At 42.0% G+C, this 144,179-nt stretch overlaps 2 protein-coding genes and 1 long non-coding RNA gene across 3 annotated transcripts in view; 2 read left to right on the top strand and 1 right to left on the bottom strand.

Annotated features, from left to right (window-relative positions):
- Positions 1-3,276, bottom strand: part of LOC117773493 — a 5,391-nt gene extending 2,115 nt beyond the window's left edge. The window contains exon 1 of the long non-coding RNA XR_004615923.1: positions 3,266-3,276. This is a non-coding gene — a long non-coding RNA (uncharacterized LOC117773493). The remainder of the gene's footprint in view (positions 1-3,265) is intronic.
- A 21,228-nt stretch (positions 3,277-24,504) lies between these two features.
- On the top strand, positions 24,505-98,257 carry clmpb (CXADR like membrane protein b). The gene is made up of 7 exons (XM_034605514.1): positions 24,505-24,931; positions 77,122-77,273; positions 84,284-84,488; positions 87,588-87,755; positions 89,665-89,787; positions 90,278-90,419; positions 93,029-98,257. The coding sequence occupies exons 1-7, from the start codon at positions 24,877-24,879 to the stop codon at positions 93,363-93,365; spliced, it is 1,182 nt and encodes a 393-aa protein (XP_034461405.1). The 5' UTR covers positions 24,505-24,876; the 3' UTR covers positions 93,366-98,257.
- Positions 98,258-129,457: 31,200 nt separating this feature from the next.
- gramd1bb (GRAM domain containing 1Bb) overlaps positions 129,458-144,179 on the top strand; it is a 119,725-nt gene continuing 105,003 nt past the window's right edge. The window contains exon 1 of the mRNA XM_034605465.1: positions 129,458-129,798. The gene's annotated coding sequence lies outside the window, so the exon portion shown is untranslated. The remainder of the gene's footprint in view (positions 129,799-144,179) is intronic.

Here is a 144,179-nt window from a genome sequence, read left to right as displayed (position 1 = left end):
CCTCACTGAACTAGTGAACAGAAAACATCATGGTCATCAAGTAAACACACCTAGACGTCACATGGCGCTACGGTTTCATTAAACGTGCACAAACACTTTGCAGCAAACTATCCTAAACTAACAAACAAACCACTTTGTATAATGCCTTTACTATAAAAGATACCTACTCATACTTCAACAAGCTAACGTAAACTTTGCTATTAATTCGAGACGGCTGAATTTTCTTTACACGTTAAACAAATAACAAACAACAAAGAGTCAGATTCAGTACTCACACTTTTAGTGTCGTCCATCATGTAGGTCTGTTGTCATCCAATTCTCAAGGAGGCGCTGTCGTGAAAAAGAGAGGGTCCTAGAACTGCGGTCCTGAAACTGCTAATGCTTTTGACTGTATCACCCTGCAGCACGTCCTCCCTCCCCACTCCCCCGCTGAGCTGCGCTCACATTACATCTTGACAATAAACACCATCACTAATCTGTAGTTATTAGGAAACGTAGGTACAGTACTTGAAGTTAATTTTGTGTTTGTTTGATTTGCTCTAAAGTTTATGAGACACGTATTCAAACACATACAAAAAAAAGTCAAACATTTTGTGTGCACGTAATTCAGACACAACATGAAACGTAACGTGGCAGGCACAGCCAGGACGTCAAGGTTAAAGTGACTGGAATGATCCGGATATATAGCATATATATATATATATATATATTACTATTGTAATTTCCACGTGAAATAGAATTAAATTGGACATAATGATGGTCATTACTCTGTAGTATAAAATGTCCTGAGAAGACAAAGTGCTGTTGGGCTTCTTTTTTGGTCTCATGTCAGCAACGTGTCAACCTGGGTACAGTTCATCAAATATTCCTCCTAAAGTCATAGTTCCACTGAGTAAGCGTTATGACCTTTTCATATTTTAGCTGACTAATCCAGCCGTGCCGCTTTGTTGTTCAGTACATTTTCCATCAAGTGGGCACAGCTGAAACAAGACAAGGCTGTGCAGGAAGAAACCATCTGGCCTTTGACTTAGTGCAATGATAAATTATTGAAAACATCCCAAACACAGCATTGTCTTAGTCCTAAGTTCCTGCCTCGTGTCCCATTAAACTGACACACAGCTGCAAAGCAGTCAGATTCTTTCAAACTTTTCTTCTTCATCCATGTTCGTCCAATAACGATCAGCTAAGGGCTTAATTTGTAGAGGGAATCGTGACATTTCTGTCAGTCTAAATGTCTTCTGTTGCCCAAAGTGCTTTGGATCCCGAGATCAAAGAATATGCATTCATGTCCATGTGCATTACTTTATAAATTCTGAGCAAAAAAATATCCCTGTTTGCTCCCTATTCTGTTTTTAGCTTTTAAGCTCTCAAGTGTGGATAGATCTCTGCTCCTTTGTTGTCACTTCCATTCCACTCTGAGCTGTAATTGTGCCTGTTAGACAGAGAAAGTCTTAAGAAGTTCAACAAAGTTGCTGTCATGGGGTAAAAATGAGTGACTCATTTACAGTACATGTGCTGTGGATTAAAGAGGGGAACATGGCCCGCAGAGTTTTCACTCAGAGCAATAATCATACGTATCTTATGAACTACATTCGACAAGAGCTAACAAAGAAAATTACTTGAAACATGTTGTCCTAGTTTTTTTACATTGTCCTGAAGGGTTAAGTAAATCATCTCTGGATCACAGACTTTGTCACTCGAACATATGGGATAAGAACTACCTAAAATGACAGAAACCATTTTGGGGGTCAGTGATGTCGGCCATCTGAATTAACAGTCTATGGCCTATACGTGCTTTTTGGTTTAATATGAAGTGCTTATAAATCAACTTCACTCTTAACACTGTAATGGTTTACAGACACTTAAAGACAGTTACAGTAACAGTTCATGTGTTAAATTGAACAGAAAATATAAAATTGCCACATAACAAAGTGGCACATGATCTAACATGCATTACATTCACAGCAGCAGATCGGAAATGCTCATGGGGCAGATTAAGAGACGTTTATAAATTCAGTTGTAAGTGAGTAGCCTACTGCTAACAGAGGCACACTCCCAATGGTGATAATCCTGATGTATGAGGGCAGCCTCATAAGATAAGACATTTTCAAATTCCAAAGTTTACGGAGAACCCCTGTGTTATAGATTTTTTTAGATTACAGCATCAGTGCAAGAATTACTGGTGATGTGCAGAGCTCACAGAGCATCATGTTGGTGGGTCTTCAGATGATCGGGGGGGGGGTTGTTTCAGCTGCAGCTTGCTCTCTGGAGGAATCATGCTTGGACTCATTGATGTACTGTTTAGGACTGGGTGCAGCCATCTTAGCGACGCATCGTTGTCATGATCAATGACATCACTTATGTCCAAGAGTCCCAGCCCCCACTGCCACAGGGAGCTGTCCACTTGCAGCATCCGCTGCACTTCCTTACACCCCCGGAAACACACCTGTCAAGTCTGACAGGGGAAGAACAGTTTTTGAGATATGCGAATTACCTACCTACATTCAGAGAGACAGAGAATCCTTACATTGAAGTAAGATGTGCCATACTATATATATAATAGTCTTACAGTTAAGGACTTTATTTGTCTTCACGAGAGCCTTAAGTGATAATTAAACTCATGATTGTACTATAATTAGATTAATGCAGTGCTTCAAAGATGTATGTAGGTCCACACTCGAACAATAATCAGACAACCAGGTTTGCCTCTGACTCTTGAAAGTGGAATGTGTTTGTCAGGAAGTGAAGTTTTAAGCCCCGCAGAGGACCAGACTGGAGCCTCTTGGCAGCTCTGCAAAAGGGAGCTTTATTTTTAGCAGTTGAACAACAGGAAGGAGAAAAGGAGGCCAATTCTACCTGGCAAGATATGTAGGAATGATGACATCGGCTCAGTGGAGTGTAAACGGAGCAGGGTGAGGTTGGTACAGTTTGATAGGTTGAACACCGTAAGGGGAGAGAGGGGGTGAAAAGTGAGGCAAAGGGAGAAAATAGACAGTGGAGCAGTGACGGGGGTTCCACAGCATTGGAGGCAGGGTCAAAAAGTTTCTCTGATGATCAGCCACAGAAAGGACTCGTAGGATTCTCAGGATTAATAAAGAAAGGAGCGATCAAGAAGTGCAGTTATAGTTCATGCAAACACTGGTTTAGTCACAGCCATATTAAGCTATTTATAGATATTTAAATAGCAAACACAATTGTCTCTGTAAACACTTGGGATATAAGCTATAACAAATATTACCGAGGACCGAAAAGTAAACAGCAAGACGTTTCAGTGCTGGATAATAATATGAGCATATTTTTAGTTTCTTATCATCCTTGATTTTATCATCATAATATGACCTTTTACTGCCTTTACTTGGCATTCACAGAATATTTCACAGAGTACAATTACATCTGGATGTTCATTTACAAGAAGAAATATAGTCAGTAGGCGACTTCTAGGGGGATGCTATCCCCTCATAACCAAAAACCATTCACTTTAATGACGTGCCAATTCTGCCATCATCCTAGAGTGATGCATGTGCACATACAGAATTTGTGTTTGCTTGAAAATCGTATATGATGGCGGAGTGGCATTAGAAAGAACAAGAGGACAGTGGTCTTTGCCTCGTTCTCTCTCCCAAGCACACTGAGCGTCTGCTACAGTCAGATTGACCATCAGCCGCACCTCTGCAGGCAGGATTCAGCCTAAACCTGGTAGATACCACTTTTGACAACCCCAATTATGTAACAAGAACACAGTTCTCTACTGCAGCGGTGTTGTCCCACGCACACCCCCACCTCCCATTCCAAAAGTTAATCAGCTGGAGAAACCCTTCCAAATAATACTCATACATTCATAATTGGTGCTCATCCCCCTCTTTAATGCAGTAGTGTACAGTTTGGTATAATCTAATCCTTCAACATCACAAATCAGAAAAAGCCTTACACCTTATCATCATGTAGGGCACATTTTGTGTGTCACAAATGGATGGTTTCAACAAACTGAAAACCCAGTTCTGTTTGCATTATGGTGCAACTGAACCATGACAATAGAAGCAATATAGGAACTTGCTGATCTTTAACATTTCAGATACTCAAGGCACCTGGATGTTTCATCAGCAATTATCGCTAATATTTGAGTAAATTATTACCAACTTAAATATTTTTATTGTTAGTGTCAAACAGCCATTATATTTTCTCATTATGCAACATCAACGTCTGTCTTTTGGTGTCCAGCAGCTGTTTTCCTTAGACCTCTCTTCCTCACAAGATCTCTGTACACACATGAGTGTGCTGTGCTGACAGCTCTCAGTGTAGGCACATGACCCGTAACCTGAAATCTCAAACTTGGCACAGTATGCGTCTGTTGATACTGCATGTTAGAGATACTGCACTTCTCAGGGTCTGCCGCTTTTCAGTGATTCGTTCCGGTAACAGAAACCAGTGAATTCACTGCTCATCTCATGACATGCTGCAGATGCATGTGCCTGCTGGGTTTTGTCGAGACGGGCTTTGTTATGGTTTTGTTGTTTTGACCATCGGTGTATTAGTGCATGAGTAGACTTGAACTGCCAGCCACTGCGTCATATTCAGCTGCATGGAAAATACAGTGAGCGCTACCAGGAAACTGTTTACACATTGCTTTTCATCTGCCAGCCAAGCTATCACAACATTGTGGTTGGGACAGAGGACATCCAGGCTTTCAATCGTTTTCAGGTTTGTCAGAGGGAGAGTGGAAACATTTGGTTTGACATTCAGCAGCCCTCAATGAGTAGTTAAAAACACAGTTCACTGTGCATGCCCTTCGATCCTAAATGATCCCAGAAGACAAGCATCGTCTTAGCCTACATGTCAGCTTGTTGTGCTCCATGTATACCACTTGTCCCCTCAGCCAGAACCACCACCACCCGCCCACCTCCTGGAAGTACTGCCAGCACTTTAAATGCAAATAACATATCAGGACAAACTATACAGCTGCCTGTTTAGGAGGCGCTTTTTTGTAGATGGAGATTAGTGAATAATTTAATGGCAAATCCAATCTGCTAGTCACAGGGGTGGCATGCGTGTGTGTTAACTTGGCCTACAAGGCAGTGCTGCAGGGGTAGGCCTTCGCTTCTTTTCATTACAGAAGGCAGATTGGGAAATGGATCAGGCTCTGCATTCATTAGTGTGCACACAGAGGCGTGATTACGGCACACAGACCTCCGATTCCTCACCTGTCAGGATTTTCTCACAAGAAAGTATTTATCAAGGGGAAAATGAACGTTCCCCTCATAAACACCTTTTGATTTCAGCTCTCTCTGCATATGACAACCAGTAGCAGGTAAGTGGTATGAGGTGCAATTAAAAGAAATGATGGGGAGGTAATCACTTGGTGCTATCACCTCTATACTCGTGTCTAAAATATGCATAGGGAGAAGAAGACGTTGGCACAGGACCAGGTTCAGCCTCTAATTAAGGACGAACGCCCCCAGTAATTCCCATGTCACGGAAACAGCTTGATGGTAAAACCTCAGGGGACGAAAGGTCAAGCCAACAAATCAAGATACTGTACTGACACGTCGGCTGAGACTATTGCAAAAGACCCTGTAGCAGACTTTTCAGACTTTCCAATTACAATTCCTTGTGCTCCTTTAAAAGTTTTAAGAATTCTTTTCATCTTTTATGGAGATCACTTGAATAATAGCCTGATGAATCAGAGCGCACAATGAGCTAATTAACAAACATCTGATATCCCGCAATTCATCAGCCCCCTTGTGTGTTTTTTTTCTTTTTTCTAAATGTTATCAATAAATAATGCTGGCATCATGCAAGAGAGTGTGACTGAAATGTAAATGAGATTGGGTTTCTGACTCACATGTTCCGCTGTTGGTGTCTGGTCTTTCCGGGAGTTACTTCTGAGCTTAATTTGGGTCACGACTCGCAAGGTGTTATTTTTAAACATCAGCCCCTTTAGCCAGTGTCTGAGCCACAATAACTTCAAGCATGCGTGATTTGCATTTTTAAAAGGACAGCTTGGAGATTTGGTCTACTTTGTTGATTCTGTTCCTTCACTGCAGGGGTGGGGGACATTTTTCCTATCAGGGGGGCCTTTTTAATTTTTATAACATCCATCACAGACCTGAACTGAATTATTGAACACACATAACATACTTTGGTGCTTGATTTTGTGTCTTGGCCATTGTGTCTCATTTGTGTTATTGTCATTTTAACTAGTGTTTGTGAGTTTAAGCTTCACCATTGTAATAGTGTAATTTTTTATTGATGCAAATCCCTTCATATTATGTGAAATGTGCCATACAAACAAACAACTTTACTGACTTTACAAAGTAATTCTATGCTCTTTTGAGAGGTTTGTGTGAGCAATGGCTGGCAATGCACCAGATGGTAGAACTAGCCATACATGCTGTGCAAAGACAGTCATTTCTCCCATGAATCAAACTCAGCATTGATTCCACGCACAAAAATCACAAGTGTTAGTTGTTATGTCTGGTGTTTCATCACAGGCCAGAGGGAAAAGCTGGAAATTTTCTGCCAGTGTCCTCGGGTTGTTTTTTTTCATTATCTTATGCCTGATCAATAAATAACACAAATTCAGCTTGTTAGCCATAAGCTCACTCACCACAAAACGTGCCTGCATTAGATTGTCTCTGGCAGGATGTGGTCTAGTGAAAGCACCCAAGCTTAATCTGGGAACATTTGTCTTTATAACTCATCCAGTTAAAGTAAGTGGTTTAATGATGCTCGAGATTGGACCTTTTCATCACTGCAAGTGTGTCTCAGTAATAAAGCACACTAATAGGGCTAGATTCCACCATTTGTCTATTTTGTAAACTTTAAATAAAGATGGACGACATGACTGCTCCCCTAAAGTGAAGCCAAATCGTCTTCATTCCCATCTGGTGGCTGGCTGCAGTAAAGGTCATAAATCCATCCTCCTCCATGTTAACCATACAAAATTTAAAGTACACGTCAAAGTACATTTTTTTCTCAAAGATGGTTTCTCTCATTTTAGGTGGTTCTTAACATATGTGTTCATGTTACTGGTCAGTTAGGTTTTGATAATAATTTAGTTGATGCTGTTATAGCAATGGAAACATCATGATTGACAGCCGAGACTGACTTGTGATTGGTGGAGTGTGTGTGTATCAGCGGGATCAGCTACGGCACAGACTCTAAATCCAAATACACAAGATGGCAGCGTTCGTTTCTGGGATATTTTTGCTTCTTGTGAAATGCAGCGTGCATCTTTATGCATCGTGCATCTTTATATCCAGTCCATGATCCATTTCTCTATGATGATTATCAGCGATGACTCGTACGGTAAGTTTGTGTTTCCTTCACCTGACCTGACCAGGACCTTTAATGAAAAGAACATGGACAGAAGTTGAGTTGTAATGATTTGGTCAGATCCATTGTGATGTAGAATGAGACAGATTGTGTCTGAACATCCTAACTCAGCATATTGAAATGAAAGTGGAAGACTGGGATGCTCGCACGGCACTGGGTCTCACAGACGGGCTGTAATTAGACAATTCTCAGTGTCTATATCTGGATGTTGAAAGGCTTACTTCTCATATTTGTTCCAGGGTTTAACTCCGCCATTAACGTTTGGCTCTGGTGACTGACCACATTTTGGCATGGGGGTAAATGATATGTGAAAAATGACTTCCCTGGCCACAGTAGGCGTGTGTCATTGATGGCTTTTCCACTTGACCCCTTTTCCATTACAGAATTTGACAGAGTTGGTATTTAATATTCTGCTACTATTCTGGGCCTTTCGAAGATCCAATTAGGCTCCTGAATTTACTGGATTATGACAAGACCATTTGGGATTTAAAAGGCTTCGGTTCTGTCTTTGTAGAGGAATTATCACAGATATTTTAGGGGGAGAAAAATTTAATTGGTTCTCTATTTGTGTGTGGAAACATGTGAACTTGTAATAAATAAATAAATCTGCCCTCTGACGTGAACACAAATACAGACATTGTGTTTCTAACCTCAAATTTGGCACTTGTGCAACATTTTTGACAAAAACACCATAAGGCTATAATGATGATGGGTGATATGATAATGGTTTTACTTTTATTGCATTTTGTAAAAGTAAATTTATTGTAAATAAAAAATGAAAATAGAATTTAAATCATGACTGTATTTACACTAGTTGCATTATAGTATACCGGTAATTATTGGGGTTTTGAAGTATCCCATTTTTGTGTTTTTAAACTTCAAAATGTCATATCCTGATATCAGAATCCTGGATAAACCCTATTTTACTAGCAGGAGTACTCCGAAAGCAACCGGCAGACTACCTGACAACTGCTGACTACCTGCACAGGTGGGCTTCAGCCAATCGGCGTAGCATGAACACAACAATGGTGGCATCCAAGCGTCCAACTTCTGGAGGGAAATCGTACTGCTGTTTCCTACTGTCTCAGGAACTGTTCAACTGTGACACACAGCCGGTAAAACGATGCTTTACTTATACAGATACATATTGTCTCCATTAGGTGTCACTGAACTCCATTATGACGACCCAATCCCACCAGTCACGGCTGCGTATCTGTATCCACTGCGCCCTGGTTAGGTCCGGTGGCAAATTCTGTCTATTAAGCTGTAATGGTAATACACACACAATAATGTCATTCAGGTCTGCACTCCATCTTGCTTCGAAGACTGCTATTAGACTTTTTATTTATTTGTGGAAGCACTAGTAGCGTGACCCACATGTTGTTAACAACAGCCGCGCTGTTACGCTGTACATCCAATTTACACATTCAGATGCTTTATGTTGAAACAGCATCCCTTTTACATCTATATTGCGAGCAGCAAATTAGAAATCATATGGCAGACAACCGGCTGTATTTGTTTTCCATTGCCTTGTGAATTTCATCTGCCATGCTTGAATGATGGCCCCCGCCTCCGAGTGGCGCCGGAGCACACACCATTTGTCTGGGCTCCTCCATTTTTTATATGCACAGGAGGTCTTGTCAGTTCTGTCTTCTTTTTTTTTCTGTCACATTTTGAGTAATTTGTTTGCTGAATCACACAAAAGCTACTCTCAGTTCAACGAGCAGCCCCCAGGTTCGACCAGGAAGGGGAAAAAATGTGCTTCTTCAAGCACAGCTCTCATGTCCATGCGATTTCCTGATATTTTCCCCGGTTGTTCGGCGTGCCATGGGAAAACACACATTGTGTATTCACCAATCACAAACAGCAAGTGACAGAGGATATTCCGCCACACTGGCCAGATATGTAAAATTACTGGGAATGAGTTTCATCCTGCGCTGTGCCAGAGTGATCTGCAAGTCTAATGGTTTTGGCCTGCATGGGCTTATCCAAAGTGAGTGAAGTATTTAATGAATTTAAAAGACCTATTTAGTACAACACCATTGTGGAGGGAAGCATCCATCATTTGTTGGACTATTCCCCTCACAGCCTTGTCTACCTGACCATGACATTGCCTCTGTAGCTGTAACTTGAAATTGATATAATGAGAGTCTTTGTGCTGCATGTTCACACAACTGAGTGAGCCAAGCATCTGAGGCTTTCTACCTAAAGGTTTTCATCTAAGGCTACATCCACACTGCTACGTTTTTTAATTGAAAATGCATAAACTCAACTATGGATACGCCTGGTGCCCAAACTACTCCAGAGTTTAGAGCCTTTAAAGCAGACAAGCTTGGAAAAGCTGCTGGCCCTTGTTATGGAAGTTTTCTGGAAACTGGTGAAAGGAGAACTACTCAGGTAGCAGCTGATCTTCCTCTACGTGCGTCACCCATTCTAACGGCACATCCATTAAAGGCTAGAATTGCTGTCACTCTCTATGTTACATGTAGGTGTTTGCATCCTATTGGATAGTTAAGTCTAGAGTATGCATAACTAAATCACATTGTGTCCTTACGTCTTGCCACTGGTGAAATACGCAAGAGAGTTAAAGTCGGTGAGAGTTGAAGTTGATGCCTCTCTGTCTGGAGCATCTGAGTTAGATATGAAAGTCCCTAAATGTAGACACTACAATGTACTGTTGGTTTTGCCCTTTATCTATAACCTGACCTTGGGTACTGCTGGGAGAGAGAAGGGAGTATCTGTGGAATTTAGACAGGCACTATTCTCCTGTACAGATATAATATAATATACAATATACATAGTATTTAGTGGCATGTACAGTAATGTGTGAGGATGGTCAAAAATTCCTCAACAGACGCATTTTGATTAAAAACTCTGGCACTGCGTTTTAGTCTGGAATTGGCAGAAACAGAGATGTTTGGAAATGATAACATAGAAGCAACGGCATGCTGATAGGGGATTTTTCGGTCATGATGTAGCCTTTTCTGATTTGTCAGACTTACTGTATTACATGACCCCCTTCTGGAAAACAACTAGTGTAGGACACAACATGGATAATCAATTACAAGCGTGGCTGACACTGTTGTCTTTGCTAACAGCTGTTGTAGAGTTAAATTCTGCATTTTACAATGATACAACTGCTTACATGCGTATAGGACACAAGCTGTTATTCAGGAAATTCATGTTCACACCGGCATGCGCATGCCGAGTGTACGTGAGTGGTCACATGATAGGTTGTTTCCATTAGTGTGGATGGGATTTAAAACTGATACGGAGCCAGAACACATGGACAGAGATCGTTCAAACCAAAACATAGTAGTATGCAGCGTAGGTGGGCTCTTCCTCAGCCTGGCCTTTATATTCAACCAGGCTCAAGGTGAATTCTCGTGTGTGTGCGTGTGCGTGCGTGCGTGCGTGCGTGTGTGTGTGTGTTTAATGGCCTTTCTGGAAACAATTCTTGTTACACCACCATACCAACTTAGCCTTCCGCTCCCTCTCTGTGTACTTCATATCTGCCTGTTGGAGCTCATTAAACAGGGCTAAGGGACTGGGTGAAGTGAGCAGTATGTCCTGAGGAGGAAGCTTGTCTTCCAAAAGCATTACCATAACCTAGTGTATCTATCCTCCGGGCGTGCCAGTCTGCCATTCCCCACTCTGTTTGCAGTGGCCCTGAGCTATGTGTGTATATCTGCTATTATTAGGTGCAGAACTGCTGGAAGGTATGGAAAAATGCCAGGGAGGGCAGCTATTTTTAACGGCTGGTGCTCGGCCCTGATCCTTCTTTTTCCCTACCTCTGTTTTTTCTTCATATTAGAACATGCCATGCTCTCTCTTGCACCGCTGCCCCATGTGCTGACTGGGCGTTGGTGCATTGCCCCCTCTTTCAACTCCCAGTCCACCTCCATGCCCATGTGCTGATGAATCAAAAAAGCCCCTGCCGCCTCCTTTTATCTCCAAAACTGAACCGGATGAGAAGATGCGCAGAAGTTCGCTTTAGAGGAAAAAGAAAATAGTAAGAAGTACATTGTAGGGCTCGTATAGGGTCTATTTTTAGAAAGCTTATCTCACATCTTTTAATTTGACTCAGCCAGTAGTCAATTAATGAACTTCATGGCTGGGGCTTTTAAATCATTTCTTGCAGTAGCTATGCAGAAAATCCATTCATATAGTCAGTGATATACACTAGTCCTCACTGACATTGCGGTGCTAATGCAGGCAAGAGAACCCCCCACCACCACCACCACCACCACCACCACCACCACCACTTCCCTCCACTCTGCAAGCACCACAAGCTGAGAGCGGCCACAGACGCAGCTCTCCCCCTCTCTCCCTCTCTCCCTCTCTCTCCATCTTCCTCTCTCACACGTGTTCTCGCTCACTCCCTACTCAAACATTTGTCTTCTCGATTTTGTTTGACTATCATTTCCGTCTCTCCCTCCTGAAACTACAAAACACTCTTTCCATTCAGTCAGGTTTTTTTTCTGTCTTTGACCCTTAACTATGGCTTTCTGTCCTGCCAGAGAGAAAAACCTCCTCCCCCCTCAAGCTGCATTTCGACCACTTTAAAAAGTCATCAGATCTCAGATCTCTCATCTTGATTGCCTTGATCATTGGGACACTTTTGAAAGGAGACAAAAGACATGAGAAGGATATGACTGTGTGATTATATCATCCTCCAAATTTGTCAGCTGTCATTCCAGAGCCAGAGAATGGCAGAATATTGGAACTGCTCCTCTATTCTACCTATTCATCTGTTGAAAGAAAAAACAAACATAATTTAACTGTTCTCCATCCAGAGAGTTATTCTTGGTGTGGAACGTGACGGCTATAATTATGAGAGCCATATGGCATTATCGTATCTGTATTTTGACGGCAGCGCAGAGGTCGCTCCACCACCCATGTTCGACGCAGAAGTTAACAGTGTTGTCAAGGCTACCGCATGCATAATGTGAGCCTGACACATTATTTTCCCCCTCCATTTTTAAAGCCACAACCACAGTCTATGCTCCATGCTCATGTATTCCCACTTTTATACATCTGATTATGAACCTTAAAAGGATCTGTAGAAACAAATTGGTCAACTGGAATGGCACTGAGAGCACATTCCTCTGCCCAAGGCCCAACAGTCCTTAAATCCAATCAAGCTCCACCACATTTCACACACTCGTAGCTATCGGTTCCCTAAATGTGCCTGATTTTTTATTTTTCTTCAAGATCCAGGAATTATTCCCTGGGGAAAATGCCTGGATCCACCGCCTGACCCGTACCAAAATTGAAGGGGTTCTTTCCTGACCTATACTGCATCCTTCCACCAAGTGTAATCTTGCTTACAACCAAACATACAAACCAACCAACGAACAAATGGACCGGGCCGAAAACCTAACCTCTTTGGATTTTCTATCATGGCTGAAGGCCTGTAGAATCAACCTCAGCTATCCGACATGTTGTCACAGACAGAAGAAGAGCAGAGAACGAAGCATGAAGCTTATGAAAGACTGTAGATGCAGAACGAGACAGGAAGTGACAGAATGAGAAGACCAAGAGGCTGGACAGCTGGCCCAGTGTGTTCATTTTGTGGGGCCGCAAATCAGTCAGTGTTTTGTGAGTCAGAATGCACAATTTGTGTTTGCAATGAAACAGCGGCAAGCGCACACAGTGTTGGAGCTCGATCAAGGCGGATTGCCAGTGAGCGCAGCCACCAGTGCGGACCTGGAACATATTTCGCTTTTTTAGCGTTCCCTGTGTAGCTTGTTTAATGAAAACATGCATTAGAAGCATTAAACACATCCTTGTTGTATCCACCTACAGCGCAGCGGCTGACCCAACGTGCTGCAGACCAGTGCAGTCAAGCATAAATGGCAACTATGCCCATGAGGCATGTTGTGTACAAAAAAAATACCTTGTTTAACCTTATCTCATGAGTGTACATTCAGTAAAACTGACTTTCACCATTTTATAGAAGAGAGGAGCATTATGCCTGACACTTCCTATACCAGTGTAATATATTGTTTGTGAACATGTATGTAGACACTATACATGCACTGCTACCAAATCCAAACAAACACATCCTTACATGCGAGCTGAATACACACCAGGATTTATCCTTCCTCCATGTGTAATACCTCTGGAATAGATGTGTGTTTCGTGTGCAGCAGCCATAGCGTTCGGTACAGTAATGAGCTAGGTGATATTTAGTGGGTGGCCCCCCTGACAAAAGCGAAGTGACAGCTGCATGCTAGGTTGTAATTTGTTTCTTATAAAGCCCCAGTTCTGTGTCCAAGCGTATTACATGTGAAAATGTGTCACACAAGCTGCATTTCACTGGTAAGCAAACAGCAGTTTCAAGCAGCACACAAAACCCCCAATCTCAAGGGCTGACGCAAGATACCATCATATCTCTGCTTAGCCACGTTGTGTTTAATACGTCTGACACGGCTGCCATTTTCAGTGCAATGTGGTTTATTGTGTATGAAATATTGCATTGGTTGTTGGCTCACGAAGAATTCAAAAGAGGATTTTGTCATCTCGATTTATGTATCAGTCTGGACGATCTATTCCAAACTACTTTCTTAGAGAAATATTTAGACAAACACCACTTGAGAACATGGAGCCTCTGCCCCAGGACACTTGATTCGGAGTGGATGAACTTGCACCAGTCTTTCATGAAGCTTGAAATCGAGTTGAGTTGTGAAGTTGAGTTGTGAAATCGCTGAAATGTAAAATCTGGGTCTGCTCCTCAGACACTCACACTAGTGTGAATGTGCTGTAGCTGAAATTATACACAAATAACAGGAATAAACACAATTAGAACCTAGTTTGGGTGCATGCCAGTCAGCGCACATCTTCATCTAAAAATAAGAGACTCAAGAGATTTGTGTTTGCTAATTTGGATAATGATGACTCTTTGGTAAGAAGAACTGTGATTGCGAGGTTTGGAAAGACTCTATTGGTTGTGCTGTAGATTGAGCCCATACCTTCTTATTTTGGACCACCCTGTCCATCAAATACTCACAAACCAAACAGACGCCCCAAAACAAACAGACTGTATCTTATTAGTTAATTAAGATACCTACTCCTGTGATTAAGGGACAGGGGCATGCATCAGAAACAGATAAACAACTTGGGACATTTTTTTAAATACTCACTAGTTTATTAGAGGGGACATGAGGAGGGGATGACATTCCCCTTGTTAGCAAAATGAGCCTGTGCCTTCAATGAGCACGAGCTGCCAACCAAGCAGCTCAATACTACTGTTTAATTCCAGCCACCTACATTATTGATTTATAATTAACAAGTTGCAATCCCCTACGTGTGTATATTTTACAACCACTAGCCTCCACTTCAAAACGTGCAACGATGATAGACAAACATGCCTCTGTCTGTATCAGTTACATCCCCAGAGGCTCTGTATCGCTGCGTGCAGAAATGCACTGAACACATTTTCCTGCAATTTTCCAGAGGGACCGCATGTGAGAACGCCTGTGAAAGGAAACACACAATCTCAAGCAGCAGAATTTAAACTTCAGCTACATTGCTCTACCCAGGCGCCAACCCTCACCTGAATGTTCCGGATATGTTCTTGATCTCGTGAACTTGTCTGACCTGGACACTCTCCTGCTGCGTTCTTCAATTGTGAAAGGCAAACTTCCAGACCTGATTTTTTCTGGATTAGGGAAGACCAGCAGGGTAAGTGGAGCAGATAGTCATCTTCAGTGTTTGACAAACATTAGGAAATAACAGATTGTGAAAGACATTTAGAATTGCATTGATAGCACAGATTGGACACATCCTGAGTCGATGGACTACTATGGAAAACACCAATGTCAGAAAATTGACGATTGTGCAGTTTTTTATTGGCTTAATGAATGAACCAATTAATTAATTATCTTGATTTACATTGCTTTTTTTTTTTTAAACAGAGGAATCTCTAAGACACATTGCAAACACACAATAAAATGGGTAATGTTGTAAAAGTAACTATGTCATATGAGGAAAATGTGTCTATACCTTAGCTTCTCATGTAATTTTATTTTTATACCTGTGACCAATTCTGTTTTAAAAATATAATATGCTGTGTGCTTTTGGTGATTTGGTTTTTAGCTTATGTTTGGAGGAAGCTCGCCTTTAGTCATTTATTTAATTTCTAATTGTTGAATCTTCTTTAAAATATCCCTTCACCTTTGTGTTACTCCCCTCTCATCCCATGGATTCTATTTTGGGAACCTAATTGTTCAATGAGGATATGTTTTTCTACATCATACATTTTATCCATGTTTAATTTTTGTTATCATCCTGTACATCAGTGGTCTCCTGTGTCGGGGCCCTGTCTTCTGTCCAGACTATGGCTGCTAGAGGTCACCACACTGTGGGTCCTGTTGAAATTAACCTCCTTGAATTATTATGAGAAAGTTCTTTAGAAAAGTACATTCATGTAAAATTCAACCGTCTCTGTTTTAGGCCTCTTTCAGCGTTTTAATAAATGAAACTAGAACACTGTTAGACTATTTTCGTTGCGAGAGGTTGAGGCAATCTCTATTTAGAGTTGGCTGCGAGGCATCCCAGTGGACCCGGGACTTGTAGCTGCGTTTGATTGTGTTTCTTCTGTCCCTGTCTCTGGAGCGTTTGCGTCTACCCCGAGCGCAATGGTTTCCACAGAAAGTGCCACTTTACCTGACTCAAACATGATTGACGTTAGAGGCAGACTGAACCCCCATTATAATATTCATTACCTGTGCTGTTGGGAACCACACGTGCAGGGCTGAGCTTGCCACCTCATACGCAGACGAGCCCTCCCTGGAGACAGGAGGTTGCTCGTGCTGCTTTTTGCTGGCTTAGTGTTAGTCTCATATTGAGCTCCTCTCGTCATGACCCGTCCTATCCCAGCTGTGACTGGGTGTGCACGTGGCGAGATCCCATCAAGACAAATGAGGCAGGCCATGAATATACTTGTCTCTGAGGAAGGAGGCAGAAAATCAAGACAGACATTGGTGTAGCACCTCCGAGGCATTAAACTGAAGTTATTTGATTTGGCCGATATGGCTGGCCTGGATAAAACCAGAATGTTGGCGCTAACTGTTGTGCTTTCGTCTGAAAGAAGAAGGAGCGATCTACAGAGATCCTTTTTTTTTCTAACTTTGGTGATAAATGAAACCTGTACCCAGCCTGAAAGGTCACGACAGAGATGGAGGCTTGTGTTCTCAGCCAGAAAGGTGATAAATCGAAATGGTGATAACCAGAAATGAACTTTTTATCCGCATAGTCGGCTGCTTTGTTTTTCGATAATCTGTTGCTCTAACATCCCATCCATCAACGAAAACAGCTTTGATGTGAGTTGGTAGATGGTGTTAATCAGTCAAGCTGTTTGCTGACAGCGTCATGGAAATGAAATCTGAAAAGCAAACTCATTTTTACCTGATGTCTCCGCCTTTTCTTTTCCCTTTTTTCCCACTTTTCTGTGATCATGACTCAAACAATCTGTTTTTATGTGTGCATATGAAAAATGTCCATATTCAATGTAAGAATTACATAAAATCTGTGGAAACAGTTATTAGCTACCATGTTCAGGCCTCCATATCAAATATGTGGAAAGATTGAGAAAGTCTGTGGACGCCAATGTTCACTTTTGGGGGACAGCGCTTCACTGCTTTTCATTTAGCTGTCGTCGTTTCTACATGTATTTGCTAGCATTAAGTTATTCAGAAGGTTGTTAACATATATTTGTTGTTTAAATTGTGTAGGGTGCTCGACTTATTTACAAAACTGACTGCAGGATTTAGAATAGACGGAGTTGCTCTCAAAAGATATTCATGGTCCGAAACCTTTTTATCAAATCCCAACACACACAACGCTCAGTTACACATGTGTGTGCTATTTCAACTGTGTGTTTTAGGGCAGAAGTCTATAAGTCAACCGTTTTGACACCTGACGAATGGACAGATCGATCGATTGATTCGTTCAAGTGTGTAAATCCTGGTCGCAGATGGTCCTAAAATCGGTTGTGTGTGTGTGTGTGTGTGTGTGTGTGTGTGTGTGTGTGTGTGTGTGTGTGTGTGTGTGTGTGTGTGTGTGTGTGTGTGTGTGTGTGTGTGTGTGTGTGTGTGTGTGTGTGTGTGTGTGTGTTGGGGTATGGTTTTTGTCTGCTAGCACCCTTTGGCATTTCTCTAAAAGCCAATTCTTTTAATTGTTTTATCAATGTGATGAGATGATGTCACTGCAGAGAGCAATATGTTTCTCCTTTAACCTCTGAGAAGGAAAGATATTTATGGAGCATCACTGATATTTCATCAGACCAACCCAGACTCGGGGAGGCACAGTGAAGCCTCCTGATCGTCTGTATCAAAAGAAATCCCTGCGCCGTCAGGTGAGTGTGTGTGTTTGTTTGGTGTGTGTGCATCACATGGTCTGCGCTGCCCAATAAGGGTGTCGTTGCTTTGTGCTGAACTTTTCGTTTCTTGTCATTCTTCCTTGGTCGGGCCTGTCAAAAAAATGAATTTGCTTCACTGGTCACTGCATCAGTCACGCCTCAGCCCAGAGTTGCTCTAGAAAATTGCCTGGGCTTTAGAATAGTCCCTCGCTCAGGGCATGGGATTGTCCGTGACCAATATCGTTTTTTTTTTCTTCTTCTTTATTTTCAATTCTGGGTGTATTCAGGCAGCCCCCAAAGCACGCACAACGTAATCCTACATCATTTTTTTATGTCTGGTTGGAGAAAAAAAAGAAAAATCCTACAGCTCATTTTTTATCCCTTGGCTCTTTGTGTCCTTTCTTTATCTATCTAACTTTTTCCCATTTCTCCCTCTGTGTTTTGTTTTTTACACAAGACTGTCTTTGGCCATGTATGACTGGAGATCCCTGATCTTCGTATTGTAGATATAAGTAGCCATAAGCACAAAGTCATGTACATGCAACCAGTGCAATGTAGTTGCAGTCGTGAGCTATTCATCCAACAAAGGTAAACACTTAAAGCTTCAATAATATAAATATGACACAAATTAAACTTTATATTTATTGACAGATATCTAATTATTAAGGAATTTTTAAAAAAGTATAAAATTTCCAATCTATCTTTTGGTATTTCTCTTCTTATACGCAAATTCATTTCATTCATGACCAAGAGTGGCTGTTTATGTGGACTGAAATACAGACATCCAAATACAGGACTATTATGAAATAGTTGTTTCCTTTGTGGAAACACACTGATTCCTCATTGTCATGATTCTGCCGCTGTGTTGTACTACTGTTAAATTTTGGGGGAACTTTTTGTTGGGCTAATTGGCTGCAACCAACATTTTGCAGATTTTACGAGTTGTCATTCTTACTTGAGTTTGCCTTCACATGAATATTCACAGTCTGTACCCAATTTTTCAGATTATTCCGATACAACATGAACGCACAATTTGCCTAAATATCTGCTGTCTACACTAGAAGCCCCAAAATAGAGGCTAACTCACGTCAGACAATAGTTGCTGCTTTCCAATATTGCTGTACAGGATATATACAGTCAAGTTGAAATAGTCACTATATGAGCACTATAAAGCAGAGGTGATCTGCAGGTTGTTGAAATAACTGTAATTGTCTCTTGTCCTTGCTGCTATCATTATGAAATATTGATTTTAGTAGCTTTAAGTAAAATCTTTAATGCAGGACCATTAAGTGTAAATTTATATTTCTACTTCTATATTTTTACTTCTATAAATGAGTATAATGAATAATAATAAACGAGTTTTGATTACCTTCACCAGAGCATAACCATTCTTGTTTCCTTCTTTCTTTTTTTTCAAGACTCGCCTCCATATCAGATGACTTCACATCCACAGATGGAAATAAAGTCCTTTTGGCCCGAGCGAAGTGACGTATCGTTTGGTACAAATAACCCTTTCAAAAATGCAATCACACATTTGACCTTGCAGGCTCTGCCAGCTGAGAGAGCATGAGGGGATGGAGAGAGGCAACCCTCAGTCATTTAACAGAGAAATGGAACAGGTTTGTTCAAAAGCCCCTTGACATCACTTAAGAGATCTTCACCTCTGAACACACAAGCACACACACACACACACACGTAGACACACACACGTAGACACAAAAGCAGTTAACGCAGTTGCCCTTCACTATTGGATTTAGAAGCTGTTTTGTTTTTTTAGTGCTGAATTGTGCTGCAGTTTTAATTGGGTGCAGATTTAGTTTCCACTACTGAAGTAAATGGTTCTCCAGTGTATGAAACTGAGGGTGATTCTTAAAAATACCCGTTGGTGTTATACTTCCAAAGTGTTTACCAACAGCTCGGTTATTTCCATGAGTGATGAATAGAGACATGTTGAAGATGGATGCCCCCCCAGCTACACCCACACCTGACATACAGTATGATGCAAAGCGTCTGCTGATTTACGCCGCCTCCTCGCCGCCATATGGCTCACATCACTCACTCCCCAGTGACCGGGATGGAGACCACTTCATCAAGGGAAGGGCAGCGGTAGTAGGGGTAGTCATGGTTATCGGACAACAAGGATTTCAAAATCAGCCAAATCAAACAAAAGCCTCAGCGCTTCACCTGCATCCCTCATCTCCCCCTCCTCGTACTCCTCAATCAAGCCGGACTTGTTTGTTTGCTAAACAATAACAGGCGCTCGCGCTCTCCATCCCCGTGTCAATAAAAGCGATCAATGAGAAAGAAGGCATTCAATTTACGCTTAAATCCAAGGCTAATCAGCTAATTTGCTTGGTTCAATGTTGTATCTAATCTCCACACAAAAGGCTCCTCGAATGAGCATAAGGATTGTTTTTTCTCATTTTACATAAGTCAGTTAATTGTAGTCAGAGGGGTTGTGTTATACAATTGCCACTCTTCCTCGTGTATATGAGCTTATTTGTCAGAGACGACATGCTTCCATGAAATAATAGCTACAAAAGAACAGAAATGTGCTTTCAGGAGCAAAGCCAGTCACAGCAGATTGAATATATAATCAGTTTGTATTCTTGTTGTATGTAATGATGCACTAATTAGTTTACAACCAGATAGTTTTACTAAAATAGGCTTTTTTGTCAGGACGAGCTTCAGGGAAGATGTGTTCTGATTTCAAAGAGGTCATAAATGTGATTAAGGTGCAGTTTTAAATTGGTACAAATGAAATGGACTCAAATGAAATGCCAGGATTCCAGCTCTCAGGTTACATCTCAACGGCGATGGTGTCATCTTTTATACCTTCTCACTAATGGAAAATAATGTTCTTAATAGACCCAACAACCTCCTCTAATTAAACATTTATGAGATCTTTCTTTTCCTATGGTTTCTAGTGACAGGCAGGATGCAGCGATTTCCTGTCTCCGCCAGTGTGGAAAATGCCAGTGTTGAGGAAAACAAATTCTAATGCAGCGTGCAGTACGGTGGAAATCATATTCAGATGTGATTGATCTGTTTATCCCGGATTGGAGCAGGCTCCAATTTAGCATTATTACCTTTTCCCAAAGTCAGTCATACGGTTTAAAATAAACAACCATCACTCTTTCGATTTATTTATTTATTTATTTATTATTTTTCATTTTTCCAAATGACACCCTCATGTGTGCTGTATTACTCTCACTTCGCTTGATGAATTAATTCATTCACTCGTTCCCTCAATCATTCCCATTCAGCACATTCATTTCCCTCTGCAGGCCCACACTTACGGATGTGGAATAAAACTGTCTCTTTGCCCGTTGGGTTCCCGGAATGCGATTTAGTCGTCTGCCTCGCCTTTAATTAGAGCATGATAACATGTTTTTAAGCTCCATCCTCCTCTGCTTCGTGTTCCCCCATGAAAGGCTTCATAAATAAATTGAGGAGGAACATCCACTTTTGAACTCACTGGGCTTTACAGTACAAGGAGACGAGTGCGCTCAGGAGTGTGCAACTGGAAGTGGTGTGAAATGGGGAATGACGAGGACACCCTCTTTTAGATTTGTAACACGATCTTCTCATATAAACATGTCATGATCAAAGTGACATGTGGAATATACATATTAAGAAATAATCATATAAAATTGGTTGTTGCTCTTATAGCCTTCATTTTTCTGTGGAATTATTAACTTGCGTCTCAGTGAAAGTCATATTATGCAAATAACATGGGAAAAGGAAACATCATAGGTTTTATGGGCTCTTTATATCCATGGTTGTGGTCTCTACACTGTGCACCACTGTACTGGCCATCAGTGTCTGCCCTATGTTTAAAGAGTGACTAAAATAATTAACATGAGTACATTTATTTTATAGGCGTAAGAAGAAGCTGATGATTTAAATGCTCCTGAGGTGGGGTCGCTCGGTGGCACAGGCAAAGAGCTTTACTGGGGCATAAACAAACGTCCGATTTGGATCAATAATCCGAGTGGCCAATGCCGCCTTAAGACGCGCACCATAAATCTCAGAGGGCCACCCCTCTCCCTCATTAAATTATAAAGGATCTGTGAGCCGTGAAACACTAACAGTGAAGTATCACATAGGTCGCTAAAAATAGAGCGGCCTAAACAAAGGAGTTTTTTTTCCCTTCTTCTCCACATCCATATTGTTACTCAAGAAACCTTTTAACTACCCACTTCTCTCATTCCCTGAGGTCAAGAAAGAGAGGTGGCCAAAGCCCGGCATCCCGGCGCACACTCGCGTGTGTTTGCAGGGGTGTCGTCCGTGCTTCAACAAAACACTAACACATCCCTGTGATGTCATTATGTGGGGGATACAGCTGTTCTGGCGGATGGGAACACTCTCGCAGAAGTGCTCCGTCTCTGCCAGCAGGTCCGAGGTGCATCTTGTTGCTCCAATTTAAATTGCAAATCCACTTAAAGTACATAAGTCAAGAGTGCTCCCAGCTAAAATGCAAGCCGTGTTGAGTCTGGAAGATTTTTAAAAAATCATGGACCTTGCACTTAGGAGGATTACATTTTCATGTGAGAAAAAGAAAACGAGGGGGTGGGGGAGGGGGAGGGGTCCCAACTCATCATCATCATCATCATCATTGTTGTCACCTCAAAAAGGAGAAAAATTATAATCGGAACATTTTCCTATTGTCCTTTTTGTTTTTTCAGTGCAGTGAGAAATGGGCGCTGGGAGATCGCTGTGCTCTGGCTGATGTGAAATGTATCAGTGAGAAAGAGCAGTTTCCACACAAGTGACTTCTCAAGGCCCCACGGTATAAATATCAACCATCTGTGAGGCCATCTGCATTGTGGTGCTATATCATGCACCGAGGCCAAGCCACCACCAAACGCAGACCGGTCGCCTCCTGTGGCATCGAAAACTGCAACACGAGACAAAATGAGTTATCGTAAAATCACACCGCTATCAACAATGCATGTGCCCTCGTTTCTCAAGTGGTGTTGTCATGTGTTTACACATAGGTGAGGTCATCTTTTAAAGGAGCAATCATGATAACCTCACTGTTGTATAATGTGTGGTGCCACCAGATCGCATCTTTCTGAAGAAAACGCTCGGCTTCGGGGAGGAACATTTTAACACAGATGTAACGTGGACTATCAGGTGCTTCTTCTTTTTTTTGTCTGGACTGTTGTGATTTCAGGGGCGAACATGTCGGTTTTAAGCAGCCATCCATCATCGTCTGACAGCGGGTAGTTCAACAGTTCAGAGTAGTTGTTGCATTTTGTGCTTACTGTGTTGTAGCCGACTTCTGTAAATACCAACTTACCAGACCACTTACATTACTCATTACAAACAGAGGGGAAAAAGAGATGCCACCTGCTATTATGTATAAAAGCCCGACCACACCAGATGAAAGACACCACTTCATTCACACCGCCTCTCTCCACATCTGGAATCATGTGTCTCACCAACTGTTCACCCTGAACATGTATGTTTTTGTGCGTCTGTGTTTGTGTTGGTGAAAGATGAAGAGAGACACCGGGAATGGGTGTGTGCGCGCGCCTACTTTGACATGAGAGACATTGTTTCGGGCGATGTAGTTATTGGAACGGAATGGAATGGACCAGGGCTGGTGCTGAAGAGCAGGCCACTTGAGGGGGAAAGAGAGAGCGGAGGGGCCAGTGGCGAGTGAGAACCCTTTTGTTATTTCTGTAGATTGTTGAGACACAGAGGAAAGGGGAGGGGGGGGGTAGTAATGAAAGCCGCCATCCGCACACCAGCACTCCCCCCTGTTTGTTTACATAACTCATCGTAAAATATCTTATAACCAGAGCAAGTGATGGGTGGGGCAATTTTAAAAGATTGATAGAATATTCCATATTGAGAAGCAGAAGAACAGATGTTAAAACTGTCTTTGATTACAAGCGTCATCAGAGCCTGGGAAATATAAGTAGCCCAGAAAATGTATCCTGCTTTTTAATATCACAATCTTATAAATTCATATCCAGTTCACATAACCTTCCAAATTCTGAAGACGTAATAAAACACTAAATTATAAATAGTACTTTACACTTATTGTGACTGAAGCCCAAGGTGATGTCGTCACGTTGCTTGTTTTGGTGCTACCATCCATATTCCAAAGATATTCAGGTTTGACATAAGACACAGAAAAGGATCAAATCGCATGTGGAATAAGGAAGGGGATGTAATTTATTTCTTAATTTCTTAATCATTAATTCATTTATCAATTAATTTACTAAGTCACTAATTGTTGTAACCTGGAAGAATATAGTTTTTGGACATGATTCAAAAAGTGATGCTTCAACCCTAATACTAAAATATTAATTTTAGAATTAGATTTTAAAATGCAATATTACACTTAAACGTATCATTAAGTCCCAAAAATGTACTCACTATATAAAATGTTATGATTTCTTCAGAAGATAATTTCCCCTCAGAGACATATCTCCATGTATATCAAAGAGATCCGCTAACTTACACCTCCCACGATGACCCGCACCCCCCAAACATGCGATTATATCTCTTTTTTCTTCTTGTGAAATGGTTAGCCTGACCATCCAAGAAATTATGGGAAAAAAATAAAACCTAAAACATGGTCCTATGGTTTCTTTATGAGCAAATTTCCCTTGAAGACATATTTAATTCCATTTGTACCAAGGAGATAATCTTCCACCTCTCAGCTCTTTGTACAGGATGCTGTGGCTGTGCAAGAGAACTTCAGACTCTAGAGGTCTCCATCCTTCAGCATCCCCTCACCATCCACCTATCCACCCTCCTCCTCCTCCTCCGCCTCCTCCTCCTCCTCCTCTCTGGCATTTTGTGCAGCGGAGGAGGAAAGGAGGAGAGGCTGCAGAGTGCAGGAGACGGAGGGACCCGGAGACAACACGTCCCACGCCAGAGCCAGACAGCCGAGGGAACTTTGATTTGACGCCAAGTGGCAAAGCCCGCGACGAACATGACGGAGAGGGAGAGCCGCGCTTCTTCGCACCGGGAGGCTTAAGACCATGTCGGGCGCGTGCAACACATATGATGCCCTTGGACTCGTGCGCTCAACGAAGAAGATTGATTTGTGCGTGATTTCGCTCCTCGTTGCGCCGACGGTGCCGCTGCGTTAATGCGCCCGTACTTGAGGTCAGCCGAATGCGTCTGAAGGCAGTCTGAGCGCATTGTTTCCACCTCCGATGCGTATGGGATTTCCAGCCGCGATGTCTGCAATATTTCGCTCTTTGTTTCTGGGTAAGTCACTTCCCATATTCCCTTTCAAAGGTTCGTTAATGGATTCTTCTTTTTAAAAAGCAGTGGAGCGTATTTGTGTCTGTCATCTGTGTCTGAGGATGTGGACACTGCTGCGGCTATTCTATTTATATTCCTTATTTTTCTTTTGGACTCATTTCATTGTCCTCAACAACACATCTGGCTGATGTTTCCAGCCCAGATTTCTGATGATGTCAGACTATATTTATTTTTCCTTTATTTAACTCGGCATTTTATCACTAAAAAAGAATTGCTATTTACATATATTTGAGAAATGGAAATGGCACAAGTTGACGCTGCTGTCCAACCCATAGGTTGCTCTACTTGCTCTTAACAAAGGTGGGAAAAAAATGAAAGAGGATAAAAGTTCATCTGACCCCTCCCTTATAATCTGCTCTTCACATTTATCCACAACCTATACATACATGTGCATGGAATGACAGCAGTTCTGCATAGGCAGGTCTGCTGCAGATAAATGTTTGCAATTTTCTGGCACAGGCTAATCATTTGGAGGAGAGCATGTATGTAGAAAACTCTCCTGCAGGGTCAGATGTTTTCCATCCGCCTTTCTTGTTGTTTGGCCAAGTTTAAAGGGCTCTGAATATAATGTTCCGATTTTTTTGTGTATTTTCAGTTTAAAATTGAGCTGCAAAATGTGACCATGAAGAATATAAAATAGATAGAAAGCTCATTTTATTTATCTTTATATACAGCAATAATAGTACTAACACAAACACTGCTGTGACTAGTGGAGCCTGGAGGTACCAGGTACAAAGTTATATGGAGGCTTGTTTAATTCCTCTGTGGCTACACTGACTGGAAGTTGCTGTACTGCGAGACAGTGTGTAAAAACGACTTCCAGTAAGAGGTTTCACACTCCCCACCGCTGTGTCCTCATCTGCAGTGAAAAAAAAATCTCAAATTCCTCTAGTTGGGTGTAACTGGGTAAAAGGGAGTTTTTCAAAAAGGGAGTGTACACTCTGAAGTGTCTGTGGTTGGGGCTGCTTCGTGTGAAGAGTTGGACATATGAGGGATAGTGCAACAAAGACCTGGCAGCTCGTCCCCACTGGATCGAGTCCAGAAGTCGTGCTCTAATCCGCTGGCTGTCCGTATCGCAGTGCAGAGGAGAAATCTAGACACGGGCAGTTCAGTTGTGTTTAATTTTTCATTTGATTAGTTTAGACAACGGATGTTACCCGCTCATGCTCCATGTGGCTTGTGATGTACACATGTGAACGTTTAAAGAGTTTGTTATCGTCCGCTCCCCATTATTCAGTTCCTTCCATATAGTGGTGACCTTTCCCCTGGCCCAGTGCTTTCTGCGAGAGGCTCCAGTCCCCTGTGACCCCTGAATAAGATAAGCAGTATAGAGGATGGAAAAATTGACCCATGCTGTGGACCTGCATACATTATGGTAGGGGTCACATTGGTCTGCCGGTGGATCCTGAGTACGTGCTTAGTCGTGACGGTCAATCATCCTTGGTTTAACTAAAGGGCTGAATCGGCACTGGACACTGCAAGAATTTTTTTTACTTTGGTTCATCAGTCTTCTTCAAGCTTAAGGGGACGATTAGTTAGACATCTGTGGATTACTGATAATGTTGAGGAAATTACGATGAAAACAGTCAATTCCTATCTTTGCTTGTGAAATGGCACAACAGCAATTTATTCACTAAAATAAAATATAAAGATATTTTTCTTAAAATAACCATCGGCCTGTGCCAAGAGTATTAAATGACTTGTTGTTGCCATGGTGAGGCAGTTTCTTCTTCCCCTGTCATGTCACAAGATATGAATGTATAAAACGATTCATGCAGCTGCAAAATGATATCCAGCTGAGCGTCCAGTACAGCTGCAACCTGGGTCATGCATCTCTCATGCGGGGAACGAAATATCCGCCAGTCAGCTGAAAGAGAGCAAGGAAATATATGTAGCTTTTCAGGCTAGGCTGCTCTGCTGTGCCAGACTGGAGGACATTTTCCTAAAGTTATAGCCCGTATTAATTCAGGATCAACACCAAGGCCAAGTAAAGAGAGGAAGTGGCTGTTTTATTATAAAAGAATCAATAGTCATTAATAGGGTCTCATTTCCTTCTTTTCATTTGACTTTGGCCTCGTAAGTCATGAGATATCCTTAATTTAATATCTACTGGAGACGTAATATCCACTGTTCATATTTAGGGTTGCAAAGGGGCGGACAATTTCCGGAAACCTTCCATGGGAAGTTAAGCTCGGGAATTTGGGAAATTTTGACACTTTTTTTGCAAATGTTATCTTATAACAGGTAACTTAAATGTAGTTGAAAACAAGACTAGGCAAGCCTAGCTCAGCTGGAACCTAGCATATTGATTACTTGTTACACTGAAGCCATGTTCATTTTAATACCAAGTTTATTTTTATACAGTAGGTTAACTTTTTACAGCAGTGAGAGTAGGATGTATGTATGTCCACACAAAAGTACACCATCACCTCGATTACTCGCTGCTGTTGGGGTCCATCAAAAAAGCGCGAGTTGGGCTACTTATCAAAACTAAAAATAATTACCGCAAATTAAAGGCTGAGCAATAAAAACATCATTCAAAACTCTATTTTGAAGATGTATGGAATGCAGCACACGCTGTGTTTCTTTGAAAAGGATGTAGCTAGCTATTGTAAACCAAATTGACAGAATTAATGGATTGTTTTATTTTTCTCTCAACCCGACATGATCAAATGCGTCAAATGAAAGTCTGAAGTCCTCTTATCCGAGAAAGCACGCAGTATCCATTATTGATTGACAACGCAAACAGGTGACTGTATTTATAGTCCACAGGAACAAAATTGTCTTGCTGGCAAGTGGCTAACGTTAGCAATTCTAGATCTTGCAGCATGATCTTGGTTAAAACAACCAAGATCATGGTTGATCATGGTCGATGACATCATCAACATCGCTTTCTCCTCCGCTGAGCCACAGGAGACATTTAACACCTGTGAACTACTTCCCATTAACTGACGTTTATGTGTAAAACTACTTCCCCTTTGCACTTCACACCCATTTCCTCTAAAGTAAAAATATATTCCGAAACCACCATCTCCAACCACCATCTCCAACATACTGTCACATAGAGGAAACTGCTGAGGTCAGATTTTCATATTTAAGTCCATCGTTCCTGCAGGTTTTGATAAGTATTCACTGACCGGGTTCTATCCTGAGATCCACATAGAGACGGTAGAGTTCTACTCACAAATGGATTAAGTCAAAAATGTCATTTTTAAAATTTGTATTAGAAATGTTTGCATGCATGTCTGCTTATGACAAAACAAAATGTTTATATTTATGTCTGTATATGACAAGGTAAATACAGTTAGTATAAATTACCCCACAGTTTCTAGTTTATTCCCATTAATTCCCGTATATTCCCGTTAATTCCCATGGAAAGTTTCCAATTTTGAATATTCCCGGAATTTTGCAACCCTACTCATATTACAGATAAGTAGCACAATTAATTGCTACGGAGATTTTCACAGCCCCCATCGGTAACTCTGTCGATACAAAATAAGAAACGGAACAAGGTCGAATAAAGCAACAGGGTAGCAGCGCAGTGCAGCGGTAGATTGGGCCAGGTGAAGGAGACCAGTGATGGATTGCCTATCTGTCCTTGTGCCAGGATTAAATGATTCTGAATGAGAGAATTTGAAAATGACTGCCCAAGAAGTAATAACATAGTGTAAGTCACTTGACAGGAATGTAATTGGAAAGAATGAGTGGCTTCTCTATGCGAGAGCCCAAAGGCTGCAGCCTGCATTTGGTGGAGTCTTTTATGTGCGCTTGAGCATCATTGTGCAAGACAATGCCATGCGAGTGATCATGGGAATACAGTGGGCACGAGTCTGTGCATGTGTGTATCCATGCTTTATGTGAGGAGATGGCAGTGCCCATGCAAGCACACATGCTAGTGTTGGATGGAGATGAAGCGAGCAGTGGCTCCAAACAGAAATTCTGTCCCCATTCTATATTTAGCATGTCTGCCGGGGAAGGCAGAGGATCTCTGAAATGTGAAGATGACAGGAGCCTCCTGAGCCAGAGGTTATGAAGTGACATCTTGATGCGTTTGCGCCTGAATCACACTCCCACACACACTCAGGACCAGACTTCTGACATTCCCTACAAACCCAGAGACATTCCGATATTTGACGTCTAGTTACCATATATTAAGGCTTTGTTTTGATCTCCTTTTGACTGGCATTATTCTTCAGTGTCATCACAGGGCATCCCCCCCAATGCACATCCTGAAAATATTTTTTTTTTGAGAGCATGTGATGAATTTGGCAGATCTCGCTTTTGTGGGACCTGAATTTGCTGGATGTTTGAAGCATTTGTCACTTAGGTGCAGAGCACTGTGCAGCGCACTGAAGTCAACCGTCATCTCACATTTGAGAAGCATGAACTTTGAAATGACTTTCAATCTTACCTCAGTTGGCAAGTACGATTCATTTAAGTTCATTTGATGAAAGTGATGCAGACATCTCAGCACATTCTCACACACAGACTGAGCAAAGGGGCGATGTAAAGCATCACAACACATCCACAGTATGTACTCAGGAATCAATATCAACTAGATACTGCATTCGAGCGGCAGGACACAGTACAGTATAGCTGCAGCTGAAGAGGGAATATAGCAAGTGTATTGCTCCAGATAGTGAAGCGACTTCCCTTCCACCTGCAGTGTCAGCTATTTGACATGCAGAACAAAGTGTAAACAGATTTCCATCAAGAGAGGATTCTGTTACTCAAAGCAAAAGTGGCAAATCTGAAAGGATCAGCAAGGAGACAACAGTCTGGAATACAAAACCTCTACCCAGGGTGACCGAGGAGTGGTATAGATGAGCACAGAGGTCCAGCCGTCCTCAAAACAATTGATCCATATCATTAACAAACACTGATTTGCCTTCCAAGCACTTTCCCTCACCCTCCTGATGCCTATGGCCTTTGAATGACAGCATGCTTCCCAGAATAACAAGCCGTCCATCTTCTGTACCTGAGGGGTTCTTCATGTTTCATTGATTGTGGTGCTTTTAGTCGAAGGGGTCTTTCTCTTGTGTCGCAGCAGGCTGGATGCCATGTTTGAAATGAGAGTGTTTGTAGGTGAAAGTGTGCCTGCTTTGTGAAGTAAGTGCTTTTAGTCCTGATAGTATAGAGGGTGGAGGTCGGCTATGTTTTTATAGCTGCATAAGAGCTGCAAGGTAAAAATAAAGGTCACAGTGTTGGAATGGATGTGGCCTTTCCTGACTTCATCTCTTATTTCATCAAAATGTCTTTGTCTATGATTTCCAACCTATCCACACATAATTCTACGTGGGCCTTTTTGTCACTTGCATCTTGTAAAACACAAGACACATGCCTAGACAGAGCTGGGTTTGTGTAGTGTTTCTGACCTATAAACCCTCCCCCTTTTTTCATCCTTCACCGGGGAAATTACTGCCAGATTATTTTGGAACGTATGAACAGGAACTGCCTATTTCACTTTACTGCTAATCTTTGACAGATGTTCCCGGAGAGGCTCACATTCACATTAACTGGAGCCACATGCGCAGTCTACACATGACACTACAGCACACCAGTGGGTTTCACTGCTCTGTACAGTGCGCAAACAGTTACAGACACAAACATTTTCAACAGATAAAGTATGTTTAATGTTTATATATGTGACAACTGCAGGCTATTTTACACTATAGGCGAAGCATTCGATCAGTTTTATTCATCGAAACACAAACTCTTATGAGAGAGTTTCGCAACAGTGAACTTCCATTTTTTGAGAGCTGTTCCAAATATCTCCAAGAAATGATGTTTCACTATTTCACAGACATAGGCCTCTGAATGCTATTGGATACACTTACAGCCAATCAGAGCAAGGAAACATGTGACGTAGGTTATCAACAAACACTGAGCCATTGTTTGTTCTTGTTTTGGAGAAAATACACTGCCCGTTTGTTTCATACTGTTGCAAGAGCGGATTTAACAGACCTCTCCACATCAGAGGCAGCCATCTTGGTTGTTAATGAAAACACTTCAGGAGTCCTCCTCTGTAATTATATGAACCCCGCCTCCCTTTAGATACATTGTTGTGATTGGCTCAACTTGTCCGGGGAGAGATGAAATCAGTCTAAATGGGAGGAGGGACGGACCCGGTCTGTAAGAGCAAATAAATATGAGCTTGCTGATTGGCCTGGTTTCCAGGGCAACTATTGATGCTGACTACTGATTGATTAATAAGCTGTATGCCTCACTGTGTGGAGGAGACTGGGTTAAAACCAATGTCAAAAATAAATACATGTATGAATTTTCCCGAAAATTATTACCTCTGCCAAGTTTATGTTTTCAACAGCCTTTGTTTGTTTGTTAGCAGCATTACACAAAAACCAAAGGACAGATTACCATAAAACATGTTGGAGGGATGTTTAGGGAAGAACCCACTAAATGTTGGTGTGGATCTGGATCACAGTACTGATCCAGGAATTTTGTTCACATTCTTTTACATGGCGACATTGGGCTGTTTTTCTTTGTTTCATTGTTTGACACTTTCACTGATTTCTCAGGGACTAAGTCAAAGATGTCGGTGAGAAAAATCAAGCACATTTAGGGGACTGATATATGAGCGTGTGCAGCTTGATTTAATTGAATCAGACTGTTGGGCCTTGGTGGAGGTATTAATTATTCAAATTATTAAAGTGCACCAGCTGATACTACTACTGCCACCCCTCAGCCCAGCAGATATTACATATGACCATAGACCTTGTAGGCGAAGCAAGTTTTTCTTCTTCTTGTAACTGTCTTGGGACTGCATGAGATTAGCTTGTTTCCTCCTGTTTCCATACTTATCATTTAAGAGTATGTCTGACTGTATGTGCTTTGTTTCGTGAAACGCATCCAATAATACAAATAGGAAAAAGGTGTTGCAGGAAATAACCAAGACAGCAGATTTAGCATATTAAAATCAGCTACTCTTAATCTAAAAGTCCTTTAACACCTTGGGTAGTGACTCTAAACGGTTCCATTGGCCTCAATCTCCCTGTAATCGACACAGCCATGGCCATGTCCTCCAAAAGGGAGGAATAGCCATGAAAGTCAATGAAGCAAGCACAATCCCAGCCGTTTTCCTCGAAAATGTGAGGTGATGTGCTCCTTCTGAGCAAAAATATTGTAATGAAGGGCTTTGATTGTTTTATGTAAGCAGCAAGGAGATCAAACAGTGAACAAAACGGTGTGAGAAACGCTGAAGCTGTTGGTGAGGTGGAGCATAGAATTGATTCCCCCTACTGAAGGTCTGTCCCGATATTAATCCCATGCACTTATTGACATTTGCAGTAAATGGGATTCCATCTATCACCAACACCAGCGCTGTTGCTACAAAAGCAAAGGGAATCAACATTCTTGCATCTTGCAAAAATACCACTTCAAGTTATTTGTTTATCGGTGGTGATGGTGGTGGTGGTGGTGGTGGTGGGGGGGGGGAAGAAACTATCATTTCTCATCTCCCAGCCCGGTTATGGCTCTCTCAAGTGCTTTCTTCTTTACTGAAAACTGTCAGTGCAGAATAAAGCTGGCATGCTTGTCTTCTCTTAGCGGAACATGCTTTTGATCTATGTTCCCCGTCTCTGAAACCAGGTATGTCCCTGTTTCCTGTGCAGCTGCTCGTCGCGGCTCTGCAGGAAAAATAAACAGCTCAAAAAGCCAAATCCCTCTCTGCTGAGGTGTCTTTCAATTCCAAGCAGCTTAGCATAGTGCTTACATCAGTGACACAAAGGAGGAAAACGCAAACTATTGATGAAACATTTACACCCTGGGAGCAGCACAGTAGTGACATTGGCTGTGTTACAGTTGAGGTCAAGCCTTCACGTAGTCGCCTTGTCACCTGGAGTCCTGTTAACATGGCCGTGAGCTCACTGATTGTCCAAGTCAAGATGATTTGAAATCGTTCGCTCTACTCTGCCGAGTGGACCTCACTTGGGCGGTCAGGCGTTTTGTGCTTGGCTAACATTTTCAGTGAGTGACCGAGTGTCAAAACCCTAGTAAACCATCTGCCAATAATTGATCATCTCTTACCAGTCGCTTAGCGCTTTAATTGGTCATGGGGTGCACCTGTCAGACTCCAACCTGTGCGCCGCCTCATCTCTCGCTGTGATTATTGATTAGCATGTCCAAATATGGACTGGGACACTCAAACAGCATCTTACTGCTGAGATGAGAATCAGCAAGAGAATGCGGCTCACAGCCAGACCGTGACCACAGGGAGTCCTGCACATAACTCTTAAAAGCAAAGGATGTTTCCTGCAGCCTGAAAGAATTTTGAAATGTACATGCATTTGATTTATTCCAGTCTGGTGCGGATGCACAAAAATATTGACTTTTCATCCATCATCTTTTCTTTCATTGTACATGGCATTCAGCTGTAATTCAATTCCCTGAATTGATTGCAGAGGAGTAAGAGCAACTTGCACTGGCACCAATTAATGGAGACCCGGGCAAGTTCCTTTTTCTTCCCCTTCAGCTTTTCCAATTGAGAGCCGACTGAATGAGCAGGAGGAAATGTTCCACGTCGCTCTATTTAGACGCCTGCTGTTCCTTTCAATTTGAAGCAGTCTATTAGCCCAGCAAGCAGGACACTCCATTAGAACCCGTGTGCTACATTGTCTCACTCCATTTCCTCTTTTGCTTGCCAGTCTTCCCTAAAGCGTTAGTGGCTTTAATCAGTAGAGGCCCCTCTGCCCTTCAGACATTTATCTTCAGCCGCTTTTGGTCGTCACCGAGCAGCCTGGAAAGACCTAAAGATGGATGGTGTTTGGAAGGGAGGGGATTTGGTGGCCATTGATTAGAGTGGTGGAAGACAAAGTGGTTACCTGCACAAGACCTGAACACCATCTGGCAGATCCCCCCTCCACTCTCAGTGCCTGATAGCTGAAGTCAGGACTCAGCCATCTGACAAATATAGATCTATACTGAGTGACGGATAAAAGGGATCTTCTTGGTCTTGGTTGGAGACGAAAATAAGCTCAGATAATTGTGTAACTTTCAATTCCAGGCTTCATCTGTTTACTGGCTGTAATAAAACTTTGGCCTTTAAAGCTGTGCAAGATATGCAATTCCACTAATTGATTCTTTATAGGGATGGAATCCTTGGTCATCAGAAACTTGCCTCGTGTCAGTAGAAACTGTAAAAAGCAATAACTTAGGTCCAACCTTGGGTTGCCAGCGCTGCTCTCTTCCAGTGGGTGTTGTGTGATGGATGGTTTAATTATCCAACCACAATACCAGTCATTTGCTCTGTCATAGCACAGTGAGAACACTGTAAACTTAATAGCATTGATCAGTTGCTAAATCATCCACAAATTAAATAGGGAATGTCCCTGATTGCACCACAGCTCTCCATTCACTATTTCAGATTGAAGAGCATACAAGTCCTGTATCAGGGCTGAAAGGTTGAGAAGTTTGTTTTCCACAGGAGATAAATCATCACTGTGGAGCTCAGACTGTGTGTGTGTGTATCACCAGAGCTGAAAAAAGCCTTTCCCCCTCCTGTCCTCCCACTTTTCCCCTTTTCCAGCAAAGAGACTCAGAACAGATGGCACCACCACCTTTGTTTTTTCCAACTCGTTAGACTTGACTTGTTGATGAAATGGAGCCTTTACGCTATGCTGCCGAGCAGATGTGAACTTGAACATTTGTTAATGTAGCCCTGCAGTAAGTTAGGCATCACCCACAGCTTGAAGAGCCTGAAACTTGGATGTTACATGTTTAGTTAAACCTTTTTTTACATCAGAATTAGCGGGTACACCGGTACACCGGTAAATCGTAACATCGCTAAAAAGATGTGATCGACTTCTTTCCCATTGTCATCGCGTGTGTTTTGTTCCCCTGGTGATTCATGTTGAATGTCGAGAAAACGTGTCAGAAACTGGGAAGCTCACCCACCTCATTGTCTTGACAGTGTTGCATTTTGCACCAGATGAAGAAAATGTGCTCCTGTTGCATGTTGTTCCCAAGATGTAAAATAACAGCAACTAAACATTCATGGCTCTTTACACTCCAATGTCGGAAAATTAAATGCTTATCATGACGAAAAAAGGGCAGCGTCAGCGTCTTGGCTGCCAAAGTAAAAATGAAGAGGAAATTAGCGCGTTCTTCCGGTCGGAGCTGGAGCCGATAAAAACCTGCGTCTACTGCAGAGTCATTTTGCCTGGGAGGGAATGCTGATTCTATCATTGCAGACAAAAGCCAGATGTTAAGTGAGTGTTGGTGGGTTTTTTGACCAGTGGAAAGGGTTTGACAACAATCTATATAGTCCTTTTTTACATAGTAGTACCTTTTCTCTTCATGGTCAGTAAGGCTGCACTTGTTGTGCATGGACATGAAGCAGTGTGTTAGTGCTCGTTACCGCCTGACAAACACACAACTCACTGCAGCTGGGGCTAGTGGTGCTCATGTGATTGTGTAAACTCACTGCAGTAATGTAGTGCACCTCAGAGAGTCACCAATTGATGCCAACAACTCTGCAATCATAACTCGCCGCTCAGCGGGGTAAACAGCATGTTTCCTCCATTTATTTATGTATTATTCTCTCCATTTTTGTTTAGTGCATGCTTGTGCAGCTCGGTCCATAATGCAGCTTGTCAGTCCCAACTCATAGAGCCCCACAATTCCTGTCGAGAAACAGACAGGGCCTTAGGACTGCGCTCAAGATGCCTGTCATGGTTTGGCATTCTTGTCCAAACTGTCACACGTACAACTGTCTTATTACTGGTTGAGGATAATGGTGTTCTTCATTTCTTGTGTAAACAGTGCTGCAGTGTGTGAAAACTGTGCTGCACGTTTGGAGTTTGACGTCTCTCAAAATTATGAAACGTGAGGCTCACATTGTCTCTGAGCAGCAGACATCATTTTTACTTTGTGTGTCTATCTTCAAGAGGGAAATCAAGAGTGTTAGCATTTGGCTTGATTTGCTGTCTGGGGTCCAAAGATGTCGTGCAGGAGGAAATAGCAGAGTTTGCAAATTCAAGCTCTTAAAATAATTAAAGTTGGCATGATGACTCTGCTTTCTAGATGGGTCCAAGCCTAAAAAAGACAGCTTTGGGAGTTACCCCACAGCAACAGCAAGCTGTGTTTCACTCTGAAAGTAGAAATAATGTATGAAATGTGCAGATAGGAAAATGAAATCAAATGCATAATTCTGTCACTGTGGGGTGAAATGAAGCTTTTGGCCCCCAACCCATCATAATGGAAAGCAAACATTTTTCCATTTAGGAGAGGGAGATGATGTTTACTCTATTAACCTTTCCTCTTGGTTGCACTCTTGACATTGAACAATGTGGAAGAGGCCGACTCCTTGCTGGCCCTTTTGCTAATGAGGCAATTAAGTCTATCCTGCCTTGGTTGAGCAAAGGGGCAGGGAGAGGAAGGCACGTCATCTGCTGTCTCAGCAAACACCAAGTGTCTTTGCCGAGCCGCAGTCAGACTACATAACAAGCCCTGCTTTGTTGTAGTGGTTGCCCACTCGCAGGTCTCCCTTGTCAGCGCGACCCTCAGCACAGCTGGAGATCACAGGCAGCATTAGGCCACATTTATCCGTGTGCACTGAATCACATCAAATGAGGGAAAAACACTGTAGAAAAATTATGTTTGCGCTCTGTTTGCGAGGCCATGGGGGGGCGGCATTGGTGTAGCCTCGCAATTTATCCACATTATTTTTTATTAACACCAACAGCACCTAGAGTACTGTTTAGAAATCAAATAGTGCTGTTACTTTTACTCACTGGATTACATCCCAGTTCAGAATAAATACATGCCTGATATTTACCTCTCCCATTCCCTTCCGCCTAGGTTAGGTTTTCATCAATGTTTGTTATTTAGCAAGACTACACAAAAACTACTGGACAGATTACCACGGAACTTTGTGGAAGAATGTAGTAGGGGTCAGGGAAGTATCCATTAAATTTAGCTATAGCTCCGGACCCAAGAGTTTCAATCAATCAAAATAGATATTTTCGTTGATTTCTCCGAATAATTAATCGATCTAGAGCAAAGTAATTATGCATACTATCTATAATATTATAACATCTATGAGTGTGTGCAATTTGGTGAATGTCCAAATAAAAATCTGGATCTTGTTACTTTAAAAGCGGTTCCATAGGGGACTGTCAGGCCTTGGCTGAGGTAGGCACTCAACTGAGTCCCATTTCAGACAACTCAGAGAATATGTCAGAAATCATACTTTAGTAAAGAATTACAATTATTGTATTCTTAATCCCACTTCAACAGTGAACGTACAGTATGTCAGTGCTGCCTACATGTACTACTATTGCTTAGCCTCTGTGGGTCCTGTTGACTTGAGTATTTACCTTGTTTTTTTTTTACGTTATGAGTTATTCATGCTGCTAAAAGAGCTCTTGCTTGTAGACAGACTGAGAGGATGTCTGGCGACTGAAGGCCAGTGCCGGGAGGAGCAGTGCACACACACCATGGCTGGAGATTTAAGGGGGGCAGAGTGAGGATACCGCTCTCATCGTATATATTCCCACAAGAAAAGGTGGTTCTGTTTGGCTTTTTCACCTGTGTACTGGTGACTAGAGGACCGGCGTTCTCTGTGTGGCATAAAGAAACAGACAAATAGGAATATACAACTGTGTGAGTGCATAAGTGATGTCTGTCAGTGAGTGTGTTCACGCCTGTTTTTATCATCAGATTCCCTCTCTGACACGTGTTGGAGGGATGGCGTAGAATTGCAATTGCCTCGAGAGCTCGCCGGGATAACGTTGATTGCTGTAAAATGTGCTGATACTCAGCATCCATTAAAGAAACACCCTTGTTACCCAATTAAATGAGTTTGACAGCAATTAGCATGTCTCTTCCTTCTTAGCCCAGTGACTGGCTGCAATGAGTAGCTGCTGTGTCATACAAAAGGGGTCTGCATTAGGGCCCGAGTTTAATGTGTTTAAGGGATGCACAATTCGAACGTGTGATAAGGGAAGGCTTACGGCTGCTCAGAATGGATTAGTGGACATAGTTGTCTGTCTTAAAGCTCAGGCTTAACCATCACACTCCTTTTTTTCTCCCCTCCTCCATCTCTCTTCACTGGTAATGAATCACCAGTGTTTCCTGACACGAGGCACAAAAAAGATCGTCTCACTCGGCAGGGGACGAAGATGAGTGCTCATTAGCCGCGGAAAGGTGTACCGAACCAAGAAGACAAGATGTCCAGACAGATTTGTTTGAAATCAACCACTGTCTTCTGAAGCTTCCCTTCTGCAGTTTTGCGGCTGCCACAACTTACCAGACGAGATTCGTAGGAGCTTATGTCGGCAGGCAAAAGGATGCTTAAGCCACACGGACAAATGTAGAAGAAGAAGGAGAAAGCGAGCACTGTGGCTCCTGTTAGTGTCACATTTTTTGCCCACTTGTGCAGGTTTCACTGTGCACTTTAACATATTTGCCTTTGCCACGTGAGCCGATCAATAGTGAAAGATTACCTCGGCTCAGTGGGAGACACGGATGCCTCTGAAGTGGCAGGATCCGAGAGGACAGAGCAGAGCTGTGGTTTTCAGTTACAGGACACAAAAGATGCACAGTGGCAAGGGCGCCAGTAAAAGTGCTCAGTGAGCAATGGGCTGCAGCGGCGACGGGCCATGTGTATTTGCAGCTGGCTGAAATTACTGACACGGGACATGACAGGTCACACGTCAGTACTGCAAAATATACAAAAAGCACCATCACTGCTCACATGCACATGCATCATTATCCTCATTCCAGACATAATCCTGTCACATATACATGGCACAAAGCTTTCATGACGACGTTTCACTGGGAAATGATTTATTCCTTCTACATTCGGCTCACAGGACTGAGAAGCACAAGACAATGGTACGGCTCTTTCCTTCTTTTGTCATTTTGTCTGCGCACCAATGAGTCACAGTCTGCTGCTACAGACCTAGGACAGGTGATACGACTGCCCTCCGTCTTTGTGTATGTACCAATGTTTTCCTTTAGCTCAAGCTAACAGCCCTCTTGTTAGGATAAATAGACCTGTCAGCATCCTCACTCACCCATGCCCCTGTGAAGTGCACTGGGAGACCCTCCCACTGACACGCAAGTTAGTACCATTTTGTCATCTGGTTACTGTACCACGTGAGGTCTGCAGGGAAATCATAATGAAACGACGCCAGCACAATTTTTATATCATGAATGAATGTTATTACGTTAATGCACGGCGCTCTCCTCGCAGTCTCAAGAGCACCACCCACCCTGGTGTCTCCTTTGCTTTCCCCACTTGACTCTGTCGTCTTCTTCTATAGCCGGACCAACTGCAAAGACAATCCCCTCCTGCAGTTGATCTGGTTGAAGGGAGAGAAGAGAGAGAGGTGGTTATAGGTGCGGGGGAGAACAGAGAAGTGGAAAGTTGATGTATGGCCCACATTACCATCTGAATACATTAGTATGGCCAGCAGAACATAGGCTGTGAAAGCCCTCATTATTTTACATATCGATTTTGACTTCACCTCACCTGTAGCTGAGCTCAAGTAATCCCACTTATTGTTTATCTGTCACTGTGTAAAGTCATTTTGATTTGGGAAATATAAAAACAAATAGATTTTTTCTGTTTATTTAGAGCACAAATATTCCCCGTATTGCTGTTGTTTGCCTACACGGCGCAATAGAAGTATGAGTGATGCTTCACTGGACTGACCAGTGCAGTCATTAATCCTAATATTTAGACTGCAGCCGCCATCCACTCCTGGCCGCCGCTTGACTACAAGTAATCATAGCCATACACCCGTGTGTATAGTGCTGCAGGAAAAACACTACAAGCACAGCAGCTTAGTCCATCAATCTAAGAGGCCAGGCATTTTTTCTCCAACCCTTTGTTGAAGCATTTTACATGCCACCCCCTCCCCCCCCCCCATCTTGAGGGAGTATGTTTATGAGCCCTTCCTCTTCCTGCCCTGTCTCTTCCCATTCCTCTCTCCCTCCTACGAGAGGAGGGGTCCTGAGTGGACGGAGTGTGCATGGCTCCCCGCCGCAGGGTCATGATAGATGGCCACTCAGTTTATACGCAGCTCGCTCACCAGAGGCCGGCCATATTTCTCCTTCACTGCCCGCTTATAAACCTGCATCTCACATGCGGACTGTCAGGGATGTTTGCTTTCTGTGAGCTCAGCAGGGCCGAGGAGGAGTATTTGATTAGATGTAATGGAATTACAGTAATCTGATTCCAAAAAAAGATGACATCTGTAATCTGTTGCAGTAACTGTAAATATGCGGTAATCTGATCACAGATTCTTGTGATGCTTCAGAGTTATTGCACAGCTCAGTGTAACTGTAGCATCTACGCTGTGGAATTTGTTTCTTCTTCTTTTTTGCAGAATTGTAGATTAAATTGAGTCCTATGTAACTGAAGGCTATTAGAAGAGTGTGAGATAAATTTACATTTCCAGCAGCATCACTGCTCACAATTTCCTGCAGGTAATCAGCACTTTAAGTAATTACCTTTGGGTGTAATCCTCCTAACCCTCGTAACTGGTGTTGCAGTGAATGGTGGGCTGGTTGTGATATGTTAGGGGGGGTTGGATGGATATGTTGAGGTAGAATATTAGCAAAGAGATGACTCCAGGGCCTTATTGGAGGCTACTGCTCGGTCATAGAAGGAATAAACGCTGCAGGGTGCTCTGCATGGCAACGCGCTGCTGCTTTTGGGTCATACAAATGAGCGGAGAGAGGATCTGTCATTGATCCTGTGGCATTAGCCTGGTCTGCAGTCATAATGAAGGCAGTGTTGTGTGCTCTGTGTGTGTGTGTGTGTGTGCGTGTGTGTGTGTGTGTGTGTGTGTGTGTGTGTGTATTGTAACTCACAAGTATTCCAGTGATTAATTATAACTTGTGTGGACACAAATATATCACTCAAAGCGTGTTTGTGCACGTGTGTAGCCCCAGATGGCCTTGAGTGAGAATATTTTTACGACTGTGTGTGTATTCTTTTTGTGCAGGTGTGTGTGTGTGTATTTCCACATTCCTTTGTGCGAACAAATTGCTGGGTATGCATTGTCATAGTGTGAGTGCACTATGTGTATGTATTTCCTTGACTCTTGAGTGCGTGCGCGCGTACACAGTGATGAAGCAGGAGAGGCTGCTTGGCGACTCATCCATCATTTCCCCCCCTGGCCCGCAGTGCCCTCAGAGCGTTGCACTGTCACAGTGACATTGGGCTCATTTTGGACAAGAAAAATGGTGCATCCGCCCCCAGTGTCGCCACCGCACGTTGCTTCCCCCCCTCCAGCCAACCCGCCAACTTAGACGCTGCAGTAACAATCCCTCTTACGGTCTCAGACTCATCCCCTCGCCGTACGCCGAATCTGCAGGGACAGATCGCTAATCAACGCCAGGGCTCTATTGAAGGACCCTCATTTGTCCACGGCCATTTAGTGTAGCTGCTTCAGGTGGGCTGTCACCTTCTCTGACCCTATCCATCCCCCACCTCCTGCTGGATAACCTTGGAAAGGCTGGATTATGGGGGAGCAGATGGGGGAGAGAACAACGGGAGAGATCAGCCCAGTGTGTTATGAGTGTCCCGCGGCCTCTCTCTGCCCCATCCCTGCATCTCTCCCTCGCTGGTAATGTACAGGGTGAGTCAGCATGAGCAACTGCAGTGTAGCAGTCCAATCACTCTGTTTACGCTTGTCTCTGAAGAGACAATGCCAACGCAACACGGCTAAGCCACTGCTGCTGCTGCTGTTGTGGTTATTCATGTGTGGTTATTCATGTGTGTGTGTGTGTGTGTGTGTGTGTGTGTGTGTGTGTGTGTGTGTGTGTGTGTGTGTGTGTGTGTGTGTGAACGTGACCTCCAACTCTCTTCACGGACGGCACAGGAAAGCAGTAGCACACGCAGGACCAACTTTCACTGCTGAGAGGGATGGTTTCACGGTCAAGGAAGTGGGGCAGATAGTGAGAAAATCGTATGGCGTTACGATGCAACACGGAGTGCCTGCTTCTCTCCCATCAAGCAGCAGAAAGTGTGTGTGTGTGTGTGTGTGTGTGTGTGTGTGTGTGTGTGTGTGTGTGTGTGTGTGCGCGCGTGTGTGCGCACGTGTTTGTGGTGCATGAATGTATGAATGTGCATGCGTGTGTGTTTTGTGTGTCACAACGAGTGCATGGTTTGTATTGCAGGTAGGTACTTCTCTGGGCACGTGATTCTCTAAGAATAACCTACACATAAACAGTCGTCTAAAATTAGAAATTAGTTCATACTCTTATAGCACACACACACACACACACTAAACACACACAGACTGTCAGCGCAGACCCAGATAACCATACGAACGCATGCAGACACAGCTCAACCACCAGCTCCACTTACGTAACTGCAGTCACCACATTTTAATATCATTCCTCCTAAAACGGCACCTTGTTGTCAGGGGTGGGCGGAGGGCTGGAATAGCTGAGGCAGACAGCGATGAAAAATGAAAAGAGACAGACGAGAAGGGAAAGAACAGAGGGACACAGGGAGAGAGACAGACGTGCTGGGCCGTTATCGGAGCAAAACTATTTACGAATGTAAGGGGAGGGTTGTGTTACTGCACCTCAGTCCGTGTCTCTGTGTGTGTAACCAGATTTGTAAATGTGTAGACAAACCTGTGAATGACTGCAGAGATGTAAATGACATCTAATCAGTTACAGTCATCAGCTCCCTGCATAACTTCTGTTTCTCGCTCTTGGATCAGAGCACTTTAATATCTAAGTAGACATTTACAGATTTATCCACACACTTGCAGATTCCTTTCATTTACAAGTTTACAAATCTGATCAGCAACACACACTTACTTATCTCTGCAACACATTTGAAAATATGGCCCCATAGACAGTGAGAGGAATGTGAACACTGAGGAGGAGTTGCAGTATGTTTGCCTCACTGTCTCCTGTGTCCGCAGCTAAAACAGTTGCTTATCAGTCCTGCCACAGAGAAAAGCATGCATTCACTGTAAACGCATAGATCTCCTGATACACCGGCCGATGAATTCACACACACACACACACACACACACACACACACACACACACACACACACACACACACACACACACACACACACAGCTTTCCCCTCAATAAGCCTCATAGATAGCCGCTCTGCAGCTGACAATAGCAACAATAGCATAAATCCTGATCCCAGCAACAACAGCAGCGATGGGCAGCTACGTCCTTCGCTGAACTCACGTCGGCATGGTCCGACTTTCATGTTTTTATTTGGAAAAGGAGAAGCTTTCCAGATAATTAAGCATCCTATCAGGAAATGTCGGGTTTGGTGGCCGATCGATCAGCTCGTCGCGTCACTCAAGATCAATAGCCATCCTTCCTCCTCTATCGAAGATCTTGTTTCCTCCGTTTGCCTGCAGCCGCGTGCCCCATGACCTCATATTCCCACCTGACTTAACCTCTCCCATAAGTTAGGCCGGAGGTCAACGTCTGATATTAATTTGCATGACCTTGTTGACTCTAATGTCCTATTGAGCGGAAGCGCATGTATTGTCTTTCTTACATCCCTGAGAATAACTTCCTTCCTGTGCACGGATCAATACCGTAGTGCGGGATGTAAGAAATAGTACGCCATTTCCCCTCGCTATAATGACAGGAATCATGGAGAATATATGCAATAGGCAGCCTGGAATCAATAGCTCTAATGTAAATGTAAACTCTTTGCTTTCTGTTCCAGAGGCAGTCTTGTGGTTTGTTTATGTACATTTCTATACAGTAAAATCTGATTTCTGTCTGAGAGAACAACACTGAAGGCATTTTACTGTGCAGGATTACAAATATCACTCAGTTCTCTTTGGAGTATCACAGACAAGCATTATGATGCAGTGCTCCACGGCCTCTTATCGCAGCCTCTCACCATGAAGGAATGGTGTATAGCACATTTCAATCATTCTGTCATGAGAGAGCTATAATCTTTTTCTTCTGCGTAGCATATGTCCTTCCACGTCTAACTAATCCTTATTATGCCTCAGAAGCGAAGGTCATTGTCAAAGCCGAGGGGTGATTAAGTTAATCCACTTGTTTTCTGAATCCGATTTACCTCATTTTCCAAACTAGGGAACAATGTTCCGCTACAAAGACATCAAGATGATAGCGCAGCACGCACTAAGGAGGAGGGCCCCTACACTGGAGAGGCTTCTATTATCTGTCTTCAACATCTGCATCCCATTCTGCTCCCCAGTTCTATCAGCGGATTTCTAATGACTCCACTCAAAGCTATCTCTGCCGTACGAAGAGTGAGAGCGAAAGTGAGAGGAGCGCACCCAAGTTAAAAGCCGATGATCCCTCGGCTCCCTCTTATTCATGAGGCGATCTATGTCGCTGCAGCACGAGCAGATCAGGGCAAGGCGAAGAGAGGCACGGTGCCCTGTTGAGCAGGAGCCCCGTGCTGCGGCCCGGCCAGCCTCAGTGAGTTACGCAGTGCAGTGGCATACAGTTGACTTCATTAGCAGGGCCCTCCCTTCCAGGGATGGGTTATTTACTACTGCACCAGGCACAGACAGATGCTCCACAGATATTATACTATAGAGGTTTGTGCAACTACAAAAAGGTGTGTGTAAGTGGGTGCATGTGTGTGTGTTTCAGGGGCAGATGAAAATGATGCAAATGAAGTGATTAAAATGAATCCACGTGTCAGTTTGCGAATATGTTTTCTGTTTTAACTGGAACTCTGCATGTGTGCTCACGTTATATCCGTATGACATGCAACTCTGCATTTATGAATATTTGTTTATAGATTTATTAGCCTGCGTGTGCCTTCCAGTGCATTAGCGTAACCATTAGCTTCTCCCTGTCCGACCCAATCACTCTCCTCCGCCTCGTCATCCCGTGGCATGTGAGCTGCTGTTAGTCGCAGGGAGGAAGAGAAGCGGAGTGAGACGAGCGGAGCTGGCCACACAGCACACTCACATTTTCCAAATTATAGATACAGGTTGGCACTTAGACGTCAGTTTGATTCTGCAGAGGGCAGTCAGCACAGATGAACATGTAGAGTGTATGTGAGGTGTCCCGATCAGCCCCATGGCATGAGCTGATCTGCAGCTCAAAGCAGAATGTAATGAGAGAGAGGAAAACTCTGTGTTGTGAGAGCTTATGTTTTCATGGGATCATGGGCTTTAGTGGCATTACAGCACACTGTGATTTCCACCATTACCTCACATTTGAATGTGCTCTGCTATGCAATTATGGAGAATCCGTGAATGATGGCTGTGAAGAATATTCAACACTTTCAAACTTATCATGTAAAACAATAGAATCCTGGACACTCTTTTACCACTCTTACCCTTATTTTAGCCATTTTATTATGTGATGCTTATTTTTACTTTTCTATTTATTATCTACTTTTTAATCTCCACTTTACTGGTCTCACTTTGTTTTTGATAGTTTTTTATTTTTTATTTTATTTTCTCTCAACCTGCATGAAAGGTGCTATATAATTAAAGTTTGATTGATTGATTGACTAACCACAACACAAATGTTTTAATCATCACTCACTTTGAAGTTTAGTAGTTTATCTCTCTTGTTCATACAATAGCTACAAGGAGACACTGGTTCCCTGTCCGTCTTGTCTGTTATGAACCTATCTATCATGATGCCTCATGGAATTGGTGAACCAATAGGGAAGTTCCCATTGTCTGTCCAACAATCCAAAAAACACAGGCATATTGAATGTTTCAGTCATGCAGCTCCACCTGCACGTTTACTGTATGTGTTCATATTATCATTGTTTGAACACATGGGGCAGCCAACAGTGGACTGTTGCTGAGTCGCTTTTACATGAACAACTGTGATAAAAAAGGAAGAAAAAAAGCTGAAACTAGTTTAGAGTTTTCAGGTAGTTGTGCATCTAGTAACCCTGCAGAAAACAGAGGGGAGGAGCCGAGTGAATTCTGCTCCCGGTGAATCCTCTTCAAACAGCAGCCAAGGTTTACACTATAAGCAGTTTATAGTCTGGGTTTACTCAGCAGGAGGATATTGCTTCATTTTCTGCTGCGGTTTCATCCGAAATTCTCATAAAAGTGAAGTAATCAATGCACGATTGACTCAGACCTGCAGAGTTTTATTCCCAGAAAAATCTAATGAAGGGAGAAAAATTAAATTTGACTGTATGCTGTATTTACTGCTGCACTGTTTCATTTAGATTCTAATCTCACACCTTCTATAGCCTGACTAACTTGCAGATATAGAGAGAGAAAAGTGAAAAACAGAAATGTAATTGAACACAATGCAAGAGCAGTAGATAGCAGCTATCTCTTCAAAATACCTATTTATTAAGTGTGTTTTTGTAAAAAGTGGATCCATTCAGATATATGGTGATTTCTGTGGCTGCAGTTACTTCTATGTTGTAGTCGTGAGCTATGTTTCTGATCCAGTTTTTCTTTAGAAGCTGAAGCAGCAAACCCATCATAGAATCTGCAGCTGAGCTGAAAAAGACAAGATTCCTGTAAAGTGGGATGTGGGCCCCACCCTGCCCTTGACTTGCAGTGTATGCACATTAAAACGAGCCCCGACTCATGACTCCCTGAATCCGTCGAGCCTGTTGGGAGCTCGGGCTGGGCTGCACATTTCTATCGTATCGTGTATCACAGGCATGATGCAAGAGAGGAGAGAAAAAGGCAGAGGAGAAAGCGGCAGAGAGGGAGAAGCAGAGGCAGAGAGAGCGAGAGAAGGAACGCGAGTAAATGTGAGGCAGAAAAATTACGACAACAACGAGGCAGGAGTGGAGAACGAGTGCAGATGTTTAAGAGTGTTGAGCAGATCCTGTTGTGAAGCCTTCAGTCACTCATAATAAACAGGCCTAATGCACAATTAAAAGCACCTGGAGCCCCTCCATCACTTATTAAGTCAAGCCTATAATCATCAGGGGGGTGGGCGGGGGGGGCTCCACTGTGTTTCTGTGTGTGTGTGTGTGTGTGTGTGTGTGTTAGTCCTCTCCTCTCCGCAAATGAAGGTGTGGCGGAGCCATAACAGCCATTTGTGAACAAAGCCCCTATTATTCTTCACGGTGACGTGGGTGTGCTGCATGGTGTTTTTTATCTGCTGTGGTTCCTCATGATCGTTCCTTCAGAAACACCCACAAGTGCCTGTCTCTTTATGTAAATGTTTTACTTTTTACACTCACCATCAATGGTTATATAACGTTTTTTTAAAAAAGGCTTGATTGCTTTTTTTAGGTGAGGAAAAGCATTTGTTTGAAGTCAATTTGGAGCAGATCACGTTCACCCGAGAAGAGATGTTTTTTTACTTTGGACTATTTTCGAGGCTTTACCTTGAGAAGTTTCTAAAATTCAACATCAGAGGCAGGTTGTGTAATCCACCGGTGATATGATTTGTCTCTTTCAAAGCCACAAAACAATGAAAGATGCTTTCTTATGTCTTGAAATGGACGTCCAAGTTTGAAAATAAGATCTGAGCTGCTTTAAGATGAGGATTTTAGGGGCTTTAAAGTGTAACTTCACCCCTCAGATTTGGCTGACGCGTTTTGGATCACCGGCAGGTTACATGAGGTGTGTTTAAGTTGGACTCTTGCTAGAATGGCCAGGAGCTCACAAAATAAAAAAAGTGCTTTTTATCTGTTGTTCTCCAGCTCATATTCAGGACCAGAGAACCACATCTGTGCTTGCTTTTCACTTTCTGCTTGTTTACGTAGCTGCAGCCTCTGGAGCTAGTACAAACCACCGTCAGCAGAACTTCCAAGTATTCCACTTTTTTCCGTGTTGCTGGATTTCTTTGTCCTCGGCAGCCCACCACCCAGGGTTTCTATGTGTCCGCTTCATTTGCCAAAGCGAGTCGGCCGTAACGAACCCTTTGAACTGGATGAGGCTCATTAAGACAACGTAGCAGAGGGAATAACCAATCCTCACATGTAGGAGTCGCACCATTGAAAATATTTTATCACCTCTGATTCAGGAAGACGAGAAGAGGGAACTTTGGCTGAACTCAAGTTTCTGGACAGTCCCATGACTCCATTCATCGTGATTAAAACTTAAATCAGTTATTAGGGAGTGTGTCATGAGAGGAAAGAAAATCGTAAATGCTAGGGGTAGCTTAATCGTAGCCCATTTCCTTGCTTTATTGTTTTCTGAATGAATGTTTGTGATGATGAGGCCAAGCTGGTAGTGGCCAGTGTGGGAGCCGAGCCTTATCACCCGTGTTCTCATGGCTTTTGCCAGATGGAGCTCTTGGTGGCAGTTTCTGAGCCGCAGCACAGTCAAATATGAAGCGTTAAATCTTGTCTCCCCACTCGTCCTTATGGGCTATTGAAGTTTATGTTAATGATCTTGTTTAACAGCCCAGCTGACCTCTTTTGGTCTCTCCTCCATGCTCACTTTGAATCCCTCTGCCTCGAAATGATCACAGGTGCTTTAATCAGGGATGAGTTTGAGTTTGGGTTTTTAAAGAACACCTTTCGTTAATAAACTAGACCCCCAGGATTTATTTCCCTGTTTGGTGGTTTTACAAAGGCTTTAGTTAACCCTTTTCCCTTCAAGTAAGTTCGAGTGCATCTGCTCGGGACCCTGGCTATCCAACTGAATCAGTGTCTGTTTTGAGACTCCGCCTGTCCCTACAAATTATCTCTTGGCTCAGCTAGGGAGATGGAGCGCAATGATCCATTTGAGCAAGAGAGAACAATCCCCCATTACTCTCAGATTGAGATTGACACCTCACACCGGTCGTAGCCAGGTCAGGGTTGGAACTCATTTGTGTGGACGAAGGGGTGTTTAAGCGCATTAATGGAATAATCAGGTACATTTTAGCAGCAGCACCTGCATCCTATCAGAAGAGAAACATTTACAACTGCTCATTTCAGGAAGCCACTGCAAGCATGTCTTCGAAAATTTGCCAGGCAAATAGAGAACGACAACAAAGCCCAAGACTGCGACATGACTTATTGTTAGAAAGTTAATGAGTGACAAGGGGTTCTGACGCACCAAGAGCCCCATTGAAGACAGGCCACAGAGGGTATCTGAGTGTGGTTAATGCTGTTTCATCCGAGCCTCTGATTAAGAGGAGGGACATGAGGAGTCTGCACAGCTAAAGGTGCCGCTGCTTACTAACGGTCCAGGAAAGGACCAGAACCAGAAACACTATTTCTTACTATATATAGCTGCTTTCAAACATGCACTGAACTCCTGATGTTCTCCTGAAATTGTCCAGAGGGCCTGTATGTGTGAACGCAAATGTCAGAGTCAGTTGCTTTGGACATTTTCCTGAGCCTTTCCTGTCAGACCCCAAGGAAAAACGTCAGATAATGTCAGAGTACGCCTATGTTAGAATACAGCTGGGTATTTCCTGGAGGATTCACCTCAAGTGAGTGGGCAGGTTTCTAACATGGGCCGGACACAAGACAAAAAAAACTCCAAAAGAATGCACATTTTTCAGGATGGAAAAGAGATGGTGAACACATAGAAGATGCCAAAAGACAAGAACACATGAATTTGTAGCAGAATTTATACATCGTGTCCTGACTCCTGCATGCTCTACCCAAGTGCCACTCCTCACCTGAAGATATTTACATGTCGTTGAGAACGGACAATCTCATTCTGCGCTCTTCATATACCAACGGCTTATAACTCCTAACACCTCACTTTATTTCCTCTCTCTGTCTATTGTTCTTCAACCTGCATCTTTCACACTGTGCCAAACTAAATATGAGTTTGTCAAATGTGATTTCTGCCGTCAAAAATTTATAAAAAACAGTCGATAAAGTCGAGACGAAGCCACATGAGGCCCTGGAGGTGCAACAGATCAAGCTTTGCATATTTGACACAGTTTCCAATTTCCTCCTCTGGTGGCTGCTGAATCTGGCACCTCGGCTCCTCTTCAGCTGCATAGCTGCTAATTTACTAATCACAATAAAGCTGCTAACAATCCAAGAGAAAATGAGAATCTCTTGATAGCAGGTGTAAATCCTCTGGCATGCAATCAACATGTCTTTATTTGTACTTTTTTTTTTAAGTAAAGCTGCTCCCCATCAGTGTTAATCACTTCCTCTCGGTAGAACTGTATTTCTGCTTTGCTTGAGTTATGTGTTGAATTAGCAATTCAGATGAAGTGCAACTTCTTTACAGAGCGTTCGAATTCTGCTCTGTGTTTTAAGTTGCAAATTAAAACAATGAAATGACTAGCAATTCTTTATGTAGTTCATTCCATAGTTAAAGTCTGTTTTGGGCAGAGTCCATTTTGTTAGAGAGGAAAGGTTTTAGTCGTTGCTTTGCTGGTACGTCAACATGGACGGAGAAGGAGAAGAAGAAGGAGAAGAAGAAACGTATGAGTGTGTAAATTCACAGAAGCCTGTGAAAGCCTGGTTGGATTCACTAAATGAGGGGCCAGGGGGAAGAAGGAATCTGCTTCTTTCTGTCAGTGACGAGCTGGGATACGTTGGATGGGTTTGGTGCCAGATGTTTGTGGACATGCGAGGAGTATGGCGAGGCCCCGGCAGCATGCTGCAAACTGTGAAAAAGCTTGGCACAGCTAAGGCAGCTCACTCCTTGCCACAGTAGGCTTGTGTGCAAACTAGTCTCAGCCTCAGCCCTTCATTTTCCCCCGGCTTCAGCCCCAAACTGTTCACTTCTTGTTTTTCTTGCTATTTCTGCCCAACTCTCTGCTTTCCTTTCTCCTTTTCTAATGATGTGATTTATTCGAGAACGTCAAAGACAGCTTTTTTCTTTTTTCTAAAAAGTAACCAAAGCCACATGTAGCTCCCCTTGAGGTATGATATTATTTCATTACAATGGTATCACATTGTTCTAACATACTCTTATTAGATAAACAACCTTATCTGAATTCAGGAAATGAGAGAGGGAAGCTAATCAAGGAAATTAGCAACCACTGTCCGGACTGCACTGTCTCACCTTTGCTGTATTGGCATCCGCTGCATCTTTTGCAATCATCTCAGCAGAGCTTCCCACATAATGCTGATTGGCTGCTCCTTCTCAATGTGGAGAATCAACTATATCAGGGGTTTAACCAAGAGCAGCTTAACTGCCAGCACATGATCCATGGAAGAAAATGGATTGAATGGAGGTACTGTACTGCACTGCCCACATCCCTCTTGCCACTTATGTCTGGTCTCAAGGCTGTAAGTTCTCTTGGCCTGTGGTTATTTCATCCTGGGTTTATGGTGACGTATCTTTGCAACCTTATCACTACTGTGCCGAAGGGGTCAATCGGAGGGCTTGATCAGTGACCTTGCAAGCCTGTAAAACTGTGCTTCATCCACCCCTGCAGCGACCGCTCCGATGAGGGATGGCCTGTTAGCGTCACAGGGAGCGCCCATGCGTCCCTGAAGCTGATTAAAACACAGGTTGATGGCCGTTATTTACTGCACGGCCCCTGCGTGTGTGTGTGTGGGTGTGTGTGGGTTCTGTTTACGTGTGCATGTGTCTCAAGGACTCTGGCCCCTGCAGGTTCCATGCCTCATAACCCCACCCCCAGCCATGCAAGGGGGAGGCCAAGATGGCTGTCATTTCCTTCTACTGGATGTGACACCTCTTTAGCCTTGGTGAATCGCTTGTTGAAGGTTGAAGGCTGCTGACATACGCTCAGACCATGACATGCCCGAAAGTGCCGTGTTTGTGTGTGTGTGCGTCTGGCCGTTCGTGATGGTTTCATGTGGCTTATTAGCACCTACTCCATGTGTTTGTGCGTGTGCGTGTGTGCATGTGTGCACCTTAGACGACATTGCAGCTGATGGCTTGTCACTGATAGTGGCCCCACCATGAAATGAAGGTCACGGCACTCTCTGGGTTTCATCTGGCCCTCTCATAGGAGTACCGCTGTAGCTGTCAGCTAATGAGACAGTGGAGGGGAGCGAGGGAAACAGAGGCTAGATAAAAGCCCTGAGAGAGAGAAAGAGAGATGGTGTGTTAATGAGAGGGTAGAGAGGAGAAGAAGAGATGGGTAGAAGAGAGCAGAGAGGGAAGTACGGAAACAACAGTCAGTAGGTGGACAAAGCAAAAAAAATAAAAAAGCTGGGGGAAACTAGAATGAGCACAAAGAAAGGAAAAACAAGAAAGCAAGAAATAAACTGAAACAGCAAAAAGCGCACATCAGATAGACACAGTGTTGTGCTCATGGGAAAACAGCAGTGAGGGCAAGTGGGGTAACAAAAGCAAAGAAAGGTCGAAGAAAATAGAAAACAAAATTCTGCTTCAACTCAAGCAAGCCGTGAAATGTAATACCACAGAGAGTGTATGGGAGTGGCCCCCTGCTGTCTGCCAAGAACCGCACCTTCCTACTGAGACCTTCCCGCCCTGTTCTCCCTTACATCCTCTCTGTCTTCTTGTCTCTCTGTCTCTAACCCTCTGTCTTTCTTTTTCGCTCCCTTTTTGACTTCTCCTCTTTTTGTTCCCCCTCATTCCTTTAGAGAGAGCTCCCAGACTGTGCCCCGAGGCCACCGTACTCGGGGATGATGGATTGGGGTGGAGGGTGCTTGGAAGCGGAGGGGGGTTGTGGAGCACTGCAGTGTAGCATGACTGATGGGAACATGTATTATTTTCCTGGAGGGCTCAGCCAGCGAGGGCCAGAATGTATTGCCGGCGAACGCTGAAAGGACCCGCAGCTTGAGGAAAGGGCCAATTTTGGTAATGGTCATTCTGTAACCCTGAATCAGGACCTGCTATTGCTATCATTGGCATCAGCTCGTGGTGACAGAGGAGGATATTTTCAGATGTTAAAGCCGCACGACAACATTTGCTCTTTGATGGTCTACTAACCAACCCTCGTTCTCCTCCACAGACTTCAGAGCAGTTAGTGTGTCCTTAAACAGGGCTGCTAGGCTTAGACACTATCCAGTGACTCACCTCCACCATGGGACATCCTCCCACACCCACTTGCCTCATGTCATACATCATACATGAGCATTATTTCGACCACCACCTACCTCAGACTCTCCCCGTTTTGTTCTCCTCCTCCAGGGTGAGCGCACAAGATGGAGTCAGATGCAAAATGGCCATAAACATCCACCCAGCTGCTCCCGCAAAGCTTTTAAGTCATTCCATAATGTTTTAACTTAAAATCAATATTCTGGTCTGTGAATTCCCTGCAACTTGGTAAAACAACGTTTGTAAATGCCCCGTCCATTACACTGTGCCTGTCGTGCTGTGCATATGTACTGTAGCCTCGGCTCGCCTCATTCATTTATAATGACTCGGTTATGACTCCCCTGAGTCATGCTGGAGACTAAAGTCTTCTACTGTTCAGTCAACCAGAACCTCCTGTTGGAGCAGGAAAGGCAGAGATGTGCCACCGTACTGCGTCTGCAACGCAGGAGCGGAGAAGCGCTGCTGTGATATTAGCATCTTGTGAATACGGAAGATACAAATTACAGATCTATTTAGCACACAGTGTTTGGTTAGAATTTGAAATGTGTCATCACGAAGCAGAAAAACATTAAAAAAAGAAAACTCCAGCTGTGGTGTTTTTCAAGTGTCTATTTGAAGGGAAGCTCAATATGACCCATTTGAGGAAATTTCATGAAGCCCTGATCTGAAAAACTTGCAAAAGAAAATTAAAATGAAAAAAGCCATGGTTGTCAAAGTGGGACTTTGCTGTTTTTATATCAAAGATACAATATTCAAAAATTAACTGTGCATGTGCGCGGTTGTCACTTAATCCACTTGCCTATAGATAATTGATGTACACATCAAACCTCCTTTCCCTCCGTGCAGTTTAATATCTTCTTAGTTTTATGTCCAAGTCATTGTAGTATAAATTCATAATAAATATGAGCCACTAAAGGAAGCTCACAGCTCTCTTGTCCTGCTCATCCACAGACAAAGAGCAGAATTTCGTTATGATCATTGGATCTAAAACATGACTTGAATTGTACTGTCAAATTTATGCTGCTTGATTCATGTAACATGCAGAGCTGTCAGTTATAATGACCTCTGTGCTTCCTCACATTTTTCCTTCAGTCATATACTTATGGTTTTACTGCAGCTAACTACCAGAGGTCTTTGGCTTCACCTTTGGGAGTCGTCACATTGTTCATCTTTAAATACAGTCCATGGTGTGTGCTAGAAAGGAGCAGATATGCCTGCTCCATTGCAACCCATGATCCAACACTTTCCTCCTGTTGCACAATACAATTTTACTCCTCTCTGTCTTATTCATTGTCATCTTCATAAAGAATATTTCACAAGAGAGGGCTGAGGCTAAAATATCTTAATTTTGCTTTTGGGTTAGTATTTATAACAATTTGTATTTGAGGAAATTTCAATTTGATTTGCATTTCTTTGGTGGGCCATTTCAAAACCCAACTTGCAATCCAATTAAAAAAGAAAAAAGAAACTGTGATCCATAGAAGACCACAAACATAAAAATGAATCTCTCTGGGTAACTCGGACAAATTTGTCTTGAGACAAATTGATTTAAAAACATGTCAGTGTTCCCATAAAAGCAGTCACTCAGCAGTGAGTTTTGTTATGGTATCAGCAGAGAGATCAGTGGAAAAATATCCATGTATTATTTATCTATATCCATGTAGTAATATTTATCAATGCACATCAAGGTTTCTTTGGTTTTAGCTGCACTGAGAGCCCAGTTTTTATGCCCTGGTGACCATCCATCCATTCACCCATCCGCCCATCACATGCTTGTAAACACAATATCTCAGGAACGCCTTGGGGATGTCTTTAAAGCTGGTATAAACCTTCAGTTAGACTCACAGATAAACTGATTAGATTTTGGTGATCAAAGTTGAAAGTCAAAGGTCAAGTGAGTCAAAGACATATATATTAACTGCACTGGTTGAAAGACGCATAGGGTTGTATAGTTCTGTTTCTTACACCCCCAAATTCTGGACTTTATGTCTCAGCTCCTGTCAAAGACACAATGACTTTGTTTCGGCTGCAAAGAAAGGTGTCTGCACCTATATTCAAAACTTCAAAGCCCAGGATTACACATGGCCAACATCTTTCTAAGATAAACCTACTACTTTGATCCAGTCTATTTTACAGTATCTTTTACTGTGACTGGTTTCATACTGGTTCATTTTGTTCTGTGAGAAACGTTTGAGGGCGACGTGCTTATCCGGCTGCTTAAAAGCTCTCATTATTTTGGATTCACTTGAGCTAGTGCATTACATTCTCAGTTATGCTCTGTTGGGTTCAATGTCACTCATATGTCCTCCATTATCTTCTTTTATTTTGTTCCTGTGATGTAGCTCGGATGCATCTGGCAAATTGTTTGATTAAGTTCAAGGTTTCTTCAGTAATTATTTTAACAATGTGTCAGATTGTCAAGTCTCATCGCTGCTCCCTCTAAAACCCAGAACCAATGTGTGTGAAATGCCTCTGTATTACGCTGCATTATCCTGTGCCTTATCCAATTAGTTCTATACCCAAAACAAGCGCCAGCCCATTTTATGTTACCTGTCAGCAGACAGCGCTCATCTGTAAAAGGATGACTCCATATTTATAACGAAGACAGGACTTAGTGTGAATTAACTTTAGCTGTTGAGAAGCTGAAGGCACATGCTGCTCCACACTCTGCTGTCACAGTCCAGCCATCTCTCCTCCCGGCTTGGATCTTGTGGGACTCTCTCAGGTGTTTTGGAGTCTGGGAACATGAGGCTTTGCAAGGAGACGCCTCTGCTGCCAAATGACTAAAACTTAAACACTGTGAGAGCACGGTTCATCCCCTCTGTCTCCTGCCTCGTGCCTCTCCGTTCTTTCATCCATCCCCTGCCTCTGTCTCTGCTCTCTTTCTATCAGATTAGGCCTCCCCCTCTTTTCCACATCCCTCTCTCACCTTCTCCCCCACTCTCTGGGCCTCTGTTCTTTCCATATTTACTCTACCCCTGCTTTTTTGTATCTGTTTCTCCATCTTTCTCTCCCTATATCCTTCCCTCCCTCCTCTCCTGCTGTGAACTAGTCAGGCTGCAGAGAACACAGAGCCTGAGGACAGAATGTCAGGGAGTCAGCTCCCATGAAAGGCAATGGGTCGCCACCATGCCTGTATAAGGCCAGATGACTGGCAAGTGTTGTGTTTGTTAGTGTGTGTGTGTGTGGGTGGGTGGGTGGATGTGTGTGTGTCTGTATCGGTGTTTGAGTAAATTTACTTACTGCTCTGTGGTGTCCAAGAGTTTTGGGATTTGAATGTATGTATGGGTGGGAGCACTCACTTTAGTATATGTCAGGCCATTGTGTGTGTTGTGTGTGCGGGTGTTGTGTGTGCGTGTGTCTGTGTGTGACTACAGCCTAGCAGCAGGCTGACGTGTGCCGTGCAGCCACAGGGACCAAAAGGGTTCTGCTCTCTCTCAGCTAATCCAAACAAAACTGAGGCTGAGCCGGAATCTGGAAAGTCGGCACTGTTGGTTATAGACGAAAGGGTCAACCTGGATGAGTGTGTGTTTGTGTGTGCGTGCGTGTGCGTGTGCGTGTGCGCGTGCGTGTGTGTGTGCGTGTGTGTGTGTGTGTGTGTGTAAACTCGTGTCTGTGAGATGGTTTAACTGAATGCAGCTCAGTATTCTCTCTGTGCACTTGAGAGCGGAAGCGCTGTGTTAACTTACAGGAGCCTATTGGTAGGCAGGCTATTCTTATCCCCAGACTTACCTGATTGCCATGTATAGTCACAAGAAGATGATAAATTCACCATTTGCTGGAACATTTCCGTCTGCAACACAATCATACACAAGGGAGTTTAAAAAAAACACATCCATGAGTCATAGACACAGACACACACACACACACACACACACACACACACACACACACACACACACACACACACACACACACACACACACACACAAGGGCACCTACGCCACTGCAACACTTATTCCTCCCTGTATCTCTGTGATGTTTTTCTTCATGTGTTTATCCACCTTCTACTTGTGTTTATCTGAGTCTAAGAGCTTCCTCCCAGACACCAGGTTCTGTACACGACAACAACAACAACTCATCTTATTTGCTGAAAGTAGAAACCTCATATGCAAGTAATTTTTTTTCCACTCCAGTAACATTTCCACAACACATTTCCATTCGCCTCCTTCCTCAGATTCCTGTTGAATTTCAGAACTCTAACCAGCGACAGTGGATCTGCAATTTTTCCTCTGGGTGAGTGGTGAAATACAGTTGAGGTTTGGAAACGTAACTGCTCGCCTGAGCCAGAGGGATCATTAGTCGCTTGTCATCCAAGGGGATATTGCATGTCATGGTTTTTCCAGTGAGCAAAGGGGGGCGCGATGAGAGCACATGAGGTTTGCATTCGCAGACAACTCGCTCTGACGATCACAGAAAGGAGCTTCTTTCTCCCACAGACGACACTGCTCCCAAAGCTCCTGAAACCCCTCATCAGGAGTCCGGCTGATACATCTGGGCAAACGTGATGACACAATGAAACGTTTGCATAATACGCCCCTCTAACGAAGGTACTTTAGAGTGAATATGAGCATAACATGTCTCCTTTAATGTATACACCAACATACAAACTCGGCCTAGACGTAGCCCAGCTGGAAGATCTGGAGGGAGCGGATACACTAACCTTGAACTATGATGTGCAAACACTCTTTTAGCCACTTGTCTCTGAAGGATCGCCATGAATGTGAGCAAACAATAGGAACTTACTTTACTCCAGTGTAGCTGAAGCACTGCTACGGTCAAGAAGCTATTGTAGGGCCACTAGTCTGGCACGAGCCACCCCTCACACACAATGGTGTCACTGTGGCCAAAGGGGAGAAAGAGGTTGGCAAGAAGTTTGGTATGTGATGTCCAGTGATGTGATGTGATGTGTGTGTGTGTGTGTGTGTGTGTGTGTGTGTGTGTGTGTGTGTGTGTGTGTGTGTGTGTGTGTGTGTGTGTGTGTGTGTGTGTGTGTGTGTGTGTGTGTGTGTGTGTGTGTGTGTGTGTGTGTGAGGCTAGAATGGCAGCACAATGAAAGAGAAAGAATAAATGTCCCCTCTTGATCCATTTTGAAATATTTGGAAATTTCTAGATGTTTCACGGATTAATTCAGTCTCAGTGGAAACTTTGTTAATATGAAGCTCCATACTGTAGGTCTGTGTGTGTGTGAGAGAGAGAGAGAGAGAGAGAGAGAGAGAGAGAGAGAGAGAGCTGTCTGATTAGTCTCCATGTGTCCCTGGAGCCCATTGGTCATGGACTTTAGAGCAGCTGTGACTGGTTTGACCTATGACCTTTGAGTATTTTACTCCCGGGGTATTTCTTCTGCAGAGCGATATTTTCTCTTGAGTGCATGACTGATTAAAAGCATAATATGCATTATGATCTGTACGTTATTTGTATTGCAGAACAAAAGTGCAATACTTTCCTTAGTATGAACCTTTGCAGTGCATCTGATGTACTGCAGTAAATGTTGCAGTAGATGTGTGGGGTATAATAAACATTTCCTGGCAGCGAAAACTAAACTTTTACCTCCCGTGCACTTTCTTTCACACTTCATCGTGTTGAATTCCTGGGAGTAATGAAACAATGCAGCGGTGGAGCAGTCCATTTACAGCAGGGTTTGGTCCATTTGCAATGGCACATGTTCAAACACTAACTGTTTGGCATGGCTGTGGCTCTGGTGCACTGTAGCATAGCCTGGTCCCAACAGTGGAACTAGTTAGAATACAATGAAAGCTGCAGATGCTTTATGTAAACCCTCGCCCCCCCCCCCCCTCCCCCTCCCCCTCCGTCTGTAGCTCCCAGCCACGAGTAACGCTGCCATTTCACAAGCAGGCCAATTAAAAGCCAGTGACATTCAGGTGTTGGAGACAGAGTGACATTAAAACTAATTCCTGGTAAAACCCAGTGACATTACGGCAACCGACGGCCAACGAGAGCACAAGCGTCCACTGACCATCTTTAATCGACTGCGTTCTTTAGCGCAAAATGTAGAACTGTGAGGAGGAAATTGCCAGAGGCAACTCTGTAGTGAACGAACAGCCCTTCAAATGTCATTAGGCATTTTTCTCAGTGCTTTTAGCAGCTGAGATGATCCACATATACTGTACCGAGGAGCCGGGGATTGAAGAGGAGGGACGCGGCCTCCTTGTAACCGTGATCAGAATCTAAATCACCTTTATCGCTGAGGACATTATCATGTTAGATGCATTTGTGATGCATCATTTTATGCATACAGAATAAAACTTGGTTATGTTAAAGACCTGCATGGTGTGCATGAGGGAAGAGAATTGCACATTGTTACTGTAGTGAGGAGAATACATAAGCTATTCAGAATGGATGTGCTACGGAGAAGGGGAGTCCCCCCCTCCACCCATTCTGCTGTTATAGCCTTGCTCTCTTACTCATGCAGATGTTATTCCCACCCCGCATCCCTTTGCATTAGGGCAGGATATAGGAGCGAGGCTGTAATAAAGGACATCTCAGGGACGAAGGACGTTGGAGCTTGAAGGTCGTACAATGGAGTCGCTAGCACATTGCTTAGGCCAGCACTACTCTCTCACTCAAGTGTGCGTGTGCGCGTATGTTTACAAATCTGCAAGGTTTGCACAATGTAAGAAGTGCGGATGTGAGCGCACGTCCCACGCCTGTGCATGTGCACGCACAAATGCGTCATTAGGTATGCAGGCTGTATGTAGTGAGAATATGTGAAGAGATGATGCTGGATGTGTGTTTGCACCCAAAGACCTTGCTTGGGGCTAAACTCCTCTGCTCATTAAACCATACAGGAGTCGTCTTCTTCGCCATCACTCTGGAACAGAGAGCTGATCGCACTGCTTACACACCCAGTGAACAACTGCATTAACAAGTCCAGCCGATATTACTCTCATTAATGCATGCTTATGAAGTGCACTGATACACACACACACACACACACACACACACACTATGTATGTGCACACATGCACGCGCACAGACGAGCAGTGATGACAGAGCTCAGGTGGAACAAAGTCCTCTGTCTCTCTGACCTCCTCCTCTATCCCCTTATTAGCCCGGCTTCTCATGCAGAGCCACAAGTGTCACATCACATCACTGGAAGGCACCACTAATAGAAATATTAATATGAGGAGGATCAGAGAGAAAAGCTTTTCTTTTTTTTTTTGCCCCCTCTCTCGTTTTCCCCTCAGCAAACAGATTAGTACCTAATCCACCAGGGATAAGGGGAGATAAATTGTTCCTGATTGGCTACATTGGGATAAATAAACACATGTCTGCTGCAAATGGATATGCGCTGCAGCGGGCAATTTTTATCCAGTCATTTTCGTCTCATGTTCAGCCTTAAAATCGTATTTACTCTGAGATAATTGAATTCTGCCGGCGGGATATAACTCCACTTGTTTTCCGAAGCAGTTTCACTTATTTCTGGGGTTTCCCCAATATATCTTGAGATGAAAGTACAATGAAATAGATTGGGCTGAGATTTAAGAAAACTTGTTTCATTTAAACAAATTTATTTGTACAGAAATTACATTTCCACAACCTGTAAAACATTAAATGACTTTGAATGTGGATGTATAACTCTTTGATTGAGCATCTTTTTCTAGTTTGAGGTCATTAGTTCAAACAGATTTGATTGATCCTCTTTGACTTTTCTCTCTGTGTATGGTGTGTTGTTGTTTTTTTGCATCGTCATCTTGAGCCCAGCCGTGGTGTTTCTACCTCTTCAGACTGAATTAGTGGTTAGGGGTGTAACAGGCCAGCATGTGGCACATAGGAGCAAAGCTGGGATGTCTGAACAGTTTCTTCTTCTGGACTCAGGGGAGAACATTGTCATCGTGCTGGCGTTGGTCCAGCCATGCATGGCACAGGCATTATGTACTCTTCGCTGAGCAGGCGCCATGCAGGGGCTAAAAGTGTGCTTTTACGGCACTGACTGTTGGTGTGTGTGTGTTCCCTGTGAGTTCTGATGTACAGCAAGGCTGAGAGATAAGAGCGACGTAAGATAGATGATGATGGTGATGACGGGGGATGGGGCAGCGGAGCCGGTGGTGGCGATAACCTCTCCCTTCAGGCTCCCCCAGCCTCCATCATTTCCCACGTGAGAGTTGATGCACAGTGGGTGGAGAGAGGGTCATTAGAAGCCTGCACAGTGTAATTCACAGCAGAGATCAGTCTGAGAAGATGCTGTGTGGCCAGTGGCACATTTCCCTCTGGAGCAGGGCATCACACACAGCGGGATAAGTTGTCTCAATTTTTTTTTAACACTCTTGCTCAAAGTCTTAAGTTTAGCCGGAGGTATTTACACGTTTCATTTTACTTTAATCATGTATGAAGGCTCTGTGCTAATCTTGAATACTGTCAAGTAACACTTGATGTCCACATCTTCCTCTTTTAACACCACCACAATTTATCTCAGGCATGACTTAGTGTAGCATTTGAACTGTTCTACCAGTATAGATAAGGCTGAGAGTTGATCTCAAACATCTTTATTAGAAAAGCTTTTGAGGATGTAAAGACACAGAATCTCCTCGCCAGCAGGCCACTAGTTGTCCTCAGTTGCTAAATTGAGAAATTCAGAGTGACTTAAGAATGTATCAGTCTGTAAATCACCTGACAATATCCAGACAGACACAATGTGAACTTTAATTTCATCCTGGCTCTTTAAAGTGCTCCTGACCATAGAATCAGCCTGTTGCAAAGACAGATCTCGGGGCCATAAAGGGACTACAATGTAAACAGAGGGGCCAATTATATGTTCAACATCTATGCACAATGTCTGATTCAATAAGGTGCACTTGGTAGTCATTCTTTGTTTACTGTTTGCTTTATAGCTTTTGAGAAATCATTTAATTTATTTTGAAAATTGTTCCCTGTTCAAGCACATTGCTTTCTTTAAAAAAAGCTTAGAAAATAAAGTGTCTTAACAAATTGTCATATTTATTGTTAGTATTGATATGTCAGTGTCAGCATGTTGGAATATGCAACACGTGGACACACAAGCACAGAACCTGTACGTACCATTGGAAACGTGGGCTAATGGTTTCCAATATGATCCAAATATTCAGCACAAAAGAGACAAAGGCAGTTGTGAGGTGAGGAAATAGTTTGAATTACAGCTGTACTAAATGGAGGAGAAAGCGTAGGATGAAAGAATTGCCTCCCCGTGTGAGCAGAACGCTTTCAGTGGCGCCGCCGCATAAACCTTTCAGTGGTCCGAGGCCGTATTTGTCTTTTTTGTGGGATCCCAAACGCCGAAGAGCCAAACGTCTTTCATTAATCTCGAGACAAAAGCTCCTGCATCAGCACAACCTGCAGAGTGAGAATCATACCCCAAAACTTTTAAAGAAAAAAAACGAAAGAAAAAATTACTCTGCCAGGCCGGGCCGCTGCCGCCTCTGTTACGGCCCGCTGCCGAACACCGTTTTCCTCAGCACCTTGTTCTTTTTCTAATTAGGAAGGAAATACTGCCCAAAGACAGATGCATAAGGGACAAAGCACTTAGCGTGTCTGGCCCTAACTAAGATTCTACATTCTGGTTCCTAAAATAAATCCATTTATTGCTGCCTCCTGGGTATGCTTTCTCATGCCTAAAAGGAGCACGATGTTGATTATAGCTTGAGCTGCCACACTCTGTAGACTACCCTAGCTTAAGCTGTGTGGCCAAATTTAAATGAAAGCACTGCGGGACATGAATTTACATAATATACAAATGGAGAAAACGAGGGAGCTGGAAGGTAAAGACTAAGATGAAGTGACTTTTCGAAGTCGGAAGCAGAAAAAATGAAAGACCCCTTGCTCCCCTACACACCAACCATACATTTCGGATATCCAGCACCACCATGCAGATGCTATAATGGGTTAAATTACGACCTCAACGTAACTACATATCCTCAGATACACCTCATGCACATTCATCCTAATGTTTAATTCACTTGAAAGTTGAGCACGGGGCATGTTTTCCCTCCTCCCCGCTCCCTTTTTTCCTCTATCTCCCCGTGGCGATGTCACAGGGGATTAAGTCACCGAGGCCAAGGGACTTGTTTATGATTCATCTGGAGGGAGGCTGCAGCCAGCAGTGGTGCCCACAGGGCAGGCAGCTAACAGGCTACGTTCTCCGGCTCCCTCGCTTTCCTGTATATGCTAATGCAGAACACGGAACATGGAGTCCCTCCTAGAGATGACGTAGAGGGAGAATTCTTGGTAAAGTCAGGTTACGCGTGTTGCGATGACGTAAACCTTTCTGACGTGAATACTGCGTCATGATGCACGCTATGAATGAGTGCATAATGCATTTTCTTTTGCTTAATAATAGATTGCATAGTGGCGTCATCTTTTTATCACTGCACGATGAGGAAGGTTGAATGTGTAATTATAGCAGTTTCACATCTGAGACTTTATGATTTTCTTTGACAAAATTGTTGTGCTTTATTGTTGTCTAAAACACATTCTGCATTCAAATCAGTTTGATTATATGTTCAAGGATAAATCGGTAAAAAAAAAAGGGACAGATTATCCATCCATCCATCCCAATTATCCTTGGAGGGTTCCAGGGGGGCTGAAGCCAATCTCCGCCCACATTGGGCGAGGGAACACCCTGGACAGGATGCCAACATGCATAGACAAATAACCATTCACGCTCACATTCACATCTACGGGTGAGTCTCCAATGAACCCATTAAGACCTAAGGCGCCTAATAAAAACACGCTCTAAAACCTAAGTGTCATTTGAAAACAACCAGCTTGAAGCTGACAGAATTGAATTTCCCCCCCCAAAGTTCACTAAAGCCGGCAATCTCCCTTCATCCTCCCCCTCCTCAACCGACTTAGCTTTGGTCAGTGGGTCAGCAGGAACATTATTTTGGTCTGAATCTTCTTTATTGTTAATTTAATTGTTTCATCAATGAAAACTTGCTGTTCTCTGCTCTCTCTTGTCGCTTAGATTGCCAGCCATTGCTAATTTCAAAACTTTTTTGCAGGCTCAGAGCACTAACAAACAAACATTTCCCATAATGCATTCCACCTTTTCTGTGAGTATTTCGGCAAATCACAATGTATATCATCAGTCACATGTCTTATATGGCTCTAAAGGGAGAAGCACACAGATGTCACACCCTGTCTTAAAGAGGTATACACACATATGTCGCCTCGACTCCAATCTGCATGTGTTTGGACAGGAAGCTGTATGCACAGAAAGCCCACACAGACAAGAACATGCACAGTCCACACAGAAAGGCCCAGGATCTAAACCCTCTTGCTCATGAGGTGACAGCACCACCGCCGTCCTAGTGTGTTTTTACTCAAGCATCTCAACCTGATTCAAAGATGAAGCACCATTGCATCGTCTTGCCCTTATTGATGGCATTTAATGTAAGTCTCCTCCAGGTTACTCTCGACTTATTGCAAGTCAACCTGTGGGAGTCAATTAACTTCCCTAATGAGTGTGTGTTGTGGCGAGGAGTGTTTTTAATAAGGCTTCTCACAGTAGGTAAACCACAACCAAGTGCTTAAGGTTAGTTTGAAGCACATGTTCAACCACAAAACAAGCTAATCTACTGCCACGCTTCACTATCACTATCATTCCGCTGTTACTAGTCCCCTTGTTTTGTAATGAGAAGTGGTTTGTTATTAGTGACAAACCACAGTATGGAATGGTGTTATTCAACATCATCACGCTGGTGTGAAGGTTAAGCGTGGACTTACTGTCTTCTTTTAATTGCTCTTTTAATTAACTTGTGTCTGGCCTTGGTCTTGTCAGAGGATGCCCGAGCATGCCATTTAGCACGAGGTAATGAGATTAACCTCTCGTTGTCCAAGCGACTCTAGATTACACATTATGGCCAAATAAATGAGCTGGGCTTTGTTTACTCCTGTGTACAGTCAGGCGGCAGGCAGGCGAGCCACAACTCTCTCAGCGGTAACATAGCTAAAATGTCAAGGGGAATGGGAGGGAGTGCGTTTGGCACCGGGTCGAGAGTGTGGCCGACCAGCTGCACGGGGAGTGCGAGGAGGCGGCCGACACTGGAGGGGGGGGGAGGACAAAAAATGTTCCCCTTTGCCATCGCCATCTCAGACAGTCGATTAAATCAAGCTGCTAATCACTCACACTCACAAGTGTTAGGCTCCACTCACAAACACACAAACACCTCCGTCTCTTTCTCCCCGCTCCGCATGTTTAACCCGAAAGAATGCAAACGAGAACCTCTCTCCTCATTTACACACAGACACACACACACACACACACACACACACACACACACACACACACATGCATTCAACGACATGACCTCCAGTGTAAAGACACGCTCAGTGTATGCACACACTAACTGGTGGAGGCAGGAGGAAACGACACGTGGCATGTTTGGCTGTTTTTCTCTTTCCTCTTTCCAAGTGAATTGTTGTTGAAACTTTGAAACGTTGCTCAACACTGACTGTAATGTCTGCGGACACAAACATGAATATTTGCCTCAGAGATCTTGAAACCAGTCATATCCTCTCAGTATTCTCAGGATGTATTCTTACCATGCACACTACGCCTTAAAAAGTGCAATGGTTTTTGTAGGAAACTTTATAAGACCCCCAGAAAAGCACATTATTCTAAAATGTTTCTTGGCACCAAAACAGGTCCCACTATTATAGTACAAAACGAAAAAGGCGTATTAATATTTGCATTATTCAAACATGGATTTATAAATAAAATGTATCTGTGTTTCACTGCAACTTTTTTGTTTTTAATAAACCCTAACACACTCCGTTATTAGCATCACACAGTATCTGACTTCTGTGTGATGCTAATAATGCTCCACAATTCTCGCAGACTGCCCTCATTTCCTCTAGCATGTCATTTAACAGCTTCCACTATGTCCTACTTTACACAAATCCTCAGCCCCTGTACTCCCCTTAAAAACACACACACAATGGAAGCTGACAGATCAAATTCAGTCAAAATATGTTTTAAATGACGACTGGATTTTTCTTTTATCAGTGTAACTTTTAGAGACGGTTCTGCTCCCCTGGAAACCCCTCCTGGGAAAGTGTGAGCCAACTGCATCGACATTAGTTGGTGACCTTCGCCCCGTTTCCTTCTCGCCCCCGTGTTGTCACAGCGAGCGAATGTCCTTCTCCGAGGCGGAAGAAGCTGCCTTGGCCCAGCTAGTGCTGTACCTCGTTTTTTAATCAGGCTTTGGGGAGTGAAATATGGGCCTGGCGAAGCAGCCTGTACCCGAGCTCCATTCATCTGGTTTCAATCTTCTCTCCGCCTTCGGATGTGGCCGCGTGGGCATTCCTTTTTTCCAGACGCTGGGGAGGGGAGATGGAGGGAAGTGGGCGGAGCGGCAACAAGGGGCAGCAGTATTTGTTTGAAGGAGCGTGCGTGTGTGTGTGTGTGTGTGTGTGTGTGTGTGTGTGTGTGTTAAGAATATGTAGCTTGCTGAAAGGGCCTTACTGGTTATTTTAAGAAAAGCTGATAGCTTTTAAATGTTGATCCTCTTCAGAAAATGGAATCACCATCTAGAACAACATTGTTCAGATTTTTTTAGCTGATCCACATTAAACATTGTTTAGTCTTGGAGTAGACGCACAACAACAAAATGCCTAAAGCTCAACGGTCCGAAATGAGGCTGTACGTCACGCGAAAGGTTTTAAGAACTGGGACGTATACAGCAAATGTTGGAAAACAATTCCACGTTAAGGGAGGGACCAGACAAACTGAATATACATTTGAAAACAGAGGGACGCTGTCATTTAGTGTTAATTTACTGTAGTTGAGTTAGGTAACATTTATTTCGTGATTTTGTCATGTATGTGTCGTGGAAACTTATCATGAGATTTGAAATAATGAGTTTCTCAGACCGGAGTTGTCTTTAGAGTTTTAATTATTAGCTCTGCAGAGGTTTACACAGTCAGCAACATGGCTCAAAGTGCAACCACAAGAGAATTAAAAAGGAGGGTTTTCATACAATGTGATGAATGGAATACAGAACAGAAAGCAGACACAAGCCGTCTGCTGTCTGACACTGTTATCGAAAGAGGAATCAAATCCAGCACACAGTTGCACAAATAAAGGTCAACAGGAGGTGGAAGACATTGATGTTGTATCAGCTAAGTGCATAGAAAATAGTCAAAACAGTAATAAGACATTGATCAGTGGAATTTTCCATTACATATGTTCAATTTTAACTTCCAATTCGCCCTTGTAATAAAATAAACTGTTCTAATCATCGATCGTCATTTTGTGCTCAGATCTAAAAACCTAAACAATGCCTAACCGTATCCTATGGACATCCAGTATCCAGTAGTGTTTTGTGTGTGTTGATTAAAGTCGGCCTACTGCACGAAAGTGTGTAGCTAATCATAAGGACAGGTGGTAGGTGGCTCCATTAGCTCTCTTAAATGAGCCTAAGCGAGGCCGTTCCTGGAAGCCCCAGCAGCCCCCGTTGACCTCCCCGGCCATCGCTCAGACACCACTCTGCCTCTGTCAGCTGCACCACCCATCAACACCTCTCAGCATACAGCTGCCAAAACAGACGTGGCATCTGCTCACCTCTGGGGAAATGGCGGGCATTGACGTGTCCTTCCCAGTCACAGGCTTGGATGTATAGATTCCCCTCTTTGTCCTTTAGAGCAGCGGTAGCAGCGACAGTGTGAGCGGCTGTATGTATGAGGCGTCCCCTGCTTTGTAATTTTCCACTCAACTGATCGAGTAAAATGATACGTCAGATGCATACCATAAGACCGGCGACAGCACTAATATGTCAGCGACGCAGTCCTGGGCGGATGGAGAGAGGGAGTTAGCGTCCCGTCTGTTTTCAATTAACTGATGAAATGTACAACATGGGAGCGGCTCTGTTGTGTTCGGTTTCTCGTTTTCCACGGAACTAAATGATCCGATTTTCTGAGAAAGACGTTGACTTTAGACAGTGATGAATATTTGCAGTGACCTAAATGATGCAATTTACTCTGTGTATGCAGAGAGGTGAGGCTGAGGAGGAGATGAATCAGGGGAGCGTCCAGAATCCCCTCACACAAACGCACTGTGAACTCCCAAAATCTTGTGTTTAAACATCCGGACCGGGGCCTATCTCGGAGCGCTTCTAAAGCCGAGCTGTACCACTCCTCCAAATAAAGCAGCGTAGCTCTAGGCTCACTTCCCTCTGATTCCGCTTGTTCGTCACATGCCAACGCACCTAACCATATAGCCTGCTGCGGCTTTTATTGTCTTCCCACAAGTTGTTAAATGCTTCTTTGAAACACCATTGGGGTATTGAATTGCATTTAATAAAAGTCAGGGGTGTAGTACTTTATAGCACATGAGGTGGATAGTATTTGAAGTTTTCATTGGTCTCACACTATTGCGAAGCATCCATCATCGGGGGGGAGCTGAGGCGACCGCGATGCATTCCACTTCCTGTGGTCATACACCTAGTCAGCTCTATTTTCAACCTAATGGACATAAAAAATTGCAGATCGCAGCACAATGGACTTGGCAGCGCCGAGGCTTATTAAGTATTGATCCGGCTGAGGTCAGTGCCCATGTTCAGCCACTCCAACAATGTGAGAGGAGTTCGTTCACCCGTTTGCCAGCCACAAATTGAGATCAGACCACATAAATAACTGGGGAAATTGAGGAGTTTTTGTGTCTCGGGGAGCGGAAAAGCCGTGCCCATGGTTTTGCCAGAAAAAGCTGAAGGAGGAGAAAAAGCTGTGTGTCCACTGTGGGCTTTTTAAGTGTTTATACCACCGCTTGCCCATCTGTCCGGACTCCAGCAGTGCCTTGCTGATATGATATCATGCCACACCAATGCCCACCAGGAACGCTTTAAGTTGATCAGCAGCAGGCGAATCTGTCTTCCACAGTGTTTTAATGAATACGGCTCGTCTTGTTTTTCAACGCACCATCTGTCAGCCGTGCAGGGTCAAACAGAGCTTGAACTCAGTGAAGAAACTGCTTTCCACTGTGTTTTCTACACTGTTGTATCTGTACATACACTGGAGAGCTCCGCGATGAATATTTTCCACTTTCACTCACAAAGTCAGGCCAACAGAAAAAATACCTTAATGCCACGCAGGACGAGAATAATCTCAGCCCTGGGACAAAAGCTTCTTCAAAATGAAGGGATAGCAAAAAAAAGTTTAGTGCCGTAATGGAAGGAAAGTTTTGTGAGGGAAGATTTGATTTTTGTAGAGGCAAATGTAATTTTTTCTTCCTACATTTGGAGTTGTTGAAAGACAAAATCGCTGACTTAACCGCTTTGAAACCGAAGCAATTGTTTTGTCTCCAGTGTTTTACACATGCAAGTGAAAATGAGTTTCAGCACAATGCTCAAAAAGAACTACGCATTAATATGTCAAATGACTCACTCTCCTCTATCCTCCATAATTCCTCAGTGGGGGGACTGCAGGTTTATTCAAGGCTGTGTGCATGTGCTGCAGGGATGATGTGCCCTTTGCACACATGCACTTACCCGCACACAGCGTCAGTGATAAGTTTCTCCGAGATGTTAACTCTCTCTCTCCTCTTCGCCCCATGCTCCTCTCCATATAGTCTCAGATTCGGAGACGCTCATGCAGAACAAAGTGAATGTGCACACACGCTGGTTTGTTTAGGCTTTGCCAGATGTTGGGAGGATCCTTTGCAGCAGCGAAAGAGAGAGGTCACTGTCCAAGGCCCATTTAACTGAAGCGTGTTATCTGGTGCAAAACAGACCGCTTGACATTTGGACCCTGTTCATTCTCAACACATTAAGGGAGGAAAAATGTCTTGAATTTTTTCTTCTTCTTCTTTTTAAGCTGAACGTAACTCTGGAAACGGTTTTAACACCACACGCGCTTCTGGAGATTATTCTGCAAGTCAGGATGGAGTCTGAAAGATGCATTGCTGTAATTAACATTTTAAATGGGGACCATCATTTACAAAAATGATGAATTGGTTTTTAATTAAAAAGAAGAAGACGGGAAAAAAAAAAACTTCCAGCCAATGACAATCACTGTTTTCTTTGTGCGAGGGACTGGAGTTCGTCTAACTCTTCTTCTGCTCGTCACTCTTTCCATTCGGTCACGTGTCTAAGCTGTGGTTTTTACCATGGCCACATCGAGATGGAAAGAATGACATGTCAGACTTCTTACACCGACGTACAGGGTCTGAGAGTCCTCTTTCTTTGCAGTTAATGCGTATGGTGCTTATTTTGGGAGAACTGAAATCCAGATTAGTTACATAGGATGGTAAAAGAAAACACCATTCGTCGTGCAGGTTGGTGGAAGTGTTGCACGACAATGAAAGACCAAAGTTTAACCCTTTATAAGGAGCTCTTTGCTTTTTAGGACCGTTTCAGGCTAAACCCAGAAGATTAATGGAACAGCCGCAGCATCTTGGACAGCTACACCCATGAGTGTGGGTGACGAAACCAGATGCAGTGTTGATAAGATGTGTATAGCACTGTAAGCAGGTTTCACTGACTCTCCCTCCCTCGGGGCACGGTGTAATTAGCTTTTCTCCCCATCTCCTCCCAACTTGCTTATTTTGCTGAAGGAAAAAAGGGAGAATACTTTGGGGGAATTAAAAGTGCTTGTCGCGAAACTAATTTCGGATCTATTTTGGTGATCTGTCGGTGGGACGGCGTCCCTATTGCTCGACATAACAGCAGTGGCAAAGCCATGAAAGGGATGCTAATGAAGGCAATAAGAGCACCTCGAGGTGAACATTTACCACAGGGCCTTACATTATTCAGACCTCGGTGGTATTTCATCTCTCTCTTCCCATTCCCACTGGTCCTCCCTCTCGTTTTCCCATTTGCCTTCCCCCTCCAGGTTCAAGGGATTATTGTGGGAATGATTCCATTCCTCCGTCTTCCTCTTCAAACCCACCGATTACTGCTCCAACCAGAGTTATTAGAAACCTCTCATCAAAGATGTTCATCTTTGAAGAGGATGGTCTCCTCTTTTAGAAGTTGTCCTCTCAAGTAAATTATTGCTGTTGTGTAGTGTTGAGACTAATAGAACCATGGTGACATTTAAAGGCTGAATATCATATAACCAATAATGAATCATTACTACTATTGTGTGCTGATTTTTTCTCTGCCCTCAAGTCAAGTGTTACATGACAGTCAGTTTTAGTTATTAATTCACCTTTATGTCATTTCTTAAAAAAAATTAGCTGTGTCTGGTAAGCTGCTTTTTCAGTAGAATGTGATATCTCCATGCAGGGGCACAAAAAATTGTAACTTCTGGTAACATAATTATGAAATGAATAATAATAATGATAAAAATAACTTGAGTTTATATAGCGCCTTTCAAGAGACCCAAGGACACTTTACATGTGTCACTAGGGACAAAAGTAAAGAGAAAATAAATAAAATAATTCGCATCAATTATTACCATAAGTGAGGGTGGCGTGAAAATAGTAATAATTAAAGAGGAAGCAGAACAGAGTTATCCAGGAACTATGAGTAAGATATTGCTAATTACCAATTATATCTGTGTCGTCTCTCCCTCGTTACTCTGTAATGACTCTATGCACCTATACTGTAAAGTGTTACTGACAAAAGCTCAGTGTCAGCAGAAAGGTACATCGGTCGCTGTGTGTGAGGGGGGGAGGATTATCGGATTTTATCCCTTCAAAGAGCCAGCCTCCAGTCAGGGAGCGAAAAAAACACAGCCCCTTTGATTTTCACGGGAGCAATATATTCATGAGTTGGACCTTGAAACTACAAGGAGACTAGTGTAGTGTGCCATATGCAAAAACATGTTTTAATGGAGCATGATAACTCGTTACATTAAAAGAGACTAACCCCCGTTAGAAGCTGTAATTAAAAATGGAGTTGTGGCTGTGAGAATAAAGGACTCTTGCCGAGTGTGCATAGGGGGTCGGGTTTGCACTAACAACTGGAGGCGGCCTCTTGTCAAATTTCATGGCATTTCATGGCTCCTCAAAGATGTTGGGAGAGAGTTAAGGCACAGCATGTAACCTCCTATCTGCGATTCCCCGTGCAACGTTGGTGGTATTTATAATATATATGTTTGGCATTAGAATGGCCGAATTCAGGTCACACAAGAACGCTGCACTCTACACTGAGCTGAGAGCATTTCACTATTGTCTCCTCAGCCTTATGTGCTCTTCTCAGCATGTCCCCAAATCAGCTAAAAAACTAGCTTCATGTCAGCAGTAAGAAGGGAGGAGTTGTATTTTATTCGCAATGTCAGATATTTGTGTTATATACATGAAGTCCTATATTTTACAGACTTTATACAGAGCCTCAAAAAAATGTCTGCCTCTCCCGCGTTTAATCCTGCTGCGATGACAGAAGATAAAACAGTTCTTGCACAGATTGGCAGAGAGGTGGGAGATGATTGTTACCTTTGCCTGCTGCAGGGAGGCTATGCACGTGACTAAAATATGACTGGAGTCTGTGGGCCTGCATGACAGCAAATCACAGGTTTGTGTGCCGAGCCGCTGATTTACAGTCGGCAAAAGATAGTCCCCTCTCGCTCTGTAAAGCAGACAGGCGGCGCTGGAAGTGTGTTTGTGACAGAGCGTGTGTTCCCATAAAGCACACAGTACATCACACACTCCGGCAGTCACACATGTACATAAAATGAAGATGTTCTCTATGGAGGGAAAAGCAGCAGTGAATACACACAATCGTCGCAACGCCTGTGATCTTTTTCTACTTTTGTGCATCTGCTAACCTGTGTCTAAAACCACCTTTGTGACAGTTTAATCCTTCCTCAACACCAGTGATTTACAGTAAGTGCTCCAAATAAGGCATTGCACCATCCCTCCCTCCACCCATTTTCCTGCGTTCTGTCACTCCCCACATCTATCTGTCTCTGACCCTGTCCCTCACCGGCCCCCCTCCCTTGTGATGTGCTGTGTTTGAGTACCAGAGGTCATAAGCTTTGGACGTGGCAAAGGCTCCATGCAGCCAGGCCTATGTGCTGACTGAGGGGATATATGGAGCTTGACTTTGGGCAGTGTGAAAGATCCAGGCCTGCCTTGTTTGTCTGTCTGTCCATCTCACTGGCCACACTATAATAAGATTGCAGGGCCCTGTAAGGCGGATTTACTGGAGCACAACTCCCCCTAGGGCCTTTTCATAGAAATTGGTTCCTCCATATTTCACCCTCGCCTCTCACTCTCTCTCTTTGCAAGATATGTCTGTGTTCCTAACTCTCGCTCTCTCTTTCTAAACCTCTGGTGTTTGCTCCCGCTTTCTTTTGTTAATTATAATAGGCTTCCTTTCCTTTTCTTTCTGCGGGGTTAAAACTGAACTGAGCTGCAAGAGGCTGAGCCAAACAGAGCTGAGGAAAACAGAGGGATGGAGGACGTGGCCCCTGTATCACAAGTCCTCTCTATCTCTCGCTCAAGACGGCCATGTTTATTTAGATGGTCTTCCCGTGTCCTTATGGAATCTCATAAAAACATGTGAATGCTTACAAAGCACCTTGAACCAAGTTTACACCAGGAATTCGTATCTATGTTTAAGCTAATATGCTAAACAGGTTGTATTGTTTGTGGGTCACCTCACAGCTAAACCTATGAAGCCAAGGTCGAGAACCCAAACACGACTAAACAAAACAATTTTCCATACTCTCTGCATGGCAGCCTAGCAGAGATTAATTCTGTTGTGTCTCATAGTTGACACAAGTGATGGGGTCTCTCGCAGTCCAAACCGTCCCAGCTGTGCACACGGTGAATGAGGCCAATCCAAATGTGTGCATAAACTCACATCCAGGCGAGCTTATTTTGGGAGCACTGTGTCATCCATTCCCGAGCACATAAGCCCCCTCTGCAAGACTAAAAATAAGTGGGGAAGTGGGGAGCAGCAATTGTAAACTAACCCAAAAAAGGCCCCCCCTCTCTGATTTTTCTGCCAACTCTTCCTGGCAAAAAATAAGAAACCATTTTCTTTCCATCGCAGATACACTGCATATTTCCCATCTTGTTTTTTGTTTTTCTGTGAAAATACGAATAATTTATGGCATTCAAAGCCTCATTGTTCACCAATGAATCCCACCAGCAATTCTGTGTTTGTGAGCCGACCCCGATATTGGATTGAAGGTCAATTTAAAGTCAGTTAGTGGAAAGTCAAGTACTTTCTGTGGAAAAAAGATTGCATTTGCCACATCCAATTGGCATCGGCCATAGCAACCATGGTAGTAATGGAGGCCCCCTAAAAGCTGCTTTCCGACATGGACTGGACTCCGCAGTCCGGGTGAGGCGCTCTGTAGTATTTGCCGACTTTCTCCACCTGACCTCCTAGTTAACTAAAAGAAAACAAATATCTCCCGTGGAAAAAATGGTGACACACGCGTAGAAGACACAGACGAAGATGTTGAGAGAGTTTGTGGTGATAAGAGCTGACAGCGGTGTGGTGGTGCTGTAAACATGATCACGTGATCTACGCAGCGGAGTTAATACTTCCTGCCTCTGCCTGCTGCGCCCGGCTGCACCCGGCTGCCTCAGTAATGTGGAGGATTTGATGCTGTTGTGAACCCACTGGGTTGTGTGTGTGAAAGCCAGATTTTGGGTAAACTCCATAGCCAATTCTCCGGATTTTACCCGGAGGTCATGTCTGAAAACGGGTGAAGATAAAGACAGACAGTGTCTGGTGGAGAAGGTAAAGAGCCATGATAAAATAGCAAGTGTCTTATGCCTCAGGATCATTAGTTACACAACTCTTCTCTTAAGCTGCCTTCAGACATGCACTCAACGCGTCAAGTCATTTGACATTTCACCAAGATGGTCCTGCCAGCATCCTGGTGAAGTGTAACCAAAAATGTCCGAGTTAGCCCATGTGAGAATACAACATGGAAATTCAAAGTGAGTGGGCGTGTTGATGAACACACGATTGATGTGAAACTGAAAGTAAACAAATAGCAGAGCACTGTCTGTTGTTTGAAGGTCTATTTAAAGTCAAGTATTTTGTGTGGAAAAAGAAGTTTTCAATGCTGGCCGTTCTTCGGTCACCCTGGCCCTATCTATCTTTCACATAAACCCCTCCATTTACAGAGTCTATACAGTCGAAGCAATGGGCAGTTAAGGGTGATGAGAGGTGAGAAAGGAAGCAGGGATTTCTTATCAGGCCTGTTACACACTGCCAGGTTCAGCCCCGGGCTGCTGATGGGTGTGGGAGCGCTGATTACAGAGGCTAGCCTGAGGAGACCCGAGGAGAGACGGTGGACACAGGTCTCCCAGCAGAGCCCTATACCATCAAGCATTAGTTTGCACCATTAGGTCCAACACACACACATACACACACGCGGCCTAACCATTCCACCTCTTCAATATACTCTACTGCAAAGGTCTCTCTCTCTTCACTGACGTCCAAACTAATGTCAGCAGGGAGCCACAAGATGAATGACCCTGCAAATTCTGCATTAAAAAGTCATAAATAGTTCCCTGATACCTTTAGGGTCCAGGAGCTCCTGTGTGGGGAGGGGGCCTCTTATTTTGTTTGCTGACTAATGATTTAAACCAAAGCAGGTGGTCCAATTTGGCCTGTCAATCCAGGACTTCCAGCAGGGCGCACAAACACTCTGGCAGCCGTGAAGTGCTCCCTCTCTGTCCAACTGGTTAATGCCAACTGGAAACTTCCACCTTTGACTGACAATGAGTAGCCCGGAGCTCGGGTTTTATCGTCCAAGGCTCACAAAGTATAAACACAGGGGGGGGTTAAACAAAACTTGAAGAAACTGCTGAGATCCACCACATGATGTCATCTGTGTTGCTGAAGTTCTGGTAGAAGACGAAGACTTTCTGCCATGCTCTCCTCTTCCCCTCTGTGTCCTGTGTCAGCACTGACTCATTGCTTTCACAGCACAGAGCTGACATTTTCGGTGGCCCCAAAGATCACTTATGGGACAGGGTGTTGGCTCCTGCGAGGGTGGACCACAGAACAAGTGGACAGGCGCCCAGCGAGTGCTGATGCATTTCACAGGACACAGTTGGCCTCCTGTGGAACAACTGACAGCCTGCGATTGCGTCTGCAGAGCACTGAGGCATTCTTTGACTCGCTCTGCGTTGAATCACTCCGCCACAGAGAGAACACCTGGGATTGCACATAGTTGTCGGTAAAATACGTGTCCTACTCCGTGATGTGTATTTATTCAGTGCAAAAACAGGAGGAAATATTGAATATCTGGGCACCTTTATGTTCTGCATGACAATGAAAAGTAGAAGGTAACAATTTTCACACTGTACTGTACATTCCCGCTTGATTCCAAATGAGCATCTGCTGGGCTGGATAACTTTATTTTAAGAGCTCAGATTCCCCAGGAGTTATCAGCTCATTCGGCAATTAAATTATAGGCACAGGTAGTTAAGTTAAATGTTGTGGAGCCAAACATATCTGTCACATCTGAGCGTGTAAGCTGAACAGAGCTCTGCAGCATTGTGCAAGGTTTCTATGTGGTGGAGGAGTCAAATATCTCAGCAGTGCATGCACACAAACACGCGCGCTCACACCGTCCATAGCTTGAGCTTCCAGCAAACCCCTGGGACGCCTCTGGCTAATTCACCTCAAGGCCACAGGGCTGTCCAGCATCCTCCACTAAATTAGCCCTGCTGCCCCCCCACTGAGACACAGGCCCTGACAGTCTGGCCGGTGCTCAAAGTCACTCATTTGTGTGCACACATAATTATTGCTACTTTTTTTCTTTTTACCGCACTGCAAGCTTGTCTCTAAGTAGATGCAATTTTCTGTTGGTTTTTTGGGTATTTGTGTCGTAATGGTTGCGTGACTCATTTGCAGTAGCTATGGGAGATGTCTGATCTCTCCTGTTTCCATTTAGTCTTCCTTTGGTAAGAGAAAAGTGTCCATATGTAGTCTGATAATAGTCAATAATTGTTTTTGTCTTCATCATACAGCAGAATTGTCTATGTGTGCAAATTCTCAGTCGTCAAAAGCTCTTTACCTTCCTGTGCCAGGCCACAGCTCCCGAAGCTGCTGCTATGAATAAGAATGTGTTCTTTGACTGCCCTTGTCAAAAGGGGTTAAAGCAAAGATCACAATAATTCTTCTCTCTCACTGACCTCTTATACCAAACTCTATTTTCCTGTCAAAAGAAAAATCCCCATGCTGTCACTCTTCAATGTCCGCGTGTGACATATCTCAGCATCTGTCAAGATAGCTATTGGGATTCTGGGTCATATCTCTCGCTGCGTCTCAGTTTCCTCCGTTGGCGTGTTTTTTTTCTTCCTATCTGCAGCATCCGCCTCTTGTCTCAAGTTGAGATCAAGTTATTGTCCCCATCTGACATCGCTCTCTCTTCCTCTCCCTCAGCTCTATTCAGCCTGCTGTCGGTGGGTGCCCAGACGGAGATGAAGAAGGTCGTCGGGGACAACGCCACCTTACCATGCCACCACCAGTTCCCGTCGTCCAACTCTCTCGACATCGAGTGGCTCCTGCAGAAACCAAACTCCAAACAGAGAGTGGTGAGAGGAGATTTTGTTTCTTCAGACAATCAGACACATTCATGTCACTGTTACTGTAATTACTTGCTGCTTCTTTGGCTTTTTAGACATACTAGCACTGTGAAGCAATTTTCTCCAATTAAGCCTATTTTCTTTCATTAGGGGTATTTTCCTCCATTTAGGATGAGTCTCCAATTGGCAGCGGCCATAGCAACCAAAGTTGTAGTGTCTGGTGGAGGTGGTAAAAAGCCATGATAAACCAGCCAGGGTCTTGGGGCTCAGGGTCATTAGTTACATAAGCCTTCTATTAAGCTGCTTTCAGACATGCACTGGACTCCAGACACTTTCTTGAAATGATCCAGAGGGGCTGTATGGTAGAAAGCAAACGTCCAAGTCAGTTGCTCTGGACATTTTCCAGAAGTTTTCCGGCCAGCCCCCATAGTTAAATCTCAGAGTGAGCCCCTAACCCTTTCATAAGGGGACTGGGTCTTGGGTACAGTATGCGCGCCGTGTGTGCTCTTCTAGTTAAGGTTTGTACTGCTTATCACTTCTCTCCTTGATGCATCAAGCTTCAATAAATCTATTTAAATTATCTGAGATCTGCTGAAAACTTCCTCTTTCAATTTACAGGATTTCCTTCTCATAAGCGTCTGCTTATTAAAGTAAAACAATGCAGCTGTTTGACTGAATGTTTTGAAAATTGGAACAGAAAGCTGCTGCTGTTTTATTTTTACCCGCCTTACACTTTTCTTTTCCTTTCTCTTTCACACACACATTTCTTTTACATTTCTTCTATCTTCCCTATTTGGGTCATGCTGATTGATTTCCGACGGGAGCCATAATAGTTGCACATTAACTCGATGCCTAAAGTTACTGTGGCAGTACAGGTTTTAAGTGCCTTTCCACAAAGGAACAATCACGTCGCAGAATGTTCCCTGACTAATTCTGTAGTCGTAACCTTGGACCCTTTACTCTCAGCTTTATCTAGGGCATAAAAGAGATAAACACTAGAGCAACTTCACATCTTGTGTCATTACATGTTCTGCTATGTCCAGAAAATACTCCACTAACCGTTTTTTTTTTGGGAGGGGGGGGGGGTTCCTTTGCTGGAAGCTAGAAACTCTATAAAACATGAAATCAGTGGATGGCCGCCGACGAGACATTATCATAACTTCCAGCCTGAAACAGCAGTACTGTTCTGTTCTATAATTAAGCATCACCTAGTTGAAAATCCTTAAATGCCCCTCAATTGGTTTTGTCGTCTCACAGCCTCTTTCTGGTTCTGGTATCGTTTCACCGGGTTTGAATCATTGCCTTTCTTCACCCAAACTGAGCTTAGTATCTGATAACAGACAGAGCATTCAAATTGAACCAGCTTTCTGTCGGAAGAAAAAGATTTCCTTTCTTTTTTGGAAGCCGTTTATGTGTTGGTTAGCGCACAGACGTGGAGCGCTGTGAGAAAGAGAAGAAAAGGAGGGTACGGCGGGGAAACGGGGGGGGGGGGGGCTAGGAATGAAAGAAAAGGGAAAACAAGTGTCTCACGCTTTGATGATTCAGAGGGGGGCTGCCACATTGCGATGAATATTTAACAGGAAGATAACATTGAAGGCGCCATTAATTAAAATCAAACGTCTGAAAATTTGATTAGAAAAGAGACTGTGCCTGTAGCTGAATGAATAAATCATTCTTTTGTTCTGCTGGAAGGCCGTGTTGAGAGGGAAAGAGCATCGTGTCAACATTTAAACTCTGTTAGCAAATGTAAAGACGACATGTGTTGAGGACACACAGGGGCAGGAGACAAGGCGTCCTTGTAGATGACCAAAATTCGTGGACTGTTTTAATTTAACATCATCATGGACAAAAAAAGCTGAATGTCTGCAATGTTGTGCTGTACTATAGTATGAAAATAAGGTCGATGTGAATACATATTTTTGTTCAGGCAGCAGAGTTCACATTCTGGTACTGAAAATAACTTCTCCCTCTTGTTTCCAACATACATTTATTCAAATCAATACCTTTTATTATCCGATCAATTTGAAACATGTTTAGAGTCATCTACACACATCCATTCAGAAAAGCCAGAGATGGCAGGTTTACTCCATATCTGCATAAAGTATTTTCACTTTTTACTGAATAAACAAACCACCTCATTTTAATTGCAAACTACTGCCAACAACCGCAGGCCATGTTGCTAAATTATTCTTAAACTCCTCACACTCACAGTCTCATATGTTCAGGAGACATCCAGTCATAACCAGCACAGATAGTATAGTTCATACACACAAACAACAAGTGAGTAATAAACAGTTTGTTTGTGTGGGCAGTGGACGTGCAGCCGCAGGCGGATGCTTTTCAAGTATGTCCCGCTTTGTGTAGGTGCCAGGCCAGTGTCGCTTTGTGCCTGCAGCCGTGGCACAGTAATGTATGCCTGTTTGCGTCCATGGTGTGTTTCCACTCCACGTGTTTGCTTTGGAGCTGGTTTATGTGTGCAGGCCTGTGCACGTGTGTGTTAGTGTAAATGGCCAGTCGTCACCTGTAATCACAGCAGGTGCCCCTGTTTCCTAGGCGCTGATGCACTGTGGCACCGGCATTTAGCAGGCCCCATCTGCAGGCTCTCACTTGCCCTGAGTAATAGGCCACCGTGACAGCTGTGTTTGTTTGTGTTTGTGTTTGTGTGTGTGTGTGTGTGTATGTGGATGGAGAGAGGGGGAGAGAAAGAGCAAGAGAGAAGGAAGGAGGTGTGGGGGGGGCAAAGAGAAGAAGACATAAACAGGCAGGGAAGAGAAAATGTCTTCGGTGAAGTTTCAGATCGTGAGATTTTTTCTTTGAAGACTCAGCCACTGCAAACATCAATGGACCTTGTGCTAAAAATAAAAATGGAAAATAGATTGTGTCAATCACAAACCGTAACACGACCGCCTGTTTCTGCTCTGACCCAATTTTACTCTTTGTTTCAAACTTTTAATCCGATGGTTGTTTCTTTTATGGTTTATATTTTATTTATTTTGTGTACCCAGATTATAAACAGTATTTTACATGTTTGCATGTTGTAGGTTCCCGGTTTGAATCCCACTTTTGGGCAGGTGTTTGTGTGGGAGGAAGCCAGGTTCCCCGGCTTCCTCCAACATGCAGGTTGAGATTAGGCAACCTGTCAGCAACCTGTCCAGGCTGTACCCTGCCTCTCACCCAATGTCAGCTGGGGTTGGCTCCAGCTTCGACCCTCAGGGATAAGCGGTATAGATACCGGATGTTGCTGGGATGGATGGATGTGTACATATACAGTACAAACATATGTACACATAGTAGACATACAAACATGTTGTTCATAAAACTTCATTCATGTAGCACCTTTTATACAGGTTAGTGCACATCAAAGTGCTTCACAAATGAAGGATATGGCAATATAAATATATTAACTAACAATACGCACATGCACATACATACATACATATTAACCTGTTCCCCGCAGTAACGCCTCAATTCAAAGTATTCATGTACCTTAAAAGATTACTTAATTTGCTCATTTCATCACTATGTGTAATATTTCCGGGAAACAAAATTTATTCTGAGTCTTTATATCAACACAACAGCCACTATACGTTCTGGCATCTTTGTTGCTAAGGTGCAGCTGCTAAATAACAAACAAGAGAAAACTGAGTGAAATCAAACATGACCTGATTTTGCCAGAGGTAAACAGAGCAAAGCAGAATAATATGTGTTTACTGTCTGAATATATAGTAGCCTTATAGTTTAGTGTGAACTTTAAATCTTTAAACAAAATTGGTTTTCTCACTTGATATGTTCCAATACCAATAACAGGACTGACAGGTCTGCAAATCTATTTACTAATCAGATACCAGGTCTTTTCTGTTCTTTTCTTTGAATCAGGAGTCGTGCTGCACTGCGGTGGTATGGAGGCCCATTTCCCCCACTGTGATGAGGAAAATAAAAATCCTGTATCTCATAATTATGACTTAGTATCTCCTAATTAGGAGATAGTATCCTAATTATGAGATAGTATCTCATTATTATGACTTAGTATCTCATTATTATGCAATTGATTGCACATTTACGGTTATCGTGGTGACGCGGTTCGAAGGTTTAGAGGAGCTTTTTTTTCCTCAAAGTACTGACACTGTGTAGTTTTTGAGTAATCCTGTGTCAAAGTCCCCTCCACAAAACAAGAATGAACTTCTTCTGCTATATTTGATGAAGGATAAAAAGCTTTTTTACCATAAGTTCTTCATGAAACTGATATTGTTGGAGTACTAGTTAGACTACTGCCACAAATACTATGAAGTACTCAAAATGTGTACTTTTTGAATAATCCTCTGTCACAAGGACAAAGCCTATCCTATCAAAGATAACACTTAGATTCCTGACCTAGGTGAATGCCAGGGTCTGTCTGCGTGTGTGTGTGTGTGTGTGTGTGTGTGTGTGTGTGTGTGTGTGTGTGTGTGTGTGTGTGTGTGTGTGTGTGTGTGTGTGTGTGTGTGTGTGTGTGTGTGTGTGTGTGTGTGTGTGTGTGTGTGTGTGTGTGTGTGCTTGTCTCTGTCCCTGTCCCTCTTCACACAAACTGACAATCACATGTATTTAGTTATTAATCGATGATGACGGATCATGACTCCGGATCGTTCCGGTCACTTTAACCCTGATGTCCTGACTGTGCGCGTCACGTTGCGTCTCGTGTTGTGTGAAACGCGGGAATGCGTGCACACAGTGTTTAAACATGTGTCTCTTGAACTCAAACAAACACAAAGTAAACGTCAGTCCTGTACGTGTCCTAATACCTTGTTATCAGTGCTGGTGTTTATTGTAAAGGTGTAAAGTGAGCGCAGGTCAGAGGGGAAGTGAGGAAAACAGACTCCGACTCATACAGGACGACCGGACCTTTAATCAGCGTCTGTTCTGATCCTGGAGCAGCGCTGGTTATAATTTTGCAGCGGCAGCACATCGCTAAGACAATGAACGTAGCAGAAAACTTGAATCGATTATGTTATGTCTCTGCATCGATGCATAGTCGCCCACGTCTGCTAGACAGGCAGCTGTCTTGACCCCAGCCTCTCAACCACGGCTTCCCTGCTCTGCAGCGCCGCGCCCACAGTCAGTATCTCATGCTGTTTTTAGAACGGTGAAAAAGAAGAGACTTTCAGTAATCTGGCATAAACCAGACCTTGCTAAAATGTTCGCACTGAAGTGTGCCACAAGTGGAACGGTGACGCCCTGTCTGCAACATTCCTCTTTTGTGGGGTGATATTTGTGTTTTACCGTTTTTGTCAACCTGGATGCTGACAACTATTGTAGATTATCCATGGACATAGAAGAAGATGGGATAGTTCACACAAAAATGAAAATTCACTCATTATCTACTCATCACTATGCTGATGGAGCGGTGCATCGAAACCGCAAACACTCATTAAGTAGATAATGAGTGTTTGAGTCCACAAAACACTTTTGGAGTCTCAGGGGTGTTGCAGCCAAATCCAATACAATTAAAGTAAATAGTGACCGATTCTCAGAACAGAAAAAAAAACGTAAAACGCTTCCACACTGCTCCTGTGGTGTCATCCAAGTGTCCACATGCCCCGACATTGAAATCCGACTCGAAACTGCTTCATTTACACCATGTTTTTAGCCTTAATGTCCTCTCTTATCTTCCTCTGGAGCCACATTCACGCGTGGATCACAGCGGACAACTTTAGTGATCCCAAGGAGGGCAATTCATTTGCAGCTTACCCTGTTCATGATCACACAAACAACATCCAATATGATACATGTCAAAAAGCACAGGTCAACAAACTAGGTGAAGGACATCAAGATTAAGATTAAGGAGGTCAAATAAATAGCAATAAAAAGACAATAATGAGATAATAATAATAATATACACGCAGACCGAAGTTTGTGGAATTAGTAGTTAGATGTATTTGTGTTTCAAAAGGTTAGACCTGAGCAAGGCCATAAAACAATGATAGCAACCATCTCTTACATACAGTGTTGGTAGCGTACAGCTGTGAAAATATGTTAAGTTGGGGTATTTTTGGTACTTGGTATCTTTACCAGATACGTAAAATCTTGATATTGGAATTGGTATCTGAAAGGGAACAGTGGTATCGCAACATATTCCGTTCTGTGTGTGCCAGTGTGCTGCCATCACATCAGTGCCACTGTGGGGACATTAATCTTTTATCTCAGCCCTTGAATAGAATATTTTTTTGGTCAATTTGAGAGCTCGGCTTGTAGAAGGAGCGTGAGGAGAGATAACAGTGCTCACAGACAATCAGCTAAATGAACGCTGGCAGGATACTGGCATTCAGGCAAATGCATTCATTTGTAAAATATTATTTCCCAAGTGTTAATTAATTAAAAAGTGATCGTTAACAGTGTTACCCAAGAGTGCTGGTGTTCCGTTTCCCTCCAAACAGTGCGCCCAGTGAGGGACTGCATGGAAGTGTCTGAGCATGCTCCCTCATCAGAGCTATGTACTTGTTAATGGAAGGCGACCAGTTGATAATATCAAGAGTGTTGCTGTTGGGACATAGACATGACGTCAAACAAACAGGTTCTTAATGTGACATGAAAGCTTTTATTGCTAGTTGGTTGCAATAATTACATGAGCCAATTAAAATGTTGGTTTACATTATCACATCCATGTGATTACCTCTGCCAAGGAGGTTGTGTTTTATCTGCCTTTTTTTTTATTGTTAGTAGGGTTACACAAAATTGGATTCCCACAAAGCTTGGTGGAAAGGTGTGGTATGGGTCAGGGAAGAACCCATTAAATGTTGATGGAGGGTGTTAGAACTTTTTCTTAACATTGCGAGATGTTTTATGACATTTTGACTGACTTCTCAGGGAATAATTCATGGATCTTTATGAACAAAAAATCTGGCACATTTAGGGAACTGATATCTACGAGTGTTGGATATTGATTGAATTTGAGGGGACTGTTGGGCCTTGGTGGAGGTATGCAATCTACTGAGTGCCAGTTTAGTTAAAAAAGCATTTATGATTTTCTTCTTCTCTGTGTTTAGATCATAACCTTCTTCGGGGGCCAGGTTTACACCAATGAGGCAACAGGCAGCGAGGCCAGCCGTCTGTCCTTTGCCGGGGAGTACCTGGCCGGGGACGCCTCCCTGATGATCAGTGACTTGCTGCTGTCCGACTCTGGTGAATACTATTGTAAAGTCAAGACTGGGGGCAAGTACCACTGGAGCCAGGTCAACCTCATTGTGCTGGGTGAGTGTTCGCATCGTACTCCACACACACACAGGTTACTGATAGATTTGCATACAGGTGCACATATGTGCACATTCCATCAGGTTAGGAAGAGACCTGCACCCATTTGTGTATGGAAAATGGACATAGACTCTCTCTCTCTCACACACACACACACACACACTAAGAGCTAATCACTGGATCATTAGCCTGGCACATTTCCTCCGTCATGCTGACTGATCTAATGATTCAATTTGATTCAGACAGTGTGATTTGATTTCGCTCATGCTGTTTGGGTTCGTTCGGATTGGTTTGTCGATGAGGTGAGACCAGAAACAGGCGACTGGGCCTGGAAGAGCACAGAACTGATTGATTGAGTTAGGGACCGAGTTCCACGGACGTTGAGCATCAAGTTAAATTCATTTCTGTCCTCTGTAAGATCTATGAGGGGACAGGCAGCAACAGACTCTTCTCCGAGTTCCAACTTTGAGGTACATTTTCTAATGAAATTTTGGAGTTGAAAATGACATTGGAAAAAAGCAAATGTCATCAATCTCGCTGCTGATAAGCTACTTAGGAAAATTACTTGTAGGAGTCACGTCTTAGCTCTTAGCAACAAAAGAAAAGCCTGTTTCGGCCTCATAAGCCACATCATTGTACATTTTATCCGCCTCTTTCTCTAGTCGCTTTGTTTTGCTCATATGCCCAACGTACAGATGGTTATAAATGGCTTAGTTTTACAGCTAGCTCCGTGGTAATGTGCGTCTCCGCCTGCATATCTTAAATAGCTAAACAACTTTGAAGGACAGACAGCGAGGAGGGGGAAACGCTGCACCACAAAAGCCGGCCACAAAGTCCGGCGGGAGGAGCAAGATCATTCTCAATGTCAGAAAAGCGGGAGATTTATTAAAACATCATGGGAGATTAGTTCAACCCGCAGTTATTGGTTTTCTAATGGAACAGTCTGTTAATCCTCTCGCTCTCGCTCTCCTCTCCCTTCCATGAAGACATTTCAGTGAGTTAGTGCCTCGATTTTTACAAATTGCCCTCAGCTTTGCGGTGGCACTTTCGATCTTGAGAGAGACGAACATTTGCATTTTTCTCTCTCCCCATGCTAAGATAATAGCTTGGCAGCCGAGCCGGTAGCTGGCTTGGCATGAGGCAGTCTGCGAGTGTATGTAATTGTGTGTGTGCCAGGGGTTTCTACTCGTGCCTCCACTGGTTTTGTATGTGTTTATGCCCAGATGCCTTAGCTGCTTTTGTTAAATGTGAATTTGCATGTGCAGATTTTTAAACTCGGTTTGTTTCAGTGTATGTGCTGCATTTTTATGTGTGTGCACTTGCAAATAGTTTGTGCATGAGGTTACGCGTTCCTGCTCCTGCTGCAGTTGGGCCTAACTGACCCTGACAGAGCTGCGAGATTCACAGATGAAGCGTCGGTGCTCGCCCGCTCGGCTCCTCTCATTATATTGCTTACTGAGAGAGAAACAGGGAGAGAGAGAACTCTGCCTCCGAGACCAGGGGGGTGGAGAAGACGAACAAAGAGAGAGATGCACGTAAGCTGTCTGGCTTTGTGTAGCGGCTATCGCTAAGTCACTACATCTCAGCATTACTCAGGAGTTACTTTGCTGACAAGCTGCGGCGTCTGATTTCAAAAGTTGCCTTATAGACAGCACAGCCAAAATACAAAATAGACGTTTTAAATTTAGCTCACCCCTGATCTAAAAATATACCTTGGGCGAGAGAAAAAAGGATGTGCTGCTTTTTTCCTGCGTTTATAGCGGTGCCTCTCGGCGTGTATCTAAACAGAGCAGCTGTACAGCGCTCAGCAGGCTCCAGCTATACTGCGTTCTGCCTCCAGCTACTGGACCATGACCAAAACCTTTGACCTGTGGAGAACATATCACCACAAGCGTTCACAGCCCGCGTCGGGGTCACATTGATCTATTCCCTATGGGACTGTTTTTTTCTCCCTGTGTGTGTCACCAGCTCTGTGGAATGACTGAAAGTAACATTCACTTCACTGTTTCACTTGACTTTGCATTATGGAATAAATCGAGCTTCGGTGAATGTCCTACTTATAAAATCATAATCACATTTTTGTGGTTATGTGATTAGGATTTTTTTCTAAAAATGCAAAAAAAAACAACCATACATAACATTGTTACCATTGAAGGTGGATTACGTGGTTGTGAAACAATGTTAAATGGACCTCGAAGCCACAAGTTCCTATCATTTCAACTGTGTTTAAAGAAAACGTTTTTTATCCGCAACGACGAGGAGAAACTACCCACAATCATCAGGGGCAGTAGCAACGTCTCTGATTGGTGAAGGTCACTGTTACCATGGAAATGTTTCTACAACGTCAAAAATCATGTTGGTTACGATCAGATTGTTCAGCGCTACGTTGCATTTACCACAGAGCAAACATGATTTACCTCTCTAACATGCAGTGGTTTATTTAGAGATGAGGAAAAGAGTGTATGATGATCCTATTCATCTCACAGCTGGTCAGCCTGGATCCAGGCTTCAAACTCTTTTCTATAGACCAACCCTCACCTACGCTTACAAGCTCTGGGTAGACAGGTCACAAATACATGCGACTGAAATGACTTTTCTCTGCCGGGCTCAGCCTCAGTGATCGGGTGAGGAGTTCAGATATCCGGAGGGAGCTCGCAGTAGACCCACTGCTCCTTCATGTTGAAAGGCAACAGTTGAGTCGGTTTGGGCATTTGGTCAGGATTCCTCCTGGGCGCCTTCCGTCCCATCTGGCCTGGGAACGCCTTGGGATCCCCCAGGAAGAGCTGGAAATCGTGGCTAGGAGAAGGACGTCAGGGATACCCTTCTTGGCCAACTTTCTCCGCTACCAGAGCCCTGATAAGCAGAAGACAATTGATGGATGCATATATATTAATCTAAGACTAATTGATAGACTGTAAATAATTTTTAAAAATGTATTAAAATTTTGATTAAGATATTTGCTACCACGTAATGAAATCCAAAGGCTTAAAATCTGATGCAAAACTCAAAACTGTAAATAAATCTGAGCTAATATGATAAAGAACACATGATTTGTAATTTGCCCTAAACCGTTTTTCTAATTCCCATGTCTTCCTACAGTCAAGCCTTCCAAGCCGAGGTGCTGGATGGACGGCAAACTCCTGGAGGGCAGCGATGTCAAGCTGAGCTGCAAGTCCAGCGACGGGTCAGAACCCATCAACTACAAGTGGGAGCGAGTGCTGGACAAAGGCAAGAGCCTGGGCAAGCTGCCAAACCTGGCACTGATAGGTAAGGAAAATAACTGGCACCACAGTGACGTGCTGATTCACCATCCAGCGCTCAGCAGAGAAACACTACGAGGATTCCTTTTTTAAATTAGTGTTTTTTATAGGCTGCATTCATCCAATGGAGTGTTTTGCTGAGCGCACCGCGATTCCCTCACCTCCCTCCCGTCTTCACACGTTTGCAAACACTCACACATAAATCTGCCCGGTATACCACTACACTCTTCTACCACTCGTCCCTTTAGCTGCTTCACTGGAGTAATTAACAGTGTAAGTGTTTTGCTCAAGGGCACTTAGACGGTTCTGGGATTGTCCCGCGTAGGCCACTGATTCTTCATGCACGGCACGAAAGCACAACAGAGCCACGTGGTTTGTCGATGCGCTCTGCTGGGATGAGCTATATACACACAAGGCTCCAGACTGATACTGATGAAGGCCCCTGTGATGTTGAAATGTCAGTGTGGCCCAAGTGAATTATACCTGTATAAAGTCAGTGTGAAGTGAGGGTTTTCTTGGTTTGTGTGTGCATAGTTGAGAAAATATAATATAATAGACAGAACTGTCAGCCGACCAAAAACAAAAAAAACATGGCCCAGTAGAAGCACTGAGACACTCTTCATTCACGTAGTGTGGATTCCTGAATTCCTCTTGGACCATTACCAAAAATGTCTGCCTCTACAAATTACCTGCCACAGTTTAAAGCAGAAAAGAAAAGCGAGTGGTTGGACAGCTCTCCTCATCTTGAACTCTTTAAACCAGAATAAACACCCCAGGGTGCCAACCTCTCTCTCTTACTTTTCCCTCCGCGGTTCAACTGGCGTCGGCGTCGGCACGTGCCCAGACAAAAACCTTCAAATTAATGACCTCCACCACACAACACCTGTTCAGTCTAATTAGTTTTCATTGGACGATAACACACAGTGTCGGCGGCCATTATTTATGGCTCTGGTGAAAGGCAATATCACATGATTGTCATTGGTTGAGATGACTAAATATCCCATGGGGCTGTGAGGCTCCTCTCATGCTCACATTCCTGTTACTTTCTTCAAGTCCTCTTCAGTGGGGTGGGCCTTTTAAATAAACTCTCATAAGGGACTGTGCTTACTTGGATACCAATATTCCAAATATTGACCTTATTCTGAACAAGACATTACTTGGATTGTAGTATTTACACGAGTTGGTAATAGAATATTCCATTCATACTCCTGTTAACATGTTACAGAGCAGAGTCTGATTGTAACTAAAGAGAGGTTGAGAATAAATCACAGTTTCTCCTCTATTGCCCTTATTAGGATGAATTAAATCTCTTTATAATACATGAAATGTCCAGAAATGTTCTGATGATGACAGAATGGAATAGTTCTTTAATTTAATTCTAAACCTTGGGGGGAAAAAAATGTCAGGATGGTTTATTTGTCTCGTATTGTTATTGTTATCTTTGTTTTGTTCTTTTTCTTTTTTCTAAACAATGCTGTCTTGTAAGTCTTTTTTAGGGTGGGCACATAACATGCATGACACATCAATCATCCTCTTCTACGCCATTACGTCTGACGTTATTGCGCCAGTTGTAGATCCTAAATCATAAATAATAAGATGGTGCTGTTTACCAATTTGGGTGTTATCATTCTCTCTCGTTTTTATTTTTCCTTCTTGTTTACACCCAGGAAATCTGTCATCAGTCAGTTAATGAATGAATTATTTAGGTTAAAGTAATCAGAAAATGTTGTTTACACCATTGGCTTAATCTGGTTCATATCGCAATATTGTTATAATAATCTAAACGTATTCAGTGTCTCTCTTTCTTAGGTCATGATATATATTTATTCTTCTGTCATACAAATGAGGATGGTGGAGGTGCAGGAAGATTTGAACAACATTTGTAAACGAATAAAAACTTAATCTTATTCCCCCAGATCTGAAGAACCCAGAGATGGTCACCCTGAGGAATCTCACCATGGACAGCACAGGTGTCTACAGGTGCACAGCCAACAACGACGTGGGAGAGGAAAACTGCACCATCGAGGTCACAATGCAGCGTGAGTTTTAGGAGGGAAGGGAGGCGACCCCTCGGTGTTCGCCTCGCACCGAACTGTCACGCTGATTGATGGTTATTGTTTCAAACTGCGGCTGGAAATACATTTGTACCTCCTCTCTGCCTTTCTACAAACCTCCCTACTCGCTCACACTTTCCATTCTCACCCCCAGTGCTCCAACACCAGGGACTGCACTAAACGTAAACTGGTGGCTACTGGTCACCACCTCTGCTACAACAGTTATGTTTCACTGTCACTCTAATACATTCGCTGAGAGGCCCAGCACGGCCGGGGTCATGTGTCGAGAAAATGATTACACGTCTAGCACCACAGCAGGAGCAGTTTGGGAGCCTTGGTGTTAAATTGTATTTGGCCATTGTGGCACAAACAAAGGGAACTTCCCATTAATGAGCAGGAACCATAAGAATGAGTGATTTTAAGTTTAAGAATAAGGACTGTATGTGAACTCTCATTGGATCCTCTCTGTCCACAGATGCGAGGAATGTTGGTTGGGCGGCGGGTGTGGTGGTGGGAATATCCCTCGGTATCCTCATTGTCATATTAATCATCTGGCTCGTCTTCCGGAAGAAAGAGAAGAAGAAGTACGAGGAGGAGGAGACTCCAAACGAGATCAGGTTTAGTCATCCTCCTTTCTTCTCTGGTTGTTTCACATTCTTGTCATTTTGAACTAATTTAACTGTATTAAAATGTTTGCTAAAATGCTAAAATTGTGCGGCAATATGTGTTTAAGTGTGTGTGTGTCTGTGTATTTCTGCTTCTATGTCCTTGTGGGGCTGTTGCTGTGTTAGTTTAGCTGCACTATACACTTTCAGACTTTTAAATAAGTGAAAAACCGCTTTACTGTTATTTCAAGTAAGAGCCTAATGTAATATTGCATGTATTTAAAATATATAATATCTGCCGTAACTGTGTTTCGTGATATAATATTTTGTCTTTATCAGGAACATTAATTAACAACTACAACATATCTCATGAAAAAAGACAAACAGAAGTATGTGGGGTATGTAGATGCAGAAAAAATGTATGTCGCTGGGGTGGTGCACCTGGTTCTATCATCTTCCCATCGACCTACAGGTACAATCTCAGGTCTAGGAGACAGGTATGCAAATCTGAGCCACATGTTTCACTTATTCACCTGAAACCAGAGTATAACAGTTAAATAATACAAACAAATCCAATGTATATAATGTAACAGTTAACAAAACCACTATCTAAGTCCCTTTCTTTTGATGTGCGAGGTAGGACCTGCTGGACGCTAATAGGTCTGCATGAAGACGATGTCTCGATGCAGGCTTCCAGGTCAAAGCCTGGCTTAAATGCTTTTATTGGCCTTAAACGATTCCTTAAAATAAAAGTGAGGAGAGAGAGAATACAAAGTTTTAAATATTTTACTGCAGGGCACAGTTTGAGAAATAGATAATGCAGTTTCTTTAAAAATTATGTAGTTAATTAATAATTAATGTTCAGCTCAGTAACTAAACACAGTGTAAATGTTAAAATGCATATTATCCTAACATAACAGTGTTTTCTGACTGCATGTCAGAAACATGTGTTTTGTTGGATCATTCATTGAGTTTGTCGCACATTCGATTTAACTACAGTCCTGTTTAGCTTTGGTTTGATGGAGCAATGATGGTGATGTAAGCACGTGGCTGTGTGACCTGCGTGTGACCTCACACACCAGTCCAGCTGAAAGTAGCACAGCTAAGCAGATCACATGCTAAGTGACACAGCAACAGTCCCTTAATGCATGAATGTGTTTGCTGTCTACCTGTCTCTCTCTTCCTGTCTCTGTGTGTGTGTGTAAGATGATTACAAAAAAACTTCCGGGGGCGGATCTAGGATTTTCTTTCACTTTCCTAAACATTGCGAGATGGGACAATTTCAACATTTTGGTTGATTCCTCAGAACATAATTTATAGATCTTATTGAACAAATCAGGCATGTTTAGCAGACTGATATTTATCAGTGTGTGCAGTGTGGTGCAGATCCAAATAGATAAATGTTCAATTTGAATGTGGTTTCATAATGGGACTGTTGGCCTTGGCAGCGGGAAGCACTCTCTTCTAGTTTTAGACCTTAGGACTGAGGACATTTTAGCCTGTCCTCACTTTCTGACGCACTTTCATGGAATGTTCTAGGGTAGAGACTTGGTTTTAGGGCTATGGGATTAGATTTTGCTCAGAGTTAAGGTTGGAACTGTGACATTTGGTTGTAAGAGATAAGAGGGAATGCGTTATCATTGTCCTCACAAAGACAGGAGCGCAAATGTCTGTGTGCATGTGTGTGTGGGTGTGTGTGTGTGTGTGTCTGTGTGTGAGAGAGAGAGTGTAAAAATAAAAGTACAAGGTCAAGAGCTCATCGATTATGTTTTTATGAGTCTGTTCACACCACCCTTCCTTTCATGTGTGTATTTCTCTGTGTGGGTGCTTTCTTGCGTGCGTGTGTGTGGCGACAATAGAGTGAGAGAGCACACTAGTGTTTATTCCTCACTCTAAAGTCATGTAGACAGCGTGCACCATTAATGAATGTAAAGGTAACAGCATGTTTTTGTGACTTGTTATTATGGATATGTTCTGATGTAACAATGAATAATGCAGCATGGTTGAGGGACAACTTCCAGTAAATAAGATGTGTTACCTTGTACCATATGTAAAGAGTTTGAGCCTTCCCCCTCATCTGCTTGACCCAAACACAGCAGCACAGCAGTGACACACATCTTCACACACACCAACTTCACTTCTCTGACTTTCTGTATAAGCCTTATATCAATGGGATATTGTTATCTACTGATTTACCCTCACAATCGACACACCCTGTGCGACAATGAACACAAACTACCGTGGATGGGAGGTTTGGTGAGGAATGCTACTCTCACCTGAAGTTTGTTTTCCTCACATTTCCATCCACCATCTTTCATGAAAAACTGAGAACTGTGCAAGAAACATTTTCAGCAAACATTTTTTTTCCATCTGGTGATTTCCACACATTTCATTATTCCATGCAAATATGTTTTCACAAAACTTGGGGGCTGCGGGGTATCTCATGAATTATTCACTTGTCCCATGTGAATAAGGCCCTGGAAAAGTGTGAGAGATCGGTACTGTGTTGTTTTGCTGTTTTGCTGTGTGTATGTGTGCTTGCCTCTTTTCTATTTTTAGAGGTACAGTTCATATCAAATAAAAGAACCATCGTTTTTCTTTGTGTGTGTTTCCAACCACAGGGAGGATGCGGAGGCTCCCAAGGCCAAGCTGGTGAAGCCCAACTCCCTGTCCTCGTCCCGCTCCGGCAGCTCACGCTCCGGAGCCTCTTCCACCCAGTCCATGGTGCACAACAGCGCCCAGCGTGGTCACCGCCCCCGCCCACCTGCTGTAGCAGCTCTCAAGGAGAATGGACAGCCTCCAGGCTTCCCCCAGTCCCCACCTGCCTACACTACAGTTGTGCCCCCCAAGAACCCCGAGCCCCCTACCACTCCCAAATTCAACTCCAGGAACATGTCGGGGCCTACACCCCCAACCCTCATGGTCCCCGCCCAGACCAAGGCCTTTCAGACTGTGTAGGACTGAGAGCCAACCCCTTCCTGCAGCCATGTGAGAGCCCTTCCCCATCCCTGCCCAAGCCCCCCTCACCCCTTCCTAAAGACTCTTCCATAAACACAGAAATGAAACTAGTTAAAAGGATGTAATTAAAAGAATCAATACTATAAAGTCCAAAAGAACTTTTAATGAATGCATACTTAAAAAGGGAAAATACGACATGCTTGCCCCCTACTGAATTACATAAAACAACAAAACAGAAGAAAAAAACAAGACCTGAGATGCAACTGTTTGTATCTCTATGGCTGAAGGCAGAACTTATTTTCTGAGTTCTTTCTTTTGGCTGTGGGAGGCACGGGGAAGCACCGTGTGCAGAGAGGTGGAAGAAGCCCCCTCGTAGAGCTTTTATTTATTTATGGAATCAAAGGGTTAGTCATACAGCGGAGAAGAAGAAAGGAGGAGAGACGGCTGGATGATAAAGTAGATCCAAACTCTGAGCCAATGGAGTCATACAGCATGTTGAACTTCACTTGTCAACAAATGCAAGATGGATACGAAAACGGAGAGGAAGAAAACGGACATCGGACAGCTACAGATTTTTGTCCGCTGTGGGAGGAGGGGGCTGGGGGGAGGCGTGCGGCGATTCTGTGATTCATGTCAGCCCGCACCTCCGACTCACTGCTTCCAGCACCTGCTCTGAAACCACAAACCTCTCCGCCTCCCATGGGCCAGGCCGATTGTGCCCATCCATGTGGACAGACACAGTGCGTGGCATGTGCATCATCTGCCTCAGTGCTCTCGGTCTTTTTCGTGCGCTCATAAAGAACCTGCCAGATACCACAGCGGCCCTGAGACTGACTCAGCCGGCTCGCGAACAGCTCATCTGCTTTACCAATCAGCAGGGGGAAACTTCAGGTACACGGATGTAGCACTGGCAGTGGAGTCCAAGTCCAATGGAGTTTGTAACCCCCTCCCACATCCTGTCTACATCAATGGACGTCCTTTTTCTGGTACTGAATATACTCCCTGAATTATTAAATAGTATATATTAGGCCTATAGCGAGTCATTTAAATATAGGGGATAAGCATCTAGTAGCCCAGCTGGACTTGTTTTTCTTTTTTCTTTCGGGTTTCCGGTGTCTCTTCTCGTTGAACAGGTTGTAAAGGGTGACAGACAGCCATGTGTCCATTCATCCATATGAAGAAGTGCCACCAATCCCTAGGATGGGTTATTATCGTTGCTTTATATTTTATTTTACTCTTACTACATTTCTGAAGTGAAACCAAAATCTGTTACCATGAATGTGTGATATACAATGATGGTGGATCCCATTACATTCAGCCTCCTATAAGGTACTGAATCAATATTTGAGCTAAGGCACAAAGAATTGACCTTGACATTCAATTTCACAAAGTCTGAATGAATGGAACGCGGAGTATGATTCTGGAGACTTTAATTGTGTCGGGTGTGTATGGTATCATTGTCAGCACTCTCCCTGGATCCATAACAATGGAGTGGCACTCGATTGCTGTCTCGCCGAATCACGGGGCCCTGCTTGGTTATTGGTTGAGCCGCGCTATCGGCCAATCCCCCCTTTGTCATATCCTCCGACAGACCCAGTGCAGTTTGATTGAAAGTAGCTGAAAAAAGGGCAAGTAGCCTATCTAGTGTGCCTTTGCAATCCCTCTTCCTTTTGATGGTTTCTTTCTTCGTCCTTATCTTCAGCACACCAGTGGTTAAGTCTCTGGTCACATCCAGCTTCGAGGGTCAACAGCAGCGAGTAGCGAAAGATACAACTTCACAAACTCGCCCCAGTAATAAACAGACGCAGCCTCGGCAGCACAAGCAGAGTGAATTATCCGTGGTGAGAAAGCAATCCCGTGTCACGGGACAATGTAATGTATATTCTGTAATCAGTCTTGTTTTATATTGTACATACGGATAGATATATGCACATGATGTCATTTAATTTAACAAATTAGGGTATTTGAGGAGAGATGTAGCCCTTACAAATGAGTCAAATGGGAAACCCAAAAGTGAATTTAAACCATGTACTTTTACAGATGTTGCATTCTGAGTGAATTCATGTGAAACAAACATTATCACATGTGTGGAAGGTGCAGGAAGGTGGAGAAAGAAAGGCATCTTGCTCAGTCCAAAGGAAGACACTCTGTCTTTGCGACTACACGCCAAATTCTGGTGAGACGTTCTATGGATGTTATTGATCCTGTGGGAACTATTTCATTTGATTAAAGTGACCCGGTGACCTTTCCTGAGGCGTCGCCGCTGGGTTAAGAATTTCCCCTTGACCAGCACTTTGGTCAATAACGACTTATCTTGAAAAAGTCACTTCCAGATGACCACAGAATCTGCTGTGAGTATTTATAGACGACACATGATGAATATTGTTTGGTGTAACCCTGACCTTTAACCTTGTATTCCATCCAGCTAAAATTTATGCACAAAGATATATCAAACCCAATAGGCAGATTGCCATGAAATGAAGTGAGCATGTTAATATTATCAAAAATAAAGTGTTTTTAATGTTAATGGTTCTATGACCTTTCCTCTCAGGACAAACTTGACAACTTAACTCCACGACTGGTTCTAATAATCAGTATGTCTAACACTTTAGTATTATATCCTGTTATTAATGTTTCAGTGATTTTACTTTTGTTCCACTTTACAAATCTGAAAAAAGTATAACCATACGATGAAAAGTGCTGAAAACCAACATCTGTCTGAAAGCACATGTGGTTTGACTTTGACCCGTGGAATTTCACGTGACTTAACTGTAAGGGACGTTTTCTGGGGAAGAAATGCCTTTTATATACAACTAGAGGTAGAAGCTCATATTTGACCAGGGAAGCTACTGGATGAGTGGGTCTGTGCGTGCGTGCTTGCGTGCATGCATGCATGTCTGTGAATGTGTGTGAATGTGTGTGTGTGGGTGTGTGCATGTAAATTCAGTATAAGCCCTTGGGCCACACCCACACATTCTCATGTTAGCCATTCAGTGAGTGAGAAGGATCCAGTCAGGCAAAGTAACCTCTATCTAAATTGATATGACTGCAGACTGGCAGTGTTTACTTTCATTTTCATTGACTTACATGCCTACTGAACCTGGCGTCACAGGCAGCAGTCATGTTTTTGCTTGTGGGGGTGGCATCTTGAGACAAATCACGTCCATAATTCATAACCGTCGTCAGCTCTGGAGGCTACTTGTACGCTCCGTCTCTTCTCTAGCCGTCTCTTAACGTATAATGCACTCCCTGGGTGTAATGATGGCATCTCAAGGCTCACGCACATGCACACACGCACACGCACACACACAATACAGGTACCCATGTACACATAGGTGCACATGGAAACACAGGCGTGTTCTCCATGTACACTGGCAGATGCACATGGGCACAAACACATGCACACACACACACATAAAACCCCAAACTGCAATCCTTGTCATTTCTGCTCCTACAGAATCAATTTGATGGATTGAATGTCCGGTGGTATTACGACTGACTGATGGAACCAGGATTCCAAATGCAGCAGAGAAAGGGAAACACTCCACACACACACACACACACACACACACACACACACACACACATATATAAACAGCTACTGTAACAACACACACGTGCATGCCGACACACATGCACTCAGATGGACAGACACTGCTATGCATCTTAACAATCTGGGTAGCATGTGATTCAAGACTTTTTTTTCTCCTGCAAGAGAAGTGCTGGGAATCAGAAGAGTTAAAACAGGACTGATATTGAGCCAGGCTTGTGGGCTCCTGCCATTGAATCCCCCCCCCCCACCACAAATGAAAGTAGCAGTGGAGGTGGAGGATGGTATGCAAGTCTTCCAGCTGTTAAATTCCTCCAAGCTTTTTTTTTATTTGCTTTCTAGCTACAGCAAGTCTCAGGTGGCAGATTCCCCCGGTTTATGAGCCCTCGTGTTGCGTCTCTCCACTCTCTGAAAAACCTGCGCTGGCTCCAACAAATTCATTTTAAGGAGCTTTGGTCAGTTCAGTCGAGGGTGGAGGAGGAAAGTCTTAACACACGACGAGTGTCAGCAGCACATCCAAAATCATTCTTGAAAACTATATCCATCAGCACGATACAATGTCTTATTATCGACACACAACGGTGCAGCAAACATGAAATCGTTAATGGTTATCCTGCAGATATGAGAGGAGTACGATTCTCATGTAGCCACAGGGTTTTATGTTCTATTAAGCAGTTTTATTTCTGATTGAAGCTGTTGAGTGGGACAAAGCCATGCTCAGACTTTGTGGTTTAGCCTTGTGTCTCGATATAAGGGAATGTGATGTATCATTACTTTTAAGGGAGGAGTGTCAACCTAGAGGAAGAAAGCAAAGGTAACTGCATGTCATAGGAGATTGAGCAGATGAACGGGAATGCTTTGCTTTGATGTAACATAACAGTATTAGGCTAAAAAGAAAAAAAAAAGAAAATCTACAATTGTAAATATACTCACAACAATTTTTATGAAGCTTTATTTTTGTCTTCATTCGTTTGATTCTTTTTCTTTTCATCCATGTACTTTGCACTTTTTTGTGTGCTATACACTCATCACTGGCCTGTGTGGGCTGCGTGTGGTTGGCTGTTTCTCTTGACCGCATTGTTTTGATGTCAGGGGCAGACACGCTCAGTGCGGCGTTACTGAAGGGAAATATAAGACACCTTTGTTTTCTGTACACTCATCTGTTTTTTCTGCCGTGGCTTCTCTTTTGGTTTTGTAAAAAAAAACAGTACAGGTTTTTTTTGGGTTTGTTGGTTTGATGAAAAACAATCCATGTAAATATCACAAGTAAAAAATGTATATTTTTACGACTTCTGAGTTATTACTCTTTCATTTGCAAATAAAATATTCAATGACAACTTAACTGGTTGCATGGTATCTTGATTTAGACTTTGTGTGGCCCTGATGTGAATTTGTGAATATATTATCACTGCCCGATCTCCTGTGTTTGTGCGGAGGGATAATGTCAGAGCCTGAATGCTAAGAGTAAACTGTTAGGCATTGTTGATTTGTACATATAAAAACAAAATGCTGCATTAGCTGTCTGACTCAACTTGAATTTGACAGCTGCCAAAAATTAACAACCTACTGACACAATTTATTTTACTTACCCCCCAGGTAACATTTCAGACACAGGCTCTTGTAAAACGTTCCCTGGGAGGTAAAAAAAGATTATCGGTTTCTCAACTGGTGTGCGGACACTTCTTCTTCTGGTTTTCATCGCTTCTGTCCTGCACCCACGGATTGGTATACTTTATTGATAACCTTCCCAGAAAATTTAAAGGTGGAACAGGAAAAAAGCCAGCAGCAACGTTATCAATGTTTTTTTGCATTAGCACCATTCAAAAGTCAACTCACAAGAAGCAATTCAAAACTAAGTAGGAAATTCTTTGCATGGAACAGAAGGATAGATTTGATAATAGTCTTTAAATTCTCACAGTTGCATTAAAACATGATTAGTTGTGATGGTAATGTAGCAATGGTGAACGACTGAATGTTCCACATAAAGGATGAGCTATCCAGAGTAAGTTTCAAGACTCAGCAAGTTGACCACAATGTCGAACATCAATCTATAACCTGCGCCTGAGGAATGATTACAGCGTATATATGCTGTATATATACAGGCTGTATACATATATATATATAAACAGCTTGTACTGTATATATACAACTGGTGAGCAGCTTCCACAGGAATTAATCTTAGAACATCCCTGGCTTAGACATAAAGGGACACTGGTGTGGTTCTAAAGTATTCTATTACAAATATGGGTGTCACACTCTGCACAGTTGTCCTAACTATAAGTCCATGATCCAGGACGGGCTGAAGATGACACATGGGGCCGGGGGTACAGGGTTCTTCTCCCTCTTCCTCTCTCTTGATCTCTAGCCCCTCAACTGTGACACTCAGGCACGAGGCAACATGTCAGCAATATCTATTGACCTGTCAGCCACTCATTGACTGACATTCATCTCTTCCCTCTGTAAAGGTCTTATGTTGACGATCTATTGAACTGCCCAGATGGAGTGTGTGTGGCAACCCTGGTTAAAGAGACAGGGTGTGACTTTATCTGCGAGCTTCAAGGATGCGCACGAAAGGTGCAACAAAGAAGAAGTCCCAAAAGCAGCGTCCATGCATGAGGAGATAACGCCCCAGAGCAAAGGCACATGAACGAGCCATGGGGGATAATGCAATCACCAGTGTGTTCTCTGACATCTGTTTGTTGAGGAGCTGGCTGCAGACTGCTATGCTAAATTTACATCTTTTCGAAACACGGCATCCATATTAAGCAAGATCACAGTTTCAAGGCCAGACCACATTTCTCCACTCCCTGTTCCATGCCGCCGTGCCCATTGTTCCACATGATCAGCCATGTATGATGACACTGTCCTAAACCCATCGCACTGGCAGGCCCACGCACACACACGCACCTATAAATACATGCATATGGTGTGTTGCATTTGATTATGGCTCAGAACATCAGAAAAACTGAAGATGATGGTTCCTCGTGTAACGGATGATGTGTTTTTATTTATCGATCTATTTTTATTTTTAATCTACAACTGGCTTTTTACAGCCTATTTGCTCTGTTGCAAATCATCTAATAGCATGATGTGTCACAATTACGAAAAGGAACACTCACACTTTAAGTAGACCAGATACAAAAAATGTCATCACACAGATAAGGAATCTTTTGGCTCTGAGCTGGCTTTGTAGCCTAATTAATAGGAAATCGTATTTTGCCCTCCGTCTCCCTCTGTAATCTGCAAAGTAAATACTTTTAGATTGCCACTTAAGGCCTTTGTAATTGAGGCTGCTTATATAATAGCATCCCCTGGTGTTGATTGGGGATAGTTCTCATGTTATCTGTTTTGCCGAGAGGCTCCTAATGGGATAAGAGAGAAATCATAATTCACACATCACCAGTCGAGATTAGCTAATTAGAAATCTCAAGTGTGACCTACAACGTATAAATGAAAACAGGTGCTGCCGGCAACTTCTGGAATATGACGGTCTGTTTCACTCGTGTTTGTGTCACTCTTTTTCAAACAAACTCAGTTTTCTTTTTTCATGTCTGTGAGGCCTGGACAGTATTTTCTTCTTTCTTGGAAATTGACCTTACCACTAATCACCAGATCTAATTTCCTGTGTCTCTGCAGATAACTAATCTAATCCCACCACAAACAAAAAAGATCAAAGTAGCGATTGCACTGTGCGCTGTCGTCCTATATGGTTCATTGTAGGAACATAGCAGTAATATTGTTAGTGGTATTCCACTGAGTGCAGGTACTATACATGAGTGGCTTTGCTTAAAGCTCCCTCTGGTGGAACCTGATATGTGCACCAAGGGCAACACAGACGAGTGGGAGAGGTGTAGATTGATAGTAGATCAGTAGGCTATGATAACCATGAATGGACACTGCTTCCTGGTGAAGATAGACAGTTTATTTTGAATTCTGATAAAATAAAATAAAACTTTCTATAATAACTGTATTCCATTCAAACCCGAAACAGACTATAAATAAAGATGGCCTCATAATTCATCATTTAAAGCCAGAGGCTGCGTCAATCAGGAGATTGAGTCATGGTATCAGGGTCCCGCTGGTGCGTGCACTCCACCTATTGCTTCAGCTGTTTTTATAGCATCAAATGAGAAATTATAACCAAACTTTCTCCAATGAAAACTTGAACACATCAGAACGACCTAAAATGGCAGAGGGGCTATAAAGACACTTTTGGGGGGGGGGCTTCATGTCATCCATCTTTATATACAGTCTATGATCTAGAAGCGTATCCTCACATTTAAAAAAAAGAGAAAAAGAAGAGAAAGTTGTTAAAGCTCTGTATTTCAGCGCACCACTGACGGCAGTAAATTGGCTTCATTCTTGAAAAACTGTGAATATCACTGTGGACCTTTGCTAGTGCTTTGTGAGTCTTTGCACTGATTATGCCCGGCTGATGAAAATGACACTGTGACCCACATTTCATTTATATTCAACTCTCTGACAACTGCACTAATTATAGTGCTGACATATATTTATATCGAGAAGTTAATAGCATGCTATTTTTCGGCACTTGTTCCCTGCTGATGATTCCACTTTAAAAACATAGCGTACGGATGAAATTATCCATTTGTTGGGGGCAAAATTGCAAACTAACCATCTGATACTGTTCCATCTGACAGCGAAAATTATGATTAATGCACGTCTGACATCCCTGATAAATGTAAGCATCAATTTACATTGTGATCCTCTGATCTTCATAGATGAGCTTTGAAGTAAGCGCTGCGTGAGATGTGTCACCTTTCTTTGGTGCAAAACTGCCTGCACACTCGGTGTTCACAGGAAAGCTATTAGTGCATCGAATTGAAAAATGAATCAATTAATGATGGAGCTCTTTTTAAATGGAGCAAGCAAGTAAAATTAACTGGAGGCTAAATTAGTTATAAAAGATCCATATATCTATAGAACCACTCAGCTGAGGATTTCTCCTTCAGGCTCTGATACCTTGTACAACACACGTTCTTCTATTGACTCACAGGATGTTCGTCTAAAATGTTGATCCAAATATGCTGCACAATAACGGTTTTACAAGAATTCCATTATTTCAGAAATCACGAATCTAATCTGGACACAGCAAACAGAAGTGTATGTCCACGAGTTTGAAACACTGAGAGACAGAAACTAAAGGATTACAATAAAACTAAAATCATGGTTGAAGTAAATAAAATCAAGATCATGAAAATACGTTTTTAGCTGTTTTTTAAACACATCAACAGAGGATGTATTTCCAATACGCAACTGATGCTTATGCTGAACAGGTTGAACAACCGGGACTTAATTCAGGCAAACAATAATGTTTAGGTTTTGTTTTCTTAATTCAGACCAAAAATATACCACTTGAGAAAACATTAATATATATTTTATCAGCTTTAAAATGTGTGATAATAATGATTCATTTTTTCACCTTCATATGTTGGAAGCAAGTAATGGCTGAATGATTGCACAAATTCTAATAATAATAATAATGATAATGATAATAAACTTTCTATATGTTAAAATGTTAAAAAAAAAGGCTTAAAGCAAGGTTGAGATTAGAATAAAAGAAAAGACATGGTTGAAATAATCGAAATCAAGATCATAATAATAATAATAATAATCTTTATCCACATGGCACTTTTCACAGCAGGTTACAGACGGAACATGTTAAGACACATAAAAACATGTTGATTCATATTTTAGCAGCTTAAAACGTCCTAAAGGTTAAATGATGTGTGAGTTGAGCTGCTGGAATCCCATCTCTGACACCCTCAGGTAGACAGAGACATACATGGGGACCAAGCTTTCTGATGAACAGTGACTCAGCAGAGTCCACCTCAGTCTGCTGACTCACAGGTAAACAGAACCTCTCCATGTTGGTGGTCAAACATGCACATGCTGTACCTGTCACACAGCACGTGGGCAGCTCATCCCTCAGCTCAGACTGGAGGACGCACTGGAGCGTCGTCCTCCGTCCCTTCCAGGATGGACACCTCCACCTCATCTCCTCCCTGCAGCCTCACTGAACCACTCGGGTAAGACTGATCCCTCTTTTTCCTTCTGACTGTTTTCACTCTGGAAGTTTGAAGGCGTCCAGAAAAGGTTATGTAAGGCGAAGGGATTCAATTTGATGTGTCAGGAAATGCAGCTGAAGTCCAGCCCTCTATTTGAATGTAATGTAAAACAAACCCCAGTAATCCACTCATATAGAGGCAGCCATGTTGTTTCTACAGAGATATCCCAGCACAGAGGCCGGGAGATAAACCCACAGTTAGCTACCTGCCTCCTGCCCAAGCTAGCAGGGTTAGCAGCTAGCAGCTAAACACACAGGTACTTAGCAAGCTAAACACTAATAGCCTATAGTGTATTTTCTAACTTACAACAGTAAAGTTTAAAGCTAGTTTAAATAACCCTTAAACACAGTTTTCTATACATTTAAGTACAATATAAGGAGAATGGTTAGCACCTGTTGATTAACTGTGCTAGAATATTTCAAAAAACAAGTTTAAGTCATAGTTAAACTGGTTTAACAGCTTGTCTGTTTAAACAAGACAAACTTCTTCTATGAGCAGTTTTTCTTGACCATCTTACATATATATATGTAAGATGGTCATATATCTTTATTTTTGTTTTTATTAAATTTTTTCCTTGACACAACAAAAGTTGTATTTGTTTGAATTTTTACTCATTAACAAATTAGAAAAATAGTTTAATGCAACAAATAGAAATAAAAGTATATATACAACACCAGGGGATATAAACAAAGTTTCACATAAAATACAAAACTGTCATAAAGTAAACAGATTTAATTAAGAAAATTATGTGTGAGTGTATAAAATGTAAAAGCATCACAAGTTTAGTCCAAACCAAAGCTTTTTGTACCTAATATATATGTAAACTTTATTAATGAGCAAATTAGCAAAACATCATTTAGCACAGTTAAAATAACATAACAAACAAATAGATTTCCAGGGTTTATAAACAAAAACATAAAACTCCTTGGTGGAGGTAAAACAATCTAATACAATACCAGGGCATAATGTGTCTGGTGTAGTTTTTCAGAAATTGTGAAAATACACAGAGGTAAAAATTAATGAATCAAGTCTTCCAAAAAAACAGTACTTCCTGTTGGTGTTGGTATATCTACCAAATGTCAAAATAGTGCACGGTCAAAATGAGTAGATGTAGTGTATTGAGTACGTATATTTACATACAGTTTGGAACTGGGTCAGTATTTATTTTCATTTTCATATTTTCATTTTCATTCTAGTAAATCCTGAGCTATATTTGGAGGTTTAACTGTGGCAAGACGTTACAACACGACTGACTGTGGTACGAGACGTTGCTGTGAAACTGCAGACATCTCTGCCTGTTGCTGCCTGTTGCTACGGGAGCCGTCACCTGGGACAATTAGGATCTAATTGGGGCTTTGGCTAATATGAAAACTGGCTGTTAGCGGCCACAGTGGTGTGGTGATTAGGCATCCATCCCCTCTGCTGAACACTTATCAGCCCCTGCAATGTCATGAATCTATCTTGTGATGGTAGAAGTGCTGCATGCCAACTGTGTCAGAGCCAGATTACACAGCTCAGTGATAGTGTGAGAGCACTAAGGGGCATCTGTCTAATGATGCGGCTTCTGAAGAGATCTTTTGGGCTTCAAAAACTTTGTTCTGCGCACTGATCGGATTAAAACAAAAGTGTGAAATATGCCAAACTTCTCATGACATACCCTCACTCTGGGCAGGAATTCACAAGGGTTCTTTGTGGCCTCAGGAACTGCTTTGCTGTTTCTGCTTTTATCACATAGGAACCATGTTACCAGGGAAAGAAAGAAAGTGTGTGTGTGTGTGTGTGTGTGTGTGTGTGTGTGTGTGTGTGTGTGTGTGTGCGTGTGCGTGTGCGCGTGCGTGTGTGTGTCACTTTGACTGTTGCTAGAGGTAAAACTAGTGCTATTTGTTCTGGTCAAAACAATCATCATGCTTAATTCGCTGTTAACTGTTAGTCTTCTGAACATAGCATTAATAAAACATTCACACTGGCACCGCATTTTAGCATCAGGATGCATTTTAATGTGGATGAACATGTAAATGTTCTCCACCAGCATGTCTTCGAAACTCCCCTGCAGAAAAAGAATGGGTGATCGGTTCTCTGTGCTTCCAGGAGTTAAAGGACCTTTGATTGTCCCTCGTCAGGTATCCAAGCTCGTCTCATGTGGATGTAATTTGAGGTTGTGCTGCCAGCTCCTCAGGCTGTCTGTGTGACAGTAAGAACACTGTAAAAATGTCACTGCTCTCCCGACAGTTTTTGGGCCACATTGCTGCCGTTGCTTTGCTGCGGGCTCGTTATAAATCTCTGACATTATTCATCACTGAGTCATGTTTTTTTTTGCATTGCCTGCAATTTTCAAATAAGTTTGCTTTCATTCACCAAATTATGGGTTTATCCATCAAATGATGATGTGACAGTTTAAAAACCTCATGTTATGTAACCGTGTGTTAATGCAACTTCTTGCTTGTGTGTAATTCAGAAAACCCACTAAACTTGTGCAGTGCTCTTTTTTGGTGCATACTCTACATGTTCAGTCAGCGGGATTTTTTATTGCCAGTTGATTAAATTGCTCTTAGGGAAGCACTAATAAAGAATTCATCTGGTCCAGCCCATAACCCTTCTCCAAGCGTGGCAACTTTCCAAATGGATGAGTATAGATGCTTTTGTTACTTCACCATTCCCAATCAGCAAAATTAACAGCCACTGCTGCCAACCATGGTGTCATACTGTTCCTGTTTAGGATACTGAGGAAAGGGAAGTAAAGACATGAATACAAAAACAGCTAAAAGAACAGATGTTTTTCTAAAGTGTAATAACTATTTTTTACTTTTACATTCAGCATGGTTGGCTTTTAGCGTTTATTTTTTTCCAGCAATACTTTCATTGAAAATATGAAAATATTGTGCCTCTTAATTACATATAATTATATTTTGAAAATGTGTGATTTCCAATAAGATAACAGGTAACAGGCCTTTTCACATCTGACAGTCTGAAGCAAGGTCCAAACCAAGGCTTATCTCTTTGTTACATTGTTTACATTTGATCCGGTTAGTTTTGGTTACACATGTAATTTAGGGAACACACTAAAGACTTTTGTATGAAATATGTATGTCCTGTCGTCATCACCTACTTTGTGCTGCGTCTGCCTAAACTGGACATTGATTGATGTGTAGACTGCGTGCACACTGCAAAGAAACTGCGCTATGGTTAAGTTTGATACGGACCGAGACCACCTCTTTTTGTCGGGCAAAATGTTGGTCCGTTCGGCCTAAACTGAAAAGTCCAAAGGTCCGGTCCAAACAATGTATGAAATCACCATTGTCTAAATTGTAGTATTTTAGGAATCTGACAGTTGTCCTGTATACATGGAGGGTTAGTGTATGTTCTCATCCTGACCTGGCAATCAGTTTTATTAATCATGTTTCTTTCGTCTGAGCTTCTGTAGCCAGCAGTAGACAGGGAGCTAGTCTGCAATGACGTCAGCAGCTCCTTTACTGAACTTGTTAGAGCTCATTCAGAACTTGCAGTTACAAGGAAACTCAGTCCAGCTCACAGGTAACGCATGACTTATGCTAATGGGGAGGACTTGGCTGATGCGAGGTGACACATAGGATGTACCCGACAAGGTCAGGATGTTTCCCATATTGTCAGCAACTCTCTGCTTCCATTTTCATACTGAAACAAATGTGTCCAGCCTGGTGACAGCAGATGAGGATCTGCTGAGACCTGGCCCAGAAAGAGTTTTTCTCCAGTGTCGCGAGTCAAACCAAATGTTGTGGGTGGGGGACTGGATGGCCACTGACACACACACACAATGAGTGGTTGCAGAAAGGGCAAAGTGATACTGCCTGATACGAATGCAGCAAAGGAAATGCGTGAAGGAACTCGTGGGGCTTTGCTCTGACCCTGCTTGTGAAATGGAAGATTGTAAATTCATGATTAGACACTGTGTGATATGGCGTCTGAGTGGTTTAAATTATTGAACCGTGTCAGTTTGTGCTCTGCAGCTGATTCCGATGCACTTACTTCTGTGTCGCAACATCCTAGTTGGATGCTGTGACAGTGGATCCAGAGAGTCTAAGGGTTCTAATGAGGACTCAGTCAAAGCTGTGACTGGCAAATGAGGCAGATCCAAGCCTTGGTCGAGGAATTGATCTTCTCTTTTATCTCTGTGAGATCTCATGCAGCAGCTCCCTTTCAAAATCCACGAACACAGCTAAGATCAAAGCCATGGAGCAGTTTAAATCTGGGTGGAAACAGGCCTCCCCCATCCTCGTCTATTTTGGAAAGCAAAACTACTAACTGGTTGTTGACAGCAGAGAGAGAAAGAACACTGTTGGCTTGCCCATATTCTCATTAAAATGTTTTGCTTGAGTGAAAATATGAGACAAAGCAGTTTTTTTTCACCAAAGTTGTCGCACAGTTCTACCACAGCACATTTGGGCTAGCACATGTGTTTATTAGAGGAGGTCTGTGCTACTGAGATCACTGGTGCTCATTTACAGTTTTTTTCGATTGCATAAACAATAAAATCAAAAGTATTACACAATTATCAAAACCTTACACTCAAGGAGCAAAACATCGACCCAGATCTGCACCACTATAAGCACAATGTCAGCTTCACACTTTTTGCAAAACAATACACGCAGTGATTTGCAAATCACTAAACACACTTGTATACATTAGACACTGAAGTATATCAAGATGTCACTTCCTTGCAATTCCAAAGCACTGACTGTCAAATGACCCCCCCTATGAGCCAATTGGTTTAACACAGCCATCAGGTGCGCAAACACATGACTGCTTAATTGTAGACACACCAATCAGGTTTAAGCACTATACAAATGCAGCAGGTGAGTTCACCTGTCTTCAACCAAACTGGAAGGAGTCAGAAGAAGAAGAAGAGTGAGGGTGAGAGGGGGAATCCACGGAGGAGGAGAATGCTGCGGCTGCGGCATGAGTATGTGGAGGTATGTATTGTTCACTTTAGCACTGATGTTGCATACTGCACATGTAACCTTTTTACATGTAAATGTACTGTATACCAGATCTATGCTGAACTACACAATCTTGTCTTTCACTGTATTTCAGAGAGTTTTACAGATGGATGCTGAGGAAATCCCGCATGAATTCATATGCATAGATGAGGCAGGGTTCAACCTGACAAAAGCAAGAAGGAGAGGCAGAAATATCATTGGCCACGGGGCTATAATCAATGTCCCAGGGCAACGTGGGGGTAACATCACCCTTTGCGCTGCCATTACACAGAATGGGGTCCTCCTCCGTCACGCCAATATGGGCCCTTACAACACACCTCACATTCTCACATTTTTGGACCGATTGCACAACATCGTCACAGCAGTAAACCACATGCACCAGATGCAATACATTGTCATCTGGGACAATGTGTCATTCCACCGCTCTGCTCTGGTCCAGAACTGGTTTCAACACCATCCACAGTTTACAGTACTATACCTTCCACCATACTCTCCGTTTCTAAACCCAATCAAAGAGTTTTTCTCGGCATGGCGGTGGAGGGTTTACGATCTCCGGCCCCAGCCTCAGGTACCCCTCATTCAGGCCATGGAGGAGGCCTGTGACCAAATCGATGCCGCAGCTGTGCAAGGATGGATTCGACATTCAAGACGGTTCTTCCCACGTTGTCTTGCCAATGAGGTTATCGCCTGTGATGTATATGAAATTCTCTGGCCAGATCCAGCTAGGCGAAGAGATAATGTCTAGTATTTTTTACTGTCATTGTAACCTGTCCTGGATACAGAATTGTCTGTTTGTCTGATATTGGCTGAGCTTACAGTTTTATGCACACTACTGTAGTAGCATGAAAACTGGGACATGTTTTGTTGTGATTCTCCATGTTGACATGTTGACTGATTTGGGTATATGGAGAGAAATAAACTATAATTTCATCAGTCTGCAGCATTGTATATCTGCACTTTCTCTGGGTACTTACAGTACTCTAATCACTGAGAAGTAGAATTGCTAAAAGTGTTTTAGGTTAGCAACAGCAGTGTGTAACTGGTTCAAACAGAATTAAGTCATATGAAACGTGTGTGTTTCATATGGTAACAAAATATGGTTTTGATAAATTAGTGTATAGTTTTTACAAGAGTGTTTCATTTTGCAAATGATCTGAGGTGATCTGTTAATTGGGTGTATGGTTGTGCTAATTGTGTGGAGTGTTTTGAAAAACCGGGCCCTGTTTTCAAAATCGTGCTTAAGCAATCGAGAAAAACTGTAAACATTGGTGGTTTTCAGTTATGGCAAATAGTCCATTATTTTAATTGTAAAATAGTGCTTTACAATTTGCCTCTCATTCACTCATTTACTGGTCTAAGCCTGTGATTCTTTCATTTCTTGTGTTAACCAGATGGTTGTGGAGAAAAAAAATTATATGATGATAAAATTATTAAAATAATTAAAATAATGTTTATAAGACGCAACTTGAAAAGATTGAGAATGACAGATCTATGCATTTGGTTCTTGTTCTCAGTATCTTGTCCATGAGCTCTTCGACATGTGAACAGATGGGGCTGGACGACCCAGGGTTCGTGGACAAGCTGCGCTTCCTGAGCCAAGGTTTCTTTAGTTTTAGGTGTTTAAGCTTTGATTTTAGATTAAAGGCTGTTTCTCAAATGTATTTTCCATAGAGCTAGCCTTTTTTTTAGCTCACTGGGATAATTAGGTTAACAACAGACATGAGTTCTCTAGGTACTCCAGCTACAGTCTGAAGACATACAAGTTGCTCCCTACCTCATGCCCAATGTCAGCTGGGATTGGCTCCACCCACCCACCCACCAGCTCATCCCCCGTGGATAAGCAGTATATATATATGATTTTAGTAAATCTTCAGAATTGTAATATTGTAATATATTGGAAGGTAGAAGTTAGTTGGTTTAAACCTTATCGGATCATATTCAGTGTGAAAGTGTGATTAGATTAGATACACACCCATCTCTGAACTGTTACTATTCTTGTTCTATGCCAAGACACTTATATCAGCAGACTATGAGTTATATTGCTGATGGTTTTGATTTGTTAACCAAGATGGTAATAAATTTCAGAATGGATTTTTCTCAGTTCAATCGATTCAGTTCCTGATCAGTTGATTAAATCAGATAAATTGTCCTTGGGTAAAATGTATTACATTCAACAGGAGAGCAACTCTGTTATGTCCTCGAACATAAAATTTAATGAAGTGCACATTATCAGATCCTCTTTAAAACATTTCCGGGTTATAAACATTTACTCTCGCTCTCTCTTTATTTTTTCTTTATTTTCTTTATTTATTTTTCTTAAATTGCAAAATTACTAAAGCATGACACAGCAATATATTTAAGCAGATGAAAAAATCTCAACCACTTAAAATGGCTTCTTAACTATTCATGTTTTAAAAAGTAAATGCTGTCTCAAACAGCTCCACGTGGAGTCAGTAGCAGATGCTTCAGCTAAGTACAGACATCAACTTTAATGATCACTTTGAGCACAGACAGAGCAGAAAGTGAAAGTTTACTCACTAATTCATCTGTGCTGTTCAACTACACTTCGTGTTGACGAGACATGGGCCTGATGTCTGCAAACAGCTGGTAACTAGAGTCAGCTCCTCAGCAGGTAAACACTGAATAAAGAAGAATCCACACACTGATAATATCTCTCAGAGCTCAGATCAGTGTGCAGAGTGCTTTTAATTTTTTTAATTTGTCCATCTGATAGAGTCTGGAATTGAGACACCCAAAGTCCACTAACCACCATCAAGACAGTCTTGTAAATTGGTAAATCAGATTTTCATTCACATTATAATGACAAACAAAAAATGTTACACATCATACAGCCTTAACTGACAATTTACACTCAGCACTGCAGACTGAGAAAAGTAGAAAATGCAAAAATCTGTCTTGTGTATTTCAAGAATTGATATGGTTTCATTAAAATACTGTAATTATCGCAATCAATCTGAGAGCCAATTATTTTTATAAGGCCAATATGTTAGCATGTTCAATAACAAACAATGTGAGCCAAGAAAAGTTGAAATTAAATGGTGGAAAGATCAGTAGACAAAAGGTTTACATTTGTGTAAGACTCTTCTGTCAAACCGGACTTTTAATGTTTCCTGTAAAGAAGTTTGAAACAAAAAACCTCACTTGATCCATGCTTTTCTCTCTTTATACCTTGTTTGAGTGTTCGGAAAGGTTTGTTATGTGTGAATTGTCGAAACTCAAACCAAACCCATGCTATGTAAATCAATATATAATATTAACAAAGTATATTTGAAAATATGAGAATGCTGTATAAATCTTAGATTTTGCAGCTCCATTCATATATCTATGTAGAAATTGATCTTTGTTTATAGTTAAGAAGAAAGTGTTTAAGTGTGAAATAGTGTTCCTGAATTGTAGCTGAGGCACAGTAATGAGTGATGAGTCTCTACAGACCCAAAGCATAAGCAAAGTATGACCAGCAGGGGGTATGTCTTTTGGGGTTAGGGTTAGTAAGGTAGGTTGTAAGTTTTATTCCAAGTGTGCTGAAGAGATTTTGTATTGTTTCATGACATCCTTCATGCTTGACGCTTCAGTGCCATAACTTGAGACTTACTCCAATCCCTCGTCATGCCAAAGTAGTGTTTACAACGGTTCAATTTCCATAATATATACTATGTCCTCACCTGTTGTGTGACCATCTGCCTGCCCTTTGAGCTTTGTGAAGATTTTCCACACCTTTTCTTTCCTCAAGACCTAAACAGAACATCACCCAGCTCCATATATAATGCAAATTCCACAGACTTCCTTAAACATGAGTCCGAGAGCAAACGTCAGACTCTTCACAGCATAATGGTCAAAATAAACACAGAAGAACCTAGAAATATTAACACATTTATGTCCATCAGACGGCTTGTAGATTCACAGCCATGAATCCAATTTGGTCTGTGGAGTTTTAATTAAAATGTAAAATAAAATTATTTCTGTAAAATAAGTTTTTTAAGATCGTCTGTTTGGTCCCTAAATTATCAATTTTTCCAGCATTAAGCGACAGCGAAGTAATCACCGTGGAGTCAGTTAAGCTCATCTGCAAGGTAATTAGATTCAGTTAATCCAAACAACAAAAGCTGTAATCTTGCTGAAATTCACTGCATTCTGTTGGTGTTGAACTGGCAGACCTGTTAACAATCTGCGGCCAGAGAGATTATAAAGCTGAGCTGTTCATTGGATCACAAGGCACAAGTTTACCCACATTAATGTTGTGCCATATGTCATGGTGTGAACTGGATAAATGCCTCAAAGTCACATGGCTATGCTCAAATGTGTTGGTTTTGTGTATCCAGGCAGAGCGGCATCAGGAGAATCCTGCAGTCCAACTAATGCAGCAAGGGCCAGATGGTCAAATGCTGCATGTGTTTTTTGTAATGTGAGCTGAAGAGGCAATTTCCAAAAAAAGGATACCCCTAATTTTGAATATTTGATGAAGGTTCATTTCACCCATTGAACCTAAAATAAATCATTAAGTTTTACACCTTAAGATGAACTGTTTGGATAATTGTTCAGTAATCTTATTTAATCAGTTAATTTATTTAAAGATGATCATGGTTGTAATCAATGTGGGTCTGCTGTGCTACAGATTTCCATATTAAAGGTTTGTTTAAAGGTTAATGGTATTAATCAGACTATATAAAGATGGATGACTTGACTCCTCTCCCAAAGTGAAGCCAGTGTGTCTCAATCGCCACCTGGTGGCTGGATGCAGTGTGATTATAAACCCTGCCTCCAGGGTCATGGATCATGGACATGGAATAATCTACAAGTCTTAATAAATGTAAAATCTTTTTCTAATCTTTCAAGTAATTTTCGTTTTAATTAGTTATTTGATGCTATATAAATAGGGTGAAACATCAGGATTGACAGCTGAGACTGACTGGTGATTGGCCAAGAGTGTGTATCGGCAAGACCTCAATGCTGCGTCTCCACATGGCGATCACTACTGTGCAGACTCTTCCTCCAAATGATGTCACAACTTTTCAGAACTGCTTGGCTGAACAATTTCATTACTTGTAATACGGTCTACACCAAAGCCCTTAATGACAAATGGTAAACGAATAAATCAAAGTGAATAAGCAAATAGACAATGAAAGGATGAAGACTTTCATATTTGTTGTGTTTTCAGATGTTATTATGGTATAGTTGTGTATCACATGTATTACGGCAGTTCAGTTCTGAATAAAGCATTTTGTCTGTTATTACTGTGTGTACACATCTCCTAGCCCCATAAACTTCACCTCAAGTGACTCGGCTTTGTTTCTCCAAGGGTATCAGCACAGAGCCTGGTGCACCCGAGGGCTCCAGCTAATGAGCCAGCACAGGGAAATTGATTTAGTCTCCACCAAGCCAAAGATAACGCAGGGTGAGTCCCTGGGGTCATGGCTCAGTAAAGCCCTCCAAAGTCATTTCCTTTCCACTGACTAAGGAGCCGGATTAATTATAGATCAATAAAACCCAGGATCAGGTCTGACTATTGAGTATATTGAATATATGCATCCTGCACTGTTAGCATGCACCTTAATGGTTGTAATGATGCACCAGCTCTCTAAAGTAATTCAGGCGGCTGTAATTTAATTTATCTTGTATGACAAACTTTAAAAAAGCGTTTCAACATGCAAAGCTCTTTTTCCTGAGGTGCTGCTGTGTAGGCATGTGGTAAAGTGCCTTGCTGCTGATCTTCATTAAACACCTTCAAATAAAGTCAAATCTTTATTGTCCCTTGGTTACCCCATCAGTAGTAAAGGTAAAATAATTCAGTGCACAAAATCATAAACAAATGAAAATAACACATAGTGATAGTCTTAAAGGTCTTTCCAGGCCACTGGACTCCACCATGTGTTTTTTGGGCCCTGACCAGAGCTAGACTGATATAGATTTTCGGGGATCAGAGGCAGAGCTGTTATATAAATATATATATATACCCATATAAAAAAAAGCTGATTCAAATTTCTTGGCATATTCATATAAATAGGGAAATTATGCTTATAAATAAAAAGGAAACTTTAGATGTAAACATAAATGCAGATCCTTTCTACCTTGTCAACTCTGCAAAATAAAAGTTTTTATATTGACAAACATCAGCCAAGCGATAAATCGTTCTGGCTCTCGTCCTGACTATTAAAACAATGTAGTAGACTCACAAATAGAGTAGATGTATAGATGTAAGGCAGAGGGCCAGATCAGTGTATCCACTCAGAGCTCAATCTATCCTGCCTATTGATGTCGGTAACAACCACCTGCTGTGCAGCATATTGAAGATCACCTATAATAACATTACAGCACAGTTGCTGATCATTCTTACAGCTGCTCATCAAAGTTGAATTTTATATGTGAGGGTTTAAAAAAGAAATTAGAATCGCCACTCTAAAAGTAGTCATATTCTATTGTCACAGTTATTTTACTTTGCACATCTTCACTGTGGTGTCGGCTACTGTCCACATGGTGGCACAATAGCTTCACCCATCCTGAGCATTAATGAAAAGACAGTCAGAAAGTTCCAATCAAAGGGTTTGGCTTATTAAGTAACAAAGCTTGGTCATGTTACGCTTCAGGTTCTCCTCAAAACATGATAAAAATAAAAATAGCTATGTCAGGTCAAGGCTCTGCTAAGACATCTCCGACAAATGGAGTTTGATTTCTGACATCTCTGATTCTACTGGAGCACACCCATAGTGATACACACACTCACACAGTACAGACTTTTTCATAGACTCGCTCTGAAGGTAAACTACAGTGTAGGTCTGAAAGTTGCCTTTTAACAGCAGTCAGGGGAGACATGTCAGGGAGTGTAAGAGGCGAGATGCACTCTGTGTGCCTCTTGGTTGTTTTGGATTATTAATGGGAATCAAGAAAGAACTTCATCTGTGCTGTGGCGGCTATGCAACGAGCTCACAGCAGTTAATACCTTTGCACCAAATGAGCCTACAGTTTTAGCACAGACAAAAGAGAATATCACTCAAATGCACATTCAAGACGTACTCACATTGCATTTACATTTCTCTGAATCAACAAAGATATAAATGTGCCCCAATAGCATATAAGATTGATGAGATATTATAATGCCCCCTTGTTCTTCTTGCAGCTGTGGCTTTTGACTATTATACCACAAAAGTAAAACTCTTTTTTGGCAACTAATCCTGCAAATGGTGAGAAATAAAATCATACTGCTGGGTATTAAAATTTTAAAGCCAGGTCTGTTATATGCCAACTAAACAATGCCTTTGTTCTATAGCTGTGAATATGCACTGCTTTGTTTTTAGAGGAAGATGAGACAAATCAAACCAACAATCCCTCTATTCAAACACTGCACATTTCACACAGACAACATATAAAACACACACATAAAATAAGACACAAGAGTATATAAAATGTGATGAACTTGCTTTCGAAATGTCAAAAGCATTTTGTGTCATGTTGAGTTAGATGCATACATGTAGTAGATATCACTCTCAGTTTCACTCTCCAGCAGCAAGTTTAATCTGGAGAGATTTACAGAGGAACAAATTAGAATCAGATTACATTTATTGTAAACAAGAAGAAAAAACTTTGGTGCATAGACCCCAGCAGGAAGTAGAACGCAAGAAGTCCTATGAATGAGGTGCTTTGTGCATGAATGAGCCTAGACCCTTGTGGTGGTGATGAGGAATGGAGCATAAAGTGTGGACGTCTCTCTCTATGATCCATAGTGGAGGTGGTGCATTTGAGGTGGGTCACTCATTGATCGCAGTACTGAACTGCAAGCTGGATCCCAGGAGAGAGAGAGAAACATTTTTAATTTGACAGCTTACAGGTGATTGGCTCAAAGCGCATGTCAAAGCGACCTCTAAATGTCACTATAAACACATGATATCTCATTGACTTCACCAAGGAGGTTTTGTTTTTTTAGTTCGGCTGTTAGTTAGCAGGAGTTTGCAAAAACTATTGGACGGATTAACATGAAACTTGGTGCCAGAATGTGATATTGGTCGGTATGCACTCTCATATCACCCTTATAACGCCCTTATAGCACCCTTATAACGCCCTTATAACGCCCTTATAGCACCCTTATAGTTTAATATGTTGTTTACTCAGGGGGAGCAAACCATTAGCATGTTCTCCAAACTGTTCCTTTAAGGCCTTGTATTTAACCATGTAATAAGCATCTGTCCAAGGGTTAATTTATTCCATGGATGGATAGATGGACAGGCAGACAGACAGACAGACAGACAGACAGACATAACAAGAACCATGATGGCTTTCAATAAAGAATTTCATTTACCGTACAGCTGAGTTAAGCATATTAACCATACAGCCGGCTTCCTACTGAAGCTCCGGGGCACCTATTATTTAGCTCATGTACTTAAGCCTGGTAATGGCTCCTCTGTAATCAAACCCTATTCATCCACCCCAAGATGAATCAGCCTGTTCTGTCCCTGATTATACCTGTGTTAACACCAAATACCACTTTGTGTCATATAATACAGTGCAGCACCTCCACACAGCTGTGCCATTAATATCAAGCATATAATTCTAACAGTGCACAGTGTATAATTTGTCAAATGTATAATTTATAATATATAAAAATAAAAAATAAATTGTCTCTATCAGACAGAGTAGAAGAGAGGGAGTATTTAAGTGTCACAATGTCATCCCGTTACAAGGGTTTTATCTTCCTTCCATCTCTTCTGTAATTATACTCTATAAAACTATCTCTCTTTCATTGCTGTGGAGAGGTTATGTAATTCTGTTCCATCAGTGACGATAAATATTGGCTTATTCATTTAAAGCAACAAAAGAAATTGAAGTGGGGATTGCTTTGAAAAAGCTTTGACAGAAATATCCGCCAAGTGTTTGAAAAAAGCCACAGACATCAAGAAAGTAATAAACTAATCTGAATCTGCAACTGGAGTAGTGCTTTTACTGAGTGACTGTGGTCGGTAGTCTTTTTTGTTCAGGTAATAAAAGTAACTGCATGAAATGACCCAGAAGTATTTTAGTGGCAGCCATGATAAGAGCCGTTTGAATTCTAAATGCTTAGGACACTTTACGAAAATACGGAAATAATTTCATCCCACAGTTCCTTGTGGAAGCAACATTTATAGATCTCGTATTGATGTTTTGTTTTAGGTCAATGAAGAGTGCAGGTTAGGAAAGGACATAGAAGCTAATTTTTCCACTATTTGATAGCAGCCATGGATTCAGCTGAGAGACCACTCTCAAATAAAGCTTACCATTCAAAGAGAGTTACTCTGAGTGTTTTTACTGGGACCCCTGAAAAGTAACTGCCATCTCCCCCAGCCGAGCATGTTTGACATTTAAATGGAGTTTCACTAAGGAATTGTGTGGGACAGGTTAAGTACCAGAAAAGTGAGCGAAATAATATTCTATTAATATTTATGGGGCTTAGAAAAAAATGTAGTGGGATTGTATTTGTATTTGTATTTCCTATAAAAGCAGAGAGGATTGACCATCCTTTATTGTCTTGTCACCTATGTAATGCCAATTATTCTCGAAGTTTGTCTGTATGTGGCTTGCATATCTCGAGAACTGTTAATTTTACCCCCTGGGATATTTATTGCTAAAGGTCCAAGATAGTGCAGCGTTGTAATTGGTGCTATTTGGACACGTGATTCATTCTATAATAATTAATTTTGAATAAACAGCCCTCTCTAGTAGCGGCGGCTGGGACTCATCAATATAGGTGATGTTGTCAATCATGAACAACCGCGTTCACGACAATGACAACTCATTTTGCAGTTGGACTTTCTTCTTCAGATAGTTGCTAACTGTCTGTTTGCTCTTTGGTACAGGGAAGGTAGTCTACAGTTAATTTATCACATCTGTTGTTGTTGAGTGTGTTGGAGAGTGGTAGGGCAAAAACAGAGTAAATGTGTGGGCCTGTATAGCTCAAACGCAAAACTAAAAAAGGACTAAAACATTAATAAAGTTTTGGGTTATAATTCTGTGTGTGGGTTCGTATGTGCGGACCATAGACTGTATATACAAGAGGTGGGGACCCCTACATGTTCTAAGCGATGAGCCAAAACTTTTTGGACCACTCAGATTAAGCACATGATATTGATTACCTCTGAACAACGACCTTTGACAAGGTCTCGGAAAGTTTTGACTGCAAGTTCTCGTAGTCAGTGTGTGGGATGTAGGAGAAATGGACAGGTCTATTCTCCTGAGAATACCTAATCATTATGGCAGACAACAGGATCAGAGCATCTTTAAAACAGTAGAGACCTGAGGTGGTCAGAGGAAGGACACTGGTCCACAGGGACAAACCATAAAGTGCAACATCATCAATGTGCAAGGTCAAACTTTACACCATCTGGTCTGACACAGACGGGTACTGTGGAACAAGTGGCACAACATTTTAATGATGTTTAACGGAGGATTGTGTCACACCACACAATGCACCACTTCTGCATATGGACTGGTCAGATTGTCCATGCAGGCCGTGATGTTGTGGCTCATCAGTGTAAAATATTCATTAATTAAATATCCACCCTTTATTATAACCAGCAGGACGTCACCGCTGAGGAGCAAATCACCAATCAACAGACAGTATGATATCTGCCTTCATCTCTTTTTGTGTGCCATCACGTGAAAATCAGTATTCCAGATGAAATGGCTTCTGATTTGATTCAATCATGCTGATAGCCGTTTTATGACTTTTACCCGTAAAAAGAGCTTCTTAACATTGGAGCTTGTGTAGCTGAACTGAAAAATTGAGAGTTTAACACTCTGTAAAAAGCATATTTTAAAAAATCATGTCAGACACCAAAATGAGTCGAACAAGGAAAGAACAAATGGCAAAGAGGAGCAGGGATCAGTCATTTGAACGGGCTGAAGACAGGACATTTAATTGGAAAAATATGCCAGCGGAGCCAACACTTCAACATGTACCTTTAATTGAAGAGTCACTACTCTACAAAAATATATATGTAATGGTGCCCTTGTACATTAGATCTTAGACACATCTGGATTGAAATAATCTGTTTTTACAACTATAATTAATTAACTATATTGTAATAACTAAATTTAATACATTTTAAGCCCTTGGGAATCCCACAGAGGAAGAGACGAGCCATCGGCTGACAGTACACCCACAGTCCCAGCTGGATGGGACTCACTCCCATAAAGTACCAATTACTGATCACTATCTGACCAGATGTTTTGCCTCAAAATATACCAGCAAGTGCTTGATCTTCTGAAAATGACCAATATGATTTTTATTGTATAACTATACTAAATATGAGGATATTTACAATTTACTGCAAATACTGATTATAGAAGATGCATATATGTAACATGCTGGAAATAGAAGTAGAGTTTGGTGTATATGTTACATTGGCAGCTGTTCTGCTTCAGGAAGCGGAGGATCATTGGTAATATCCGCCGTTCAATTGTGTTTTAGTTCAGGTCAGAGCTCCAGTCAAGATCAATAGGCTTTGTTTTGGGTTTTTTTACAAAAAAAACACTTAATCTGTGGAGCCCAACAGAATGAATCAACATCTGTGGCTCCAGAGGGCGCTGGTGCTTAGTAAAAGCTACACTGTAAAGAATTGACTGTAGAATTAACAGTAAATACCTGGCAAAAAAGTTGCCAATAAAGTACTGTAAAATTACTGTAAAAAGAATTACAGTATATTACAGTATACGTTTTACAGTTTTTTGTTGTATATAAATTACAGCAATTTCAGTTTTTTTTTTACAGAAAACCGCAATTACTTGTAATCTAGTTTACAACATTACCTTGTATTCTATTCAGATTACAGAAGTTACCTGGCAACTAAAGTTGCCAATAAATAGCTGTTAATACTTCACAATACAATATGATGTTGTACAATTGTTTTAGTTATTTTTTATTTTTTTACATTAGCAGTTTTGCAAATTATGCATACTGTAAGGTATTTTGAATGAGACCAGGCATACTGTTTATCCAAAATTCATCTACATTGCACTAAAGTCTTTTCACCTGTTAAATAAAAACGGAGCCAGAGCTGCAACAAAATAAAACTTTTATTGACACTCAATACAGTTTCACATCGTTTTAAGAACATGGTGTCCTTTTTTTCAGAAAAGCTCTTAAATGTAAATTATACATCTTTGGACACCGGCCACCCAGTGGAATTCACATTGACCAGAGTTTCAACATAGTCAAACATTATTAAAACTGACAACATACTCGGCTTAAAGGCCCAATCTGAAACCAAGACCTGAGGTAGAAATGTATTAAGAAGAAGGTCACATCATTTTTGGTATAATTTTACTTTTAGCTAACTAGCTAAAAAAGATGACCTTTTTTCAGTGTGTTTGGAAATCTTAATATATCAGCAAAATATGTAAATACTAATAAAATGTTAAGAGAAGAACAATGTCCAGTCACATAGTGAGGAGGAGAACAGTCCTCATTCTTTATGTTTGACTTACACTCAAAACCATTCAAAGTCCATTAATCTCTTGAGGAGAGAAGAGACGTGAGGACTGACAGAGTTGTTCTTGTTTTCACGCACCTTCCCACTTCTTTGGCCGACCAGCTTTGCCGTCTTGGTGCCTTTGGTTGGATTGATTCCAACGAAACATCTGAAATCACACGAAAAGAAACTTCATGAAAAATCTGCGCCGGCAGCTCCTTTAAAAGAGGGAGCCGAATCCATCAGGTTGTTCAAGACAAGATAATCATTTGCCCATTTAATATGAAAAGCAAAACTTCACAAGATTGCATGAGCTGACCAGCAGTGATATAGTTGCATCAACATAACCTCAGGCAGCAGGTCCTCTGGTTGGAGATTTCCTGATTTCCTGAAAAGTTATACCTGCTAAAACAAAACAAAAAAACGGTATTGCAGTGTATCAGCCGATTTGGCTCACAGATGATCAGTGATCTGCGGGAAAAAACAGCAGGTCATCCCTACTACAAAAAATGAAAACCAAAACCTTCAGTAAAATAATTTGTTGTGCATTCATTAGCCTACATAAATTAGCAAATTAACATGCATAGTGGATCACAATATACAGCTTTTAATTTTATGAAATGAGCTTTTCTGTTTTAAGTGCTTTATAAACATTAATCTAAGGGAAATCTATAATGGGAAATTGCAGTCACTGATTGTTCAATTTAGGCCCAATCCCATTTCACCCAGCTAGCGCGCTAGCATGCTAGCTTTAGCGCGCTAGCGTTAGCATGCTAGTTTTAGCACGATGTTACTGAGCTTAACTGCTCCTCTAATAACAAACCATCCTGGTAGGGTTGCATACTAGCTTTTCAATTTCAAATGTCATTGATTCACTTTAAGTCATTCACTTTAGTAAGTTGTCACTTTAGTAACTGCAAACAATAGCATTGGTTCAATTAAGATCTCAACAATGTTATTACAATGACATCCCAACAAAGTTGAAGCCCATATTAATTTTGTAGGGAATTAACATTCAACTTACGTATTATGTAGTGGCTGGACACGGCTGTTGCTCCTCTGCTCCTCTGCTCCTCTGCTCCTCTGCTCTCATGTCAAGGTCGTCTTTCAAACCGCCTCGTGCAACGCAATCGATATCAACAGTATTTAACTGTAACATGCACCATCTACAGTCAGAATACAACTTGCCTGTAATTTTACAATGTGTTACTGTGGAAAAATGCTGTTAGCTACTGTAATTATATTTGTCCCATGATGCATTGCGATATACAGGTAAACATCGTAAAACGACAGAACAAGAAGTTACTGTAAAATTTTACTGTAGAAACTACAGAAATTTGTTACAGTGTACATAGTGTTGCTTTAAGGAGCACAAGGGGTGCTGTAAAAGTATGTTATGTGGAGCAGGTTATCGTTGGAATCTGGACAGTCAGGATGACATGATAGACATTTCATTAGAGGTTACCAGCTGTAATGCGCATATGTGCAAGTCGAGGCAGAGGATACCAATCAAAACAAAAAGGGCTTTACTGAAATTTGGAAATTCATTAAATCAGTTTAAGCCTTGTGGATACGCATGATGGGATAAAGAAATAGACTTTCAAACATGCCTCATTCATCTCAACTGTCTTTTGTTAACACTAATTATTTTGGTGACTTTTTAATATATTAGCATGGCCGATGATAGGAGATAGATGGTACTAAGGAACTAAATTTTTGAAGCACTGTACTCTTTGAATCATGCAGATGGGTTAGAAGGGCCTGGGTCAAACTGACATTTGTTTCATGGTCAGGTTGGCATGATACCGTGATGTCTTTTCTTTCTAAATTGAAGTAAGGGCCTAGACAGAGGCTACTTGAGGGTGTCCTGCTGAAAAAAATATACTTAAGGACGAAACAGAGGGCAGGGTCATATTCTAGGTACATAGTTGATACCAACAGATGATACTTTAACTTGAGATTTACCTGTCAGCCTGACCTCTCGACCAGCTCACTGTCAAGCTGGGATCTATATCCTGTGCTTCGCTAACATTGGATCAATTCATTTTAATGAAGCCTACAATATATAGTAAGACACAGGGCTACAGCATGAAACACATTTTCATCAAGTCTGAGTTAACAGGGCACAGCGTCTTAGTAGCTCAGTGTGTGAAAATCTGCCCTCAGCTCTCTTTAATAACGTGAACACCTGTCATCAAGCATCATTTCTTTTAACACTAAGAACATCACCATAGCAACTAAGTTAGTATTGCCATAAGGGGTTGGTTCAATTGTTGCAAATTCCGTGGCCAGTCTGATATTTAAGAGCTGGGTTTGGAGAGCCTATCTGAAAAATCACTACATCACTTTTATTGCAAATGTGTCAAAGAAACCTGACAAAATATTAAAGGAATAGTTCATCCAAAAATGAAAATTGACTCATTATTTACCCAACACTATGCTGCTGGAGGGGTGGGTGACGTGTTTGAGTTCACAAAACACTTCTGGAGTCTCAGGGGTAAACTTTGTTAGAGCAGAATCCAATACAATTGAAGTCAATGGTGACACCACACGAGCAGTATGGAGGCATGTTATGGTTTTTCTGTTGTTTTATTACGTCTGAAGATAGGTCACTAATCAGCTACACTGTTTACCCCTGAAACTTCAAGTGTTTTGTGGACTCAAACACTTCATCCACACCCCCATCGGCATAGGGGTGAGTAAATAATCATTGAATTTTCATTTCTGGGTGAACTATTCCTTTAAAGCTTCAGTATTTAGACTTAAGTGGCAGTTGGTTTCAGAGTGAAACCTACTCGTTCGTACAGGACTGATGTTTACTTTGTGTTTGTTTGCTTCCTAGAGTTTATGAGACACATATGTTTAAACCTGCTTCACAACACGAGACATAACGCCGACATCCGACATCATCGATTAGTAAATACATGTGATTATCAGTTTGTGTGTGGAGGGACAGAGACGAGCGGGGACACACACACACACTCACACACAGACAGAAGTTTCCTCCCGCAGATTACGACGTAACACAGTGTTTTAACTTCTTTGTTGCAGAAGATGTGATGCCCTGTTTATCCAGGAAAATAAATAGGAATTCAGCAGGTTTTTATAAAGATCAGTTGAGTGTGAGTGATGAGAAAAGAGCAGAGGAGCAGAGTGACTTGTGACCAGCGGAGGCTCTCTTCTCCACAATAAACAAACTCCTTAAACCCAGGGACAACACCTCCAAATCCTTTACAGTGAACAATTGCAACTCCTTCCTTTCATTTTTCCAAATAAAAATGTACACCATTTACAGCAACCTTAAAGGGGACATAGCATGCCCATTTTACCACAAGTTGATATGGTTCCTTGGGGTCTTAATGAAATGTCTGTAACATACTTTGGTCAAAATACCACAAGGATCATTTAAAACAGCACCCTTTTTCCCCTGTATAAAACAGCCCTCCACAGAGTGACCTGTTTTGAGTGCCTGTTCCTTTAAATGCTAATGAGCCAGCTCCCCCTCCCCCTCTCCCCCCATGATTTTAAACGATATAAATTACATATTTTATATGATATAAATTATCAAATATGCATCCCATACTTTGTATTCCCCTTCTGTTGTCCTGGAGTTTTAATTTTCCCCATCACATAATTAAATGTCCCCCTCTGCCCATCCACTACAAGCACACAAGCAGACAGACAGAGAGAGAAAGAGGTGGGGGGTGGGCCAAGGCCATGTAGGGAGACTTCCAGTGCCTTGTTACGACACAAAACCCAGGAAGCTCATTCCAGTCACTCAAGCATGACGTTTCTGACTTAGAGGAACCATAAACGCGCGAGTGTTTTTTTCCCAGAGTTTTTGGGTTGGTAGACATGCCAGATACCCACATTAACGTGTAGAAGCACTAACAAAGTGGAATTTGCATGCTATGTCCCCTTTAAGACCTCCCTCTCCACTGCTCCACCTGCACCCCTGTCCTCCACCCCTCAGCCCCTTTCTCAGTTCTCTCCTGTGTCCCCCATGGAGCTGTCCAACTTCATGGTAGGAATGAGAAGCTCCACCTGCATCCTGGACCCAATCCCATCCAATCTTGTCAAAGACTGTCTCCCAGCCATCTCCCCACTCATCACAGAAATCATGAATTCTTCATTCAGCTCCAGTTCTGTCCCTGATCCATTAAAACTGGTTGCTGTCACCCACATCCTAAAAAAACCTGGACTTGACCCTGACACCATGAGCAACTTCCGGCCCATCTCCAATCTTCCCTTTCTGTCCAAAATACTGGAACGTGTTGTCGCCTCACAACTCAAAGCTCACCTCATCTCCAATGATGGTTTCCGATCACAACACAGCACAGAAACAGTCCTCCTTAAGGTCACAAACGACCTCCTCCTCAGACTCTGGTCACCTCAACATCCTCATTCTCCTCGACCTCACTGCAGCTTTCGATACCATCAACCACAAAATTATTCTTTCCCTCCTCAAATCCTCCCTCATCACCGGTACTGCTCTCTCCTGGATTAATTCATATCTCACAAACCAACATCAGTTCATCAGCATTAACAACTGCACCTCCTCCACCGCTCCTCTGTTCCAAGGCGTCCCACAGGGTTCAGTGCTTGGTTCCTCTCCTGTTCATCCTTTACTTACTCCCTCTAGGTAACATACTACGTCAACATGGTCTCCTCTTTCATTGCTACGCTGATGACGTCCAGCTCCACATCTCCACTAAATCCATCACAACTGCTACTCACTCCACCCTGACAAACTGCCTCACTGACATAAAATCCTGGATGCAAAACAACTTCCTCAAATTAAACTGTGACAAATCGGACATAATCATCATCGGTCACAAATACCTCACTAAAAACAGTCACAACTTCTGCCTCACCATCGACAACTCCACTCTCTGTCCCTCCCCACACATCCGCAACCTCGGAGTCTTGTTTGACAGCAACCTCTGTTTTGAACATCACGTTAACCAAATCATCAGAACTGCCTTTTTCCACCTTAAAAACATAGCCTGTCTCCGCCCTGCACTCTCCTCCTCTGGGTGACATGGCAGCTCCCTAAAAGTGAAGCCAAAACTTCTCGATCGCCCCCTGGTGGGTGGCTGCAGTATAGGTCATAACTCTGCCTTCTCCATGTTAATTAATAGGATATGGGCCAAATTAAAAGTACAAGTACACATCTTCTTCTCATAAATTTTTATTTAAATTGCATTATTTATTTAATGATATAAAACAAGGTACGTCATAATTGAAAGCAGAAACTTACTCGCAATTGGCAGAGTGTGGTTGATACTGTGGTTCCATCCCTGGATCACAACTGCGCAGAATTTTGCCCAGATGGTGTCATCGACACCAGATGGCAGTGTTCGTATACAGGATATTTTGGCTTCATTTCTGGATAGTGGGAGGAATTGGAAACTCGCAGTCTTCGGCTCGGTGAAAGAGGGTCCGCTCTCAATGTCGATATAAAAGTCTCACTCTAAGGTAAGGAAAATACAATAATTCTAGTTACAGGTGATTTCAGATAAATAATATTATGTTCCATTTCTGCTGATATATCCCTTTAATTCAGACTCGACCTTGGTGGTAATTACATGGCAGTTCACTGACAAAAAGTGCTTGCAAGAGCATTAAAGTCAATTACATAATTCACAACTCAATTTCAATCAATGAGACATCGATTGATTTTTTGTTATTTTGAAAGAAACAACACAGATAAGTCTTCTACTTACTTGTCTTTCCCTGTAGAGTTTCACTTCACAATCACACGATGAGGAAATAATTTGATTTGATTTTTTTTCAAATGTAATAAAATGTGATGTGAGTGTGTGTTTTGGTCTGTATTAGTCTCTATAGCTACTTCTTGTCAATAAAACTGCAGGCAGGTAATTTCCATCTCGGTGTAGAGTCTCTAAACCTTGATCTTATCTACAGATTAGAGCTCCCTCACTTCACTTTTAATCACAATGAATTCTCTGTGCTTTTAAATTCTTGGAAGAATTTTAAAGCTTGTTTGATTATAACTTCTTTAGACTGGTTTTACATACATTTCAAAATATCAATACCTTTAACTAATCTTAAATACTTGAAAGTTTAATCAACATAGCCTGTAATTTATTATTTAAATGTCTGACTTTCTTTTCATAATTATCACTGTGTCCTGTAAGGTCAACTGGATAAGGGAAGATATTTGTGTGTTTATGTTCAGATTGTGTATGCAAGCATATGTAGGGGGTTATGTGTGTACATGTGTTTCTTTGTAGATTACTGTGCCCTTCACACATAGAACGTTCCCGTCATTACGCTCATGACATCAAACAGGTAGTGAAATATTAATATCTGTAGGTCATTAGTAATACACAGTTTTACACATCTGACTTGACTTTTCTTCACCAACAAAAACTCTGTGAAGAAGCATCAGTAAAAAGGTCATAATTACACCTTTGACACATCCTAAGACCTATTTCAAATCTGGCCACTTATGTGCTGATGAGTGTTTAGGTGGCACAGTGGGTCAGTCATTCTTGGTTTGAGGTTTTCTAAAGGTACTGGCTAAATGCAGTTGCCATAACTGTCAGGGTTTGGTATTTGTCAATGTTTAGTTTCCACCTCTTTTTGAAGAAGTGTTTTCAGTTTAATTATTACTACCGCCTCTTGTCTCATGTTTATCCCTGTTTATGTTTGTTTGTGAGTTGTGTCTGTGTTTCATGTTTTCACACTCCATGTTCTGTTTCCTGCTTTATTTTGTAGTCTCTGTTCCTTGTGTGTTTTCTTTCTTCACTTCCTGTCTGTGATTGTCTGCACCAGTCCTCATGTGTTACACCTGTGCCCAATTGCCCCTGCCTTCCCTGTGTGTGTATTTAAGCCTCTGTGCTTCCCTTTGTCCTTGTCGGATCGTTGTCGTATGTTTGGTGTGATCTCTTGTCTAACCGTCGATATGTCCCGTCCTGGTATCCTGTCCTGATCTCCTGTGTTTTTCGTATCCAGTGTCTCCTGAGCCTCTGCACCTCTGCATCCCCTGTGTAAGCTTCCTGTGTTTTCTCCCTTTGTGCTCTTAGTTGTTTTGTCTGTCAAAGACTCGTTTTTCATTAAAATTACACTTTTTGTTAATACTCTGCGTCTGGGTCCTACTCCCTCACCGCACCCTGACAATAACAATGTGCACCTGTATTTGGACTAACAATCCATCAATAATAAATAAAACATCTTTAAATAGCAGTATTTGGCCATTTACGGGATGATCTACTCCAACAGGAACACATGCTATAATGTTCAATACACATTGTTTTTCTCATGTTGTAATTGTATAATTGCTACTGCAGCTCTTTTCAAGCCCTGTGTAGAATGTTCCATTTTAACTTTTGACCCGCCTCCAAAAACACTGCCTGCTCCAATTGGTCAGTCGGTCTACTCTTTTGTGATTTGTCAACCGCTTAGTGTGCATCGTAAATGGTGTGTCCTTTACAGAGAGGCTTCCTGATCAGCTGTAAACACCTCTGTAACCAAGGTAACAACATCGTTGGTACTGCCATACCAATTAAAAACAAACTAGCCAATATAGTTGGGAATGTTACATGTTACTTTATAAGATGTTTAATCTTTTACGTGCACAAACTAGAATAGAGCACATACCTTTATCACATACTAAGGCCCAACAATCGCCTTAAATTCAATCAAGCTTTATAGCTAAGACCACATTATGTTACATCAGTTACACATTGGTGGTAGTTCCAGATTTCTTGCCCTATGTTACCATACAGCAGCTCAAAAAAGCCAACTCCCCTATGAAACCCCATTTAAATCTGCTAGACCCAGGTCCTTATTTGGATTTGCAATCAGTAAAAATGTCAAATCAAAACCCATCTCACAATGGGTTGAGGAAGAAAAAAAAAATCCTGGGATCTCGCAATTGGTCGAGATCCACGTCAAAATATAATGGGTTGTCTCTACACCCACAGCTCATCCTTCCACCAAGTTCTGCAGAAATCCATTCTGAATATTTTACGTTCAGAGGTGAACAAATAAGCTCCTTGGTGGAGGTAAGCAGGTTTATGGAACAGGGAAAGGTACAATCCTGTAAAGCATGATATGGACTTGACTATAAATTAATTGCTTACCAAGCCTACTGTTGCAGCTACCTGACATGTCGGCTGCTGGTTTCCCCAGCACCTGCTAATGGCTCAGGTCACTCCAGCACTATTTATATCTCACCACACATCTCCGTCCTTCCTTCCCTCCTGCTGTTATCCCCTTGATGCGTGGAGATTTTCACCGTGGAGGGGAGGGTGGGTGGGTGGGTGTAGTTTTTAGGGGAGATTCTCATAATAGTGCCCCGCAGCCTTTTCTTCTGTTGTGCGTTACGGCTGAAGGCTCAAAATAGAACATCTCTCGAGAGCCTCCAATCGGGGCGGAGGTAGCTGTATGCAGACAGGCACACACACACAAACACACACATACATACATTGTAGCCCATTTTCCCCCCATGATCACATGGGGCAATAGGATTTGCAAGTGAGATTTGTACTGTACAATGACTCACCCTCAAAGATGTATTTTATTCATTTTTTCAATTTTAACATTGCAGCCAAGGCTTCCTCCATCCTTTCTGAATCCCTCCACACCCGTTTCCCCTGCTTTTTGTCACGCATGAAGCAAAGGTTGAACCTAATATCCAGTTTAATGGCAGCGGAAATAAGAACCAAATGTTTGTCATAGACCAACGAGCTTCCATTTTCTATTTGCTGACCCTGAGGCTGTGGTATGTTTGAGAACAGTAGCAATATAACACAGAAGTCACCAAATATGTGGAGAAATACTCTTTGAGGAGGGAAGAAGCTGTCGGAGTTTGTGTGTGTGTTCCTCTGTGTGATTTGCATATGTTTGTGTGTACAGTGTGTGTGTGTGTCTCTGTGGCTGTCTGAGCCACAGTGGGAAGGAATGCATGCCAGAGTGAGAGAGCGAGCAAGTGTACCCGTGGAGCAGGATCAGGAAGGCGAGCGAAGGAGAGCAGAGGAGACAGAAGAAGAGAGAGAGAAGGAGGAGTGGGGGCTTTGTGCAGTGGCAGATAGTGTGGGAGCATGTCGCTATTCCCCAGGAAAAGGGAGGTGCGTCTATCCATCGTCTCACGGGGGATTTAAACTGGCTTCAGATTGGCTCCAGTCTCAAGAAGGATTCCCCCGCTCGTGGAGTACGACTCCCTCCTCTAATGTAGCACTGGACTTTGTTGTGAGGCATAAGAGAGAGAGACAGTGAGGCGCACCGGGAGAAGGGACACTTGCTTGTATACTTCCTTTTGTAGCCCGCCTGCTTGACAGATGGCTCTGGCAGAATGATCTTTAACTCTCCCAGCGACCCGTCCTCGCTCCAGTCACTGAGGTAACGTATGTCAGCTCCTCTCTGCTTTTAGCCCCAAAACAAGAAAAAAGCTGTGTGCCGGTATGTGCTTTTCTGCTGTGCTGTGTGCCTTGAATGGATGTGCAAAACGAATATGACAGCTCGGTGTGCATGCAAGTATGTCTGAAATGTTTGTTCACTGGAAGTGCCGAGAGGGAAGAGAGGACAGGAAGTACGAGAGCTCAGTCACCCCCCCCCCATCAGCACCTTGTCAGAGTGGACTCGCTGTGTTTTGGATTAGTTGGTGGAAAGCGTTTATCAAGGCGTCTTTTTTTTATCAGTGGTGTTTTTTTTTGTTCTTTCTTGTGATAGAGGTGTACTGTGACTGACCTTCATATGCCACACGCCAGGGTAACCTGAGGTCTGAATGAAGAGTGGTCATGGCGAGCTGAACCCCAGCTTCCTGCTGCCAGCACTTTTTCTCCTGAGTCTGCACCCACCTGCACGTTCTTTTTATTTTAACAACCGTCCTCTATAAATAAAACTGCTGTTGCTGTTCCCTGCACCTGGAATCCCTGTAGCGGACTTACAAATCATGGTGGCACGAGTTCCAACCGAAGCAGGTGTCGTGTTAGAAATAGTTCTCAGCGTCCCCTGAGCGTTGTTAGGTTTAGCAAAGTGCTGTGACGCTTAGAGAGTTTGGGATTGGTGTGGTTCTTGATGCAGAAAAGGGTTAATTTAATATTTGGCCCCCTTTTTAAAGCAAAAACGACCTCGATAGTACCTGTTAATTATAACACTTTACAAAGTCATAAAGAAAACCAACTATACACATGTGTAAAATGGAAAAAATAAATAATAACATGTGACACTTTAGCAATTAGTGTTTGCACAGTTTAAAAATAATTGGATTAAAAGATAATTAAAAACATGTCAACCTCTCAAAGTACTTACACCAGAGATATTGTGATTTTGCTCTATACTTTCTAACTCAGGATTATCGTCACTGGCCACTCACCAGCCTTTATTCTTTTAAAAGCCATGCTCTCCACACAATGTGCTAGCTTCTCTCGAGCAGCCAACACTGCTGGACATGTATTGTTTAATTTCCTTAGAAAAATAGATGAAAGTCTCTGTAATATTTAGTGAAAACCTGAGATTTTTCAATGTAGGGAAGTCGGCATCCGAAACAATAGCTGACTAACCCTGCTCTGTCTCTGAATAATAATTCACTCACCTTCACTCTCAGCAGCCCTCTCTGTCACACAGGCACACACACACAGACACACTCGGTCTGGCTCTTGTCTACTCTTGTGTAACTCCTGCCCTCAGCACGAGGTTGCTATTCAGAGTGAGAAGTGAAATGAAGCCAAAGATTTTAGAAGCACTATATTGTGCTATAATATATCTGCTAATATAGTGCTATAAGTATGGCCATCCCCATGGCAGCTTCAACTCCCTACTACAGTTGCTTTGGCTACACAGTCACTTACTCTATTCAAGAATCACTCTACATCTCTATCTTAGGTAATATTTAATGAAAGAATTTAACATATGAAAGTTGTTCTGTATATTTTAGGGCTGAATGTTTTGTTGATACACTGAGTATCCTGTTTTATTGATTGTGATTGATAAATCCCCAAATTTTGAATGATTACATGAAATGTGCAACGACAGTGCTGTGAGAAACTTCACAGGTTGTCTCATACAGTGTGTTTACTGTCAAATACTGATAATGTGTTTCTGTTTTAATTTTTTACTATCTGATAAAATACAATAATAATTTGATAACAAATCAACTATAGTGTAAATAATTTTTCAACCCCAATGTATTATTTCCTTGAAAAAAAAGTCCATTAAACTCTACTCAGTGATTTAAATGTAAAAAATGTCAATAAGCAATTTAAACTCTGTATCAGCCTCATGAGTGCAGACGTTAGTTGATGTCAATTATTTCAAACCAGCGATATAATTAATCATTGTGTTCAAAAAGTTTAAATGAGAATGTTTAAAAACGGAAATGCAAAAACCAAATGTAGTTTATATATATATAAACCAATTAGTCTCAAAGGATTGAGGATTCAGATGTATCTACATTAGAATTAAAGAGATAACATTATATTGACTTGAATTCAATATTACATTTTATAAAAAACCCTACAATAAAATTAAAAAGATGCAAAAATGTAACTTGTCCATCTTGAGATGAGCATTTTCAAAGTGAATTGGTAAAAGTGAAACCCAAGACAACAAAATTCAATTGAACATACTGTATGTAGCACTGTGAAACACAGCAAATGGCATCAAGAGAAAAACTAAATCAGTCTTATATTAAATCAAACAGTGACATGATGTTAATATTTGTAAATAATAAACAGGTTGACAAATCCTGCAGCTTATTCCTCACAAGGGGATTTTAATTACATGACTACAGAGATAAAATCGCATTAATCTTATGTATTTGTTATATTTCTAATAAGTTTTATATGAATTCAAAACATCACAGACTTGTATTTTAACATTCAGTAGTCCTATCCTGCAAAGGATGTTTTCCCTTCTCACTGACTTCTAATATTTCACAAAAACATGGACCAAATAATAAAGTAATATTATAATGGCATTAAATTGTAAGGCCAAAAACTGTAATTTGCAAGTGTTTGCACATCCCTGATACAAACCAGAATAGATGCGGAGCCATGTGAGTCATACACTGAGACCCTATGTGCGCATGTGTACCTGACATATTATACTTTGAGCTAATTAAATATTTAGCAGACTTTACGACCTCTGCGGTTAACACCTTGACTCAGAATATAGGCAGTGCTGTCTATCATGACAGTTATGCCTAGTAAAAGGTTGTTATGAGCTCCTTGCTCTGTCAGTTTACTCATTATATAATACTGTGCAACAATGCATCATCAAATCATTAGTTCGTTTCCACATGTTGGCTCACCTCTTCCACACTTCAGAGGTGAAGAGGGGTCTGCAGGTGCCTGTCAGTTGCATGTGTTTATTTCTAGTGTCCATTGACCCTGCTCAGGATGAAGATTGATGTTGGATTCCCTCCCACTGCATTCCCAGGGTGACTCTCCTGCTCTTTAGTGTCCATGCTGAAACGCACAGCATCATCTATAGATTAGGGATGTGTAAGCTTCCCGTCCCCCGGACAAAGCAGGTGATTTGAAGTCCCCGCAGCTACGCAGTTCAACTAATTCCTGCCTAATTGACAGATCTGTGAGAATGTTGCTGTGAGATAAATGAATCCGCTGAATGAGGGCAGAGATTTGACATTTGTTCTGGGATTGAGCTGGACCATAAGGCTCTGCTGAACCCATCACAAATGACAGTAATGTGTTGAAACATTAGCTTTGTATTTTCTTTATTATTTCTGAGGTAACACCATGTTTATGTGTAGTTACAGACTATTTCTATAACTACATTTTGTTTTAGATTTCATATTAACTAGTGCAGTGCCTGTTCTAAACCTGCCTTTTTGAAATGGTTTATTTGCTTGGCCTATGATAATGCTCGGGTGCTACTTCAGAATTAGTATGTTTGTCCTCACCAAGAAGGACTAATTAAACCATAAACGGTAACACCGCTTTTTTTATACAGTCTATAGTACAGAGTAAGGTTAGAAAACGTGTTCATCCTACCTGGTTTACCTCCAATAAATATGTTATAGTCAATACTTTTCATAAAATGAAATTGAATTTGCTTTATTACTGTTCAAGCGTGTGGCTTATGTGTACATTTGAATGGTTTACTGAGCTTCTCTTATTTGTTTCATACATTGCATCAGGTATTTCAGAGTTCTTCAGACCCAAGTTCACAACTTTTCCAAATAAAAACTCTCTAATTCATCTAAAAAAAACATTGCAGCAACAAAACAAACCTTGTGATTTTACTTTGGAAATAAATTGCCAAACTGGATGGATGAGTGTTGTTGCATGATGGAGATCAGCAGCCGTCACAGGTCAGTCCATCTGTGTCTCAGTCCTATATTGTGAAATGAAAATAATTAAACTATCAGAATGATCTGGCAGCGATTTTTGTTCCCGTGGTTTGACCCAGTTACTGACCTCTGTGGACACAGAAGAAGTCATGTTCAACTCCGTTCACATGACTTGTCTGGTCATTTCAATGCTTAAATCTTAACACAAAGGTTAACAGGGGCAGCCCATCATGTGTGCATGTTGCTCACTGTGTTGAACCTGGTGGAGGGCGAGGTTCTCTTGTATTTTCATCTTATCTCACAGAGGTTATTTAATGTTGAACTGCAATACTCACACTTTTTACTCAAGCCACAAAATTATCTCTTTTTGTCATCACTCATCACCTCCTTGCTGTGAGCAGCAGCATCGTCATTATCTTGGCATACATTCTCTTCTTTATGTGCGATACTTACCCGTTTCAATGTTAATATCAAGGTAAAATACATCATGTTTCTGTGGAATCAAACGTTATTATCTATAGGAGCTTAGCATCAAAGTATTTTTCCTTCACAGCAGGTGATTAGTGCATAAATATAAAACAAACACTAAAAACACTTGGTCTTTGGCCTGTGTTGAAACTGTATCCCTGTGTAATCGCTGTTCTCTGTAGCACTCTTTATAAACATTCCCTGACTAATCACCTGCTCACTTCCTAATAAACTTCAAAAGCTCCGAGGGTTAGCGTAGTTGGCATGTTTGACTGGTATTAACAGGTGCTGCCATAAGCCAGCCATGCTGAGTTTTATATGGTCCACTATTTATTTAGTCCTTTCACACAATGAATAAGGATTTATTGACTTAGTGTATATAAGATTTACTGTCTGTTTTAGGGTTTATTTATTTCATACAGCAATGTAATTTAAATTTAAACGAATGACTCTGAATGACATTTTTGCTTTGCTTGACTCATTAATGGGTAGAACTTCTTTTAAAAGTTGTTTGGATGCTGTACATCACAGATACATTTGGGCATCAATAATACATCAGGTTTCTCTGTGGTGACAACAAATGCTGGCAGTTGTGTTTATTCTCTGTGTCAAGACGTCTTTATTAGATGCAGTCAATTTGCGGCATTAGTTTTTCCTTTGTCAGTGTAGTGAAGTCTAATGAGCATCATTGAGAGCAGCCCATGTTTGCCATGGCTCAAATCTCATGAGTGAAGTTATAAAACTTCTCAACAGAGAGAATTGTATTTCACAGTGTCAAGTTGTGATTTGGTTTCTTACATTAAAGACATCTGGATGTCCTAGAAAAAAGAACATTACTAATTCAGCTCCCCTTGGTAAGTAAATATATTGAAAACATCTTTTGCTAAATGCACAAAAAATTAAGAAAATATTGCATCCTTTAATTAGCCCAATAAAAACATGGCTCATATCGGACATCCAGGAAATTGTGTTTCTCTCTGGCTGTATACGTTTTACAAGTTCTGAAGCAGACAAAGCATGGAAAAGGGAACCTCTGCATCCCATCATAGCTTAGCTGCTTTTGTTTTGCTTGTTATTTTCATATGTTATTTTATTCCATAGACACTAAATAATTGAGCAAGGATAGACTAAAACTGCTGTTTGACATCATTTTTGTCTACACCACAATATAAATCAGGTCTTTCTATTGATATGTTTCTGACTCATGCGGGAGTAAAATTCTTCAGAAACTACAGTATCTACTGTATCTTTAACAAATACTTACTTAAGTAATGTTTTTTTGTACTTCCACTTTACTGAGCCTCTCTCAGGAGGCCCCCTGGGGAGTCCCGTCTCCCATTTGAAAACCCCCAGCTCACACCATTACAATGAGTTGAATTGTTTTTCATCAGTGTTCAGGATATAGTAAAAAGATATTAATTCAGTTCTGGCTCTCTGGTGCTCTTGAGTTCTACATGTTCACTCAAACAGAAATTAGAACGTCTTACAGTCATTGAGCTAATGCATGGAGACTTGGTTACGTTGCCTCTGGGAAATTAACAAGTGACTAGCAAGCAAACCTAACTTCCGACACGAGAGAGAGGATGAGACAAAAACAAAAACCAGGGGGTTGGGAAATACACAATGCTATAATTAGCCGCTGTTATCATGATGCTCGTGTGGTTTCTGCAAGCAGCCTGTCCTGGAGCCTCACTCAACAATACAATCATTTGCAACAATTGTGTACATTTAGATTACAAATAATGTTTTACAAACGACTCACTCTCCACCCTTGTGTCAATCTCATGCTGGTAGTTAAGTCAAGTCAAGTCAATTTATTTATATTTATAATAAATATACATAAAAACAAACAAAAAGCAGACCAAACTGCTTTACAAAACACACACACACACACACACACACACACACACACACACATACACACACATACAGAGATCAAGGCAAAAACAATGAGGAATATGAAAACAATTTAAAATAACCCAGTGTACTTGCTAACCCAAACAACAGTGCACAGGAGTGGTGCTGCAGTGTTGGAGCAGACATGTGTCTCCCTGAAGGGGAGATTTAGATGTCCCGACAGATTAGATGGTTCTTACCATGTTTGGCTTGTAGATTCAGCATATTGGCAAGTGTGGTGTTACACAACGTGTGTTTAAGTGCCAGAGGATTAGATCGGTAGAGCAAGATTGGTTCCAGAGGCAGAATTAAAAAAGGCTGCAAACACTGTCCAGCAATTGTTAATGAGTAGATAAATTAAATGTCTTTACATAGACATCAGAGGGTAAATCCCAATGGTGGTGAAGACAACAACTCAGGTGATGCCACGCTGCTTCACAGTGTCATCAAAATAGGTCTTTTTTTTATTGTTTTGATTGAGAGACTCCTAGTGGCCAAACTTACATATTGTACTTTTTTAAAGTGCCAGCTGGCAGCAAGGGGAATTACCTCATGACAACCTCAGCAAGAGATGAAGCAAAGTGGCAAACAGGGGAAGTCGAGGAAAAACAATCACAATCAGAGAAAATCTATAATACGACTAAAAATATTGCAAATAATCACAAATTACTTTAAGATAAATGAGTAGAAATATGGCCGTAGTAGTTTGCAGACTTAATGTACCAGTGTGCATTGCATTATCCAAACAAGCAGTAGCTTTCTCTATTTTAAGCATTTTCTTCCCACAAGAGAGTCAGCCCTTTTTTCTCTCTTTTTAGACAGGCCTCCAAGGTCGGTGACACTTCTTTTGTCTGACTGGCTGGCCTGAGGTGCTGTTGCTGGCACTGTGGAGTCACTGAAATCACCATCACTTTGAATATGATTAGTGGATGTGACACAAGGACAAGGTTGCTCACAAAACATTGTAAATATTGTGAGCATCTGCTGCAGCAAGGTCCTTCTGTGGACTGCTCTCACCTAAAAACCACCTTCGCTCTCATTTCTCAAAATGTTTGATAGCCAGTGCCAACATTAGAGTGACCTTGCAAAAACCCTTTTTTTTGCCTTGTGCGTTAACAACATATGGTTTAACTGAGAATGCCTCGCGAGAATCCTTTTAAATCTGGCAAAAATGTTCACGCACACTCACAGATTAACTGATTCGATTTTGGTATCGTCGAAGATCAAAAGTCACGGTGGCCTCACAAATCATTAAACATGATAAATGTATCTCAAGTCTGCTTCTAGGGAAATTTCTTTGAGGTTTGACACTTGTCCACTTGTCACTTGGACTCAAAGATTAACTGATTAAATGTCAGAGGTCAAAGGTCACATTGACCTCATATGAATCTGGAATCAAATTAATTTAGACTGAAACTGCACCTGTTGGCAGCTCAGTATACAACCACAGTATTTCTAGTTTTCCTATGTTCTGAACAATGCCTGTCTACTGCTTTCTGCTTTTTTTAATTGGTTGTGGATAGAAAAATTCATTAATTCCCTTCTTTATCTTGACTGACTGATGACTTATGTTTTTTTTTTAACCTCTTGCTGCATCCCTATTTCAGATTCCAGTGTCCTGGGCTCACCAAAGTGGTTGGATATAAACTTATTTTAGGCTCACCATGGATCTCATAGGTCATTCCGATATTTTAGGGAATGGGAGTGGGGATGTTTGCGAGCAGAAAAGAAACATAAATTCCGCACGCAGACAGTGAGAAGGGACACACGGGAGCTTTTACAGAGCTTGGGGTCACATCCCTGCTCCACCAGTTACCTAGCTGCAGCACAGTGAAAACTACAAGCAGGAAGCACCGAGACAGCTCAAGCAGGCGAGAGGCTGTCACACATACCACAGATTTAATGAAATGGGCCTACATGGATCAATGGCACAGTTCATTAAAAACATCCGGCTCTGGTACGCTTTGCTGCTGAGCAGTTTTGATGAATGTGTCGAAAACCCTTCATCTAATATCTCAGCTGCAGAAATGTTTTTCAAAAAGATTCATCTAGATTCATTTCACATTATTTTTAATGAGACCCAGCAATTCTCACTAGTCTGTCGAGCAGTTTCTGGCTCCTTGATATGTGTTGCACTTCTGACTCCATGCAGTGTGAACTTTTAAACAAACATCTACAGAAAAGGAGGTTAAGATTGATGTGAGTGAAATGATAACGAAATGATTCTTGTTTTTATTTATTTATTTATTATTTTATCTCACTCAGTTCTATCTGGAGCTTTTAAATGGAATTTGGGTTCCCCAGGCAAAACAAAGGTTTCTCCCATATTGTGCTATGTCATTGCTGTGCTTACTGTTGTTGGAACTGCAGTTTTCAGCAGGGATTTTGATTTGCTAGGGTTTTATATACCTTCTGAACAGGTTTACCACATGAGAAAACCACATGTGTGTTTCCTTTTAAGCTCAGTCATATCGTCGACATTCTGTCTTGAGGGGCATTAATCATGCTGACTGATTTTTATAGACAAATCAATTTCTTGTAGCAGGCTGTTATCATAAGTTTCCAATTCCCCTTTAATGTGGAACATGTCTGATTACTTGAATGGTTGGATTTCAGTTTTATTCTCACTGGGTAGAAAAAAGAAATGCTTCTGATTCTATGGGAAGGCCTCTCATTGTAATTTCAGAGAACTGGGACATTTTTTCAGAGCTGACACTCCACCCAATCATGTTTGTCACGGCTGAAGCTGAGCCATACAGTGTGTGCTGTAGTGTTCATTCAAAATCATATTCAATCATTTAGCAGTGTCTTCTACTGCATGGTAGGTAGGCAGACAGACAACACACAAAGAGAAATGGGATATATAGGTGTAATTTGTTTTTATAGTAATATTGAGATGTCTGTCACATTCTGAAGAGCGGGAGGACTTTCTGCAGTTGTCCAACACTGCAAATATGGAGGCATTGTATTTTTTTCTAGAGTTTAGTGTTCCTGGTGTCTGTTTGGATATTTATGTCTGCCAAGGAGGTTATGTTTTCATCTGCATTTGTTTGTTTGTTAGCTAGCAGGATTATGGTAAAAATACTGTATGGATTACCATCAAATTTGGTGGAAGAATGTGGTATGGGTCAGCAAAGAATCCCTTCAATTTTGGTGCAGAACTCAATCAGGGGGTAGATCCAGGATTTTCGTTTTTCACTTTCTCTGGCATTGAGAGAGAGGGCGTTTTGCAACATTTTCTTTGATGTCTCCATGAATAATTCATGTAATCTTGAAAAAAACTGGTATGCTTAGGGGTTAGTTATTTATTTGGGGGGATCATTTAATGCATATCCAAATAAAAATGTGAATCTAGTGAATTTAAATGTGGTGTCATAAGAGGACTGTTAGGACTTAGCAAGGAATTCAGTCTACTGAGTGCAATTCTAGTAAATTGGTTAAAGATTATCCTACGATATCCGTGAAACTCGTGGGAGGATACATTTTCATTGATTTTCCCAGGAGATAATTCACGGATGCTTATGGGGAAAAAAATCAGGCATATTTAGGGACTGATAACAATCAGTGTGTGTAAGTTGGTGCAGGCCCAAAGAAAATTCTGTATTTAAATGTGGTTTCAGAACGACCACTAATGCATAGCTGAGATAACAGGAGGTGGCATTGGCCAAAAGGCTTTTTTGGATTAAGGGGACTGTTGGGCCTTGGTGAACGTATGCTGTCTACTGACTGCCACAATACTTTTTCTGAAGGTAAAGCTTTTCACTATTGGAATCCATTATAATGTCTTTCTTCCACACTAACTACATTCTTGGTTCTGCATGAGGAGAAAAAGAGGTTCAGTCTAATGTCACTTTAAATCTGCAAAGAAACTGACAGCAGATCCAGGCAGCTTTTAGTACACCGTGTGATTTGTCCCTTGTTCTGGCTGTTAAAATATAACAGATTTGGCAGATTTATGTGATTAGAGACCTTGTTCGATAGTGCTGATACTAAGTAAAGCTGAAAAGTGTCAGCTTTTTATTCTCAAATAATCTATCACATTCAGGCTGCTGTCAAGCATTCATTGATTGTCACAGTCTCTGATTCTGACTTTTTCCATCAAGGTGTCCTCTTCAAAACATTGTGTTTCAGATGTAGCAGTGTGTCTAATTGATAAAGAAATGTCATTTTAGCCCTTCCTTTCGTGTGGCCAGAATTTGAAGTGTTTAGACTGAGTACATACTCAAAAGATGAATTGGTCTCACACAGAAGGTTGTTGTGACAAAATTAATTTCATATTATAAGTGGGTCCTATAGCCAATTGATGGTGCTCTGAAGGATTAATAAAATAGATATGAACAGAGATCTGCGTAAGTGAAATTACAGGAATTCCCAGGTTCCTGGAAGCAGGACTTCTGACATCTGTTAACTCATGTTCTAATTATTTTCTGTACCCCAAGGTGTACCTGCAAAGTATTGACGTCCTGTATGTTTCGGCTCACAAATCAATTCCTCATTGTCACCTTTATGTGGTGCATGATGTAGCCAGCAAGGTTGTTTAATTTAACACATTATGGTTGGAACAGGACTACATATTGATGCAGGGAAAATTGAGCAAAAATTACCATCTCTGTTACTGTCAAAAATTAAAACATTATTCCATTAAGTACTAATGAGGAGTTGATGCTGTGGTCCTCTGAGAGACGCTGAATATATTCAACACTCTCCTCAGCTGGAAAGGTGCCTGTGTTTTTCTCCATCACTAATTACCTACTTGTAGCTGTTTCCAGATAGCAATTTACTTCTGACGGTGGCTGCTCGATCATGTTTCACTGCCTTTTATTTTTTTATTTAACATTGAAAGATCAAGGTTTCAGGTTGTCTATAAATAACAGCCTCGTGAGTCATGACACATGTCAAACTTCAGTCTAAAATAGGAAGCTAACCATTGCGTCCCATAAATGTAGAACAGTGTGCAAGAAGATATTTTTTAATGATTTCTGAAATTGATATTGTGAATATCACACTGAAAAAAGTTCTTAGCTTCTAATGTATGAATGGCCTACTGTTAAAAAACATGGCGGCCGCCGTAGAGAAGACCCACTCCAGGTGTAAATATAAAGTATTTAAATATATAGGGCCCGTTCTAGGGTAAAGAAAGAACAATTTGTCCAATTTAGATGTCCAATGACGGTTAAACTCAACCCCCCTCAAGTGTAGCGATTTAGTTAAAGTGCCAGGTCTGCAGGGAGAAGGTAAAGATATAGATGATTGCATTATTTATGAGAGGTGAAACAAAAAATCATCTGTCTGATAATGCAACAGTCTGGCAATATCCTTTCACTTTTCACAGCCTCTACGGTATATGAGCTGCTGTGGCACCAGGCTTTCATCATGGTAATCAAAGTGGGGAATCACAGATAAATTGAGGTTCTTGAATTTTAGAGCTGCAGCTGAGAAAACAGTGTCACCACGAGCTTCATCTGGTAGCAGTTCCAGATTTCTATCCCATGATCTTCATCAACAAATGGAATTTGCCTCCCTTTCATGGTACATCATTGTCAGACTTGTCATTTTATTGGAGCAATGCAAATTCCCTTTGTCAATGATGGCTTGAAAGTTGAGGTTTAAAGTTTCAACCTCTTTTACAGGCCATACTTTATATTTGAACGCATATACAAGGCTAAAGGCTTATTTATGCTGCCTTTACGTACAAATACAGAACCATGTAACCGTGACTGCCCACATACTTCCATGTATCCTTTACATTAGCATGGTTGTTAAGCAATAGTCAAAAGTCAAAAGTTTCTGATAACAACACGTATCGCCATTGGAGGTAGTTGTGATCTTAAGGAAGAGGTAAAAGCGACTGTTTGTCCCTTTGCCTGGGTGAGTAACATCATAGATGCCAGTAGTTTCTTACCAACTTGCAAAGTCTCTTCTTAAAAAGTTCCGCCATTGTTGAAATTTCTTCCTAGTGTCATGTTCGACTCGCTGGAGCTATTGGCTCTTGGCTATTGCCCCCCCCCCCCCCCCCCCCCCCCCCCCCCCATGATTTCAGGTGGTACTACTCCATTTTGTCAGGTTTGTACGTATTCTTAAGCTTTCAGAAAACATGCAAAAAAACAGACAAGATTAACATAAAGACAGAAAGCTCCATTCATTTCCTTATGTGTCTAACTTAATGCATAAATTAGCCTTCACCGCCTTATTACACTTGCTTCTTTTAGTGATGATGATGATGATGTTCCCATACATGATTTGCAAAGGCTTGTATCAAACTTGGCAGTGATCCAACACACCAAAATGACTAGTTGGGTGAAATTTGTTATGTCTGTTGTTTCATCACAGCTAAAAGAGAAAAAATCTGTTGTGGTGTCCTTCAGTGTTTTTACAATATCTTGTGCCATGTCAGTTGTGCGCTCTGCAATGGTTCTTTTAGAGAAACTGACACTTCGGAACAATTTTAGTTTGTCCAGTTCTAGTGGATCCACAGCAGCAACAAGGCTCCTTTGCAAAGTCTCCTTCTGAAGGAGGTTTCAGCTTCTTCAGGCACTAGTAAGGTTGAGTGTTGGGTTGTAAAAGTTGTTTTAGTCAAAACCAGCTGGGAGTATCATAATCATTATCATCATCATCGCCTCACCAAAGAGAAGCAATTCCAGTCATTACATCAGAGAAGAAATGTTGGTTCAATAATTTAGTATGACCTGCAAAGGATGTTGAAAAAAAAAAATGGCTATGAATAAGTTTTAAAAACGGTTCCCTACCTCCTGCACTAATGTTTTCTCAGCCCATCACAATCCCTGTGAAATAAGTAAACATGACACTCATTCATTGTGTTGTCTGAGGAATTCTGGCCTGGCAGCCTCTAAATGTATGTCCTCCAGCATATCAAGAGGTGAAAGCTCTGAAGGCTGGAGCATTACTTGAAAAGTTGGAGGCTCATTATCGGTGTTGAAGTAGCACCCCTGGGCACCGTGCTGCACAGACACTGAGTCAGCCCCAAGTCCCAAACAATTCAAATCTATTTTAATTAAAACAGAAATAGGTCCGGCGTTTGTCTGCCAGCTGACTTTAATTATGCAGTCACTCTTTATAGTCCCCATCTCAGACCGACAGAGCTCTGTTTAGTCAGTGGCTTTTCCTCGATTCTTTCCCATCCATAATGATTTAGGTTGATAGGTTTGTTAGAGTTAGTGTGTCCAACTGTTCAAATCCATGGAGTGATGGGAAACTGCAATTTAAAGTGTAAATCATCACTTTACTCAATACTGTTTACATCTATACTGTAACAACTAATTAACCAGCGACTATGTAACAGTTGCAATTATACAGCAGTTGTGTGTAACAGAGTCCAATATATGTATGTTATAATTACACTATTTTACTGTGTAAATTGATATTTCCTAACATGTCTATAGTCAATGTGGAACGTTTGAGAAAGTTTATGTGCCCCTATATGTTAATTTTCTGGGGACCCCTTCTTATAAAGTGATAGTCTCCTGCTTCACGTCTCCCCTGCTGATGTACTCAATGGAAGAGAAATGTGCTATTTTAGTCATACAAATGTCCATATTTAAGCCACTCTGTTATTATGTTATTGTTTAGTAGTGCTAACATGTTATTTTATCTCAGCCAAGGAGGTTATGTTTTCACCCTTGTCCGTTTGTTTGTATGTTTGTAAGCAAGATTACACAATCACAACAGAATGGATTTCCACAAAACGTGTTGGAAGGATGTGTTTGGATCAGGGAAGAGTCTATTCTATTTCCGGATTAAGGAGGCGGATCCAGGAATTTTGTTTGTTAACATTGCGAGATACACACAAGGCGAGACTCTGCTAATTAAATTTAAACTCAAGAGCAAAATGCACACAAACACAGCCCCTCTGACATATTGAGCAGAATCACGCCTCGATGAGTGTGATTTTTCACTCGAGTTTACAGTGTATCGAAAATATACAACACATTGTCTCCGTCTGCATATTAAATATTTGTCATCCCGTTGCAAGAAAGGTTTAACATATTTGTTGACTCATTGAAAGAGACGGGATAATTGTTGCTAAAAGCTTTCCAAAAGGGTCTGAAGAGCTGAAATCCTCAAAAAGCTAACTATTGTGTAGCTG

This window comes from Hippoglossus hippoglossus, chromosome 13 (assembly GCF_009819705.1).
Source record: "Hippoglossus hippoglossus isolate fHipHip1 chromosome 13, fHipHip1.pri, whole genome shotgun sequence".
Classification (NCBI taxonomy): domain Eukaryota; kingdom Metazoa; phylum Chordata; class Actinopteri; order Pleuronectiformes; family Pleuronectidae; genus Hippoglossus; species Hippoglossus hippoglossus.
The sequence above is the reverse complement of the archived record's forward strand: the minus strand, read 5'-3'. Positions and strand labels throughout refer to the sequence as shown.

Excerpts from the sequence above, each read along its gene's own strand:
- clmpb (XM_034605514.1), top strand. The coding sequence starts at position 24,877 with ATGCGTATGGGATTTCCAGCCGCGATGTCTGCAATATTTCGCTCTTTG. Across the intron at positions 77,274-84,283 it reads CAAACTCCAAACAGAGAGTG|ATCATAACCTTCTTCGGGGG; the intron begins GTGAGAGGAGAT and ends CTCTGTGTTTAG. Across the intron at positions 90,420-93,028 it reads GAGACTCCAAACGAGATCAG|GGAGGATGCGGAGGCTCCCA; the intron begins GTTTAGTCATCC and ends TTCCAACCACAG.